The sequence below is a fragment of the Thamnophis sirtalis genome, unplaced genomic scaffold (genome assembly GCF_051295495.1).
Source record: "Thamnophis sirtalis isolate CommonGarterSnake01/CBP01778 unplaced genomic scaffold, rThaSir2_p1.2 scaffold_7, whole genome shotgun sequence".
Classification (NCBI taxonomy): Eukaryota; Metazoa; Chordata; class Lepidosauria; order Squamata; family Natricidae; genus Thamnophis; species Thamnophis sirtalis.
In genome coordinates, this window is record NW_028261387.1 from 43363637 (window position 1) to 43507815 (window position 144179).

The 144179-nt window shown below is 40.4% G+C and overlaps 5 protein-coding genes across 5 annotated transcripts; 3 read left to right on the top strand and 2 right to left on the bottom strand.

Annotated features, from left to right (window-relative positions):
* The first annotated feature begins 14071 nt into the window (after nucleotides 1–14071).
* Nucleotides 14072–15613, top strand: KCNA10 (potassium voltage-gated channel subfamily A member 10). The gene has a single exon (XM_014056726.2). It carries the CDS (start codon nucleotides 14072–14074, stop codon nucleotides 15611–15613), a length of 1542 nt encoding a protein of 513 aa, XP_013912201.2.
* Nucleotides 15614–23869: 8256 nt separating this feature from the next.
* Nucleotides 23870–49436, top strand: LOC106541327 (adhesion G protein-coupled receptor E3). The gene is made up of 18 exons (XM_087720766.1): nucleotides 23870–23903; nucleotides 24872–24907; nucleotides 28166–28258; nucleotides 28873–28956; nucleotides 29246–29377; nucleotides 30602–30678; nucleotides 31626–31718; nucleotides 35840–36011; nucleotides 41779–41901; nucleotides 42606–42802; nucleotides 43246–43404; nucleotides 43794–43988; nucleotides 45078–45313; nucleotides 45486–45546; nucleotides 46369–46460; nucleotides 46619–46787; nucleotides 47927–48025; nucleotides 49367–49436. The coding sequence occupies exons 1-18, from the start codon at nucleotides 23870–23872 to the stop codon at nucleotides 49427–49429; spliced, it is 2115 nt and encodes a 704-aa protein (XP_087576892.1). The 3' UTR covers nucleotides 49430–49436.
* An 11783-nt stretch (nucleotides 49437–61219) lies between these two features.
* LOC106542674 (adhesion G protein-coupled receptor E3-like) lies at nucleotides 61220–88180 on the top strand. The gene is made up of 15 exons (XM_087720767.1): nucleotides 61220–61226; nucleotides 63292–63339; nucleotides 66080–66156; nucleotides 68144–68233; nucleotides 69333–69510; nucleotides 77760–77876; nucleotides 78324–78520; nucleotides 79711–79869; nucleotides 80631–80825; nucleotides 81173–81408; nucleotides 81571–81631; nucleotides 82255–82346; nucleotides 84689–84857; nucleotides 86415–86513; nucleotides 88050–88180. Exons 1-15 carry the CDS (start codon nucleotides 61220–61222, stop codon nucleotides 88110–88112), a joined length of 1788 nt encoding a protein of 595 aa, XP_087576893.1. The 3' UTR covers nucleotides 88113–88180.
* Nucleotides 88181–93335: 5155 nt separating this feature from the next.
* On the bottom strand, nucleotides 93336–108530 carry LOC106542676 (embryonic pepsinogen). The gene is made up of 9 exons (XM_014058474.2): nucleotides 108421–108530; nucleotides 107629–107800; nucleotides 107020–107137; nucleotides 105963–106081; nucleotides 102411–102610; nucleotides 101055–101168; nucleotides 100311–100446; nucleotides 99182–99280; nucleotides 93336–93687 (listed from the first exon to the last, which is right to left on the bottom strand). Exons 1-9 carry the CDS (start codon nucleotides 108474–108476, stop codon nucleotides 93550–93552), a joined length of 1152 nt encoding a protein of 383 aa, XP_013913949.1. The 5' UTR covers nucleotides 108477–108530; the 3' UTR covers nucleotides 93336–93549.
* Nucleotides 108531–116562: 8032 nt separating this feature from the next.
* PROK1 (prokineticin 1) lies at nucleotides 116563–136742 on the bottom strand. Its single transcript, XM_087720804.1, has 3 exons — nucleotides 136580–136742; nucleotides 120289–120414; nucleotides 116563–118516 (listed from the first exon to the last, which is right to left on the bottom strand). Exons 1-3 carry the CDS (start codon nucleotides 136649–136651, stop codon nucleotides 118397–118399), a joined length of 318 nt encoding a protein of 105 aa, XP_087576930.1. The 5' UTR covers nucleotides 136652–136742; the 3' UTR covers nucleotides 116563–118396.
* Nucleotides 136743–144179: the final 7437 nt, after the last annotated feature.

The window sequence follows — 144179 nt, forward strand, 5'->3', positions numbered from 1 at the left end:
ATCGTTTTGAAGCAACAATGTCATCTGAACCAAATAGATGGAATAAGAAATCCTTCAATCCGATAGAAATGCAAGGCCTTCTTGCATTTAAAGGTTGAAGAAATGCTGAAAGTTGAAGGCCAAGGAAGAAAGGCAAGGCAAGGCTGAACTCTGCAAGGTGCATCTCAATGGCTGTTCTCTGCCAGGAATATATAAAGTAAAGTACATGCAAAACAAGATACCACTTTCCAAGCGCTCAAATGATTCTACAAAATCAGCACCAGCTTCTGGACTGCTAACATTTTCTTGGGAATGGAGGCTTTGCTTACCTGACTGTATCAGCTCTGAAAAGCTACTTTGCTTCCTCCACGAGAGAGAAGGTATAACGTAACAATTCGACTTTGGAAACACAACATTAATTATGTTTATATTGAGAAGAATCTAAATATCACTTCCTAGAAAGGAAGTGGTGAACTGAAGATGGATCCACTTGATCACAGTGGAATGAAGAGACAAAGACGAGCTCCTTGTAATTCAACTCTAGATAGGGTGTAGATCTGAAATCACCCACAACTATTCTATGCAGTTGCTCCTTGCAAGGAGACTGCAAGACAGCCATCTCTGTCAGGTTTAAATTCTTGGAAGACAAAGCAATAGTTATCTTGTTCAACCTAGGGTTTGCACTTTTAAGGACATCAGGTTCCTGTGCTTCCTTTTATAATCACTTTCAGAAATTGCTTGTTAACTCCGTTTCAGCTATTAGGAACCTGTCAGCCCTCCCAGGTTAATCAAACAGGAAACAAAATTAGATGAGCTGATTCTACTTTATTGTAAGTCTACATTAACAGAATATTGCAAATCTGAAAGTAAAAATCTTTTCCTGCCACCTTTATCTGCCTGATCAATTAAGGCGGGTCCTTCCTAAATGTCTTCCTCTGACCATTAAGCCACTGAGGGTTCCTCTTTCTTTTGTCTGATCATTTCCTAGGCAGTATCTCTTCTCTTTATTCCTGAAGGTAATTTCTACTTACTATTAGAGAACATTGTGGATCAACATATTTTATAGTACTAGGTGAGTTTCCTTCAACCCTTAGCAAAAGAACTTTAAAATACAAGTAACAAATAGCAAAAGAGTGACTGAAACTTTGGTTTTAAAAAGTTGCAAATAGACTTAAGGATCCAGATAAATTTGAAACAAGATTTTGGAATTAATTATACAATTCTTTTCCATAAAAAAACCACTTTCGTTTTGATTTTTTTTAAAATGATAGGCCTGGACTTTGCAAATTGGACACTAGAGGGAATTAGAAGGAACTAGAGTTAAAGAACACTTACATTTGACTTACTAATACAGAATGGAGCAAAATATTTTAACATTGGACCAATTGAAGGATATTTTTTGAACAATGTACCCAGGAGTGAATTTTAACAGGAGTGTCTGCCTCTATAAGCAGATTGTGTTCAAAACATGTTTTGGAAGAGGAACAAGATTTTCCAGATAAAACAGACTGATCTGAAAGTGGATTTAAAAATGACAAGCTGCAAGGATAATATAAAAAAGATGCTGCACCTGACATACAGAAGAGACAGACTGATGTTTTAATTGAAAGGGATATACAAATAACAAATCACAAAAGTGACATGGATAACGTTCATATATTGGATTCACAAAAGAGGCTTTTTAAAGCTTGAAGAATTTTGTGATACAGTACAAAGAAAAATGAAAAGAAAGGGCATTCAGGACATTATTTGAAGGAAATACAGAGCAGGGTTATTAAAAGTAAAAAATGGGACTATAAATTTGGTTTATTTGAATATAAAGTTGACTTCTCCCCCCACTTCTCCCCTTCCTTTGTTTAGACTTTTGCTCTGGCATTTCCCGGCAAAAAGATTAATGGTAGGAAATTACAACAAATATATAAGTATGTCTGCTTTGGTTGGACAATTAGCAGAGATGGGAAAATTGAGAAATTTTAAATTATGAAAATTCTGTAAAAGGTAGTGGGGGAATTACATCGAAATGATATTTGAATATGACAGGCAAAAAATAAAGATGAATGCTGTATGAATAAATTGCTTAAAATGTGCGGTAAAACAAGAAGAGGTAAGAATGAGTATTTGGTGAAATTTGCAAAAGAGGAAACCCCTCTCTTTGATTCCCCCCCCATTGTTGGAGACTTGGCAGTGTTGTCTTTAGTGAATTTTTAAAAAGCTGAGGAACACTTGTGTGGCCATCTCAAGGAAGTCAACTTCCAGGTCTTCGGAAAGCTGCTGTATTAAAGTACTACTGTTGGCAAGTAGCCACTCTGTTTCAGCTGTCCAGTTTCACATGATTAGCTAGGGCACAATCTGTTTCCTGTTACCTGGATGGTTTTCTCTTTCTCCATAATTTAATTATATGTGTCTACATTACAATCTGTTTTCCCCTGCTCATTTAATTTTTTAACTATAGGCCTATTTAAACTGCTTATGTTAAAATGCAATACAGGTTGTCCTCAACAGTTCATTTAGTGGCCGTTAAAAATTACAACATTGAAAAAAATGACATGAACATTTTCACACTTACGATCTTTGCAGCATCTCCATGGTCACGTGATCAAAATTCAGCTGCTTGGCAACTAACTCATGTTTATGATGGTTGCAGTGTCCTGAGATCATGTAATGACTCTTTGCAGCCTTCTGACAAGCAAAGTCAACGAGAAAGCCAGATTCACTTAACAACCATGTTACTAATTTAACAATTGCAGTGTTTCACTTAACAGCTATGACAAGAAAGGTCGCAAAATGTGGCAAAACTCACCTAACAACTGTCTCGCTTAGAAATGGAAATGTTGGGCTCATAAATCAAGGACTACCCATATATATTCACATTAAGACCCAGTTCTTACAAAGTGCATCCATTTATAGCATCTGCTGTTTCATTAGCCTACAGTAAACAAAGCAGAACCTTCCCCATAAATCTCTTAAAAAACTTCTCCATGGACTTCTCAAAACGGACACTGGGGAAATATGTAAAACTGCTGGTTTTGCCCTGGTTTACATTCCAGGCAGAGATTGGATTGGATTTATTACATTTATATGCCACCCTTTTCCCCGAAGGGGACTCAGGGCGGCTCACAATTCAGTCAGGGAAGGGGGTACAGACAGGGGGATAAAAAGACAAACAACAATACAAAATTTAAAAACACACAACAACCATACCATTCGAGAAGGGGGGCAAAAGCTCTTTAGCCCCAGGCCTATCGGAACAGCCAGGTTTTAAGGGCTTTGCAGAAGGCCTGGAAGGTGGTGAGGGTTCGAATCTCCACGGGGAGCTCGTTCCAGAGGGTCGGAGCAGCCACAGAGAAGGCTCTCCTCCGGGTAGTCGCCAGTCGGCATTGGCCGGCGGATGGAATTCGGAGGAGGCCTAATCTGTGGGATCTGATCGGTCTATTGGAGGTAATTGGCAGCAGGCGGTCTCTCAAGTACCCAGGTCCAATACCATGAAGGGCTTTATAAGTGACGACTAGCGCCTTGAAACGTATCCGAAGACCAATAGGCAGCCAGTGCAGCTCGCGGAGGTTAGGTGTTACGTGGGTGAACCGAGGTGCACCCACGATTGCTCGCGCGGCTGCATTCTGGACAAGCTGAAGTCTCTGAATGCTCTGCAAGGGCTGCCCCATGTAGAGCACGTTACAGTAGTCCAGTCTAGAGGTCACAAGGGCACGAGTGACTGTTGTGAGGGCCTCCCGGTTCAGGTAGGGACGCAACTGGTGCACCAGGCGAACCTGGGCAAATGCCCCCCTGGTCACAGCCGACAAGTGGTGTTTGAGAGTCAGCTGTGGGTCCAGGAGGACTCCCAAATTGCGAACCCTGTCTGAGGGGCGTACTGTTTGACCCCCCAGCCTGAGAGATGGAAAACTTGGCCAATTAGTAGGAGGGAAACACACCAGCCACTCGGTCTTATCCGGATTGAGTACAAGCTTGTTAACCCCCATCCAGGCCCTAACAGCCTCGAGGCACTGGTACATCACGTCAACCGCTTCACTGAGTTGGCACGGGGTGGACAGATACAACTGTGTATCGTCCGCATACTGGTGGTATTTTATCCCGTGCCGTCTAATGATCTCACCCCAAAGGCAAGGAATCCACCCCTGGTTGCTTAAATTTAAAAAAAAACATGATTGTGTGTGTGTGGAGAATGAAGAATGTTGGTTGCTGAGCCCAGCCTGGGTCTTGAATTTAGATAATTGAAATGTCTCCCAAAATAAAGGATAGTTTCTGTGTTAAAGCATTGGCTACAGATCCCAATTTTTCAACATTAACCATGACACATTCTTCTCTATTTCTGCCCTGGTATATCCTTCTCTATATTTAATTATATTTGCCTGAGTTACAATCTGCTCATTTAATTTAAATATTATTATGGACATATATTTATGGCTCAGATTGATCTTCCCATATGTTTCTTCATCGTGTCAGATTATTTTTAAGTTGTGAGACACATAAATAGGATGTAGGAGGAGGGACAGACAGCAGCCTCAGAGAAGCAACAAATACGAAATAGTGAAATATTTAAAAAATGCCCTGATTTGATTTGTCTGCTGGCTGGTTTTGCACCAAGTGAGGGGATGGCAGAAGCAGAAAGCAAAAGAGGGTTTATTTATCAGGAATGCCACTCCTGGAAATCTAAACATTGTTTAGTTGGAAGTCATAACAGTATTAATGAATGCAAAACAGTAGCTAATCTTGTGCTGGAGTTTTTTCATGCCAAGGCATCTATTGGTGGGTAGTGCCTTAAATCAGTAGTGACAAAACAGCCAAAGTTATGTTTGAGATATCCAGTATATTGCTTGGGCTTTCAGGTTTCTCTACCTAAATCCAATAAGGCTAAAAATCTTCCCGTTTGTTTTCTTTTCTGAAAGAAGAAAGAGGAAAATGATCTGGATGTCCCTTTATGTCATCTCTTCTTCAGTATTTCAAGCCTCCTTTAGATACAACGTTAAGGAGCAAGGTATACTGTAAATTGTCTTGTTTACTACAGGGAACTAAGGCAAACTTCTTCATAAAGGAATAAGCGTTCCCTCAATATCACTGTTTTTTCCTTCTGCATTTCCTTTCTCTCATTTTTCCTCCCTTACTCCTTAAGAAAACTTTCCACATGGGACTAAGGAAGAAAAATTCTGCCCCAGTTGTAAGATCATGAGTTGGCTAACTAAAATTGTATATCCCTGCCCCACTGCCAATCCCTAGTAATGAGACTAGTGAACCTGTTGTTCTTTAATTATCTACGGCAGGTAGCAAAAGAATTACCAGATTCCCTTGGCACTATTTCCATTCCACCGAGCATCACCTGCCAGGAAGAAAACAACTACTAATTGCTCTAACTAATTTGAGGTGAAGCCAGGTTGGGTAAATTTAGCTGAACACTTTCGCTGCTTGTCAGGTTGTATGATTAACAGGTCATAGACATGAAGGAGCTTTGCAAGGTGAAATGGGAGGAAAATATTTCAGTTCTGTCTTCCAATCTTGAACAGTTAGCCCTTGACTCACAACCACAACTGAGCCTGAAATTTTTGTTGCTAAGTGAGAAATTTGTTAAGTGAGTTTTGCGCCATTTTATGACTTTTCTTGCACATTTGTTAAATAGAAAAGAACAGAAGAGAATAGAAAAGAATAACAGAGTTGGAAGGGACCTTAGAGGTCTTCTAGTCCAACCCACTGTCAGACAGGAAACCCTATTCCTTTTCAGACAAATGGCTATCTAACATCTTCTTAAAAACTTCCAATGTTGGAGCATCCACAACTTCTGGAGGCAAGTTGTTCCACTGATTAATTGTTCTAACTGTCAGAATATTTCTCCTTAGTTCTAGGTTGCTTCTCTCCTTGATTAATTTCCATCCATTGCTTCTTGTCCTGCCCTCAGGTGCTTTGGAGAATAGCTTGACTCCCTCTTCTTTGTAGTGAATCATTGAAAGTGAATCACGGCAGTCATTAAATTTGTAACACGATTATTAAGTGAATCTGGATTCCCCATTGACTCTGCTTGTCAGAAAGTCACAAAAAATGATCACATGACCCAGCACACTGCAACGGTCATAAATATGAATCGGTTGTCAACCATCCAAATGTAAATCACATGACCCGTGGGGATGATGCAATGGCCATAAGTTTGAAAAATAGTCATAAGTCACTTTTTTCAGTGCCTTTATAACTTAGAAAGGACATTGAACAAACTATTTGTATTTGTATTTCCCTTTATTTGTATGCCACCCTTTTCCCTGGGGGGACTCAGGGCGGCTCACAGTTCAAAAGGGGGGGGGAGACAAACAATATTCCAACATGGAGACAATACAACATATTAAAAAAGAGAGCACAACAGTCACACAATTCGGGTGGGGTTAGAATCTTAACCCCAGGCCAGCCGGGACAGCCAGATCTTTAAAGCGGCGCGGAAGGACTGGAGGGTGGTGAGGGTCCGAATCTCCATGGGGAGTTCGTTCCAGAGGGTCGGAGCAGCCACCGAGAAGACTCTCCTCCGGGTAGTTGCCAGTCTGCACTGGCTGGAAGATGGAATTCGGAGGAGGCCTAATCGATGCGATCGTATCGGTCTAATGGAGGTAATTGGCAGTAGGCGGTCTCTCAAGTACCCAGGCCCACTACCATGAAGGGCTTTGTAGGTGATAAGTAGCACCTTGAAGCGCACCCGGAGATCGACAGGCAGCCAGTGCAGCTCGCGGAGGATAGGTGTTATGTGGGTGAAGCGAGGTGCACCCACAATCGCTCGCGCGGCCGCATTCTGACTAGCTGAAGTCGCCGAATGCTCTTCAAGGGCAGCCCCATGTAGAGCAACTATTGTAAGTTGGGGACTACCTGTATCTATTAGCCATTACTGAGTATAGGGGTAGTATTCTTCTGGGGGAAAAAACACTAACCTTGGGTTCAAAAGAAGCTGGAGTCCCTCAAGTATGAACCAAAAGGGTGAGATGAAGAGGTAGAGGGCTGTGGGGTTTAAGTCTTTGAGAAGTGTAACACCCAGAAATAGCCAAGAGAAATAGTCATAGGGAGCAAACATGCTGCAGCTGGCTTTGGCATCATGCGCCACTTGGCCTAGACATAGTAACAGTAATAGCTATGGTACTTCATATTGTCAAAACCACAATGCAAAACAGCATTGTACCACCCCCGGGCTCTTCCGCCCCAAAACAAGGATATGAGTAATCATGGTGACCTGTTGTAGCCCGGCAGGAGCTGCCGCCAGACTCCGACAGTGAGGGGTCTTATGAGTTGGCCTTGGAGGAGGTGGAGGACCCTGGACAGGGTGCTGTGGCCCGGCAGGAGCTGTTAGAGCTGCCGCCAGAATCCGACAGTATGGGGGCTGGTGGGTCGGCCTTGGAGGAGGTGGAGGACCCTGAACGGGGTATCAACGCCACACAGGGCGGGAAGAGACGTGGTGGCCACCGGGTGAAGGGGGAGCATTGGATCAAGGGGAATTTTCTGAAAGTATTTGGGAGTTATATCAGGAGGCAAACAGGCTGAGGGCTACTCAGCATAAGGAACAAAGGAGAAAACACAGGAGATGATTGCGAGCCTATCATACGGACAACCCATCCCGACCACATCTGGACCGTCAGATCCGGGGGAAGGGCCCTGCGGTGAGGGATACTGTTGTAACTCGGCAGAAATCTCCTGTGAGTTGTTTTGGGATGCACGCAGGAAAAGGGCTGACCGACTCACAGGAGAGGATAATGAGCAGCTGTTGCTCATTAGGGTCTCCTCCTGCGGATAAAAATGACTGATGGTGCCACACCCTGGTTGCAGAGGTCAATGTTCCATTCTGTTCCATTCCTGTTCTAGTCAAGTTCTCTGTTTGTTTGCAACCATCAAGAAAAAGCACTTGGATAAGTGATTTGATTTATATAATCCTGTTTTGCTGTAGTTTACTTTTGCCAGAGCATTTATCTGTGTTTATTTTGGACTCGCAGCCAGCAAGAGCCAGGACTGATAAAAACATTCCTTTGCAAGCTTTGCTTGGCTGTCGTTTCTGAACGGGCAAGGTGGGGGTCAGAACAGTGACCCACATGAGGAGTTGCAGAAACTGAATGAGCAGGTGGTTTGGCCTAGAAACATGGTTCAGTTAAGCTGGGGTTTATGTGCATGTCTCAGATTTTATAAAAATTACAAAAACGGTTAAAGAATAAAATAAAAATGAAATCATTTGTCAGTGGAAGCACCAGAAAACCTATAATGCACCCCAATATGCCTACCATAGCTGATAGAACTCAGCCCTCTTTCCTTGTTTCAATCTATCTTCTGTGTCCCACAGGATTACCACTTTTTCAAAAGACCACTAAACCTTTATTTTGAAAAGAAGTCAGACACACTCTCAAAATAGGGGAACTTTGAATTTATGAGGTGTGTCTATAATGAAGCACATCAAAAAGTGCCCAGGCAGGCAGCAGGCAATGTATTCTGCAAGAAGCCAGATGCCTGATTTCTCTAGCACCCCTAGACAAAATGACCCTAGCAGGGTCCAGTTTGGAAGGTCCTGCCCACAGAAGCCTATAGTGACCAAAGAAGCTGGGCAGATCTCTGACACGGCCTGCGCCATCAACCAAATTGTGGGTGAAACGTACCAGATTGTATCCCTGGTGAAAATTGTGTCAGGGAGAAGACAGAAAACACCTTTTTAAACACGGAGGAGACCAAAGCACCATCATAGGGATATGGTGGAAAAGAGAGCCTATCAGGACGCAGTGGGGAGAAGCCGAGCGAGCAAGAGACCAAACTTCAGTGGCATTTTTCCTGTTCCTCTTCTACCAAGGCAGGGTGAAGAGGAATGCTCTTTTCCTTATTTTATGTACTACTAAACCTACTACTTTTAGCTGGTGGAGAAGGTAAGGTGGGTTCAGAAGAATACTGTAACCAACTGCTGAACCTTTCAGAATTTTAGAAGTTTCTTAATGCCCACTTTTTCATGAGGGATAGAAAAATACAATCATCATTACATTTTGATTGTCACAGAAATTAAATATATTTTGAATAATAGAAGCTTTCAATAAAATAAAAGTAAAGAAATCCATTTTAAATGAGTTGGGTCTAGACTAGGTTTCAAGTGTAGGTAAATTAATCCAATGTCTTGTACTGCAAGGTACAATTATTTTCATATCAACTCCTCCTTGTTTCCTAATAATTGTCTCTATGATAGCTATGTGCTATCAACAGGTTGGTGGAACTCCATATTAAGGTGCTTATAAGTAACGTAGTATGTATTCCACAATACTTATTTGCTTATAATTCTAAATATGTGTGTTGTGGTTAAGGCATCAGGCTGAAAACTGGGAGATGATGAGTTCTAGTCCCATGCTACGCACAAGAACAGCAGAGTGACCTTGAGCCAGTCACTCTCTTTCAGTCTTAGGTGAAGGCAGGGGAAAACTATTTCTGAAAAATCTTGTCAAGAAAACTACAAGAATTATATACACATATAACCACATGCCCTATCAATTTCTAAGGGTTCCTATTTGTCAATAATTCTGAGTAGCTTACAAAGAATCAAAAATAGTTGATAACAATACAATACCAGTAGCAACAACAGAGGAGGGACATGGTGGCTCAGTGGCTAAAATGCTGAGCTTGTCAATCAGAAAGGTGGTTCAGTGGTTCAAAACTGCAGAACCATGTAATGGAGTGAACTCCTGTTACTTGTCCCAGCTTCTGCCAATGTAGCAGTTTGAAAGCATGTGAAAATGCAAGTAGAAAAATAGGAACCTCCTTTGGTGGGAAGGTAACAGCATTCCGTGCACTTTCGGTGTTTAGTCATGCTGGCCACATAACCACAGAGACGTCTTTGGACAGCACTGGCTTTTTGGCTTTGAAACGGAAATGAACACTGCCCCCTAGAGTTTGGGAATGACTAGCACATATGTGCAAGGGGAACCTTTACCTTTAGCAACAACAGAAAAGACTGTTCTGGGTGGATGGAGACAGACTTAATTTCATCAAAAATAGTAAGTTCACTGTCATAGAGTGTATAGCAGTGCCTGTAGGAACTGCCAGGGCTTTAAGGCTCTCTTAAAGGTCAGCAGGGGTGGGGAGTGTTGTTTCAAAGGATAGGTGTGGTGCAGTGGGGGGATTCAAATAATTTAACAATCGGTTCTCTGCTCTAATGAACGGCTGGGTGGGCGTGGCTCAGTGGTCATGTGACTGGGTCGGCGTGGCCAACTCAACATCATTCACATCAATGGGCGCTTCGCCTTAGCAGTTACAATGTAATAAGGGTTAACGGGTGAGGCAGTTTCTGTAAGGAGGGCAATAAAGATTAGGCTAGAAACAACACCAGAATGTTTCCTTCCTGCCTTCCTTACAGGAATTAGCCTGGTAAAGTGGAAATAAACAAAAGGAGATTTTTTCCAACAGCCGGTTCTCCGAACTGCTTAAAAAGGTTAACAACCGGTTCTTGTGACTAGGTGCGAACTGGCTGAATCCCACCACTGATGTGGTATAGCCTTGCTTTGTTACTTTAGGATATTCTGCTCCAAATAGAATCTGCCAGACTAATCTTACTGCGTTCTTTGACAAAGTGACAAAACTAGTGGACCAGAGGAATGCCATCGATATAGTTTACTTGGACTTCAGTAAGGCATTTGATAAGGTAGACCTTAACCTACTACTAGATAAAGTAGAAGAACATGGGTTGGACAGCATCACCACTAGATGGATTTGTAACTGGCTGACCAACCGCACTCAACGTGTAGTCCTCAATGGAATTGCATCTACATGGAGGGAGTACCCCAAGGCTCTGTTTTAGGCCCAGTAAGATTTTTTTTTAAAAAGATTTTATTAACATTTGTAGGCCGCCCTTTTCCCTGAGGGGACTCAGGGCGGCTCACATAAAATCAGGGGGGGGGGGGGAATACAACAATGACATAGACACATATAATAAAAGTAATAAGCAACATACATTCATCATTCGGGAGGGGCAACTATCCTTGTCCCCAGGCCTGACGGGCTAGCCAGTTCTTCAAGGCTGTGCGGAAGGCCTGGACGGTGGTGAGGGTACGAATCTCCACAGGGAGTTCGTTCCAAAGGGTCGGGGCTACTACTGAGAAGGCCCTCCTCCTTGTAGTTGCCAGCCGGCATTGGCTGGCCGATGGAATACGGAGGAGGCCCAATCGGTGAGATCTAATTGGTCGCAGGGAGGTAATTGGCAGTAGGCGGTCTCTCAAGTATCCGGATCCACTACCATGCAGGGCTTTATGGGTGACTAATAGCACCTTGAAGCGCATCCAGAGATCGACAGGTAGCCAGCGCAGCTCGCGGAGGATAGGTGTTATGTGGGTGAACCGAGGTGCACCCACAATCGCTCGCGCGGCCGCATTCTGTACTAGCTGAAGTCGCCGGATGCTCTTCAAGGGCAGCCCCATGTAGAGCACATTGCAGTATTCCAGCCTAGAGGTACTCTTCAACATCTTTATCAATGATTTGGATGAGGGAATAAATGGGGAACTCATCAAATTTGCAGATGACACTAAGCTGGCAGGAATAGCCAACACTCCAGAAGATAGGCCTAAGATACAGAAGGATCTTGACAAACTTGAACATTGGGCACTATCTAATAAAATGAAATTCAATGGTGAAAAGAATAAGATTCTACATTTAGGCAAGAAAAACGAAATGCACAGGTACAGTATAGGTGGTACCTTCTTCAATAGTAGTAACTGTGAGAGGGATCTTGGAGTCCTAGTGGACAACCATTTAAATATGAGTAAGCAGTGTACAGCAGCTGCCAAAAAAGCCAACACAGTTCTAGGCTACATAAACAGGGGGATAGAATCAAGATCACATGAAGTGTTAATACCACTTTATAATGCCTTGGTAAGGCCACACTTGGAATACTGCATTCAGTTTTGGTCGCCACAATGTAGAAAAGAGGTGGAGACTCTAGAAAGAGTGTAAAGAAGAGCAACAAAGATGATTAGGGGACTGGAGACTAAAACATATGAAGAACGGTTGCAGGAACTGGGTATGTCTAGTTTAATAGAAAGAAGGACTAGAGGAGACATGATAGCAGTGTTCCAATATCTCAGGGGTTGCCACAAATAAGAGGGAGTCAAACTATTCTCCAAGGCACCTGAGGGTAGAACAAGAAGCAATGGCTGGAAACTAATCAAGGAGAGAAGCAACTTAGAACTGAGGAGAAATTTCCTGACCGTTAGAACAATTAATCACTGGAACAACTTGCCTCCAGAAGCTGTGAATGCCCCAACACGGGAAGTCTTTAAGAAGATGTTGGATAGCCATTTGTCTGGAACGGTATAGGGTTTCCTGCCTAGGCAGGGGGTTGGACTAGAAGACCTCCAAGGTCCCTTCCAACTCTGCTATTGTATTTGTATTTGAATCTGTCCATCTATTTTGTGCATTGCTTTACTCTTTAAGGCTTTCAGGGGAGGGGAATCTGGAAGTGAATCTTTTGGTTGCCTTTCAGTGTGAAGACAGTGATCCTTTTTGGTTAATGTTTTTTGAAATAGCTTTTAGAGCCCACCGTGCTACTTGAGTGTGGGAAAACATCTCAGATAAGCTGTTTTTAAGGAAATTGGTAGAATCCTACTTATGACTGGTTTCATTCATGTGTTTTATGAATTATAAGGCTCTTTAAATCTTTGGATGAAGTGTTAATCAAATAGTTAAAGGAACAAGACATAACACATTACACAGAGGGAATATGTATTATTTAATATCATTAGCTGAAGAACAAGCATATTTTCCTTTGTAATCACAGCACAACTACACGTGTAATGTGGAGGAGGACATACATTAATGCAAGGAAAATGCTGTGATTCTAAACGGCCCAATAAATTGGAACTGTTATTGTGTTAAAAGTAGTGCCAAAATACTCACTAGGAAGTTTTGCCTTATGTTCAGCACAGAATCACAGTTCCCATCAGCCCCTTCCGCTGTAGTGAGATGTTATAGAAAGGGTAGCCCAAAACATTTTCGGAAAACAGCAAACACCCAAATTTTCTATAGCATGAAAATAGTTACAAAATAGTCCTGATAAAGGTGGATTTTCAAAATCAGAGCTTAAAATGCTTATATGAACTTCAGAATTTCTACACAACTCAACATTTGAAGAAATAAATGAAAATTCTTATGTAGAGTAATCCTTCCAGTTTCTAAAATCTGATATTGTTCTTTATTCCAGCACTAAATAGATTTCTTGTGATTCTTTCACAAATGTATTTAATTTAATACTGCAAAGTTTCCATAACTGAGAAGCTTGTTAAATACTGGTATCACTGAATTATCAAACCTATTATTTTACTGTCTACCCTGTGAGTGTTACCTGGAAATTGTCTATGTTAAGAATGCAATGTGTATTAATGCTAAGAACCAATTCATAGTTTGTAACATCTGCAAACTGAAACATTTTTTTGACCTGTAGTAACCAAAGCATAACCTCCACAGACCCACTTCTCAGAACTGATTCTGTGGAAATATGGACTTCTGCTTGTGGTCAAGATAAGTATTTCCCATAAACAAGCAATCCATTCCCCCTTACTTAAAAATGAAAAAAAGATGCATGCATATGCAAATGTCTGAACTATAAACTGGTAATGGAGGGTAAACATCTATTGCTTATCCCAGGCTATCCCTTGATATCCTATGAATTTAAATAGTAAAAAATACCTGCCATGACAGAATTTAGAATACAAAATAAAAAGCCCCTTATTTCAGTAATCTCACTTTGAATTTTCCATTTGAAACAAGTGTCTACAGTTCTCATGGACCAGTAAAGTTATTACAGTTCATGGTTTTATGGTATCCATCCAAGGACTGTCTTTGTAAAACTTTATAACCTTGGGTATTGTAAATTATGCTGGAAAAACTATACCTATAACAAAATGTGGATTCCAAATATCTACTAGAATCCTCCTTTAGAAAAATTAACCCAGATTTATTTCATTCTTTGCAAGCAAAGCACCCATACATACATACAGACAGACACACATAAACCCTTTTTCCCTCTCCATTTGCAGATAGCGTGGGAAAGACACAGCCTACAGGTATCTAACCTGGGGATTTAGGCTGCTCACCTGCTTGCTCCTATGTGATGGATGTGTCCACGTGGAAAGAAATGGAGGTGGCACTGGTTAATTTTGACAACACTGATGAAATAATGGAAGAGCCTTGTTTTTCAAGTGACCTCAATGCTGCTGAGCAATTGCACAAAGGGCGTTCCAGCTGTGCCAGCCTTCTGTCTAACTGGAGAATACTCATCAACAATGAGAACACCAACAATGAGACAATATTCTCCAAATTGTCTGCTGAGTTCTGTGACCACTTGGGGGCTGAGAACGGGGGCATGGATGAGGGTGATCAGAGGGTAATAATCAACATTGCTGGGCTGAAATTTGAGACGCAGCTCAAGACACTTCATCAGTTTCCAGATACCCTACTTGGAGATCCTGAGAAAAGAATACATTACTTTGATTCCATGAGAAATGAGTACTTCTTTGACAGGAATAGGCCCAGTTTTGATGGAATACTGTATTACTATCAGTCTGGAGGTAAAATTCGGAGACCAGCTAATGTTCCTATAGATATCTTTGCTGATGAGATCACTTTCTATGAACTTGGTGACGAAGCGATGGATCAGTTCAGAGAAGATGAAGGCTACATTAAGGATCCTATCACCCTTTTGCCATCCAATGACTTTCATAGACAGTTCTGGTTGCTCTTTGAGTATCCTGAAAGCTCAAGTGCAGCCAGGGGTGTGGCTTTGGTCTCAGTTTTGGTCATTGTTATTTCTATTATTATTTTCTGTGTAGAGACTTTACCTGAATTCAGAGATGAGAAGGAGCTAAAGTACGAAAGTAATAATGTAACCAACGCTGTTATGGCATCTAATACTTTCACAGATCCTTTCTTCATAATAGAGACCGCTTGCATCATTTGGTTCTCTTTTGAACTAGTGGTCAGATTCATTGTTTGCCCCAGCAAAACCGAGTTCTTCAAAAATATTATGAATATCATTGATATTGTATCCATCATTCCATATTTCGTGACCCTTACTACCGAGCTGATTCAACATAGTGAGCTGAATGGCCAGCAGAATATGTCTTTGGCCATCCTCAGGATTATCCGCCTGGTCAGGGTATTCCGCATCTTCAAGCTTTCTCGGCACTCCAAGGGGCTACAAATCTTAGGACAGACTCTCAAGGCCAGCATGAGGGAACTTGGCTTGCTCGTCTTCTTTCTCTTCATAGGAGTCATCTTGTTTTCTAGTGCCATCTACTTTGCAGAGGTGGATGAACCACAGTCACATTTCTCCAGCATACCTGATGGCTTCTGGTGGGCTGTGGTCACCATGACGACTGTTGGCTATGGAGACATGTGCCCTACCACCCCGGGGGGAAAGATAGTGGGGACTCTGTGTGCTATAGCAGGGGTGCTCACCATTGCACTGCCTGTGCCAGTCATTGTGTCCAATTTTAATTATTTCTACCACAGGGAGACAGAAAACGAAGAAAGACAAGTCTTGCCTAGAGAGATAGAAAAAATACTAACTAGGGCAGTCACAGGGAATGGGAGTATAGATTCCTTGAATATCACAGATGAAAACTTTTCTCAAGAAAAGAAAAAAATGTATTGAACGCTCACACCTTGACAGAATTAAGGGACATTGCCTACCAATGCAGACTGACTGCTATATCATGCCCACACTGTGTAACTCTTCTCCCCTCTCTTTAAATAACATAATTTTGGTTTTCAAGATGTTTATTTTTACTTTCTGATATCTTGTGACATTCTTAAATAAATAGGTTTCCTTTTCTGTCACCTAACATTCTGATTCATTTTCGTAATCTATCACTCTGGTTTCTTCCTTGTTTGCTTGGATATCAGTGGCTTCCTAATATAAGAATCTGTGAATTGTGTATCATTTCTTTTCAAAAACAGGCTACCTTGTAATGCTGCCTGATTCTCACACATTCTTTTAATAACTGCCAGTCCAGATGGAGCAGATGGAAAGGTCTGGAAGAATTACAACAGTGCCAAAGTTGAATTAATAGAGGCAATGACTGACATAGCACCTTGACTGGCTGACTGACACAGCATTTTCAATGAACTGTTTCCTGTTGTTTCTTCTTAGTCTTTCAGTGCTACTGATCCAGGGGTGGGTTCCTGCCATTCTAACCTCTTCTATAGAAGAGGTTCCACAAATCTACAGTGCCGTTTAGAACCAGTTCCAGCTCCCACCCCCCGCCCGTCTACACATCATCAAGATGAAGAGCGAGAGGAGGAATTCTGGGAGTTGAAGTCCACAAGTCTTAAAGCTGTCAAGTTTGAACACCCCTGGGGTTTTTTTCTAAAGGATTAGGGGTGCAAGGGTCTTGTAACTTGACAGTTTTAAGACTTGTGTGCTTCAAATGCCAGAGTTTCTGAGCCAACATTTTGGTTGCTAAGCAAGAGTTTCACCACATTTTACAGGTTGGCCACGTCCACCCAGTCACATGACTGCCAAGCCACTCCCACAAAGCAGGCCACACCTACAGAAGAGGTTCTAAAAAAAATTGAAACCCACCACTGTACTGATCCCATACTTGCATATCCCTGGTGTTTGGGAAGAACTCAATATGTGGATAAAAATGCTAAATCCAGATTAAATATCTGGCAGAACAAAATATAAGCATAATAATTAATGAAATAATTGAGATCATATGTAGGACATAGTGTATTCTTAAGTGTTCTCACTGAAATAATTGAAACTGGTTAATTATCATCTTAATGATTTCGATGAGCCTTTTCAAAGAATTAATCCAACCTTATATATAATGCTTGATAATGCAAATAAAATTGGGGTGGGTTTTGATCACATTGGTCACTATCTGACTTTTTTTATATCCTGCCTGTTGGAAAGATAGACGAAAGGTAGAGGAAAGATGCAGAAATTTAGCCTACAGCCCACCACACTCATTCATGTATGCTTTTCTCAGTCCTTCCATAATCTCTACTCCTGTCCTTGTTTCTGCTCAATTATTTGAGTCATCTGGTCATTTCTTCTCAGGTTACAGTTTTATACATTTTTATCTATGGGGTTAATTGAGTAGACATGTATACAGTCATGCTGAGTCAATTATAGACCTCTTCTTTCCTGCAGTATACATACCAGCTGTTTTACATGTCATTTCACATTTTCCTTTCCTCTTTGGAGGAAATACATGTAAGTTCCATAAATGTGAAGTCTTCGAACAGTTAAAAGCATTGAACATTTGCATGCGGCCAAACAAAATTAATATTAACAAAAATTAAAAAGTTGTTTCAATCATGCACATTTATCATTGAAATGGAGAACCACATTTGTCATTTCTTGACAGCGAGAGTCATGTTCATTTAAGTCAGATGAAGACATTGTAGAATTGGCATGGAAGTAAGCTTCTGTGATAGTCAGAAGTAAAATAAATTCAAAAGAGGCTGCAAGAAAAGTCTCTGCAGCCACACTTTTTAAAATTCATTTAGTCCCTCTTTTATTGTGCCATCATGATTTATTTGACTTCAGTGAATACTTATTGTGCTTTAATGCTATCTTTTCTTACATGTAACCAATTCTTCAAAGTTCTGATTCTTCCCAGCCCACAGAGAACTGGGAAGATGGTAAGATAGAGAGCTATATGCACACCACTCCAAGTGCTTTTATAAATCACACACTGTCTCCTCCTGTAGCTGCAAACATAAATAAATTTGGTAATTATGGTGGCTGCAGTTGATCAGAAGTTGATTGGGTGCCAGACCGTTAATGATAGATTTTTCAAATGATCATTACATGCCCAGTAGCCATCTAAGCGGTTGTTAGGAGATTAATTAAGATGGAAGGAACAAAATTAATATATTTCTCTTTAAAGGAATATTTCTAATCCAGATGTACACTGGACAATAGCAAAAATCTGAAACAAATACCATGGGTATAAAACTGTCTCATAGGAAAGACTGCACTGGAATTTGTGGTTTGCTTCTGTGGTGTCTTCTTTCACTTCTAATTATAATTACAAAAACCTCTCCTTTTCGTATCATCTCATTTTTATTTCAATCTTCTGGGAATCTTTCCCATACAAGATGGTAGAACCCTCAGAAGACAACAGATGTGTATTTAGAATTTAGATTTAAATGATTAGCAGCCTGGCATTATTCACACACACACATACACACACACACATATTATAGGTAGGTAGATACAGATATATTTTTCTTAAGAGCTATTTAATTCAACTCTAAATTACAAAAATATACAACTGACTTTAAAAACAATAACAATAAAATAAATGCCTTGTTGGATGTCAAGTATATACTGAAAGCAAATACACAAAGGTCAGCCTAACACCAAAAATTCAATGAATATTTTTAAAAGAAGGGAATGGCAAACATAGTGTCCACCTTACTACTGCATTATGTTTGAGTTTTACTGATTGTAGAATTGTAGAAGTAGAGAAAGCCTAATCAAATTCAATGAACAGCTGTTGAAAAAAAATACTTAGGATAGTGATATCCACACTTCAACTTTGTTATACTGATCCAGAGAAACATCTTATCTATAGAAACTTCCTCTTAAAAGGTCAATAGAAATATTTGTTATCCAGATAAATCTACGTACGCATCTGCCACAGGCTGCTTCCTTTACCCAAACACATCATAAATAAATCTGCAAGGCAGATATATCTGGAAATGATGGTGACACATAGCCATCTGTTCTTCTGATTTTTCTGGGATTTTTAAATCACATGTATCCATTGCCTATCAATACAGAAGAACAGAAGACTAAACCATTGCAAACCTGACCTCTAAATTACAAAGATGCAAAACTTGAGTTTTTCCAAACGTAATACCATAATTGAAATATAACTAAGGACTCGCTTTGGACAAGCACCATGAACAAATAAAGCATGCTGACTTTCACATACAGAGTAGCTTCAAGAGGTTATTTAGTACTTGTCCTCTTGCATCAAGAGGACAAGTATTAAATAACCTCTTTAAGCACAGAAATAAGAGTAGGAGAGGCAAATAATCAATCCCACCTCCCCACCCCCACCCTGACACACACACAATAAAGAGAGATAGACTTAAATTGAGGTCTCACATAATCTTTCAGCTCTGGGCTTGTTGACATGATTTCCAGACCACAGTAGTGATGGTGGCTGCAGCCTTAGTCTACACTCTAGAGGAAAGTTTTGAAAATCAAATCAGAGGAATCAACGCTCATGTGGATCAAACTATTGACCCTTATCCACCCAGTCGCTATTTTTGTAATTTCTCCTTCAGGCAAGGAAAAATGTGAGCGTTCCATGTCAAGGTCTCAAGATATGTGTCAGAAATATGTTGATTTCTTGGACTACATACAGGCTAACTTCAGTCGGAACTGGAAGTTTCCATGGAGAAAATAAAACAGTACAACCAGGTATGGATTATTGACAGGATACTGACTGTTGCCCATGTTTCATTTTTTTTATTTTGTTTTCAGACCATTTAGAGAAGATCTTGTAAATTGATGCTGTTTAAACCAGATGTCTCTAACCGTGGCAACTTTAAGACTTGTGGACTTCAACTCCCAGCTTTGTTGGGCTGAGGAATTCTGGGAGCTGAAGTCCACAAGTCTTAAAGTTGCCATGGTTGGAGACCCCTGGTTTAAATCTTAAAACCAGATGAAGGAAATGCTCCCAATGCCGGCATAAAATTAGGCCTCCGTTGCCTTTTATTGTCAACACATTTAACCAGTGCAAATCTCAAATTCATCCATTTTAAGTCATTCTTGGGCAGGGAAGAGTGAGATTTAGCATAAATTCAGCCCATTTATTCCAAGCAGCTAAATCCCAAATAGCTTGGTTAAGTTATTATTATATTTTTGCCATCAAATCAGTCTCGGCTTCACACAGTTTTCCTGGCAGTATTTTTGGATGTGATTTTTTTTTATTCTGCCTTTTTTCATATAAAATTCAATGCTGTGAATGAACCAATGCTCTTTCCTCCTATTTCCCCACAATAACCCTGTGAGGTAAATTGGGCTAAGAGCGTGTGACTGATCCAAAGTCTCCAGTTTTCATGCGTAAGATACCACTAGAGGTCATAACCTCCTGGTTTCTGGGTCAACACCTTAACGACAACATCAAGCTGGCTTCTTACCATTGCCTTCCTCCTAGTGCCAAGAGAGACTGTCCTAAAATCAGCCATCTGGCTTCCATGCTAAAGGCAGGATTAAAACCACAGTCTCCTTCTTTTTAATACAGCAAATTTAACTATTGCTCCAACTGTTACAACCTTACATGGAATAGCAATATGTAGCAGATTCATGTGTTTACTCCCACACTAGGTTCGCATGTTGTGCAAAACTATAATATAGGTTTTATTTTTAATATTTGGAAAATCATATTGTCTGAATGCAACCATGTGGTTAGTAAACTATGATTTATGATTAGCATATAATATGAATTAAACCAATTGTGCTTTCTCCAGAAAGGTATAGTATGGCTTAATGCAGTGTGAAAACCCAATTTATATAGATTCAGTAAAGTAAAAGAATTAAGAGTTTTGCCAAAGGCCTGTAAGTAGCTATTAATTTTTTAGTTTTCTAGTCTCATAAAATGTTAGAATCAGGTGATCCATTTAACAAGTCAGTTTCTTAATATGGTGCTGAGAAAATGAGAAGTATGCTGTTTATATGTTATATAAATGGCTATGGTATGCCCATGATAATGCTTAATTCCTATATTAATTGACAATCTGTTCATTCATTTATTCATTCATTCATTTAATGAATTTATAGGCCGCCTATAAATGTTGAAGCCTTTGGGAAAGTTTCTCATTTGTAAGACTCTTGGTGTATAAATGGGATGCAGTGGCTCAGTGGCTAAGATGCTGAGCTTGTCGATCCGAAGGTTGGCATTTCAAATCCTTAGTACCGCATAATGGAGTGAGCTCCCATTACTTGTCCCAGCTTCTGCCAACATAGCAGTTCAAAAGCATGTAAAAATGCAAGTACAAAAATAGGGACCACCTTTGGTAGGAAGGTAACAATGTTCCATGTGCCTTCAGCATTCAGTCATGCTGGCCACATGATCACAGACGTCTTCAAACAGTGCTGGCTCTTCAGCTTTGAAACAGAGATGAGCACCATCTCCTAGAGTCAGGAACAACTAGCACATATGTGCGAAGGGAACCTTTACCTTTACCAGTGTATAAATCAGCTATGAGATCCTTTTTTTCTAATCCCAACTATTTTTCCAATTGAATACATCTTCAGATATGGTCTTTGACCACTAGAGGCCAATGTAATGTTAATAACTACTGTATTATTTATTGATGGAAAATTAAACACTTTTAGGTAATCTTACTGGTCTATTACTGTAATTATAACCAAATTTTCCAGATTTCTTCAGGGAACATTATTATGTCACTTAGACAGCTCTTCAATTTGTTTCAGGCTTATCTCACCAAATCATTGGCTGTTTTACAATGAAAGAAACAGCCATTCAACTGTTTATATTGCCCTTAGACAGTTCTACAGCATAAAGAGAGTATGCTGTAAAACTGAGTAGAGTAGTAGTTGAAACTCTTTTGCTCAGGTAACTGAGAAAATGGTAAAATGATATCCCTATGGGTTTTTTTAAAAGCATTTGGAAAAACAAGTTAGCATAGGACAACATGGTGGCCCAGAGGTTAGAATGCAGCATTTCAGGCTAATTCTGTAACTGCCAGCAGTTCAGTCCTCACTGACTCAAGATTGAACTCAGCCTTCTATCCTTCTGAGGTCATTAAAATGACCTTATTGTTGGGGCAATATGCTGACTCTGTAAACTGTTTAGAGAGGGCTTTAAAGCACCATGAAGCAGTATATAAGTTTAAGTGCTATTGCTATTGCTATTAATAGCAACTATTAATCTAGGCTTTATTTGACAACTTTCTGTATTATTGCAAAAAGAATAAAAACCAAAGATTATTTATATTTTAATTTGAAAGGTGATGGTTATTCTTGTGTACATTTGTGTTTAATGTATATAAGCCAAGAAATATGCCTAAACAATAAGGGGTAATTTGGACAGACCTATTAATGTCTTATAAACTGTACTCTTGGGAATCTTTTTCCCTCTTGCTTACAAGATTCCCTTAGTAGCAATTATGCTCTATTGATTTTTCAGTACAATTATATTTCTGCATAGCTGTATATATAACTGTAGCTATTGAACTATGCAGGTAGTCCTCAACTTACAGCAGTTCTTTTAGTGACCGTTCAAAGGTACAATGGCACTTTAAGAGAGAACTTAAGATCATCTTCCACACTTACGACTGTTGCAGCATCCCCATCAGAGGTGGTATTCATCAGGTTCTGACTAGTTCTGGAGAACCAGTAGCGGAAATTTTAAGTAGTTTGGAGAACTGGCAAATACCACCTCTGGCTGGCCCCACCACCATCTATTCTCTGCCTCCCGACTCCCAACTCCCAGCTGATCGGGAATGAATGGGTATTTTGCAGTAACCTTCTGCTGGAGTGGGGAGGGAATGGAGATTTTACAGTATCCTTCCCCTGCCATGCCCACCAAGCTATGCCCACCAAGCCATGCCATGCCACGCCCACAAAGCCCCGCCCCACAGAACTGGTAGTAAAAAAAAAATGAATCCCACCACTGATCCCCATGTTCACATGATCAAAATTCAGATGCTTGGCAACAAACTCGTATTTATAATTGGTTGCAATGTATCAGGGCCATGTAATCAACCTCTTGGACCTCACAAGCAAAGTCAATGGAGAAACCAAATTGACTTAACAATCATGTTACTAACTGAACATATGCAGTGTTTCACAAAACAACTGTGGCAGAAAAGGTTATAAAATGAGGCAAAACTTACTAAACAGATGTCTCACTTAACAACAATAATGTTGGGCTTGGTTATGGTTGTAAATTGAGGACTACCTGTATTCTGCACATATTCTTGTTAATTATTTCTACAGAGGTTCTTGGGGAGTTGTATTTTTTTAAATCTACTCTGAAAATGATTTCATAGAAAACTCTATGGGATGAGTAACCCATATTTACAAAAATGAAAAATGCTGGATGCTTATCTTGGAAGCTGTATTAAACAGTTGAGAAACCTGATAAATTCTTACTTTCTCAAAAGTAGAATTTATTTTAAAGATTGATGTTATACTGAAGCCAGAACTTTTCATTTTAGGACAGGTGGATAAACAGAAAAGGGTCACAGAAGATTATTTTAATGTATGACTGCTGGAGAGAGATTACATATCCACAAAGATGGAAAGACTCCCACCATGGGGGAATGGTTGGTGAACTTGCTGAGATGACCAAAGTGACTTCTTTGATTAATAAAAGGTTATTACTGATGTTCATAAATGACTGGAAGCTGCTTATGGGTTGTTTTTTCGGTATGAAAAAGGAAATGATTTTGAGACTTATGTGTTTGATGATTAGAATAATAGGCTATAGAAATAATGGAATTAAAACATAATCTTAGAGGGGATTGAAAAGAAGTGTATGTATAACTGCTGAGAAGAAAGCAGGAAGCCATTTCTTTATTTTTTATCTTTTTTTCTTCTTTTTGGTAATATATTCTGTTGGGAAAGACATTAGGAACATACTGGGGCATTTTCTCTTTTTAAAAAAAAATCTTTGAGTGACTCTCATACAGAGCAGGCACAATTCTGGATTTAGTTAATTTGCAATGTCTGTGGATAACACATTATGTTGAATAAGAAAGCTACTTCCTTTGGTGAATGGTACTCCTCCTCCTTTTATTTTAGGAAGTGTACATTACCAAAATATTGTGTTCCTTGTACTTTGTAGTTCCTTTATGCTTTAATTCTGGGTGATTCGCATGAAGCAAGCCATTTGTTCACTCATTCAAGCGGATGATGATGAGCATTTTCAGTTTTCTTATTCTTGGTGAGTAGGCAATTCCCTGGTTAACAAACCCAAGGACAGTGAGAAACAATAGCTTGGGTGGTAGAAGAGATATTTCACAGGTAGAAAATCCCATCTGCTATCTAGTTAAAAGGCACAAATAGCAGAATGATTTTCTGCCTCAGATCTTTGAAAATTGCTACCAAAGTAGATAAGATGCTTTTAGAAAGGCAAAGCATTTGAGTTAATAGACCATGATTATAAGGCGTCTGCTGGCAGTGTTAAATGACTCCTAGGAAATCTATTCTCTTGAAGAACATAGAAGGAAGGATAAAAAGGAAAATGTGTAGGGAGACAGAAGCGAGAAGTCAATTATCTTTAAAGTTCTCAAGAATGCTATGACTAAGTAAAATTGTAATAATTTATTTGATTGATCACATTCCATGGGTAAAATATGATAGTCCAGCTTTATACTTGAGAATCAGATGCAGAATAATGGGTGGCTCAATTATTTTTGTATTATAATTGTATGCAAGTTTACAATAACGGCTGTCCTGATGTGAATTGATTCTAAACTCTTCAATGAAAGGTCAGGCTCTGTCAACATTCAATTTTGGATTGAGATTATCAGATGCAGCCAATAGGTGCATTCAGGTCTCAGCAATTAATGTGTTTTAGAAGTATTTTGCAAATTTACTATGTATATGAAAAAATCAGTATATTTTATTACAGTGCTGATATGATTTGGGGTATAGAGTCTTTTCATTCTGACATAATAATCTACTCCATAAATCATTTTTCTTAAGATTACAACAATCCTATTTCTAGTCCAAATATGGTAGTAGGTATTTCTCTATTGTAACAAGGACAGTTAATGTTTTAATTAAGTCATGGAAAAATTGAATTTCAAATCAAAAGCCATCTGGCATAAATACAAAAAAGCTAGCGAGCCTGACTTGTATTTTGAAGACATTTAATATACTATAAATTTAATATTTCATTTCTTCTAGGTATTGGGTTTTCAATAGTCTGTGCACATGAAAAAGGTAGAATTTACATTATTTTCTGGGAAATAGAATAAAGGGGTGCTATTAAATACTGACTGAGCTATGTTGTGAAGGTCAGATCATCTGTGTCTTTTTTGTAATGAACTTCAGTTTCCATTATGGTATTAACTTATAAGATTTACTTTAAAAACCTTTGTCAACATTGAACAAACATAAGGTGACCAGACGTCCCGCTTTCAGCGTGACAGGCACGCTTTTGTACAATTTGTCCCATGCCCCGCCCAGTTTTCAAAAAGTCCCGCTCCCCAGCCCATCAGCTGTCGCTCGCTCCCCTGCCCATCCACACGCTTTCAGTGGGGTGCATGTGGGGAGGAATCTCTCCTGTCCTCCCAGCTCCCTTTCGCCTGCAGCAGAGATCGGGCGGGCCAGAGGAAGCACTTTAATCAGTGGGATGCGTGCAGGGAGGAGAGGAGATATTCGTCCCTGCACGCAGCCCACTAATTAAAATACTTGCTTTCGCTCGCCCGAGCTCTGATGCCGGCAAAAGAAAAGTCCTTTCCGCCTGAATCCCACCCGAGCTCTGATGCGGACATCAGTGGGGTACGTGCAGGGAGGAGAAGAGAGATTCCTTCCAGCACGCACCCCACTGATTAAAGCACTTTCAGTGGGATGCGTGCAGGGAGGAATCTCTCCTGTCCTCCCAGCTCCCTTTCGCCCGCAGCAGAGATCGGGCGGGCCAGAGGAAGCACTTTAATCAGTGGGATGCGTGCAGGGAGGAGAGGTGATATTTGTCCCTGCACACAGCCCACTGATTAAAATACTTGCTGTCGCTCGCCCGAGCTCTGATGCCGGTGAAAGAAAAGTCCTTTCCGCCTGAATCCTGCCCGAGCTCTGATGCAGGCATCAGTGAGGTGCATGCAGGGAGGAGAGGAGAGATTCCTTTCTTCACAAGCCCCTCCCCCTCTTCTTTAGAAGAGCCGGAAGCATTAGGGGAGGGGGCTTTGCACATCCCCCTTCCCCCGAAGCCCCGCGCCTGCTTACAGCAGCCCCAGATCGCTAGTGGCATCAGACTCTAGTTCCCATCCCAGCCCTCTGCACAGGGTGACGCTTGCAAAGGAGAGATGCGAGAGGCGCTGGGATTGGTTAGAATTGGATGAAGCTTGGCTTTGGAAAGGTTGGGGGGGCAAGCGAAAGTGAAAGCCCCATAGAGTGACGCTACCAAGAAGAGTTTTGCAGTGTTCCACGGCCCTCCCCCCTCGGGAAAGGAGGGTTGGGATCACAGGCACCTGACTCTATTCGCTTTGGGTGTGCGTCATAATGTTGTAAGCCACCGGGCGTTACCTCTGTGTGAGGTGGGCTGCCCTATGCATTTGTGTGTGTGTGGGGGAGAGAGAGAGAGTGAAAAAGAGAGGGAGAAATAATTATATTAGTTAGATAGATCAGTGTTTCTCCACCTTGGAGACTTGAAAGTGTATGGACTTCAACTCCCAGAATCCTGGGAGTTGAAGTCCACATACTTTCAAGTCTTCAAGGTGGAAAACACTGAGATAGATGATAATGAGATGAGGGAGGGAGAGGGAGAGAGGGAGAGAGGGAGAGAGGGAGAGGGATACCATAACTAGATAGACAGATAGGCAGGCAGATAGATGGATGGATAGAGAGAAAGAGAGAGAGATAGGTAGGCAGGCAGATAGACGGACGGAGAGAGAGAGAGAGGGAGAGAGAGGGGGGGGAGAGGGATGCCATAACTAGATAGACAGATAGGCAGGCAGATAGACAGACAGAAAGAGAGAGAGAGAGACAGAGAGATACCATAACTAGATAGACAGATAGGCAGGCAGATAGACAGACAGACGGATGGATGGATAGAGAGAGAGTGGATATGTATAATTAAGGTGACCAGACGTCCCTAGCGAGGCCGCAGGCTGGCACTAACCGCCGCGGCCTAGCTTCCTCCCCCCCCCCGTCAATGGTGTCCCTCTTTACCAATCTGAAAATCTGGTCACCTTAAACAAACATTAACTAACATCATTGTTTAACCCATCCCCATTTGCTGCAGTACTTAAAAGCGAAGATGTTGGGGAAGGGGGAAGAGACAGAGGGGCTCCTAGAAGAGTGTGTGCATGTGCACAGACTGTGGGTTTTAAAAAACGTCTGAGTGAATCCAGGAAGAGGGAAGAGGCAGAGGGGCTGGAAGATACTATAGGAACACATACTTCCAGCCCCTCTGCCTCTTCTCTCTTCCTGGGTTCACTCAGACTTTTTATAACTCACAGCCTATGCACACACACTCTCTTCCACTCTTTTAAAAATGTCTGAGTGAATCCAGGAAGAGGCAGAGGGGCTGGAAGTGTGTGTGTGCACAGGCTGTGAGTTTTAAAAATGTCTGAGTGAATCCAGGAAGAGGGAAGAGGCAGAGGGGCTGGGAGTGTGTGTGTAAGGTGGTCAGTAATATTGAAGAGTTTCAGTTTCAGTTTCAGTTTCACTTTATTTGTATGCCACCCTTTTCCCTGGGGGGACTCAGGGCAGCTCACAGTTCAAAAGGGGGGAAGGGCAAACAATTTACAACATGAAGACACTACATCATTTAAGAACACAACAGTCATACAATTCGAGTGGGGTTAGAATCTTTAACCCCAGGCCAGCCGGGACAGCCAGATTTTAAGGGCGGCGCGGAAGGTCTGGAGGGTGGTGAGGATCCGGGGGAGTTCGTTCCAGAGGGTCGGAGCAGCCACCGAGAAGGCTCTCCTCCGGGTAGTTGCCAGTCTGCACTGGCTGGCTGATGGAATTCGGAGGAGGCCTAATCTATGCGATCTTATCGGTCTAGTGGAGGTAAGGACAGCCATATTTCCTCTGTAAATAGTTGTTTTATTGTTTTGTGTACTTATTTTATTCTTATTTAAGTAGTAAGTGCACAAAATAATAAATTTCCTTTTTTACATCTTCTTTTTGTAGGTCATTCTTTGGGGCAAAGAATTCATTGACTTGGCCACTCCAACCCAGTCACATGACTGCCAAGCTATTCCCACTCAGTCACATGACCACCAAGCCACTCCCAGGCCACACCTAGAGAATAGATTCTAAAAAAATTTGAAACCCACCATTGATCTGCTTCCTTTGCTTACATATCACTGGCACAGATGTTCTAACCAAACAATGCAAAATGAGATAACCTGTGGTGTCATCATGATGCAATCTTCATCTCTTTGTACCTGAGGCAAATAATGTAAGGGACAAAGCTGGCATTATGATATTGCAATACAGATTTTGTCACTTTCCTCTTTTCTTGCCTTGCAGACCCTTTGAAGAGAATGCTTTTGGTACCACTTGATTTTGATGATGTTAAAGATAATTCAGTAAAGTTCAGCTACAAACAATTCTATGAGCCAGGTCTCTCCACATGTTCCAGTCTTGCACTATTTCTTTGAGTTGTTCTATGCTCTGTCGGGTATCAACTTTGATAGTGTCCAGTTATTATATTCTATTTATTTATTTACTTTATTTATTTAATTTGTCACACATGTACAAAATAACAGGTATAAGTACAAACATGAGCATGAACAAGGAATGAGTACAAGTAAATGGGGACAGTGGGAAAGGGACAGTAAGCACGATGGTGTGCTTATGCACGCCCCCTCTTAGGAATGGGGTGAGGTCCACAGTAGACAATTTAAGGTTGAAACTGTGGGACTTAAAGGATGTAACAATGGAGTCAGGTAGAGAATTCCAGGTGTTTACCACTCTGTTGCCGAAGTTGTATTTTCTGCAATCGAGTTTGAAGCGGCTTACCTTGAGTTTGTAGCTATTGTTTGCCCGTGTATTATTGAAATTGAAGCTGGAGAAGTCATTGACAGGTAGGACAATGTAGCAGACAATTTTGTGTACTACATTTAGGTCAGACCATAGGCGGCGTAGTTCTAGGTTCTCCAAGCCCAAAATTTCAAGCCTGGTGGCGTAAGGTATTCTTATTCATTTTGTCACTTTCCTCTTTTCTTGCCTTGCAGACACTTTCAATGAGGTGACTTTGAAACCACCTAATGATGATGATCATTCAAGAGATTTCAGCGATGAAGAATTCGATGAGCCAGGTCTCTCCACATCTTCCAGTCTTACACTATTTCTTTGAATTTTTCTATGCTCTGCCGGGTATCAACTTTGATAGTGTTCAGCCATTATATTCTTTGTACCACAGCTGTACAGCAGATAAATGATAAATACTGCATATAATATAATATTTTTTCCTCTTTGTATTTATATATTTCTAAAATACTTGGGGCAGGGGAAGGTTAATGCTGAATGGTTCTGATGTAAAGTGGGAAGGGAACAATAATGTTTGATTTGAGTTTTTTCATCAAAAAATCCTGTTAATTTTTTCAGAATTTATGTATTCAACCATCCCAAGTGAAAGTTGTTGCTGTTGTAGCAGCTATGATGAAGAATACAGTGGTACTTATGCTTCTTTTACTCCTTCACCTGATTCTCCCATATCAAATGTCACTATTAATGAGAGTAAGTATTATTATTCCCCATCTCATTTCAACTGCATATTCTGGAGATTAATTGAATTCAAAGAAAAGAACAGTGATTTTCAGCCATCTCCTATGTCTTGATCAATGACAAGTTTCACTTTCAGTTTCAGTTTATTAAACTTGTATGCTGCCCTATTCCCAGAGGGACTCAGGGCGGCTAACAAACCAAATACAAAGAAAACAAAACAAGACAAAAAAACAAAATACAGAAAATGGATTTAAAAACTCTCAACAGCCACACAATTCGAGTGGGGTTGGGAACTCATCAGCCCCAGGCCTGCCGGAACAGCCAGGTCTTAACGGCTTTGCGAAAAGGGTGGTGAGGGTCTGAATCTCCATGGGGAGATCGTTCCAGAGGGCCGGAGCAGCCACAGAGAAGGCCCTCCTCCAGGTGGTCGACAGTTGACATTGGCTAGCAGATGGAATCCGGAGGAGGCCTAATCTGTGGGATCTAATTGGTCGTATGGAGGTAATTGGCAGGAGGCGGTCTCTCAAGTACCCAGGTTCGATACCATGTAGGGCTTTAAAAGTAACAACAATATTCCATTATGGGTTGTTCCGCATTATGGATTTCTTGCAATGGCTAACTAGATGCCTCTGATAGTGCTTGATAAACCTCTCTTGTGAACTCTGTGGTGTCACTGTCTACTACTACGCACAAGTTAACTATGTCCACATGAGTATCTCAACAACTACAAAATGACGGTTCTTTCCTGAACCCTGAACTACATTCCACTTTAAAACAGTAATAAAACAGCTTTGATGAAGTCAGATGTACAGGTTAACAATGATGAACTGAATTCTGAAATGAAATCCATGTTTTCATGGATAACATTTTAATGGCCAGGAGCCCCATTAAATATGGGGATGGGGTGCAATTTGCAATATGTTGTGCATTGGTGACAAGTTTCGAAGCTGACTCATTCACATTGACAAATGCTTTTCTTTTTCGTATGTTTGCTGTGAAAATTAAAAAAAGATTAATTGAGCAGAACCTATTTTAGGGCTTGCAACACAAAATGCCAAGGCTTAATACATTGCTCTGAGAAATAATGAACCCCAAACTCAACGTCTTTGAATCTTGAGTCAATATTATTCAACCCAATATGTTTACCTGTATAGCATTATCTGCCATGAAAATATTTTATACTTTTTAAGTAAACAATTTTTCATTGTATTTAAATTTTTCTATTTCCTTTCATAGAAATTCCCCTTTACGACGAACAAGATTCAGGGAGGAAAAATGTCAATTTAAAAATGTGCGAAAAAGAATGGAAACAAGTAAGGAAACCAATATGAGTTAATTTTGTGATTGAGAATTATAGTAATGGGAATACAGGGTGAATGACTGAAAGTAGCTGAAGTATTGCATTATATTGTGTTTTATTTGCTCTTTGTTATTAATTTGTTAATTGCTATGATTTGGAATCTTGAAAACATCTAGAGAGAATACTTTTTTTATGAAGGAAGAAATGAAACGGATTTTTTAAATTTAAGGGCAATTATTAAATTTTGTGATATAAAGACTTATTAATTTTCTTAACTCTTCCAGAAGAGGCTAAAGGCTAAAACTTGGAGACTTCATGTCTCCCTCTCCGTTTCCCTCTCTCTCTCTCTATCCCTCCCCCTCCCCCTCCTCCTCCCTCTCCCTCCTATATCAATCATCTATCATCTATCTATCTTGATCTAAGTTAGGTACTGCCCATCTCACTATCAGAATGATTCTAAATAAAATTTATATGCTGTAAAAAGTTTCTGGAATTTGCTGGAAATTTATTTTAAAAAGCAGGTGAAAGTACTTTGTTAACTGAATTATGAAAACAATAGAAACTGAAATTTAGGAGGGAAAAAAAGAGCTAAATGATTAGCGGAGTTTTCATTTTATGGGCTAAATGTTTGCTAAAAAGGCCAAAGCCCCTGAGTAAGCATACTTATTTATGAATTCTAATTGTGTCTGACAAGTGAATCCAGTTAGATATTTTCTTCACCACTATTTTCAGCTTTGCAAGGACTGGATAAAAGGTGGAGATAATAGCACCGATCTCTCTGAATTCATTCTAGGAATGGCTCAAGAATGCGCATTCATTAGTATATAAGTCTCCGTATGGTTATGATGTCTCTCCAGACCATGTTTCCAATTTATGGCAAGTGGGGGGGGGGAGATAGCTTCTTTGTCCACTTGCCAGCTGAGTTTTGAGAAGAGCATATAATCCTTTTTTTTCTTTTAGAAAAACAATGCATATTACTCTGAGATGGAACCTACCTTCAAACTCTTGATATCCCTCTGTGCAAATGACACACATTCTGAAATCTCCTTGAAAGTAAGATTTATTACAAACTGAATAGTTCATAGTTGAGAACAATTTCTTTTTCCCAAGAAGCAAGTGGGTGGGCGACAAATTGGGCATTCAAATAAGCTTTTCAAATGATGTTTCAGAATAATTTGTAGCAATGTTCCAATATCTTAAAACCATTATAAACATAAGAGAAGGAAAGGGAAATGAGTCTATTTTTCTATATGTGGAGGAAATTAAATAGCAATATTATTTAATCTTGGTATAATAAAATAAAGTTTAATGCAGTTTTATAACTAGAATTGTATAATTAATAATCCAACATCGGTGACTACATTTCCATTAGGGAATCATGTTAGTCTTTGCATCAACACCCCTTATGTCAACTTTCATATAAAGAGATGATGTGTAGTATAAGGTTTTGTAATAATTTCTGATAAAATTCTTTTTTTTAAAGTTTTTATTGTTTTTATTAAAGAAAAACACACAAAAAATCATCTTTCATTGCATCTTGTAGAAAGTGTATCCATTGTTTATAGGTACATTTCGTGCGTTTCTTTCACAATCATTACGTATATTTCATTCAGTTTGAGTTGTACATTTTAGAATTTATATATTTTACTATCACTATACCACAATTTTCATTTAATTAGGGTTTTAAGGACACAACTACCTACTGGCATTTTTTTTTCCAGTCTCAATGAATCTGCCATAACTTTACATCTTTATAACATATTCTAAAAGAAAGTCGGCTAATAGGATATCTAACATTCCCTCTCCCTTTCCACCCCGCAACTCACAGATTAATGCTTCTGTCCATTTTACTTTTACTAGTACAACACACCTGTTTGTATCATTAAATATTATCCATTAACATTTTTTGTTATTATTGTAATTAGCTAAAAATTATTTACTATTTTTCTCACCTCTCCTCTCCACAGGCGCAAAAGAGATTTACCTTTATAACCATCTCTAAACAGAAATTTCTTAATAAGTGTTAACAAAATAACCATTTAAAATCTAAGACAATCTAAAAGATGTTGACATTTCTAGTTAAAAATCACCCAAAGTATGCATTAACATTTCCTTCTTGTTATTATAGTTAAAAGAAGAAGAAAAAACCCAATTGTTTGCTATTTATATCACGTCTCCTCTCTTCTGATCCAAATTATTTATACCTTCATAACAAGATCTAAACAAAAATTTATAAGGTTTATAAGTCTTTTCACCAGATCTCAATTTACAATTTGTGGCCTGGTTATTTATCATAATTAAAGTTATCATTTCATTATTAATATCATAGTAAATTATATGTTAACGAATAAACATTCAATGATGATCTAAAACAGTCTACAAAATACTAAAATCCCTATTTATTAATCATCAAAAGTTAGCTAATTTTTATCATCGACTAGCATTATCAAGCAGTGTCTTTCCAGTAGCAAAATGGTCCTTTCTCTCTCGCCAGCTGTTGTGTGAATTCTCTTTTTAGCACCTTTTCAGAGTTTAGAACTTCTCTCTGCACTTTGTAGCTTGCGAGATCTCTCATGTAGTTTCATTGCCCTTGAGTTGTTATGACGTAAGCTTAATCTTGGTTATCAAACTTATTTCTGGATGGATTTGTCTTCTTAATTCCATACTTTTCACTCTCTTTTTTTCTCCTGCATCTTGGAGTTTGGGAATTGTCAAAGTCACTTTTCCAGCTTCCCTTCTTTTCACTTTCACTCACATTTACTCCATTAATGGGTTCATCTAACGTCTTGTCTTTGTTTTCTGTATTTTCATTCTCTTCTTTAATCTCTGGGGCTCCAACCCCCTCCTCTTTTACTGTGGTACCCCATAGCCTGTCCCATTTCTTGTCAAATCTCTCAAATCCTTCTGAAATATTTTGGAGTCCAGCCAGAATGTTTTGGATTATTAAATTTTCGTCATCTGAATATTGATCCATTTTTCAAAATGTAAAGGAATCTGCCACTCTAGCATCTCAATTTTTTTTTGAAGGATATATCTATATTTATTTTAAATCTTAAGCACAAGTTCTTTTGTGGTTTTCAAAGTAGAAAGGTTCTTGTCTCTTTCTTTCCTTTTCCTTCTCTTGCCAAAATATTTTCTAAGAACACCTGCAAAACACTGTTCATGCCCTGGAGTCTTTATCAGTTTTTATAAACAAGTTCCAAACCCTTCCATTGCAAAGTCAGTGAAGTCAAGTAGAAAAGAACAAAGAATACATTGTTTCAAAAAAAGGAAAAAACTTCAGGCTCAGGCTTCCAAATGGCAGATTCAATTATTTTTTATGCTTTTTCCTTAAGTATCTTTAGTATGATTTTATAACAAATAGAAGGAGAAATTTGTTAAAGTAAAAAAAAAATTAGTTTAAGCCAATAGAAAATTTTAAGGTAGTAGAAAAAAATAGAGGAAAAAAGATCAGTCTATACACTTCAAGCGGAGAAACAGGAAATGTTGCAATCACTTCAATCCACAAAACATCATTACAAGCAAGAGCAGAAAACTTTCTAAGGCAGTCCAATAAGGATTAAATTTGCTGCTTTATTCTTACTTAGAGGACTAATTATTTATTTTTTTAAAAAAACTTTCTTAGGGCAATCTTCTGAAAGTAAAAAAAACCCTCACCAGATGTAACGCTTTCACTTCTTCTTTTCCTTCGGGAGCCGTCTCCGACGATGTCAGCCTGGGGGCTGCCTGTTTGCCACCGGTTGGAAGCGCTACCCTTGGGTCGATCAGGGACTTTGTGATGTCCCTGCAACCAGCAAAGTTTTGTTTTCCCAGTCACTGTCTCTTCGGGAAGGTTAGGTCCTGCTGGACCATCCAAGGACAAAAGTGTCATTGGCAGACTCGGACTGTTGAGTCCGCATGATGTACTGTCAGGATGTTTGCTCCTCCTCTCTCCTGATATCCTCTCTTAATAACTTCATTAGTCCTAAATATATCTCAGAGCTATTTTTTGTTTATAATTAACAAAAATTAAATTAAAAGAAATTAAAATTATATTTAATTTAAAAATATAATTAAAAGAAATACTAGAACAAATAAAATTCATAAAGTTGATTGTCTACAATAAGAAATCCACAACAACAAAAAGCTGAAAAGCATTGAGAAGAGATTGAGTCAATGATCCAGTATGTGATGAAAATTAAAAAACATAGGGAAAGAGAATGAAATAGTTTTTTTAAAAAAAAAACTGTGACAATTGAGATCTTTTTTCCATTTTTAAAAAAAATAACAGGTGTACTAAACATAAACATAGGCTCAGCTCCAAGATTTGTTTCAGGGGTGAAATCTGGCAGATTCTGACAAGTTCTGGAGAACCGGTAGTGGAAATTTTAAGTAGTTCAGAGAACCGGTAGCGGAAATGTTGAGTAATTCAGAGAACCGGCAAATACCACCTCTGGCTGGCTCCAGGAGTGGGGAGGGAATGGAGATTTTGCAGTATCCTTCTCCTGCCACACCCACCAAGCCATGCCCACAGAACCAGTAATAAAAAAATTGAATTTCACCACAGGTTTGTTTCCATTTTTATTTCGGGAATGAGAGATAATGGCTACAGTCATTCAAACCATCTTCTGGTTATGAATAGTGTATGAACCAATGAAGTGTTTTCTGCATTATTCTCAGAAGAGAATTAATAAAAATGTTTGGGTAAAACTTTTAAAGCTCTGAATGACTATCGGACCAGATTATTTGTGGATAATTACCTCCCCATTATATCTGCCCCATTCATTGGATTTGACATTTAACATTTCCTTAAATGTTGCTAACTTACAAGAACTAGGAAGTGTGTCTTTCCTGTGACAGTCTCTGCCCTATGGAACATGCTTCTTCCTTACGTCTGACCAGACCCCACAGTTGCAACTTTCCAAAAAATATTTAAGACCAGGCTCTCCACATATGTTGGTATAGGATGAGATTGGCATGACAAGAGTATGTTGTGGATTGCATTGAAATATTTACCTGTGGCATCAGATCTAATGTTTGTGTTGTGTTGTAGATACATATTATTTTATTTGAGAATTGTGAGACACTCACAATTTAGTTCAAGATTGGCAGTTCTATAACTGTTTTAAATAAAATAGATAAATAAGTATGATTTGAATGGTGTAGAGATCTATTTGCTTTTTGTAATCCCGCAGGGTTTGATGAATTCGTTTGAAAACATTTCTGACAGCCGTTCCCTCTGGGATATTGAAAGAAATAAACAAATTGTAACAACTTTGTCCTTGTTAATGGAAGGAATAAGCTCAGTTGCCCTATCAATAACTTTTTCAAAAGGACAATCACAGACCGTGGATCAAAACTCCGTGGGTAAGAACCCCACTACTTGGATAATAGTACAGTTTGAAGAAAAAGAAAGGACTCTATTTTTACTGTATGTTTTATAAGTGATTTTTTTTCCTGAGTCTCCTTTTATTCACCAGCTGTTAGCATATCTATTGTGCTTTATATAAGCAAGCTATACCATATTTTTTGGAGTATAAGATGCACCAAGATTTTGAAGAGGCAAATTAAAAAAAAAGGTTTTGCACTCTGCAGACCTCCCAAAAATGGCACATTTTTCACGAAAACTGGCCTGTTTTTTTTTAAAAAAACAACAACAACAACATAAATAGCCTTTAGGAGGTTTGTAGAGTGCTCCAGGGGGCTGGGGAGGCAAAATTTCCCAGCCCTCCCTCCAAGAAGCATTCTGAAAGTCTTATAAAGGCTATGCACGGCCATTTTGATGAAGGGGACAGGGTTTCAGGAGGCAAAAAATGCTGTATTCAGTGTATAAGATGCACCCAGATTTTCAGCTTCTTTTTTGAGGGAAAAAGGTGTGTCTTATGCTCTGAAAAATACAGTAATTCTGACTTCATTAGTCTGGATATTAGTAATCAGAGCTATTTTCAATTTATTCATTTCATTTATTAAATTTGCATCCCATTTTCTATGAACTATTAAAGGTTTTTACTGATGAAAGATATGTTAGAAAACATAAAATAGTTAATAAGAATAAAATAATAACAAAAAAGGAGGTGGAGTTGCATTATATCAGGGGTGTCAAACTTGATTTCATTGAGGGCTGCATCAGGGTTGTATTTGACCTCCGGAGGGTGGGGGGGCATGGCCAGCTCTACGCCTCTCCTGTTGGGGACGCCTGTGGTGGCCTGAGCACTCTGTCAGTGAAAATGGGCTCCTGCGCTCCATTTTCGGCTGCAATGGCCTCCTACAACCTTCACCTGTGGCCCTCCCAAGCTCCATTTCTGCTGGCAGAGGCACCACAGGCCAATCCTTTGCTATTTCCAGGCCAGACCAGTGGGCCATATCTAAGCACCTTGTAGGCCACATCCAGCCTCGGGCCTTGAGTTTGACACCCCTGCACTATATTATGACATGTAGTTCTTATTTGTTATTAACGCCTGGTTAAAAAAATGACCCACATTCGTTAGATCTGTGAGCTATTAAAACCCAATTTTTATGCTCACAATTCAAAAGACAAGTCTGGTTCGCAATTCAAAAGTTTTTATTGCAAAGAAATTGAAAAAGCAGACTCTTCCCAATGGCTTGGGTACAAGGAGCTCAAGGACAGACTTCAAGTAATACAATTTATACCATTCTAATCATTACGCGTGATGCCTAAGAAGAAGCCCTCCCCATTTCCAAAATCATTCTTTGAGATTAATTCGTATTTCAAGAGAACAGCATGACTTTTCCTGCAGACCCCTTTATCTTATCTGTGCCACTTTGTTATTTCATTCTATGCGGCCAGATGTTATCATCTCACCAATTTGTGTCCTTGTCTGTATTTAAATAGTAAAGGAATTTTAGTAAGGTGACCAGAGGTCCCGCTTTTGGCGGGACAGTCACTATTTTCTACAATTGTCCCGCGTCCTGCGTCGTTATCAAAAAGTCCTGATTTTTCATTTTTAATTTTGGCACCTTCTCGCTCGCTTGCTCGATCTCCCATTTTTGCCATGTTGCAGCTCGCTCACTCCCTCCCCTGCCCATCCTCACTAAGTTTAAACCAGCCCAGCTTGCCGCTCACTGATTGGCTGGAGTCCAGCCAATCAGTGAGCTGGCTGGGGGCGGAAAAGTTTAAGCTTCGCGCTGCTTGGCTCGAGTCTCCATTTCGCCTTCGCCTTCTTGCTGCTTCAGGTAAGCAACTCCGGCGGCGAGACTTGAGAGGCTTTGGGTGGGTGACGGCGCCTTCCCTTGCGAAGGCCTTCCCTAGCGAGGCCACGGGCTGGCAGTAGCCGCCACGGCCTAGCTGTCATAAGGGTTAGGTTCTGCGCATGTGCAAGTCTGCAAATGGTCATCAGCTTTCTTGCTCCGGCTAGGTAGGCTGACAAAATGCTAAATAACACTGTCGTTTTAGCTGCGAGTCTATATGGGAAGGGGTGCCAATGGTACCGCATGACCCAGGGGACCTGAGCAGGCAACCAGCTAGGGGGTCATTGTTCTCAGCCGGCTCGCAGCCCGCACGGTTGCTTCGGCAGTTTCTTTTGCCTGGCGGCGAAGATGGCGCCGCTACACTGATGGTGCCGCTCCCGGCAGTCTTTAACAACGCCGTTCTTCAGGTTTGTTTTCTGGACTCGGAAGAGCCTTGGACTACACTCAGGAGAGCCTTGGACTACATTAGGATTAGATTAGACACCATCATGCTAGAAGGGAGATGGCTGGTCTGGATGGCGCTGAACGAGATCAGGCGGCTGGCTTGTTGCCGCCGCCATGGCCCTACCAAGCCCCCCCTCATTGCCCCGTTAGCTTGTGGCGGTCCTGGCAGCTTCTGTCCTTGTTTCTGCAACCAGGAGGCGCCCTCGAAGTTACACCAGTCTATCATCATCTTTAGAGAGTGGGATGGTCGACTTGCTGCGGCACTGGACGGAAGTGGACAGCTGACTTTGTTGGTCAACTTTTGGGCGCCCCCCTCCCCGTCCCATTCGATTGGGGCTTCTCTGTGGCATGGCCTCTCCTTCGCTTTTTTTTTCCGCTTGCGGGGCCTCCTCTCCTTACCATCTTTACCATCTGGCTCTCTTTGTTTACGGACATTGGACTTTTGGACTTCCAGACTTACAACCTCGCTTCTTTGTTACGACTACTGCTGCCCACTACTGCCTCAGGGACACCACCTCAGCCACCCAGACTTTTGCCCCCCTTTCCACGCTGTTTTGGGAAGACGAATTACTCCCTCTATATCACCATCGATCTGCCATTGACTCGAACTTCATATTTCCACCTTCCACCTAGTGAGACCGTGGGTTGGCAGTAGGTGCCGTGGCCTGGCTTTCGCCTTCCCCAGTGAGGCCGCGGGCTGGCAGTAGCCGCCATGGCCTAGCTGTCACAAGGGAAGACCTTCCCTTGCGAAGGCCTTCCCTAGCGAGGCCGCGGGCTGGCAGTAGCTGCCGCGGCCTAGCTTTCACCTTCCCTACTGAGGCCGCGAGCTGGCAGTAGCCACCGCGGCCTAGCTGTCACAAGGGAAGACCTTGTTTTTATGTAAGCTGCCCAGAGTCCTTCGGGATTGGGCGGCATACAAATTTATTAAATCTTAAATCTTTCCTTGCGAAGGACTTCCCTAGCGAGGCCGGGGGCTGGCAGTAGCCGCCGCGGCCTAGCTTTCGCCTTCCCTAGTGAGGCCGCGGGCCGGCAGTAGCTGCCGTGGCCTAGCTTTTGCCTTCCCTAGCGAGGCCACAGGCTGGCAGTAGCCGCCAGGGCCTAACTTTCACATTCCCTAGTGAGGCCACAGGCTGGCAGTAGCCACCACGGCCTAGCTTTCACAAGGGAAGGCCTTCCCTAGTGAGGCTGCGGGCTGGCAGTAGCCGCCGGGGCCTAGCTTTTGCATTCCCTAGCAAGGCCACGGGCTGGCAGTAGCCGCCGCAGCCTAGCTTTCCCCCCGCCCCCTCTCCACACCTGCTTAGTGACCCTAGCCTTGTTGTCCCTCCACAGTCCAGTTCAGTCTCTTACCTGTTCTTGCTGCCTCTCTGCCTGCCTGCTCCCTGTTGCTTCCATCCATCACTGCAAGGATCCATCGCATTGGAGTTCTGCTGATTCTGCCTGCCTGCTGGTAAGTGAGCCAGGTTTTTTTCTTTTATTTTTTTAATGTATTTTAAAATAATATTTTATTTATTGTGCATAGGATTTTTTAAGATAGTTTTATTCTGTGAGGATTCTTTTTTTAAATTGTCTTAGACTATTTAAAAAAAGATTCTATCCAAAATAAATTGAAATAAACCATTTTTAAAAATCCTATCCACAATACTTTGAAATGTATTGTGCATAGAATTTTTAAAAATAGTTTTACTTCAATTTATTCTGTGTGGAATAGTTTGAAATGTTTTACTTCAATTTATTATGTGTGGATTCTTTTTTTAAATTGTCTTAGACTATTAGATTTTGTTTCTTTGAACAGCAAAACGTCTGAAATAATTTTCAGTTCCATTATTAATATTTTGGAACAAAACAATTTAAAACATAAAATAATTGTATATTGTGGAGACAACACAAATGCAAATTTTGGAGGAAAAATGAGAAGAGGTATAAATAATATTTTTTATAAATTAAACAAAAACCTTAATCAAAACATTATTGGTGTTGGTTGTGCAGCACACATAATACATAACACCATTCAAATAGCTGCTGACTTGTTGCCTGTAGATATGGAAAATATTATTGTTAAAATATATTCTTATTTCTATATATACATTGTGTGCGTTGAAATGCTTAAAGAATTTTGTGAAAATGTGGAAGTCAAATATCACGAAATACTTGAATACAGTAAAACGCGCTGGTTAGCTCTTTTGCCAGCTGTCGAAAGAATTTTGAAAATATACGATCCTTTGAAATCCTACTTTCTATCACAGGATAAATGTCCTAGAATTTTAGAAGAGTTTTTTGAAAAAGAATCTTCAAAAATTTGGCTAGAGTTTGTACACAATCAAGCAGCTCTTTTTCAAAATACTATAAAACTTACTGAAGGTGACAAAATTTCGGTAATCAAAGTAGCAAATGAAATTAATAATTTAAAATTTCAGTATCAACAGCGCTTAGAAAATATTTTTATTCTGTTAACTATCCGTAATAGTATAAACCAGCTAGAAGAACAATGTGCAATAAATCATGCAGATATCATGAATCACATTAAAAAGTTCTATAGTAGCTGCATAGATTATTTAGAAGAGTGAATGGTACATTACAATGATATTGAACATTTTCATTGGGTTGCATTAAAACAAGAACTTAATTGGAATGATGTGCAAAAATCATTTGATCATATTACTCAAAATTTCCCAAATAGTAATATTTCTGAAAATGATCTTTTTGATGAGGTGTCATTATTAAAAAATATATATTGATAAGGAAAAGGTTAAATCTTGAGCATCAGCAAAAATCACAATAGAGAACAAATGGTTAGAATAATTTCATCATTTTGAAACAAACCATGTTCCATACAATAATGCACTAAAAATTGTGGAATACGTGCTGTTCTTACCAGGAACTAATGCTGCGACTGAACATGTTTTTTTCTACAGTAAATAAAATGTGGACATCAGAAAAATCAGAATTAAGTGTTGAGACTTTGAAAGCCATTTTATGTGTGAAATATAATTTAACAAATTCTTGCGAAAAATTTCATGACCTTTTAAACAACGACAGCAATCTACTAAAAAAAATTTCACTCAACTGAGAAATATGCCAAAGAATAAAATAATACTGTACATATTTTTTGTAAATATATTTAATAAATATAAATGTAAATAAATGTATTATATTTGTAAATTGTAGTTATGTTGAAATAAAAAAATATTACAATACTATTTTTGCTTTGTATGAAAATTTTTGTTGCTCCGTATAAAATGTTTAATCAAGCCCCACCCCACCCCCGGTCAAAAGGTGTCTCTCTTTACCAATCTGAAAATCTGGTCACCTTAAATTTTAGCAAGTCATCCTGTATTGACTTTACTGCTTTGTGCTTAATTTACAAGAAAAACAGCGCCAAGAATCTTACACCTTTGTGTTACATTTTACACTTTATATGAAAGAGTAACTTATTATTTATTTATTTCCTTCAGATCCATTTAGCATTTCTTTGTCATTCCAGGGATCCAAACAGCTCTCATCACTCCAAAATCCTTAGAAAACAATGAAACACTGAGGTTAAAAGCTAAAGGAGATCAAATGGCCATCCACCCAAGAGCAGTGGCAGCAACTGCCACGATCACAGGTATTGCTCTTGGTTTTTCTACAGAGTAGAATCAGAACTGCTTTTACAATCTGCTTTCTTGTTCCCTCTGTGTGAGCTGCACCTCAGGATATTTGAACCTGCAGAAAGTTTCATCACTCTGGTTTGGATTAGGGAAGCTTCAATTCAAAATCTGTAAAATGCTAAATTGGGAAAAGTGGACTTAAGGACAAGAAAGTATTTGGTAGCACCTATTTTGTCAGGAAGTAAATATATGGGGACGCAGTGGCTCAGTAGCTAAGACACAGAGCTTGTTGATTGGAAAGGTCAGAAGTTTGGTGGTTTGAATCCCTAGTGCCATGTAACAGAGTGAGCTCCCATTACTTGTCCCAGCTTCTGCCAACCTAGCAGTTCAAAAGCATGTAAAAATGCAAGTACAAAAATAGGGACCATCTTGGTAGGAAGGTAACAGCATTCCGTGCACCTTCGGCATTTAGTCATGCCAGCCACATGACCACGGAGACATCTTCGGACAATGCTGGCTCTTCGGCTTTGAAACTGAAATGAGCACTGCCCCCTAGAGTCAGGAACAACTAGCACATATTTGTGAGGGGAACTTTTACCTTTACTTAAATATATGGTTCTACATTGATCCTTTCATTATCAAGATTTTGCCAGGTTCGAGAAAATACATACTCTTTATGTGATGTTATCTTGCTCTCTGATCTTCCTCCTGCCACTTGCAGATCCAATTGCTGTGGCTTTTATATCATATGTTGGGCTGAAATCACTCCTAGAAGAGACTTTAGTGCAGAATGGAACATTCCTGGGCAATGAAACATTGACAGGTTTCAATATGAACTCTAGACTAGTGAGCGTTTTCACCAGCAACCACACAACAGATATTTCTACTCCCGTCAATCTCACCTTTCAGCATCTCAGGGTATGTAAATGAAGAGGAAACCAATCCTCTTTTTCTATCCATCTTATGAATATAAATTAAGAAAAAAAATCAGAATATTGAGGAAAATGTAAAGTTGAATAATTGCTTTCAGTAGACCTTATTGTCATTCAAGACAAATCTGATAGCACCTTTTATTTTTTTAAAAACCATAAATCTGTGGACTGCCGCTCATTAAAACATATGTCTTTTAATAATATTTGTTATTGGAAATAGTGCTACCAAAATCTTTTTGATTTATTGCCACCATAGATTAACATGTCACTACAGTATCTGCTCACCAAAACGTCTATGATGTATACATTGTTCTTTTAGCTCGTCTTACGCTTGATTCCTTATTAATATTCAATAACTCTGAAGTAGAGTGTAAAGTAAATATGTAGATTTTCTTCCTACCTCCCGTCAGTGTTACTTTCCTCTTGCAGAATAGAGTTGCTCAGGAAAAGGTTCTCTGTGTCCAATGGATTTCTGGTGCCTTGTCCAGTCATGGTTGCCAACAGATCTTTTCTAACATCACCCATACAGAATGTAGCTGTCAATATCTGTCCAGTTTTGCTGTACTGATGGCCACAGGTCACAAACAAGTACGTAATTTCTGAAAACATCTAAGAACTGGATCTTGATAAACAACATGTTTTTTGTTACTTATTCAAATATCTCTTGTGTCCTGCCCTTGTCAAGGAAGATAATTTTTATCATTGAAGTTGGGATAGAATAGAATTTTTCTACTCAACTGAAAATTTTTCCATAATTATTAATAGCCACTCCTCTTATATACAGTACAGAAACTAAGAAATGCTTGTAATCCTCAAGATTTAAAGATCCTGATGCTTCATTTCCAATCATACAACAAAAGCAGTCGGGTATTAAAACAGCTTTTATATGTAAGCCAGATCTATGGTCTAGACAAAATGTAAAGATAACTTTCTTATCAAAAGGTGGCTCATCTAATGTTGAGAACTTCTCTTTCCAGGGAGATCTGATCCTCACTATTATTAGCTACCTTGGGTTGTCCATCTCAGTCATCTGTCTCTTCCTGTGTATTGTCACATTCCTCTTCTGCCGCGCCAGCCACAACAGCAGCACCTTCATCCACCTACAACTGAGCTTCTGCCTGTTTTTTGCAGACCTCCTCTTCCTAACTGGAATAGATAAAACAGGCAACAAGGTATTTCAGAAGAATATGTGACTGTTGTGGCACACCAGTAGAGCTGACAGCAGATTTGGACAGTAAGGAGGCTGGGAAGGAACATGGGCCAGTCCTGGAGTCTGGGGAAGGCTCTGATGAGGGTTCTGGGTCGGAGGCAGAGAGGAGGCCAGAGCCGTATGCCAGTTATAAGCTGACTTCAGAGTCAGACAAACAGCTGGAGCCTGTTCCCAGTGTGTGCATGGGCAGAGTTGCCAGAAAAGGGAACAGCTAACGAACAGGGGTTGGCTTGGGAGTAAGGCCACAAGTGGACGATGAATGGCCCCTCCCAGAGGAAATAAAAAAGGAGCAAAAGGAGAGTGGAATTTGCAGGAGACAATTTGCAGGAGCCGAGGTGGCACAGTGGGTAGAGTGCAGTACTGCAGGCCACTTCAGCTGACTGCAGTTCAACGGTTCAAATCTCACCGGTTCAGGGTTGACTCAGCCTTCCATATTTCCGAGGTGGGTAAGATGAGGACCCAGATTGTGGGGGCGATATGCTGACTCTGTAAACCGCTTAGAGAGGGCTGAAAGCCCTATGAAGCGGTATATAAGTCTAAATGCTATTGCTATTGCTAATTTGTTTACTTAATTGGTTTGTGACTCTGCAAGACTGCTTGTCAAGTTTTGCAGATATCGGCCAGCCAGTTCTCCAAACCAGATAAGGTCTGTGACTGTAAATTCTCCCTTGAAACACTTCGCTGGATGTGAATGAGCAGAATTCACAGTATATTAATAAAAGGGTTTTTTGTCGGGACAAGTACTTCCTACTCAGTTCAAATTAGTCTTCTTTTTTCTTTAGATCAAGTGATTTGAATCAGTTTTCTTTGAAAGCTCAATTCTTTTAACCTTTTTTGTATTAGTTTTATAATATTTCCATATATGAAATGGAAAAAAAAGTTACTTTGCACATATTTTTTCTTGTAGCTCTATTGCTGGAAAGATGAGGGTCAGAGAGATATGATTTGTTCCATTCCTCTGATTTTTGTTGCCCTTTCTTGATTTTCTTTCAAAATCAACAATTGAGGAATCAGATGCTGATAAAGAAATAACATTTTATTTTTGATTCAGATCCTGTGTTCGGTCATAGCTGGAATGCTGAAGTATCTTTTTTTGGCCTGTTTTGTCTGGATGTTCTTGGAAGCTGTCAATCTCTACCTCATTGCCAGAAACTTGAAAGTGGCCAATTACAGTGGGGCCAGCAAATATATGAAGATATCCATGTACCTCATTGGTTATGGGTTCCCTGTCCTGATTGTAGCTATTTCTGCAGCCATTAAACCTGGAGCCTTTGGGACTCTGTATAGGTAAGTCTTAGCATATGGTTAAAAGCTGCTTCCCTAAGCCAGGTGCCACCAAGATATAAACTACATGAAAGCCATTGCTAGTATAAAACTCAGGGAATCCAACTCTGTATGGTACATTGAAGTGTTTGCATATCTGCCCAAATTTCTCCTGATGATATTTCTCTTTCTTTAGCTGCTGGCTTGATCCAGATTTTATCTGGAGCTTTATGGGACCTGTCTGTGTAATAATTGTGGTGAGTAAACATCGCCTCTCTCTTTTTAATAGCAGAGAAATGAAAGATTCTTACACAACATTTCTTCTAACATGACTAGGAAGAAAAACAAAAGCTTGATATCAATGCAACTAAATCAGATACGCCATCCTTCTTTGATTTTTCAGTCTTTATAAGAGGATGTACCCTGTTTCCCTAAAAATAAAACCTCCCCGGATAATAAGTCCCATTGGGCTTTTGAGCACATGCACTAAAATAAGCCTTCTCCCCAAAATAAGCCCTCTCTGAAAATATTGCAACACAGTAGCAGCCATGGGGTGATGATGCTCACCACCTCCTACACCTCAAAAATAATAAGACCTCCCCGAAAATAAGGCCAAATGCTTATTTCGGAGGTCAGAAGAAAATATGACCCTGTCTTGTTTTGGGGGAACCATGGTATCTTTCATGAGTAATGTGGTAAAAGACTTTGCTTGGAAACCACATTTAAAATAATGTAGGAAAATCTGTTACATAAAGGGAATTCTTGAATTTCAATAATTTGCTAATGGCTGGAATTTTATATTGTAGGAATAACTTTTTTGGGAGGGGAGGAAAGAAAGGATGAACTGGGGAAAAACATTTGGAATCAAGAAAACGTTTGTTTCTTTTTCTCATCTGGAATTAAAATAGAAGTGAACATCTACTTACTTAAAACAATCAATTAGCAAAGTATATGAACACAAACTAACTTTAGTTTTCTTTCCTTCAGCTCATCTAGTCTTAGGGCATGATCTATTTCTTCTTGTTGTTGTTGTTATCATATTTATCTCAGAAGATTTATTCTTCTCCCCCCCCCCAAAGGTCAACCTAGTGTTTTTCTGTCTTATTCTGAGGACTTTGCATGAAAAACTGGCCTCTCTCAATTCAGAGATATCTTCAGTCAGAAATACCAGGTAATTTATCAATCATAAAGTATGAAAATAGTAGTTCAGTATGATCCTGGCAATTTGGCCAAAAACTTTTTCAAAATTCTTTTTCATAATATTTTAGACTACATAATGTTTGTCACAATGTAGGACTGTTAATGGTTAATCTTTTGCTATTGTTGTAGATCACTGATGTTTAAGGCCATAGCCCATGTGTTCATCCTGGGTGTGACTTGGTGTTTTGGCTTCTTTCAATATGGTCCTTTGGAAGATGTTATGGCATACATGTTCACCATCTTCAACAGTGCACAGGGAATCTTCATCTTCCTGGTGCACTGCTTACTCAACCAAAAGGTGATGTATAGAAAAACAGAGGTCTACTCTTTGAACAAACAGCACAATTTCAAAAGTTAGATTACAACAGAAAATCTTATGGTCCATGCCCCAAAAGTGCTTTTTCAAGAGGCAACTGGACTTTCTGGGTTTTCTTTGAAGATGTTTTGTTTCTCATCCAAGAAGCTTCTTCAACTCTGACTTGATGGTGGAGAATGGAAGGATTTCATTGGAATGGATTCCCCACCATCCAGTCACTGCTGAAGAAGCTTCTTGGATGAGAAGCAAAACATCATCAAAGAAAAACCAGAAAGTTCAGTTGCCTCTTGAAAAAGCACCTTTGGGACAACCATGACTAGGATGACTGAGAATCTCCATAGATGTTCTTATGGTCCAGGTTTTCAAGACTAGCTTCAGGATTTTGTGAGATCCTAGTATAAAACTACCAGTTTCTCTTTCATTGAAGAAAAAAAGTGTGTGGGTGGGTGTATGTAATGGTTAGGAGGTGAATGTCATCTCCTTATGACCATTTTAAAGGATGGTTTGAAGTTGCAACAGTGTAGGAAAAAGTGGGTTATGAACTAACCTGAATTATACTTGTTGCATCATCCCTGCAGACACATGGTTGCAATTTGGGCACTTGGTAATTAGCTCATATTTTCAATCCTTGCAACATCGCAGAGATGTAATTGTGATTTGCCAATCTTCTCAGCCAGCTTCCCACATGCAAAGTCAATTGGGGAAGCCAGATTTGCTTAACGACCATGCTAATTTGCTTAACAACTTTGTGATTGCTTAACAACCACGATAAAAATGATTATAAAATTGGGTTCAGTCATGAAATGTTTTGCATAATTGCCACATGCTTAATGACTCAAATTCAGGTCCCAATTATGGTTGTAAATTGAGGATTACCTTAGTAAAGATTGGGCCAAAATAGATTGAATAGGAGAAAGATCAATTTAAAGAAAAGACAATGAAGAAAGGAAATCTGATAATTATTAATGTAGTTATTGAAATATTCAGTAATAAATAAGAACACATTTTTTAAAAAATTGTTAGATGTTAACCCACTTTTCATTCTTACAAACAATTCCCAAAGTAGGGGCAATTGCATTGAAGATTCTTCTTCTGAGTGACTTTGTATTTTGGACCTTCAGGTGAGAGAAGCTTACTGGCATTGGATTTATTGCAAGAAAGACATCAGACCTCCTGTTTCTGAGATAACTATGACCTCTGTTCCCATCAGCAACCCTTTGGTAAGATAGATGTGAGACCGATAGATTTAATCAAACTTACAGTGGTAGGGGTAACTAGCCTTGGTACCTATTACAGGCAGTATATGTCCAGGACATCAGTAGAGTCATTTTTCTAACCCATTTAATACTTACAATGCAAACACCATCTTTCACAAAGAGCAGGCAGTGGAAGAAAGCTGGATTATCTTGAATTGACTACATGAATTCCTGAAATACCAGTTCTAGGTCTTCTTTTCTTCTTTTGGTGCTATGCCAGAGAAATTCGAAAATACAGGCACTTCATTATTATTTAGAAGCCACAATTTGTACTGGCAATTCGGTTGTCAGTACAAAGTTGTGGTTGTCAGTTGCAGTTTCCCTTAGTGATGTAATTACTAAGGGAAACTGCAACTGTGTTTACAACCTTATTTCAGCTTTTCCTTGCTTTACAGACATGCAAAGGTTATAAATGTAAGGATTTGTTGCAAAGTTACTTTTTCATCACCATCGTAACTGCAAACTACAGCAAACTTTTTGTTGTTAGTTGCGAAGTCGTGTCCGACCTATCATGACCCCCATGGATAACTTTCCTTCAGGTCTTTCTGTCCTCTACTATGTCCCAGAGTCCATTTAAGCTCACGCCTACTGCTTTGGTGACTTCATCCAGCCACCTCATTCTCTGTCGTCCCCTTCTTCTTTTGCCCTCAATCTTTCCCAGCATTAGGCTCTTCTCCAGTGAGTCCTTCCTTCTCATTAGGTGGCCAAAGTATTTGAGTTTCATCTTCAGGATCTGGCCTTCTAAAAAGCAGTCTGTGTTGAACTCCTTTAGGATTGATCGGTTTGATCGCCTTGCAATTCAAGGGACTCACAGGAGTCTTCTCTAGCACATAGTTCAAAGGCCTCAATTCTTTGGTGCTCAGCCTTCTTTATGGTCCAACTTTCTCTGCCATACATTGCAACTGGGAAAACCATAGCCTTTCTGGCTTTAATTCAAATATTTTAGAGTTGACATTTTATGGAAAATTATGTAGGGGATGCATTCATTTATTTGTAGATTCTACAAAATCCTAATTTTTAACTGAACTTTAACTGAAATTGAACTTTTTCTGCCTACGCACAAAAATTATTTAATTTCACTTAAAAGCAAAAAGCATCTAAGCAAGTTGTTAAAAATTGGAGATTGTTGCTAGATTATGATAAAAATATGATACTGTGTAAAGATAGCATTTGTGTTTTCTTTAGTTCAGCTTGCTCAGTAAACAAAGATTTTAGCCCAGTCTTCATTTACTATTGTATATTGTTTTCACTTTTTGCTCATTCTAAACCAAACTTTAAGAGGGTATTCTCCTCCCCACCCTCCAGGTAAAAGAACCATGTATTAATGAAGTCCATAACAAGAAGATTGAATGGCAAGAACAATCATAGCACACTGTCTCTCCTTTGGACTCTTTGTTCAGTTTGAATGAAATTGAAGAAAATTAGGATATATTCAGTCATTTGTAATTCTTTTTCCTTGCTGCACTTTGGAGTCACATTGTCTCCAAATTATAGTGGAGAACATTCACCACCACCACCCCAAACCCATTCCTTGTTTTAACTCACTTAACCAGAAATATGATGGTTAAAGAAAATATAGAGGGGGTAGCTATTGTTGTTAACTAAATTGAAAACACAGAGCCTTGAATAACTCTATAATGCAGGATTAATTATCTCTTTTTCATATATTGTGCATATGTTATCAGTATTTTTTCTAATGGATTGCCTTCTTATGCATTAATATCTTTGTAGATAAAGTATTGGATAAAATGTTTTTATTTCTGAGGTAGATATACTGTAAATAATGTTCTGCAAATTATTTGAAGAGGCAGTTTCACTTGTGACAACACTGTAAACCAAGCGTCATTCTTTGAACCATCAAATTAACTACTGTATATCTTTCTCAAGATATGGCTCTTTCCTGTGTAATTGGAATGCATAAAACACTGTTCTGCCATGATTTTGCTAGTTTTTAAGGAACAATATATTGCTAAGACATTGAAGTTAAGTGATTTATACTTCACGTAGGTAAACTTTATTGTTTTGCTTTATAATAAGAACAATATATTAAGTAGTTAAATGTATAATTTCACTGGCTGACATTTAATATATTTATTATTTACTTACTTATGTACTTCCCTTTCAGGGCTTTTATAAATGTACAATTATATACTTTACATTTGTGTGTTTGCTTTGTAAATTCCCAGTGGTTAATTTAAGAAAATATCTTGAAGTTTATGGTCCAAAACTCATCAACACGATAATGCATCATGCACATGAATATTGGTATTTTCAATATCAGTCATATTTAAATCACTGAGTATTTTTGGTTACCTTTATTAGCTGCAGCTATTATTCCATTTTAATGTCAAGTCATTTTGTAGAACTGCCTCAAATTATAATGCCAGCTGTAGGATAAATAGAATGATCATGAAGCCCAAAATAATTTGGACTAATTGATTGATTGATTCTAATATAAACTCTAGTTGGCTGCTAATTATCCGGGAAACCAGATTTGAAGTTCTAGTTTGATATACCATACAATTTTGGGGAGGACAACATAGAAGTCTGGAGAGGCAGAGTGAGACTTTGACAGACAGCGGAATCTAATTTGGGTCTGGGGAGACCTTGGGAGAGCTGGTGGAGGCTGTTCATGGTTAGGAGTAGGGGCGGGATTCAGCTGGTTCAGACCAGTTCAGGCAAACTGGTAGCTTTGACGATCAGCTGGGAGCAAACTGGTTTGCTCCAATGATCAGATGGGCCTGCCCACCTGCCCCCGTGCTTTGCTTACCTATATCCTCTCAGCTGATTCACACGGCAGAGCAGATAGCTGCACCTTTGTGTTACTCCCCAGGAGGTAAGTTTTGTAAAACCTGTGAACGTGCGCGGAGCAAAACACGTGGTCACCAAACCGGTTTTTCAACTGGCAGGATCCCACCACTGGATAGGAGAAAAAGTTGCAAGAGTAACTAACCAAAACAATTTGTACCCTTCCCTGCTGGCCTTCCCATTGACTTTGCTTGTGGGAAACAGGCAAGGAAGGTCACAAATGGTGATCAAAGGCTACAGCTCATTACCAATCGCAATAAGATCACTCTAAAGCAAGCATCGAACATACAGTATAAACACATTACAATAAAACCAGGAGAACATACTTCAAGGATAGCTTTACAAGATTACATTGTTGACATTTTCCTTATTAAGTTTGCCTTAGTTATATGGGGCTGGATCTCTGCTGGCTCAAGTTGATTTCATTCTGCCTTTGTTAAACCAAGTAGTTTTTCTTTCTTTCTGATAAGGCTTTGTTCTGGAAAGGCAATAATTTCCTTAGATTTATTGGAACTGTATAGATGGAGAAACTGGACCTGATCTCTGTCATGTCCACAAGGACAGAGGGAGATATCCCATAAATAAATCATCTTTTTTCCCCCAACCCATAACACCATAAAGAGTTAAATACTAAAAAGCCAGTTATGGGGCTGCAGAAGTATTTCCACTTTGGGAACCATTGTCCCATAAACCCAAACCAAGAAATATGCCTAAACAATGTTGGGCAACATGTCTTTAATAAGGAAACTGAACTCTAAACAAACTTTTTTAAAACTGCAAATTTCTATTTTTGGATTATTCAGTACTTTTCTATTTCTTGAATATACATATTGATGATGGATACAATTACTACAGAGAGTTTGTTCTTTGCAATTGGTGTACATTCTGGCTAAAATATATTCTGCTGCTGGATTCCCTAAGAGCATCCAATCACTATCATCACCCCCACGTTGAAAATGCCTTTAGAGAAAGGATGACTGTAATACCTTTGAGAGCCAGTTCATTGTAGTAGTTAAGCATCTGGCTAGATTGTGAATTCTAGCCCCTCATTGGATACAAAGCCATTTGGGAAACTTTGATCCAGTCACTTTCTCTCAGCCTTAGGAAGGAGGCACATTGCCAAGCAAAATGTAGGAATCTGTCCAACCAATCTCTGAGAATTTGAATGAAAGGGGAGGGGGGAATTAGGATAATAAGACAGTGCTGGTTACTTCAGTTATCCAGTAGCCGGTATCTTATAGCAATAGCAATAGCAGTTAGACTTATATACCGCTTCATAGGGCTTTCAGCCCTCTCTAAGCGGTTTACAGAGTCAGCATATTGCCCCCAACAACAATTTGGGTCCTCATTTTACCCACCTCAGAAGGATGGAAGGCTGAGTCAACCCTGAGCCGGTGAGATTTGAACAGCCGAACTGCAGAACTGCAGTCAGCTGAAATAGCCTGCAGTGCTGCATTTAACCACTGTGCCACCTCGGCTCTTACCATTTGGGATAAATTCTTAACTATTCTTAAGGCAATTCATATTTACAAAGGTTTGACACTGCATGAATGCCACATGAAGAAAATTATCTTCTACAGTAGAATATTAGAAAATATTCAAAAAGAATCTCCTGGTCTCAGTCGTTTACTGATTGTGAATATTTGCTTTATATTCAACAAGATCATTTAAAGAGTTCTCTTTTTCAACATAGTTTTATAGATGGTCCATCAAAATCCAGCTTCTTTATAATGCAGTGACACCTATAAACAAGCATTGATCTCACTTCTGAAGGTCTTCCTAAGGAATAAGAAAGCCATATCACCTTTGTTCTAAAATAGGAACAACTTCTGAGAATCTCTAACAGTGATTGAAAATAGTTGTACAATTTTTTCAGGACTTCTATATGCACTTGTTAAAAATATACTGTATGATGTTTTAACCATTAAAACTTTATGATCATACTTACCCCCCTCCAATGTACACATACATACATACACACATGCATACTGAAAAATTACTGCTTATCTGCCTTCACATACAGTACATATAGCAATATCACTTAGACTTATATACCATTTCACAGTACTTTACAGGATTATCTGAGCAGTTTACCAATGTCAACATATTGCACCTCACAATCTGGGTCCTCATGTTACCGACCTCCAAAGAATAGAAGGCTGAGTCAACCTTGTGCTTGATAAGATTCGAACTCCTGGCGGTGAGCAGTGAGTTAGCCTACAATACAGCTAGTCCTCAACTTATGACCACAATTGAGCCCAAATTTTATGTTGCTAAATGAGAGATTTGTTAAGTAAGATTTTCCCCATTTTACATTTTTTCTTGCCACATTTCTTAAATGAATCACTGCAGTTTTTAAATTAGTAACCAGGTTGTTAAATGAATCTGATTTCTCCATTGACTTTGCTTGTCAGAAGGTCGCAAAAGATGTTCACATGACCCCAGGACACTGCAACCATCATAAGTGTGAGTCAGTTGTCAAGCATCTGAAAGTAAATCACATGTCCATGCTGCAATGGTCATAAGCGTGAAAAATGGACATAAGTTACTTTTTTCAGTGCAGTTGTAACTTTGAATAGTCACTAAGTGAACTGTTATAAGTTGAGAACTGCCTGTATTGCATTCTAACCACTGCTCTACCACTATTCTCAACTATTTCACTGGAAAGATTCTGTTTACTGAAAGAGTCACTGTAGCAAATAGCAAACTATGCTGATAAAAAAAAATAATAATTTGGGAATCTCCGCATTTACTGTCTGTCACTTGGTTTTAAGTTCCAATCAAGACATCACTGGAGGATATTAAACACTTTTGATCATCTGCACTATTGTCTGTATACTGACAATAAACCCTCTTACACTATGATACCAACCACGAGGCACTAGCATCAATTTCACAAAAAGAAAACAAGTAGAAAATATGAGGAACCAAATGCGGTTGTATAATGTTTCAACTGGAGCCTATTTCCGTTGGTCACGGTTTAGTAAGATTTTTTTTTTCAACAAAATGTTGAAAAATAGAAAGAGAGCTTTATTGTGAAGCATGTCTTTGTCTTAAATAGGCAATGTAGCTGTGAATAAGAAAATAAAAGCCCTTTCCTTAACAAGTGTTCAAATTTTGATTATTCAGAAAGGCTCTTTCATCAATTATTTGAAATAAAAAAGTACCCTCATTATCTTTAGTCACTCTTAGGCTTTCCTCAAAATTCTTTTGCTAATAAAGAACTAGCCAAATCTCAGACTGTCCAGCATCTTTGTTATAAGCAACAGCTGTAGTTCCCGTGTAGTTCCGAATTCTGACAACTCCCTCCTCCTCCTCCTACTCATTTTCAGTGTGTCCAATAATTTATTTATTTATTTATTTATTATTTGTCAAGCATGTATAAGATAACAGTTATAAGTATAAACATGATTATGAATACAGGAAATGGATAAAAATAAGTGGCGACAGTAGGACAGGGATGTTAGGGCACTTTGGTGCGCTTCTGCATGCCCTTTACAGACCTCTTTGGAATGGGGTGAGGTTGACAGTAGACAATCTAAGGTTAAAGTTATGGTGGTTTGAGGAAGAAATCACATAGTCAAGTAATGCATTCTAGGCATTGACCATTCCGTTGCTGAAGTCCTATTTTCTGAAATCAACTTTGGAGCAGTTTACTTTGAGTTTGAATCAATTGTGTGCTTGTGTGTTGTTGTGGCTGAAGCTGAAGTAGTCATTGACAAGTAGGACATTGTAGCAGATAATTTTATGTACTACACTTAGGTCAGACCGAAGGCGGTGTAGTTCTAAGTTTTCTAAGCCCCAAATTTCAAGCCTGGTGGCATAAGGTGTTCTGTTGCGAGCAGAGGAGTGGAGGACTCTTCTTGTAAAATATCTCTGGACTCGCTCAATTGTATTAATGTCCAATATGCAGTGTGGGTTCCAGACAGAAAAGCTGTATTCGAAAATTGGTCTAGTAAATGTTTTGTATGCTCTGGTTAGCAATACAATATTACCGTATTTTTCAGACTATAAGACACACCTGTATATAAAACGCACCAAGATTTTGAAGAGGCAAATTTTAAAAAAAGTTTTTGCACGTGGCTGAGCTGAAGGCTGCCGCAATAAATTGCGAGTTTGCTGACCTCGAGGACGCCCTCTTGGAGCAGTTCATTTATGGACTGCTCGACATTAACCTACATCACCACATATTGTTCCGCGCTGAATTTTCTATGGAAATCATGGTGGATGAAGCCCACGCATATGAAATGGCCAGGCAGTCCACCCCTGACGTCCGGCGATTCCCTCCTTCTGCATTCCCTGCCTTGCCTCACTCCGCTGTACATTGCCAGATGATGGTCGACACCCCTACGCTGCTGCTGGTTCATCCGTTGACCACCTCCGGTCTCTGCCCGGTCAGGATGGCGGTGTGTGCCTCGGCTGTGGCAGCCACCATTCCAGGGCCTCCTGCCTCTTCAGAACCGCCCTTTGCCACAAATGCGGTAGGAAGGGCCACATCGCAGCCGTCTGCTGCTCTGCTCTGGGGGAAGCTCGCAGCCCAAGGCCTCCACCGTATGCTTCTTCTGCCCCATCTGCAGCCTTCTGCCATCCACCTCTGGGGCCTCCTGCCACCCGCCTGGGGTGCTATGCTGTCTCTGATCCCGAGGCCCCTCTGCCCGACTGGCTGCCCGACTCTGCTCCCTCCTCTTTCGGCAGCCAGGGTAAGATACACCTCCACGTCTTACTCGCCGGCCGCCCCTGCCAGATGAAACTGTACAGAGGCTCGGCCTGCATGATAATGTCCTGGGACACTCTGCATGCATCGATCCCGCATCTTACGCTGAGTCAGCTTTCCCCTTCAAACTGCCTCCTGAGGGACTACCAGGCCAACCCTATCCCCATCCTGGGTTGCAGGAATTTCCTGTCCAGTATGGGAGGTTTAAGGATTCCTTGCCTCTTGTTGTAGTCCGAAGCCCCCTGGCTTCCCTCCTGGGGCTAGATTGGTTCAGGGCTTTTGGTCTTAGCATTGCCGACATTAATTCTCTCCGCCTCGCCTCTTCCCTAGATTCCCTCCTGTCAGAGTTCGATGACATCTTCTCTGATGCCCTGGGTTGCTACAAAGGCAACCCCATCTCCCTTAATCTGGATCCTATGGTGGCGCCCATCCGCCTCAAGGCGCAATAGGTTCCTTTTGCCCTGCGGGCTCGTGTGGACGCGGAGATCGATAAACTGATCTCCCAGGGCATATTGGAACCCGTTGATCATGCCCCATGGGAGACCCCCATAGTGTTGCCTTTGAAGTCTGACGGATCCCTGAGGATCTGCGCAGACTATAAAGCAACCTTCAACAAGGCTCTGCAGGCGCATCCCTATGCCGTTCCAGTCGTGCAGCACGTGCTGCACTTCTTGGGCCAGGGCAAGATTTTCACAAAATTGGACCTGGCCCAAACGTACCAACAGTTGCCCGTCGACGAGGCCTCCGCCACAGCTCAAACTGTTGTGACCCACCATGTGGCTTTCAAATGCCGCCGCTTGCAATTCGGGGTCAGCGTAGCTCCCGGCATATTTCAGGGGCTCATGGAGCAGGTGCTCCATGGCATCCCAGGTGTCATGCCATATTTTGACGATGTCCTGATTGCTGCCCCGGACCAATCAGGACTCGTCAAGACCCTTAGGGCAGTGCTCTCTCGTTTCCGAGATGCCGGCTTGCATTTGAAACGCTCAAAGTGCCAGCTGGGCATTACATTGTTGAGTTCCTGGGGTTTCTCATGGATTCCAGAGGAATCCACCCACCCCTTCCAAAATTGAGGCCATTACCTCCGCCCCCATTCCCTCCTCCAAGGCGGAGCCTCAGGCAATCCTGGGGCTCCTCAATTTCTATGCTTCATTCATCCCCCATAAGGCGTCCATTGCAGAGCCTCTCCACTGCCTCCTCAATGCCTCCGCCCCTTGGGTTTGGACAGACCGCAAGGTCCATGCGCTCGCGGCTGTCAAATCCTTTTAACTTCTGCCCCCGAGTTCGTCTTATATGACGAGTACCTCCCGCTCATCCTTGCTTGTGATGCCTCCCCCTTTGGTGTCGGGGCCATCCTGAGCCATGCCTACCCCGATGGCTCTGAAGCTCCGATCGCCTTTTACTCCCGCACATTGTTCAAAGCTGAGCGCAATTACAGCCAGTTGGACAAGGATGCCCTTGCAGCCGTTGCAGGGGTAAAACACTTTCACCCCTACCTGTACGGTCACAAGTTCACCCTTCAAACTGACCACAAGCCCCTCTTGGGCATCCTTTCTGGCGACTGGCCCACCTCCTCTTATTCTCTCTCCCCGCATGGGTCGCTGGTCCGAGTTCCTCTGTTTCTACTTCTACTCCCTCCTCTACCACAAGCACATGGGCCACGCTGACGCCCTTAGCCGCTGTCCGTTGCCCCTCCCTGTCTCTGACCCAGCACCCACGCTCTCAGTTGCTGCCTTGACAGATGACCTCACGTGTCCCCTCTCGGCTTCGGACATCTCCCGGGCTTCCCGGTCTGACCTGGATGCAGTTCGCCGGGGCTGGACAGTGGAGACTCACTTGGCTGAGTTCCTCCCATTTTTTTGCCGCCGGGATGAACTGTCAATCCTTCAGGACTGTTTGCTCTGGGGTTCCAGGGTCATAGTTCCTGCTGTCCTCCACCAGCAAGTCTTCCGCCGCCTCCATGAGGGCCACCCGGGCATAGTGCGAATGAAGGCTCTCGGTCGCAGCTATGTCTGGTGGCCCTCCATGGACACCGACATCGCTGCCTGGGCCTCCCTGCCAGGCTGTCCACCCTGCTCTGCCCTCCGCCCCTACCCGTCTCTGGGAGACCCCCACCTCTTTGTGGAGTCGCCTCCACCTCGATTTCTTTGGCCCCCTTGACGGCTGTACTTTCCTCCTCGTGGTGGACACCTTGTCCAAATGGGTGGACATTTTCCCCATGACATCCACCACGTCCAGCGCCACCCTCCAAATTCTTGATTCCCTTTTTACAACCCACGGCATCCCTGAGGTCATCGTCTCTGATAATGGCCCTCAATTTTCCTCTGCTCCCTTTCTCTCCTACCTGGCTTCCCTGGGCATCCAAGCGAAGGACACTTACCTTCAAACATTCCCGCTGGTCCAGGGGCCAGGCCTTCCAGTCTGGTGCATCACAGCTGCAGACCTCCTCCTCCAGCGCCGACGGCCACTCCCATTCCTCGGCACGTGCGCAGAAGACCAACCTATTTAAAGGACTACACATGCGCTGTCTGGGGGGAAGTGGTGTTGAGTCCTGCTGACACAGCCGGCAGGTGTGGCCAGAGCCTCAGGCTCCTGATTGGCTCTGGTGCACCAGCTGGCCGGCGGGAGAAATACTGGCCGCCGATTGGCTACCCACCTGACAGCTGTCAAATATAAATAGCTGTCAGGCAGGCTCCTTCTTGTTTGTGTTCTGAGCTGTTGTTGCCTGTTCTTCGTTAATAAAGCTGACTTATTTTACCTCAGAGCCTCGTCTTTAAAAGGCATGAATAACCTTTAGGAGACTTGTAGAGTATTCCTGAGGGATGGTGGCAAAAGTGAGCAAAAATGACCCATTTTTCACAAAAATGAGCCCATATTTTGTCAAAAAAAAGGGCATGCATAGCCTTTATAGAGTGCTCCTGGGGGCTCGGGGGGGGGGCAAAATTGAGCAAACCCCCCATGTTTATTTGTTTGTCTGTATGTCAAACTGATTGGGACATGGTGGCTCAGTCGCTAAGATGCTGAGCTTATCGATCAGAAAGGTCAGCAGTTTAGTGGTTCGAATCCATAGTGCCATATAACAGAGTGAGCTCCCGTTACTTTGTCCAGCTTCTGATTGATAGATGGATGAAAAATAAATGGATAGATGATAGATGATAGAGAGATGATAGATGAAGGGATAGATGATAGACAGACAGACAGACAGACAGACTTTTGAAATATAGCTACTCATAGTAGATCCTGGCAGTAGAGTCTATAAATGGAGGGGGGTGGTGTATCCATCTTACTTCAGTATATTCCCTCTTAGAGCAGAGTCCATGTGTTACTAATCTATCTGGTCAATCTGATGAGGCAGGAAGGAGTCTTTTTGCAACTGACCAAGCTGGGGGTATTTTGATAATTGGGACAAGGCTTCCCTATTGCTATTGCTACCCTCTTTGTACCTATTGACATGATGGCTACATTCCCCTCCCCCTCCTCAAAAAAAGCAGACAACTGTAATACCTGAGGGAAACTTTGTTTTTGTCAGCTTCCCTTTTTTTACTAACTGGCAATTCTGAAGAATAAATACATGTAAGAAAACCACTGCACTGAAAAGAATTATTATGTGTGTCAGTGTTTCTCTATATTAGCAACTCTAAGATATTTAAACTTCAAATCTCAGAAATCTCCAGCCAGCAAGTCTGCATATACCGTAATGATAAAAATAACTCATAGGTTTAAGACCAGAAGTCAGTAACATTTTTGGTGATGTTTAATATTTCTCTGCCACTCCTCTTTCCTTGTAGGAAATACGTATTAATGTGGTGGCTTATTCATAGCACTTTTTAGTTCCTTTATGCTTTACCACTTAAGAGAGAGATAGAGAGAGGTTAAATTTAGTCATTAATTCACTCACTCACACAAGAAGGCAATGAGGAATTTTCTCACTTACATCATTCTAGGTGAGTAGACAATTTCTGGTTCAATGAAATCAGATAATAGCTCATTGGTACAGCAGATATATTTCAGGTGGAAAGTCCCATATAATGGGAAAGATTTCTACTGAGACAAGAGATACCAGTTGAGTGGCATTGTTGCTTTAGGGCACCTCAGCCTTAAAGCAATTGGTGAGAATGGAAGAGTGGACATTTGGCTCTCTAGTGCTAAGGCTAAACTGTCCATGTCTCATCCCTACCAGACATCTCTGAGTACAGTATATTACAATAAAGTATTTCTAATTGTGTTGTATCGTGTCCTGCAAGCCAAAATGGTCATTATCAGAAACTTTAGACCAGGATTTAGTAAATCTCCTCCTAAAAGAAATTCTAGGGTCATAGAAGACCTGGGAGCTTCCTTCAATAAGTACAATGAACTCAGAATTTTTAGGAAAAATTTTTTGGGGGGGAAGTGTGGAAAGTGGGAATTGAAGGTGGGGGAGGGGTTAAACTAGGGCAATTGATTCGAAACAGTTTGATTTCAGCAATTTCCAACTAATCCCTAAAATTGTATTCATAACTGTTAAAAATATTTAAGAAGAATCAATATTGATATAATATTGACAGTTTTGCAATCTTAATTCTTCCATTCTATCACACTGCTATTTTCATTCATGGAAGTAGAAGGAGGAGAAGCAAAGCCTGGAGGGGTGGAGTAAAGAGAGGAATCAGCCTGGAATAATTACATTGCTACAAGTAGTCTAAGTTCAACCCCTCTTAATTTCCATTAACTCTTACCTTCAATATCAACAGAGTAGAGGTGGGTTCCTACCGGTTCGCACCAGTTCAGTGGAAGCAGTAGTGGAAATGGCAACTCGGTCTCTGAACCGGTAGGCACGGCATGCCTGCCATGATCTTGAACCGGTTCCCCGGTCGCCGTGAAATTTTTTTGGGACCTTTTAAAATGTTCTGTGTATACACAGACCTATTTATAAGCAAAATTGCTTACGCACCGAACCAGCAGTAATGCCGGCAGAAACCCATCCCTGGAACAGATATTTTGAACTCTATATAGACTTCCTGCTACAGGAGCCTCTCACTGTTTTTCTTGTAATTTTGGTCATCATGGCTCCTCTTTTGTGCATAGCATACCACCTTCTGATCTCAGCAAATGCCATGTTAAGAGCACTTTGCAAGATCTCTAGAAATTCATATGAATTTTCATCTATTATTTGAAATTTTTCATGCATTTCAGCATGACTTTTAATATAGCGCTCATATGCAATCAGAATGTTCTTATTTTGACACAATAAATAATTTTAACAATGTTACAATCCTTTTTCCAGCGGTAAGTTTTTACATAGTGTAATGATGCAATGACGCTAACAATTTTAAATGAATCATGATACAAGGGGAATTACAAATCCAAGATCATGCCAAAGCAACTGAAGTTCCATAGGTGAAAGTTATTTCAGTTAAAAAGGAAAGAGGACTATCTTTCATTTTAAAGACAAAGATACTATACTTATATATTATAATTGCATTTTATTTATTCTAGGTCTTGGATTGGCAATTGTTTGTGCAGATACAATAGGTAAAACTTACTTACCTTCACAGGAATAATATAAGCAAGTGATCCTAAACATTGATTGTGCTTGTTGTTCAAATGTCAACTAATAGATATATTTTCTTTGTAATGAACTGCAGTTTCCATGTACAATGGAAGGTATAGATGTGCAAAACATGTGGCACAAAAAAAAGTCAGGAGGGGAAAATGGACAATTTAGGGGAAGTGAATGTGGATTTGTACAGTAACAAATCCCTTTTGCATAGTAATACCATATGGGTACATCTTGAGACTTATCTCCAATTCGTATAACCAAATATAGTCATACACCTTCTGAAATAAAAACATTTTAAAATGTAGATACTAGTAGTAAATGCTGTTTTTCCTTTGAAGAAAAATGGGTGCAATTTATATATTGGTTTATCTTTTTCCACTATGTCCAGTTTTGCACCAAAACTGTCATGTATCATGCATGCTTATGTTTATTTCAGGATGGAATTCTTATTGACGGATTATTACTTTTCCTGCTAAAATGAATTTATAGCAGATATAAAAAGTTGAATTCTGTGTAGGGGAACACTATCCAAACTGTGGAATCTATTGCTATTTATCCCCCTCCTACTCCTCAACAAAACAGGCAACTGTGAGAAAAAGTTCCTTCTTGCTAACTTCCATTTCTTTAATATAAAACGCATGCTTAAAAATAAACAACTGCACTGAAAAAAATCACAAAAATATTATTACATGTCTGATTGTGTCTAGCCACATTTTATGGGAAGAGATCTGTTAGCAAGATTAACAAAATGAAATCTGAGAGGTTTTAGGTTTGTAACACTCTTTATCAGATTGAGAAATAAAATAATGCAAACTTATTAGGCTTCTAATGCAGAAATTAGGTGGAGAACATTTTCAGAACATCTGTGTAGCTAGTCCTCGACTTATGACCACAACTGAGTCCAAATTTTTTCCCTAAATGAGACATTTGTTAAGTGAGTTTTGCCCCATTTTACAACCTTTCTTGCCAGAGTTGTTAAGTGAATCACTGCAGTTCATAATTTAGTAGCCTGACAAACTTCCTATTCCTTTCTGGTTTTCCTTTCCTTTATTCTTTCTGCTAAATATTCCGTAATGCCCATGTAACAAGCAGTTATCTAAGGTTGGTTATATCCTTACATCAATAAAGAAACTCTGGCAGTCTTGCTCAGCTAGATTTGTTTTAAGATTGAAAGTAATTGCTTTCTTTGGTAGGAACATCTGATGAATCAAGATGGAACAAAATTTGGTGTCAGTTGTTATCATTGTTTGGTAAGTTTTAAACTGTGTCTGCGCCTTTAACACATGTAATCCCCAAATGCATAAAAGTCAGAGGTGGTATTCAGCAGGTTCTGACCAGTTCTGGAGAACTGGTAACTGAAATTTTGAGTAGTTCAGAGAACTGGTAAATACCACCTCTGACTGGCTCCGCCTGCATCTATTCTCTACCTCCCGTTTCTCTGATCAGGAGGAAATGGAGATTTTACAGTATCCTTCCCCTGCCATGCCCACCAAGCCACGCCCACCAAGCCACACCCACAGAACCGGTAGTAAAAATGTTTGATAAAAGTGAAGTGAAATATAATTTCATTAAATGGTTGGTGCTTCTTGTGTAGACTACTTCAAAAAGTTGAGCCGTACTAAGCACAGGTATGGCCTTTTGATGTTTTACCCTTCTGTGGACCCTCATAGTTCGTATCTGACTCAACTGCTTCTTACAATTAATGTCACCCTCGAATGCTTGCTGATAAATTGGTTTAGGGCAGGGATGTCCAAACTTGGGAACTTTAAGACTTGTGGACTTCAACTCTCAGAATTCCCCAGCCAGGCTCTATTGATGGAAGTTATGCACTTCCTTTGCTCCATATTACTGGCTGTTTCTTAATAAAAATTGGCATGTTTTAAGGCAGAATCAAACCATGGTAAAATGCAGAGAATTTAAGTTTGTTATATTCCTAGCATGTTACTCCTGCCTTTTTTATAATGAGATGCATTAGGTGCTACTATCATATAATAAATCAAGACCATATTTTAGTGCAAAAAATCTACACTTGCCAGTCCTCTATATCTTCCTAAAATCTTCAGTTAGTTTATGCTAAATAATGTGATTAAAGGAAGGAATACACAATACTGTGTCTAATTTTGCTTAAAATGAATATGGTCACTGAGAATGTCCTTCTTATTTTTCCAGGTAACAATTGCAATGTTAAACGTTGGCCAGGATCAAATATCCCTGAGAGTAAGTGTATTCATTCATTGACTCTTTTCAATTGCATCTTCTTGAGCTTAACTGAATGGAACTAATAGAATTATAATTTTCAGCCACTACAAATGTCTTGATAAACGAAATCAATTATCAATTATGAGAGATGTTGAGCAGTTTAAAATAGTTATAAACGAATAAAGGTCTATATGACATAATATGGGTTTGAGAGCAAAGATTTGCAAGGCCTTCACTGTCAGCATTCTTTTTAAAAGATAAAAAGTTAAAACTTCTTGCAATTATTAACATTTAATATCAGGCAATGGACTTACATTTCACCTTGAGTTTTGCATGGAAAGTACATTCTCTCTAGCACAGAAGTAAATAAATAAATAAAAGGGGATTGGCTTTTTGGCTTTTGCACATAATATTTCGCTTACAAATTAATACAAAGAGTATAGAAATGAATTATGCCAAGCCCCATTTTGTCCAGTCAATCAGATGCCTCTGTAGTTTTCACAATCAGAAGATGAAATTCACATTCAATATGCAGCCTATCTTGTGGAAATTTAAGTGACTACCTCTCAAAACCATCCAAGTTACTGAGTACGATGAGATTTTGTGGTCGTTATGCACTGTAAAAAGAAATGGAGAAACTCTCCTTCCAATTAATGTCACCGAATGACTTCAAGAACTTTTATATACTATCCATTTCCAAATTAGGCAAAGTGCCTCACAAAAGCTACATATAAGCTTAATAAGATGGCAGCAAGAAGCGCCTAACAATCTTTCTCTCAAAAAACAAACATGCCAGTTCACATAAATGATCAGCAAAACAGTCTGGTCTTAATCAATTTATGAAAACTAAGGGACTTCTATAACTTAGCAGAAAAGTTATTTCACAGCATAAACAAACAAACACACAAACAAAAGGAGTAGGGAACCTTTAAAATTATCTCCTGCTTCAGGCAGACGGTATCTTCAAAGGAGACACAGTTCTGTAGCTTTCTGGAAGGCAAACAATGTAGAATTTTAAAGATGATAACCAACATTTTGAATTGGACCCATAATCAAATCATATCCAATGCCGCAAAGGTGTCCTACAAAGATGTAGGACAGATGAAAATTCTACTTCAAGCAAGCAGATGGGATGATGTCTACCTGTCAATGACTACTTCAGCTTCAACCACAACAATACACGAGCACACAATAGATACAAATTTAAGGTACACCACTCCAAACTCGATTGCAGAAAATACAACTTCAGCAACAGAGTGGTCAATGCCTGGAAAGGACTACCTGTGGTTACATCCCCAAACCCCAATAACTTTAACCTTAGACTGTCTACTGTTGACCTCGCCCCATTCCTAAGAGGTCTGTAAGGGGCATGCATAAGCCCACTGATGTGCCTATCCTACTGTCCCCCATTATTTGTATCCATTTCCTGTGTTCATAATCATGTTTATACTTATATCTGTTATCTTATACATGCTTGACAAAATAAATAAATTAATTAATTAATAAATATATATAGATAGATAGATAAATAAATAAATAAAATGATGCACTTCATGTCATTTCAAAGGCAAATTCATGGTGTGGTGGCAGTTTGAGAGCTGACAAGGGCATGAGTCACTGAACTCAGAGCATCCCTATCTAAGTAGGTGTGCAACTGATACATCAGTCAGAGCAGGGACGTGCAGTCAGGGGAGGCAGGGGAGGCAGGGCCTCACCAGTGTCATGATGAAAAGAAAAGAAAAATTAAAAGGAAAAAGGCTAAGGTAGTTGCTGCCAGAGTCATAGTGGATGACTCTGCTTAGCACTAACTGCAGGGGGAGGTGAGAGAACTACGTGCCTCCTTTGCATAGGGAATTTTTCGCCTTTTAACCCTTGCTCAGAGTTAAGCAAAGGTTAAAAGGTGAAAAATTCCTTATGCAATGGAGGCACGTGGTTCTCTCGCCTCCTGCTCTGGCAGCAGCAACTCTTGCCTAAGTTGCCTTTTTCGTTTTACATTTTCATCATGGCGGACAAGAGAAGAGTTGAAATCCTCTGACACAGCTAGAAATAGGTATGTGGGTCCAAGGGAGGGGGCAGGGGGGGAGGAATTCAAAAGTATTTGTAAGTAATTGTAATTTGTTTTATTATAAGTAATGTGTGTGTGTGTGTGTGTGTGTGTGTGTGTGTGTGTGTTTTACCCGCCTCTCATGGCCTGTGGGCTGGCACCTTTTTATTTTTTATTTTTTAAAGCCATGCCGCTGCACCTTGCCATAGAGCGAAATATGTCCTGCTTTATGGCCGGGAGGTGTGTTGGCACCCTGGGCCCAGGGTGGCGGCATGTACTTTAAAGTGCTGGTGGGCTGTATGGTCGGGCCAGGGGCGGCAGCATGCACTTTAAAGTGCCGCATGCTGGGCTGGGCGAGTCCTGGAAGATGGGCGGGAGATGGCGCAGGCGTCCAGAGCCCCTTCTTTCACCGTCCCTGAGGAGCCACTGCCCCTGCCTCACTCCTCCTCGTCTTCATAGCACGTCACTGAGTCAGAGATAGGCAAAGTCCCGGCCACAGCTTTTCTTTGCCGTTTCAGAAGGAAGGGTAGGTCCAAGGAATTCCTAAAATTGCACAGATGCTGCTGCTTACAGAGGAGGCAACTCCATCAAAGCTTAAAACTGGGACCAGAATGTTTCCCCCCTGAGCATGAGAGATGTCACCCATCAAAGTATTTTAACTTTTTTAAGTGGACAGTGCACTTTGGACTTACAGTTTTGTATTTTCCTTTACAGAAAATCCCATTAACTCTCAAACAGAAAAAGTGCGAAACAATTTCATTTCAAATAAGTGTTCAAATGAACCAAAAAAAGTAAGTATAATACATTATATGTTAAATTTGTATCATTTTAAAAAAATCAACCTGTTTATACTACCAATGCTCCACAATTATGTACTTGGAGTAGTTGAAACATTTGCATGTGGCGTTTGTGGCAATTCACAATCAATTGTGAACCTCCTTGAGCTCATATTATCAGCTGGTGAGATGGGGAGGAGAGTCAATTTATTGCTGGAAGAGAAATTGGGATATGTGAATGATGGTAAAGCTGAGTTGTTCTTTTTTCTTGCTGTAGCTCTGCAATGGTTTGGGGATACCAGCAATGGAATTGCTGGTCTTATATTCTTGTTATAAAGTCTTGTCTGATCCTACCTCCTAAATCCTTCCCCCCCCTCCCATTTTGATGCTGACTCTATCATTGCCCACAAGGCCATCCTGCTTAGTTGTCTAGCTATGCTCTATTCCCACTTATTTATGTCCAGAGAAATCAAAGAATGAGTACCCTTTAGCAGAGGGGTGTCAAATTTGATTTCATTAAGGGCCACATTAGGGTTGACCTCTGGGGAACAGGGTGGGTGTGGACAGGGTGGCCGTGGCCAGGATGGGCATGACCAGTTCAACATCAATTGTGTCGGGGCGCCTGTGGTGGTCTGAGCACTCTGCCAGTGAAAAGGGGCTCCCGAGCTCCATTTTCAGCTGCAACATCTTTCTGTAACCATCTATCAGTGAAAATGGAGCTCAGGAGGGCTGCTCGTGGCCCTCCTGAGCTCCATTTTTGATGGCAGAGGCCCCGCAGGCCAGATCTAAGCACCCTGTGGGCTGGATGTGGCCCTGGGCATTGAGTTTGACACCTCTGCTTTAGAATATAAGTTTCCTCCAATACTCCTTCTCATATGTTGCTTTGAAGCCTCTTGTTATGGCCCGCCAGGGCCTGTGGAGCTGGCAGCAGATTTGGACAGTAAGGAGTTTGGGGAGGAACATGGATCAGTCCTGGAGTCAGGGGAAGGCTCTGATGAGGGCTCTGTGTTGGAGGCTGAGCGGGAGCCAGAGCCGTATGCCAGTTATCAGCTGCTTCAGAGTCAGACATCAATGAGGCAGACGAACAGCTGGAGCCTGTTCCCAGTGTGCGCATGCACAGAGTTGCCAGATGAAGGGAACAGGTAAAGAACAGGGGTTCACTTGGGAGTAAGGCCACAGGTGGAAAATGAATGGCTCCTCCTAGAGGAAATAAAAGAGGAGAGAAAGGGGAGAGCAGTTTGCAGGAGACAATTAGTTCGCTTAATTGGTTCATGAGTCTCCGAGATTCCTTGCCAAGTTTTGCAAATATTGGCCAGGTGGCTCTCCAAGCCAGATAAGGTCTGTGACTGTAAATCCTCCCTTGAAAGACTTGGATGTGAATGAGCAGGATTCACAGTAAACTAATAAAAGGGATTTTTGTAGGGACAAGGAGTTTGCTTCATGCTCTTGGGAAGCCTAGGTCAGAATACCTCTGCAGATCACAGTGGCCAATTATGGATAAGCTTATCCATTTTTTTTTAAAAAAGTCAAATTTTGTTGGTTAATTAATTTAAACAGAAACTCAGTTTTTTTTCCAAAAATAATCATTTTAAAGCAGAGTTTAAGACAGGCATTGAAAACACTACCACTAATTTCTATAATTTCTATTTGATCTCTGACTGCTGAGAAAAGCCTTCCAAAGAAATGTATGGTAGTCTCCAGCCCCACTGAAGGTTTGCTAGTCCCTAAAATATGTGTTCAGAACATTGTTTCTGAAGTGGGGGGGGGGAGCCCTGGATCAGTAGTCTGGCATCTGTGGTACAGATGGCTTCTACAGGTTTCCAATTCTGTCCTAACCAGGAGTCTCCAACCTTGGCAATGTAACTAGTTTTTGGACTTCAACTCCCAGAATGGAGTCGTAAAGTTGCCAAGGTTAGAGACCCCAGCCGAAATAACTATGTAGAGATTCTTTCTTAGCTTGCCAACCCTGAGAACACATGCTTCCTTTCTCCTTTTCTTTTAGGAAAATAATTTATACTGCTCAGTGATAGGTTCTGCCTTGAAATTCTGGAAACTTCATGCTAGTGACGGGCATACGGAAACCACCCTGAAAGTAAGATTTATTGACAACTGCAGAGACAACATTTGACCACAGTTTCTCTTTACTGAGGAGCAAGACTGCATAGTTTCCTATTATGTACATAGATGATGAGTGGATAGAGGAAATCTGGGTCATTCTAGGAATTAAATCAGTTTTTCGAATGAAGATTCAAATTCATTTAATACCTGTGTTTCAATATGGGATTGGCATAGGAAAGGGACTTTTGCAATGTTTAGTGGAAATGAGATTGGAAAACTAAAATCTGGAAAATAAGGTAGAAGTAAATAAATTGGTTTCATACTTCATAAGATTTTGTTTGACATTTTAATTTTGTAAATACATTTTATTTAATTTTGGTATGCAAAATCAAGTTTTAAATATACTTTTCGTAATTAAAATGAACAAATAATCAAGACTCCAACATCCATGATCGTATGGATTCCAGTGGGGAACCATCTTAGTATTTTGATCCCAAACAAGAGACTTCATCTCTTGTATAGTAGCATAAACCTTTTTGAGTCATGAGAAATGAATCCATTTCTGATGAAGTGGATAATTAATATGTAAATATTAAGTTGCCACAAAACCTACTGTAGTTAGGGTTAAGGTTAATTTTAGGGGTTAATTAATAAGAAATGGGATGCAGTGCCTCAGTGGCTAAGACGCTAAGCTTGTTGATCAGAAAGGTTGGCAGTTCAGCAGTTCAAATCCCTAACGCCATGTAACGGAATGAGCTCCCATTACTTGTCCCAGCTTCTGCCAACCTAGCAGTTCGCAAGCATGTAAAAATGCAAGCAGAAGAATAGGAACCACCTTGGTGGGAAGGGAGCAGTGTTCCGTGCACCCTCGGCATTTAGTCATGCTGGCCACATGACCACAGATATGTCTTTGGACAGCGCTGGCTCTTTGACTTTGAAACAGAGATGAGCACCACCACCTAGAATCTGGAGCAACTAGCACATATGCGCAAAGGGAACCTTTACCTAACAGTTAAGATTCAAGTTGAAGTATATTGAATGTCTTCTGCAATATCCTGACAAGAACATTCTTAATGAAATGCTTAAGAAAAGCTAAATGGGATTTGAAAAGTTTGCTTCTTGTAATGCTGCAGGGCTCGGTCACTTCCTTTGAAAATCTTTTTGATAATCGCTCTCACTGGGATAGTAACACAAAGAAGGATTTTGTCACAATGTTGCCCATGATTATGGAGGATATAAGCTTAGGTGCACTATTCACAGCTCTTGCAAATCCAGGAAACATCTCTCAAACAGTGGTTCGAAACTTCACAGGTAAGGAAAAAGAAAGGTGAATTTTGTCTTTGAAGAAAAAAAAGGCTTTTTGCTTGTATGTTGCACAAGTCAAATTCCCTGTACTGAGTCTTCTTTCATTCATCAACTACAGGTGCATATGGCAACTCACAATTTTGACTTCTTTAATGAAAGCAGCCTGTATATGAGAGTTCTGGCATGTTTTCAATGTATTTATTTCATTTATTATTTAAATTTGATTCCTACTTTTGCATTAAACATTCCAATAAGCTGTCAATTAATGACAATTAATCAAATTATGACAATTAATCAGTTTATGACAATTAATCAGATCATTCATAAAAAACAAAAACTGCGGCGTTGTCGCCACACTGGTGGGCTGCTCATGTGTCCTTGCCTAATCAAAAGGAAAACACCAGACGAAATTCCTTGGGATGAGCAAAAGCCTCGAATGATCATCGAAGGGCTTTTTTATTAGAAAAAGTTAGTTACAGCGTCATCAAAAAGGAGCGTATCAAAAGGCATATATAATCACACATGGTACAAGTAAACTAATGAAAAGTTCACAGCATTCTACAAATAAACCAATAGAAAATCACATCATGGGAAAGGGTGGGCAAAGGGGGAACAGAAGATTAGCAATAGTTAGGCTTATATACCGCTTCATAGGGCTTTCAGCCCTCTCTAAGCGGTTTACAGAGTCAGCATATTGCCCCCAACAACAATCTGGGTCCTCATTTTACCCACCTCGGAAGGATGGAAGGCTGAGTCAACCTTGACTTACAAGCTGCATGGCATTGGGAAGGGGAGGGAGGGAATAGAAAGTTATAGCACAGCATAGGGGGGAGAAAGGGCATGTGTGGGAGTAGCTGGCTCACATAGTTCTTGTTACATGAGGCTGCATAGTGAGTTATGACCGTTAGGCCAGAAAGATGTTTCTGGTGCGATGTTTTTGCATCCCTGTGTATGTGTGTTTCAGACAGCAGAAACTGCCCTGCACGCAAACACCCAGAATGAATTCCAACATCTCCTATATTTTTGTTTTAAAAGGCAGCGTCTCCCTCTTCGTCGCTGGGCATGCGGAAGGGATCTTTCCCCATGAAAGGGGTTGACTGTTCATGTAACTCCATGTGGTTGACAATGTGAATTTTCTTCTGTGGAGCCAAGCTAGAGAGTACATTCTTACACATAGTTAATAAAGAGGGTACACATTGAATACAGCAGCACAACAGTATCAGCAAAGCAACAAGGGTTATAATGGTCTTGACAGTATTTCCCAACCAGCTAAAATTAGGTAGCCAAGAGGTCAGCCAATCCCACAAGGAGTCCGAGGCCTTATATGTTTCTCTATTTGAACAATATCATGTAATTTTTCCACACTGGTTTCAATTTCTCCGGACTGGTTCAAATAATGACAACAGGTAGCATTCAACCAAACACATAGGCCTCCTTCCTTGCTTAACAAGTAATCCAGAGCTAATCTATGTTGAGTTAAAATTCCAGCTAAAGAGTCAACTTCGGCCTGCAGGACTTGTAGCCCAAATATTGTGGTGTTAGCCACTGTTTCCTCTAAGGTGCGTGCTTGCGCGGCCGCGCACATGGCAAGAAAACACCGCGCAGGACTTTTCAACTCCCGCGCAGTGATTTCTACTGCCACAGGCTGCGGAAGCTGGGGAGGAGGTGCTTTGCAGGCGCTGGATTTGCTGCCCGGCGCTGCGGCTTTGAGAGACAGAGAGACAGAGATAGGGGAGAGGGAAAGAAGAATGCAGCCCCTCCTCACCTCCCTCCGTCCTCCGCCGTGGATTTTTTGCGATGACCTAGAGATCAAGTTCCTACGGGGGATCAGGAGAAGAGTTGTATCCCCCCAGGGGTTTTAATGAGGGAGGCATGGTGGTGGGGGGTGGGAGGATGTTGATTCTCTAACTGTACTTTCGCTTTATCTCCTTCTGTCTCCTCTTTACATCCATCTGTTTAAATCTCCTTCAATATTGGGGGGGAGGGGTGGCATTGAAAGTATTGCCGTTTCAATGGCACTTTGTGGCAAGGACCCGCGTTAGTTGCGCTCTTTCCTGGCCTCTGTGTGCAAAGAGGCCAGCCTCAAAACGACTCCTCTCCTTGACTTCCAGTTTGACGGTAGGGCCATTTTTCACACGAGATGCGCTCTGCTGTGATCCATTCCCCAAAAGAAAGCTTCTTCTTCTCTGCGCAATTATCTGCGCATCCAAGAAGGAGCAGTTAAAGAAAACGGGGAAGAGGAAAGACAAATTAAAAGAAGGAAAGATGGGAAGAGAGCAAAGATGGGGTCTCCCCCCCCCCCGTCCGTGCACCGCTGTCTAGCAATGCAAAGAGAGAAGGCAAAAGGTCCACAATCCACTTCGCCTCTACTTGGACTGAAGTTAGGAGGCTGACTCGTACAACCAGCGGTGACCATTATTTGGAATAACAATCGCAGCCGTGCGACCGAGATTCGCTCTTGCAGAATCTTTTTTTTTTAAACCAAATTATTAAAAAAAGGCTTTGGAACATTCTTATTCCTAAAGCCAAAAACTAAGGATGAGGCTTGCTAGAGAACCGAGTGGAGGTGATGTGCGAGGGGAGGCGAGGTGCTGTAGTGGGGGGAGATGTTGCTGAAATAATTCAATCTATCAGGAAATCGGAGCTGAGGGGGGGGCGGTCAGGGGAAAGTCTTTGCCGGCCCGACGCCAGCCATAGCTCTGAATTTGCTTTCCTTTCTACTGAAGCAACCTCCGGCGTTTCGCAAGGCAACCAACAAAAAGCCACTTTCCCGGAGAGGGGGGGAGGGGCTTTTGGAAGAGGGAAGTGGCTGCCCTTCACCACTTGCCGCTTTCGGAGTCATTTTGAGGCTGGCCTCTTTGCATACAGGAGCCAGGGAAGAGCGCAACTAACGCGTGTCTTTGCCACAAAGTGTGGTTGAAACGGGAATACTTTCTATGCCACCCCACCCACCCCCAATACTGAAGGCGATTTAAACAGATTGGTGTAAAGAGGAGACACTCTTGGGTTTTTGTTTTTCAAATATTTTTTAATCATGCAGGGGTGGGTGGGTTACCGTACGCCACTCCCCATCTCTCAGGAGGAAACAAAATTCCACCACAGCTACGTTCAAGCTTTCGAGTTCTTCAGAATTCTTCGTCAAGGAAAGAAGATACTAAAAAAAGTGAGTGGTTGTATATTCATGTATGTCATTTTGACTGGCTCAGATAAAAACACTGGCCCATAACAACCTTTGGATTTGGTCTACTCCCATAGCTATTGCTTTATCTGTTTAAAGGCCATCACCACTGCTTTGAAGAGTGCATTAAAAAAATCACGGTCTCCCCGTTCTTTCACCTTTATTCTCTCCTTCATACTCCTCGGTGGAACATCTGTGAAAAAAATTCAGGTGCTCAGGCACGAAAATGTGCCACTCAAACATACTTGTAATAGAGTTGTATTGTATATAGTATATACAATACATATATATACTCTATAGTATATAGAGTATACTCTATACTTTTCCGCTCACACTGAAAAAAAATTAGAGGGAACATTGGTGTTAGCTAGAGTTTCCATTTGAGCAGATAAAATACGCAATTGTTTAACGTTCCATGCAACACCCAAGAGTGGTAGGGTGGAGGGTGCTCTGCCCTGTTCTCCAGGTCAGAGACAGAGACAGCCTCAAGCTGTGGTTCCTGCTGGTTGGTCATGGTCGGACGGCTTCTGTGTTGGTTGCGTAGGTGGTTTGGGCAAATATGGTCTTACGTGCCGTCCTGGGATCCAAAGAACCTTGTCTTTCAGTTGGATTGCAGCGTAGCCCCTTCCCCAGGTAATCAGGTCAGCAGGTCCTCGCCACGTCAGGTCAGGCAAGCAGCAATAGTAGACAGGTGGTCGAAGAGTGTCAGCAGAAGGTGGAGCTGCGAAATGACGAGTTGCTGCTGAGGAAGGCGGCTGACCGGTGAGATTTAAAAAGTTTAATGTATAGAGACAAAGATTAAGAATGTTTTGCAAAGCTGGGAGGCTAGGGGGCGCTTTCCCCTGTTTTTCAATGTAGCAATCAAGGGCATGCTTATGAGTCTGATTAGCGCGCTCAACCATTGCCTGTCCTTGGCTGTTATATGGAATGCCGAATTTGTGCACAATGTCCCATTGGTTACAAAAAGCAGCAAAGGCTGCACTGATGTAAGCGGGCCCATTGTCTGTTTTTATCTCTTTTGGGTGTCCCAGCGATGCGAAGGTTCGAATGCAGTGGTTAATAACATGTTTTGTGGCTTCCCCCCTTTGTGGGGTAGCAAACAAGAAGCCAGAGAATTTATCTATGATTATATGTAGATACTTCCAAGGAGCAAAGGATGAATATTGAGTCACATCCATTTGCCAAATTTGGCAACATTCTGTCCCTCTGGGATTAACTCCCATAGGGAGGGAATGTGCTTGCTGAAGGCAATTGGGGCATTGTTGAATGATTGCTGATGCCTCCACCGACGTAAGGCAAAATTGTTTTATGAGCGCTTTTTTGTTCTGATGAAAGTAAGAATGGCTTTCCCATGGAGTGGGAGGTGTCAAGGTTAAAAGAAAAAAAGAGTTGCCAGCAGCCGCCGCTGCGTCAGCCACATCGTTGCCTTCCTGGAGAGGCCCAGGGAAGGGCTGATGGCTTCGAAAGTGGGAAACATGGAAAAAATGGGTGCGGGCAGAAATTAACTTTTGCAAAGATAAAAAAAGAGCGAGAGTAATTGTGGTTCCAATGAGGGAGAAAGATAGGCCTCATAGATTGATTTCACAATCTGAGTTACATAGAGGCTATCCAAAATCAAGTTAAAGGGTTTATTTGGAAAAGTAGGAAAAGCCAAAATAGAGGCAGCAAGCTCCGCACGCTGAGCGGAAGTCTGCGGGGGGTAATTTTTGTACACCACCGACCATTCTCCTGCCAGGCACAAGCACCATAGGTTTTGCTTCCGTCAGCAAAAATCATGGCCTGAGGAAGTGGGAGAGGGGAATATGGAGTGTGCCATTGCAGGGGAACAGTTTTCAAAAGAGCCAATCTAGGTTCGGGAGGTGCATGGCAAGAAATCTCACCTGGCCAGTCAGCAAGTGCGAATTGAAGGTTTTCCGAGTCAGCAAATAAAGTCTCCCAAGTTGATAAAGAACAAGGGACAAAAATCGTGGAAGGTTCAATTCCGGCCAGCAACTTTGTTCTGACATGGGCTTTTGTAATTAGAGCTGCAAAAAGTGCAGGTTTCTGAGAAATAGTGGACTTTGGGGTGTGAGACAAGTGTACCCATTCAATAATTAATAATTTTGAAGTTTTTTGCACCACGGCTCCTGTTGGGAGCCCAAGAGTGTTTCATATAATGAAAGCTAAGTTATCCTGAAGACGATCCACCCAAATTTGAGCAAGGGCCTCATTTACCTCTTTTAAAACTTGCTGATGTGTTTCATCTAATTTAATAACATCTGCAGGGTTTTTGCCCATTGTTAATGCAGAAAACAATGGAGCCAATTGAGGGGTTGTGAGCCCATATATGGGCGTGCCCAGTTAATGGAGCCCAAATATTGCTGTAACTGTACTAATGTGGGAGTGTGTGGCAAGTCCAATTTTGGCATTGCAGGTGCAGCATGAGAAGCCAAAAGCTTGTGACCCAGGTACAAAAAAGGTTGTGCTGTTTGAACCTTTTCTGGAGCTATGTGTAGGCCATTTTTATGGAGAAGGTTAGTCAGAAAAGGTAATGTTGCCAAAACTGTACCTGGGGGCCCACATGCCGCTACTAAGATATCATCCATATAGTGGTAAATTAAAAAGTGAGGGTGTGCCGTCCGATACGGCTGCAAAGTTTTATCTACAAAATATTGACACATGGTGGGGCTGTTGAGCATTCCCTGAGGCAGGACTGTCCATTGAAAGCGAGAAGCAGGTTTGGAATTGTTAAATTCTGGAACAGTAAAAGCAAACAGTTTGCGATCATTTTCATGGAGTGGTATAGAAAAAAGGCATCTTTTAAATAATGATCATGAGATCGCATTCTTGGGGGATCAAATTTGGATTGGGGAGGCCACACTGCAGCGCTCCCATGGGCTGGAGAATTTTATTAACAGCCCGCAAATCATGCAAAAAACGCCATTTACCAGATTTCTTTTTTATAACAAACACAGGGGTACTGTAAGGGCTGTGGGATATCTCTCTCCTCTTCCTCTCTTCTCTCTCTGTCTCTCTCATCCCCTTTCTCTTTGTCTCTGTTCACTTTCTCTTTCCCTCTTTTCCATTCTTCTGTCACTGTTTCCTTCTCCCTTCTCTCTTCTCTTTGTCTCTTTCTGTCTCTTTTTCTTTCTTCCTCTCTCCCACTCTTTTATCACTTTCTCTTTACTCTCTACTGCCCAACCTGTCCCCATACTTATCTTCGATTAATCATGTTTGCAATAATTTACCTACTTTCCTAGTTTCCTTACTGGAGCCCTCGCTCCCTCAAACACACACACACACACACACACACACACACACACACGCATGCACAAAACCATTTTTCTCCATTCCAATTCAGATCCTATGAATCAATTCCTCTGTGAAACATCTGTGAAAAAGATTCAGGTGCTCAGGCATGAAAATGTCATCAAAGCAAAGAAAAGAAATCAGAAGAGTCAGTAAGAAAGGGAGTAGCAAGAACTCCTTGATACATGAAATCACGATGAGGAAAGACCAAGAGAGGCATCGTAGGGGGTAATGGAATAGAGGTAGCCGGAATCACTGGAAGAAAATAGGAAGAGCCAGGCAGATTCACTTGCCAAGAGATTGAAATAAGAAGGAAGATAAGAAGCAGCCTTTTGTGTGGGGCTGGCTGAATGTCCCAGGATTAGTCTCCCGACTGTGAGTCAGGTTGGAAAGCAGGCAGAAGCGTCCTCTAAGGGATGGAATGCTGAGGAGCTTCAGGGGCTGTGGGTGACAGAGGCATGCATACAAGGGAGGAGGAAGCCTTGGATTCAGAATGTGAATTTAGTGAAGAGGTTTCCAAATATGGCGGGGGGGTGTCTGGTCCCCCCATCATGGCTTTTTCATAAACTTTTAAACATTCCATGACGATCCACCAAGTGGAAAGTATTTTCGGTGGTGCCCTTAGGGGGTGGTGGAAATACTTCCCTATTTTTACCCAAATGGTTGTTTGAATTGAGCCCTTCTCAGGATATGTGGGGCAATTTTGATAAATGTACCTGAGAAGGTTAGTAAGATCTTTTTTCGAAGGGATGGGGAGAAAGTTCCCATGTTTTTTAAGATTAATATTGAGGATTTGGCCAATTCTCTAAGTTCATGGAGGTGCGCAACCTGAGGCTTAGAGAATTCTGCCCCCATAACTCACGATTCTGGGAGAATGCTCCATCTGCTACAGCCGATCCTGGTATGCAAGGGGCGTTCCTTCGCCGGTAAGCAATGGGGGTGCCAAATGAGACGTATGAGGCGACGTGCTTGACCAGCAAGATCACGTCGGGGTCACCAGTTGCGGCGTTGTCGCCACACTGGTGGGCTGCTCATGTGTCCTTGCCTAATCAAAAAGAAAACACCAGACGAAATTCCTTGGGATGAGCAAAAGCCTCAAATGATCATCGAAGGACTCTTTTATTAGAAAAAGTTAGTTACAGCGTCATCAAAAAGGAGCGTATCAAAAGGCATATATAATCACACATGGTACAAGTAAACTAATGAAAAGTTCACAGCATTCTACAAATAAACCAATAGAAAATCACATCATGGGTGGGCAAAGGGGGAACAGAAGATTACAAGCCGCATGGCATTGGGAGGGGGAGGGAGGGAATAGAAAGTTATAGCACAGCATAGGGGGGAGAAAGGGCATGTGTGGGAGTAGCTGGCTCACATAGTTCTTGTTACATGAGGCTGCATAGTGAGTTATGACCATTAGGCCAGAAAGATGTTTCTGGTGCGATGTTTTTGCATCCCTGTGTATGTGTGTTTCAGACAGCAGAAACTGCCCTGCACGCAAACACCCAGAATGAATTCCAACAAAAAACAAAATGATTTATTAATATCACAAGTAGTAATAAGACCAGCACCATTGTAATCAGTTAATAGCTTTTATCATGAATGAACCATCAACTAGTAAAGCCCTAACTCAAAGCACCTGCATCTACTCAAAGTGAGCGCTATTATTAGGAATTTTGTTTCATTCTATTATGACATGTGGTTCTTATTTGACATCAGCTTCTGGTTAAAAAAATATGACTAACGTTCATTAGATCTAGTCAGGAACTCAGTATTTCTCTCTTTTCAGTGATCCAAACAAATCTTATCAGTCCAGAATTCTCTGAAAAGAATGAAAGGCTCACATTAAACGCTCAAGGAGATCAAATAGCCATCCACTCAAGAGAAGCAACTGCTATGACCACAGGTATTGTTCATGACTAGTATGGTTTTTCTACAAAATAGATCCAAAATTACTTTTACTAGCTATTTTATTGCTTCCTCCATGTCAGCTGCAACCCTAGAATATTTGAGCATTTTATCACTGGTTTGGATTAGGGAAGTTGCAATCCAACACATCTGTAAAATACTACATTGGGAAAAGTGAAAGGGAATAGATTGGAAACTGGAAGCCGTGTAGGATTTCCTGCCTAAGCTGGGGGTTGAACTAGAAGACCTCCAAGGTTCCCTCCAATTCCTCTAAAGAGGAATACTGTTATTCTAGACAGTAGTTGGTAGTACCTATTTTGCCAAGAAGTAAATATATGGATCTACACTGATCCTTTTGTTATCAACATTTTCCCAAGTTAGAGGAAATTATGTATATTTTATTTGGTTTTATGTTTCTCCCTGCTATTCGTTCTGTCTCTTGCAGATACCATTGCTGTGGCTTTTATATCATATGGTGGGCTAAAAACACTTTTACAAGATACTTTACTTCAGAATAGAACATTCCTGGGCAATGAAATTCTGACAGATGTTCATATGAATTCTAGGCTGGTAAGCGTTTCTGCCAGAAGCAAGAAACAGAATATTTCTACCCCAGTCAATCTCACCTTTCAGCATCTCAAGGTATATAAATGAAGTTACCTCAGAAATCAAGCCATTTTTTCTATCCGTCTTATGAATATATATTAAGAAAGAAAGCAGAATATCAAGAAAAATATAAATCTGGATAAATGTTCTATACAATACAATAATACAATACAATAGCAGAGTTGGAATGGACCTTGGGGGTCTTCTAGTCCAACCCCCTGCCTACACAGTAAACCCTATACCATTTCAGACAAATGGCTATCCAACATCTTCTTAAAGACTTCAAGTGTTGGGGCATTCACAACTTCTGGAGGCAAGCTATTCCACTGATTAATTGTTCTAACTGTCAGGAAATTTCTCCTCAGTTCTATGTTGTTTCTATCCTTGATTAGTTTCCACCCATTGCTTCTTGTTCTACCCTCGGGTACCTTGGAGAATAGTTTGACTCCCTCTTCTTTGTGGCAATCCTTGAGATATTGGAACACTGCTATCATGTCTCCTCTAGTCCTTTTTATTAAACTAGACATACCCAGTTTCTGCAACCGTTCTTCATATGTTTTAGTCTCCAGTCCCCTAATCATCTTTGTTGCTAGGTCAGGGGTTGTCAAACTCAAGGCCCGAGGGCCGGATCCGGCGCACAGGGTGCTTAGATCTGGCTTGCAGGGCTGCCCTGGAAACTGTGAAGAACTACCTATGTTGCTTCTGCCGGTAAAAACAGGCTCCTGAGCTTCATTTTTGACTGGCATGGCCTCCTGTAATCCTCTGCCAGTGAAAATGGAGCTTGGGAGGGCCTTGTGCTTGGGAGCCTGCTTTTGCAGGCAGAGCACTCAGGACACCACAGGCGCCCTCGACAATGATGTCGAGCAGGCCACGCCCACCCTGGCCACACCCACCCTGGCCCACCTAGGTCAAACACAACCCTGATGTGGCCCTCAGTGAAATTGAGTTTGACACCCCTGTTCTAGGTAGACCTTATTGTCATTCAAGCTTTATAAATCATAAGGTTTATAGCACCTTTTCATAATAATAACATTTACAAAACTTATGCATTTAATAGTATTTGTGTCTCCTGGTCTTTACGTTCTATGATGTTTATATTGTTTCTTTTGCTTGTCTTACAGTTGTTTCCTGTTAATGTTTAATAACTCTGTAACTGTGCGGTAGGAGATAAAGTAAATATGTAGATTTTCTCCCTACCTCCCATCAATATTTCTTCCCTCTTGCAGAGTAAAGTTCCCCAGGAAAAGGCTCTCTGTGTCCAATGGATTTCTGGTGCCTTGTCAAAGCATGGTTGCCAACAGATCTTTTCTAACATCACCCATACAGAATGCAGCTGTCAATATCTGTCCAGTTTTGCTGTACTGATGGCCACAACTCATAAACACGTATGTTACTTCTGAAAACATCTCAGAATTATACTGTGATAAACAATAGGGTTTTTTTCTTACTTGCTATATCTACTGTTGTGTCCTGCTGTTGTCTAGAAGATAATAATTTTCATTATCGAAGCAGCATTTGCCTATTTGACATGCTGCAGAATTTTCCATAATTATTTGTGGTCCCTTCCTTTCATATGTAGAAAAGTAAACTAAGAAATGCTTGTGTTCCTTAAGATTTTAAACATTCTGATGCTTTATTTCCAATCACAATACAACAAAAAACAGTCAGGTAATAGAATAGCTTTGTATGTGAGATCTATGGTCTAGATCAAGGGTGTCAAACTCAAAACCCAGGGGCCAGATCCAGCCCGTCAGGGTACTTAGATCTGGCCAGTGGGAAACAACAAAGGACCGGCCCAGGGTTTCTCTGCCAGGACCAGCCCACAGTTTCTCTGCCAGCAAAAATGAAGCACGGGAGGGCCGTACACAGCTCTCCCAAACTCCGTTTCCACTGCAGAGGGTTGCAGGAGGCCATTACAGCCAAAAATGGAGCCTGGGAGCCCATTTTCTCTGGCAGAGTGCTTGGGCCACCACAGGTGTCCTCGACACGAGTGATAGTGAACGCCCACCCTGGCCATGGCCACTCCAGCTGCGCAAGGGGTCAATGAAATTGAGTTTGACACCGTGGTCTAGATGAAGTGTAAACATATCTTCCTTATCAAAAGGCGGCTCATATGATTTTGAGAACAATTGTCTTCTGTTTACAGGGAGATCTGATCCTCACTATTATTAGCTACCTTGGGTTGTCCATCTCAGTCATCTGTCTCTTCCTGTGTATTGTCACATTCCTCTTCTGCCGCGCCAGCCACAACAGCAGCACCTTCATCCATCTACAACTGAGCTTCTGCCTGTTTTTTGCAGACCTCCTCTTCCTAACTGGAATAGATAAAACAGGCAACAAGGTATTTCAGAAGAATATGTGATGGTCTGCTCAGAAGTGAAGAGCGAACCCCATCTGAGGTTCTACTTAAGAAATCTTCATTTTTCTATAGATTGACTGAATGGAGTCAGTTTGTTTGCAAACCTACTTTTAAAGCCTTTTTTTGTTAGCTTTATGATGGTGATAAATCTCAAATGAAAGAGTTACTTTGCACAAATTTTTCCTGTAGCGCTGCTGGTGAAAGCATGAATGTCAGATATGATTTGTTCCATTCCTCTGCTTTTTGTAGCCTATTCTTGATTTTCTTTCAAAACCAGCAATTCATGAATCAGATGCTGATAAAGGAATAACGTTCTATTTTTGATTCAGATCCTGTGTTCGGTCATAGCTGGAATGCTGAAGTATCTTTATTTGGCCTGTTTTGTCTGGATGTTCTTGGAAGCTATCAATCTCTACTTCATCGTCAGAAACTTGAAAGTGGCCAATTACAGTGGGGCCAGCAAGTATATGAAGATATGCATGTACCTCATTGGTTATGGGTCCCCTGTCCTGATTGTAGCTATTTCTGCAGCCATTAAACCTGGAGCCTTTGGGACTCTGTATCAGTAAGTATGGTTAAAAGCTGCTTCCCTAAGCCAGGTGCCACCAAGATATAAACTACATGAAAACAATTGCTAGTATAACTCAGGGAATCCAACTCTGTACAGTACATTGAAGTGTTTGCATATCTGTCTAAATTTCTCCTGATGATATTTCTCTTTCTTTAGCTGCTGGCTTGATCCAGATTTTATCTGGAGCTTTATGGGACCTGTCTGTGTAATAATTGGGGTGAGCAAATATTGTCTTTTATTCTTTATAATTGAGAAATAAAAGAATTTTATAACTTTTTTCCTGAAATGAGAAAGAAGAGAAAAAGATCTTGATCTCATGTAGCTAAAATGGATACATCAGCCTTGGTTGGTCTTTCTATATTTACAATGTGTTGGGAAATGTTCATACATTTTTGAAAATGCAGGAAAAATAAGTTATTTCTGCTACACAAGGGAAATTAATTAATTCTAATATTTTGCAGAGAGCTGCAATTTTATATTAAGGGATAAGGTTTTAGGGAGAGAATTAAAAGATGAATTTGAGAGTGAAAAGATAACCCATTTTGTGCTGATTTGCAGAAATTTCCATCATCTATAATTAAAATAGAGGTAGATGGCCACTCACTCACGCAAGTGGGTCAGCATGCAAGTGCGTCTCACCCACCACCTATGTGGCCTGGTTATAACTGGACCACAGCCTGGTTCTAAATGTGCCACAGCCCGGTTGAGGGTTGAGGACCCCTGATCTAAAACCAACAATTGTTCTCTCTTCTTCATCTTATTTAGTCTTAGAACATTATCTATCTGCTGTTGTTATCATTACTTTATTTCTTTCTGAATATTTTTTTTATCCTCCCAAAGGTCAACTTGGTGTTTTTCTGTCTTATTCTGAAGAATCTACATACAAAAGTGGCATCTCTCAATTCAGAGATATCTTCAGTCAAAAATACCAAGTAAGATCTATCACAAAGCATGAAGTGTGGAGTACAGTTCAGTGTGATCCACGCAAAGAAAATAATAATAATGTTTCAAAATTCTTTTTCACAAATTGTGAGGTAGAAAACTTGCACAGTATAAGAAGGACATTCGGGAGCAAATGTAGAAAATCATGTAGTGGAGAATGGTGCTGAGGTCTTTGTATGCATGAGGTGGGCAAAATTTGGCAGAGGGATGAATTGTTTAGAAACTATCAGTAGCAAAAGGGTCCTTTTCATTATGGAGATTAGCATCTTTTGCCCCATTGAGTTAAAAATTGTAGCATCTAAGTTGTTCCTCCATTTTGCAGAAATATCTTATATGGATGCATGCTGGCTGGGCATCTGTAGAAGACAATGACATACTGAAGCATAGGTGCAATATGAAGTAGGATGTCTCAATATTCATTGATTTTGTCACCAAAATACATTATATTGCCAAAAGTATTCACTCACCCATCTAAATAATCAGAATCAGGTGTTCCAATCGCTTCCATGGCCACAGGTGTATAAAATCAAGTACCTAGGCATGCAGACTGTTTTTACAAACATTTGTGAAAGAATGGGTCGCTCTCAGGAGTTCAGTGAATTCCAGCGTGGAACTGTGATAGGATGCCACCTGTGCAACAAATCCAGTCGTGAAATTTCCTCGCTCCTAAATATTCCACAGTCAACTATCAGCTGTATTATAAGAATATGGAATGACAGCAACTCAGCCATGAAGTGGTAGGCCACATAAACTCGTCCAACATCAGTGCGTGACCTCACAAATGCGCTTCTGGAAGAATGGTCAGAAATTCCCATAAACACACTCCTAAACCTTGTGGACAGCCTTCCCAGAAGAGTTGAAGCTGTTATAGCTGCAAAGGGTGGACCGACGCCATATTGAACCCTATGGATTAGGAATGGGATGTCACTTACAGTAAGTTCATATGCGAGTAAAGGCAGGTGAATGAATACTTTTGGCAATATAGTGTATCAAACCAGTGACCTTATTTTTGGAAATTAGCAGTAGATCAGGGATGTGCAGTCACTAGAGGCAGGCGTGGCCTCACAATCATGAGGAAAAGGAAAGAATTTAAAAGAATTTTAAAAAAATAATTAAAGCCAAGGTAGTTGCTACCAGATTCTAAGTCACAGTGACTTGGAACAGTGCTTAGTGTTAACTGTAGGAGGAGGCCAGAGAACTAGGGGCCTCTTTTGCATAAGGAATTTTTCACCTTTTAAGAATTAACCAAGGGTTAAAAAGCGAAGAATTCCTTATGAGGCACGTTTTCTCTCGCTTCCTGTAGAGGGCATTTTTAGAGGCTTTTTGGAGTTCTCTGGGAGCAACTAGCTCAGTCTTACTCAGAGCTCTGGCCTTTCATGAGGGCAGAGTTGAAATTCTCTCTGAAACAGCTGGAAAAGGTGCGTGTGTGAGGAGGGAGGAGGCATTCAAAAAGTTTGATTGCATGCAGAACCCACATTGCCTTTTCAAACACATACACACAGACACAGCTTGATAAAAGTATATAAGCCCAGCTTCACTGAAAAGGCAACGTGATTCACCTGCAATCAAAGGCTTCGATCGGAAGGCAGCAGAGGAAGCGGGGGTATGGCTGAGGAGCTGCTTTCAAGCCTTTGGAAAATATATCCAATCCAACTTCTGTGTTTGTGTTTGTTTGAGAATGAGTGAGTGAGAGAGGGATCCAAGTTCTCTGTGTGCGTGTGTCTGTTTGAGAGAGGGGGGAGGGAGGGAGAGAGGGAGAAAGGAGGGGGAGGGAGAAGAAAAAGAATGGGAAAACTTATTTTGCAAGGGGGAAAAATGCTGTTGCTTTAAATTGGAACTGAGTGTGCCTGGCTGTGGAATTCTGGGAGTTGAAGTCCACAAGTCTAAAAAGCTGCCTCACCAGTCATAAAACTCACCGCACGTCACTGCAATAGATGTAAGGAAAACTTTAAATGATTGATAATGGCCTACTGTACTAGTTTCCCTTTCTTCCTCTTCTTCTTCGACTAGGGCCACAATCAACTTTAGCCACTTTTCATTGCTCCACATATTTCATTTATATCCTCTCCTGTGAAATGAAAGTTCTGGTTTCATTCTATCACAGTCAATTGAGGGAGAGAAGATTAGCTCAGATCAGGGCTGGGCAACTATGGCAACTTTATGACATGTGGACTTCCACTCCCAGAACTGAGTGATGCTGGCTCAGGAATTCTGGGAGTTGAAGTCCATAGGTAATAAAGCTGCCATAGTTGCCCAGCCCTGCTTTAGATTGATTCAGATGCTCTCTTTTCAGCAGTGTCATTTCTCTGTTGATTTCTTACCTTTGTTGTAGGTCACTGATATTTAAGGCTATAGGCCTTGTGTTCATCCTGGGTGTGTCCTGGTGTTTTGGCCTCTTTCAACATGGCCCTGTGGAAAACATTATGGCATATTTGTTCACCATCACCAACAGTGTGCAAGGAATCTTCATATTCCTGGTGTACTGCTTACTCAACAAAAAGGTGTTGTATAGTGGTGTTTTTAAACCTTTTCCCTCCCTGTGGTACCCTATCTAAGTCGCATTATTGATGAAAAAGATTGCCACTTTCCCAGTTTTTATATATCTCAGCCTCCTGTTATGTGTTCTTCACTTTTGTGCACCTTGAAATATCCATATGGCCCCTGGCTGAGAATTACTGATGTAGAAAACAAGAGAGGGTTGCCCAGGAATGTAAGTTACGACACACATAACCTAATATTGCAAATTTTCCAGACTGGGTTCAGGATTTTGTGAGCTCCTGGTACAAGATTAGTCAGAGCCATCTCCCACTCCCAGTTTCTGGTCCATGCTTGAGATAAAGAATGTGGTAGTAACAAATGTTACTTCAAATTCATTTTGCAAATGAATTGAACTGCCCTTGGCATAAATCCTTCCCATTGTAGTCAGCAGCAACACCACTGACTGGTATGGAGTGGCATATTTGCTTCCCTTGTGGAACTAAAAGCCATATTTGTAATGCCTATAGGGAAATGTGTTCATTTTTCACTGAACATTTCTGAAATATTACAAAGAGGTGGGGTGTTGTTGGTTTTTGGGATGCTGTTTGGTAAATATAAAGGGACTCCAAGAATATGTTTGTAGGCTGCAGATTTTGGTCTTGTACCTGAATCAGAGGTGGGTTCCTACCAGTTCAGACCAGTTAAACTGAACCGGTAGCAGTTTGGTGGCCTGGGTTGCTGGAACCAGCAGTGACCCATGCCTGCCATGCCCCCGAAACCGGTTCTTCTACGGGGCCACAATCTTGATTTTCGGTTCACTTTTTGTGCGCACTGAACCGGCAGTAATGCTGGGAGCACCCACCCCTGATCTGAATTAATCTATATCTCGTGGGTAATTATCCATCCTTTTAGCTAGTCTTTTCAGAAAGCACAGGTATTATTTAGTCTCTCTGTGAAGTTTAGTAGAGATTATAGACAGATCAGTAACGGAGTTTACTAAATGGCTGTCCAAAATATGTATATTTCCTTTATTTTGGTATCTTGTTAGCCCATCATTATACAACCAGACATTTCTGGAGGTTTTGGAAATGGCAAACTTTTCTTTTTAACTTTTCTTTTTAACTTTCCTTTAGAGAATATGCGCAGACTAGGGAAATAGAAGAGGAAATGCTTCTCAGCAGACTCTTTGCAATGGGGACACTGTGAATTAATTACTTTGATTACATATACACAAACAAATCCACAGCCCAAATTGTAGCTGATTTTATTTCTTTGTTTTGAATTATTTCACATACAGATAGTTCTTATTTAGTGACCGCCTCCTTTAGCAACTTTTTTTTTTTACAACAGTGATGAAAAGGTAACTTGTGACCAATTCTATCATTTACAACTTCTGCAGACCTGTAAAGTAAAGGAAAGTGGAAGTAGGGTCTTGAGCACAGCACAATTTCACTTAGCAACTACTTCACTTTAAGGCCAAGTTGTCAGTCCTGATTACAGTTGCTAAATGAGGACTTCCCGCTTTCATAGAAGACTAGTAAGATGCTTCCTCCTACTGACTTTGAATTTTGGACTTTCAGGTGAGAGAAGCATACTGGCATTGGATCTGTTGCATCAGAGAGCGTCCACCTGAGGCTTCTGAGATCATAGTGACCTCTTTCCCCATCAGCAATCCTTCAGTAAGCATGATCAAAACTTTTGATTGCAATTCTATGGCATGGGTAAACTATTTCTACAGCACAATATTGGAAGGATAGATACATAGTATAGCCATGATGGCAAACCTATGGCATGCATGCTGGACGTGGTAAGCAGAGCCATCTCTCTCGGCATGCCAGTTATTCCCATTGCTCTTCTGGGTTCCAGCCAGCTGGTCTTCACGTGCCCAGGAGCACATGTGCACCCTGGAAAGCTGAGCCAGCTGGTCTTCGCACATGCATGCACGCCAGAAACTGGAAACGTAGCTTTCAGATAACTGCTATCCTGTTTCTGGTGCTCCCGCATGTGCACATCGGGGAGCTACTTTCCTGGGTTTGGGAGCTCCGCCCTGTGTACACGTGCTCCTGTTTTGGCACTCAGGGCTGAAAAGGTAACTTTGAGCAGTCACTAAATGAACTGTTGTAAATCGAACACTACCTGTAGTTGGTTTAGTTTGGTGTTGCTGAGAATTAGTTTCTCCATTATTTTCACTAAAAGGCTTAGAAAATGCACAAAGGGTTTGAATTGGATCATCATCTGTCTAAAAAAAGAAAAACCTCTCGAAGTTATTTGTGTTTTGTTGAAATGGTGTAGAGGTCTAATATTTCATGGAGGGTTCCGAGGCTGATCATTTATATGTTTGAAGATAAAAAGCCTAAGTCTATGATGGCGAACCTATGGCATGGGTGCCAGAGGTGGCATGCAAAACCCTCTCTGTGGGCATGAATGCTGTTGCCAGCTGTCCTTCTGGTTTCCAGCTAGCTGGTCTTCGTGGGTTCCTGAGTGCTAGAAAATGGCCCGAAAAACAGCCAAAAATCCAGGCTGTTTTGGGGCTGTTTTTCAAGCAGGTTTTTGGGCCATTTTTCCACACCTGCCAGCTGGTCTTCATAGGCACTGGAGCTCCAGAAAACAGCCTTAAAAAGGGCCCAAAAGCTGGCTGTTTTGGGGTAATTTTCAGGCCATTTTTCAGACCCTGTTCAGGCCATTTTTGGACCAGAAAACGGCCTGAAAATGGCGCAAACAATGGCAAAAAACCCAGAAATACGCGTCCTGGCCAGCTGGTCTTTGAATTTTCAGCGCGCCGGCACGTGCAAATGCACATGCATGCACGCATGTTCCAGTTTGGGCACTCAGTGCTGAAAAGGTTTGCCATCACTAGCCTAAGTGATTCTACACTTTTTTGAAATGATCAGTAGATCTTACTGGAAATATTAAAAGCATCTGATCAATGGTTAAGAATGGAGAGGTTGCTGGGAAATATGTATGTGAAAACCAGCAAAGCTCCCCTACCTAGAGTTGGTTTCCCATCTCTTGCATCTAAGGCTATGTGGCTCAGGCTATCACAATAAGCCATAGTTTATTTGTTTGGACAATTATTATTCAGAGATAAGGTTGCATTTTGTCTACTTTCGTTTGTTGCATAAGCTTAAGCTGAGCCTTGGTTTACTATGTTGTGTTGTTTTCATATTTAGTTCATGACCTAATAAAAGCTGGTTCTTGGTGTGTTTTTTTTCCAGACAAATGTACCAAGTGCTACTGCAGTAGTTGACCAGAAAGTAGAATGGGGGAACCCAACATAGCTCATTGTCTCTCTTTTGGACTCTTCTTTTCAGTGTGAACAAAACTGAAGTAAAATTGAATATACTAAGCCCTTTGTTTTCTTGTTGGCTCTCAGCCCTTTACTGCAACTTGAAATCCAGACCCATGCTGGAAACATAACTTTTTGATCATTCCCTATTTTCATTGCCATTGTCTGTCTGTTTTTACTATAGTATATAATGTATATAGTATATGCTGTATATAGTATATATAGGACAGTATTCTGCTCTTTCATATTCAAGTATTTCAATTTTGCAAAGGACATATTTAAAATGTTTTATACAACCCTAATACAGCACATTTCCAGCCTTTTTCTGTACATTGCTCTTTTAGGGAATGTCATGTTTACTAAGGCTGAACATGGGTTGAAGGAATACAAAGGATGTGCCAACATAACAGTATCTTGACAGCAACATTCCTCTTCATAGTGACAGTGTACTTTTAAACTAATCAATAGATTCATTTTTTTGTGCTGCCAAAAAAAAGGATTTATTGTAGTCCTAAATTCTTATCTGTGGCAACATAAACACATTGAAAACTACAGACATATTTGCTTAGAGAAGGAAAACACAACTGAAATAGTCCAGAAAATCAAAAATGTCAGTTTGGAAATGATCCAAGAATGGTCAGTTTTCAGACCAAAATTCTGCTAGGTTATCCAAGAAAGTCAAAGCACCATACAGTTAGGCTAGAAGGAGTTTGGATATATCTGAGGATGGGCATGAGTAATGTTGATTGCCACAAAGAGCCAGTCAAGCCACAGTTTCCTTTATATTACTAGCCATATTTCTACAAGATGAACCAATTAATATGGCTAGTGAGATATACTTCTTACTTTCAAGTGGATGGCTCAAGTTCCTTTGCTCTTCTCTTGTCAACTTGTGGTGTCTTCCTGGGTTTGGGACTTACCTAGCTCAACTTCTGTATCAACTGACTCAGCCTGCACTGACTGACCATGTACCTCCTCTCTTCAGCCAATCCCTGTGGTTGAGGCTGAGACTCAGATTGGTCAAGCTCTTCTACTTCTGAACCCAAAAATTCAGGCTAATCCTTAACACACACTGAGTAAAGATTAGATGATTCTACAACCATACTGGTACAAAAATAGTACAATTAATTAGCAAGAAACAACTTGATTCTTCCAATCCTATCAATCCAGATGGAGTTGAATATTTAGGGATAGTTTATAAAAGGTTGGTGTTAATTTTAAACTGCAGTCAAGATCTTTTTCTATATAATTAAAAATGGAACTTGTGTCATAGCAACAACTTTCATTATCATTGGATGTAGGAATAAATTATTCTTAAAATGTTTTAAGCAATTCTCATACCCCCCAAACCCTAAATTTGCATTTTTCTTGGAACAGCCATAATGCATTGTAAACCTACACTGAGTTTGGAATCAACTACTGTTCTAAGATCTTATATTGTATTTTGAGCACTCTAATACATCTAATAAATACAAAGAAATAAGACAGATCATTTTATTATCATTTTATCTGGTTCAACATTAATTGTTGATCCAAATCTAGTTAAATATTTCTCCAGGTGCTGAAGGCAGCTTCTCTGAGGATCTCTTTATTATTTTATTCCAAAACAATAATGCTGTGAGATAAAATTGTCTTGAGAAAAAGTCAGCTATTGAGTTTCATTGCTGAAAATATTATTTGGCTGGATCTGGATGGATCTCCCTGCTTCTAGGTCCGATACCTTAAGCCAGTGGTCCCCAACCCCCGGTCCGTGGACTGGTGCCGGGCCGTGGAGTACCTGGCACCGGGCCGCGCAGCGGCCGGGGGCCATGATCGCTGCAGCGGCTGGGGGACATGATCGCTGCAGCGGCCGGGGGACATGATCGCTGCAGCGCAAAGGCTCCTGGGCTGTGCGCAAAAGCTCCTGGGCCGTGCGCAAAGGCTCCAGGGAAGAGAGCCCCGCGCAGGTACGCACGTGTGGCCCAAAGAACAACGCCCTCCTACCCCTGCGCGCGCTCAGTGGGCCACAGTAAAATTATCAAAGGCTGACTGGTCCGCGGCGATAAAAAGGTTGGGGACCACTGCCTTAAGCAATGCATTATATTGGCCAATTCTTCAAATACTCTGGGAGCATGTTCTGAGATTTAAACTCACCATTTTAATCTTTTTCAAAATGGTTCTTGACTTATTTCCATGGTTCTGTTTTTTTAAGAGAGTGTGTGTGTTTTTTATGGTTATCTGTTCATTGATCCATTTAAAATACTTCATTAAAATAAAATGTTTTAAATGCATTAATTAGTTGAACTTAGTTAATAATTTTACTAGCTGATGTTTTCTTTCTTTATTGTTGACTTTATTCCCCCCTTGTTTTTGTAGAAAAATAAAGAAATATAAAATAAAGTATACTTTACATGAAATATACCCACAACCTCATACTTTGATGGTTCTTGAGTTTGAGTTTCCTGTCTATGTTTTTCAAAAATATAACAGCTGGTGATGTTTGGATTTGGATTTGGATTTTACATTATTTGTATGCCGCCCTTTTCCCTGAGGGGACTCAGGGCGGCTCACAATTCAGGGGGAGGGAAGGACAAAACAAGTTACATACATGAAGACAATACATCGTTAAAAAGCGCAACAGTCATACTATTCGGGTGGGGTTGAAGTCTTTAGCCCCAGGCCTGTCAGGACAGCCAGGTTTTAAGGGCTACGCGGAAGGTCTGGAGGGTGGTGAGGGTACAAATCTCCATGGGGAGTTCGTTCCAGAGGGTCGGAGCAGCCACCGAGAAGGCTCTCCTCCAGGTAGTTGCCAGTTGACATTGACCGGCTGATGGAATTCGGAGGAGGCCTAATCTATGGGATCTTATTGGCCTAGTGGAGGTAATTGGCAGTAGGCAGTCTCTCAAGATGTTGCTAAACCTGGGGCTGTAGCTCTGGGTCTATTTTTTCCTGAGCTCTAAATTTTCACTGATGTCCATAAGTGTCCTCCCACCAATTAATTTCTATGCAGATTGAGTTCATGAGAGTTGAAGATGAAGAAAGAACTTTCTCCTTTCACTTGGTGCAATCTCTTCTGTGACTATCATTATCTATTCTCCTTGATCAGAAGTCAGACATTCCTGCAACAAATGTCAAAAGATGACCCCACTAATCCCCCCCCAAAAAAATCAGAGCTAAACCAATTCCCCAGCTTTTGGCAACTTAAGCTATATGAGAAACAGCCTCCATCAGTAGCATTAATTGACAGCCTTAATTTTTTCTGAACTTTAAAAAAAACCTGAAACCATCTCTATAGGATGTAAGATTGCCTGTATAAATGCTTTTTTGGTGGTCTACCACTTCTTTCACATGAGCTAAGTTTATTTGGTTCAAAGAGATTTGGGCAGGAAATGAATTGGCTTTGTCTTCAATCAAATGCAATTTTTCAAGGGATTTGTAGTCATGCCCTGCTTTTTAAGGTATGAAGATACCCCACTTATTATTTGTCAAGGACATTCCTGACACTGGAGTGTTCATCTTGTTATTAGCCTGACAATGAAGCCAGCTAAGATGGGTTTTAACACAAAAAACGTGTTTTCAATCTTCTGTGGATTTTTCATAAGTCTTTCTGCATGGAGAAGAAAAAAAACCAGAGGTCTGATAAGATCTACTTAAAACTTTGCACTCAATTACCATTTTTGTTGTGGCTGTCAGAGAGATGGATACCTTATCTTTTTAGTGTTATTTTTTTAAAGTTCTCTCCATGAGACTAACTAGATGCCAATTGTTTTTTCAACTTCTTGCTCTGGGTTAAAGGGCTGCAATGTAGGATGGCGAACATCCCAGATCACCCAAAACATTATTTTCATTGGGGAAAAAAAGATTTCCCAAAGAGCTCCCTTAGCAAAGCCAACGCCAGCTGGAGCAGTATTTTAACACAATATTCAATGTCAGTGTCAGGCTGCCCCCTCTTAATATCCAAATAAAAATAATCCTTGACTCCATTTGTTGAGAAAGCTATAGTTTTATTAAAGATCAAGTGGATTGCAGTAATGCATAGCCAGAACTGAGATTTGTGCACCAAAATCCCAAACCGTTCCCCTGCCTTGATTGGTTTTCATTCCCCACCCCAATTAAAGAATCCAGTTAAAATCTTGCAAGCTGTTTTCCTAAAGGTCAGTTCAGGTGTGCTCTGGTATGCCTCCTCTTCCTCCCTCTACCTGGGTGACCTTGAAGCAGTTTCTCAAGAAGGCATGTTTCAGTTTCCCAAGTATTCTCCCCTCAACCACTACCCCTTCCATAGGTGGATTGCTGCCAGACTATAGATTGAAGACCAGCAGGTGCTGCTATGCTGAAGAAATAATTGGGCAAGCAGCAGTGAAGATAGACAATGGGACTGCTGAGGCAGGCAGTTTAACATGAAAAGGAAGACAAGAAGAAACAGTGAAGGCTTACAGGCAGCTTACCCTGTGCTTTCCAATACAGCCGTTTGAAAAACACAGGCTATTTTGTCATATCAGCCTTCAAATCATTCAGCAAATGGAGGGGCAACTATTCTCCTGACAAACAAACACAATAAATCAACGCTGACTGTGAACTACCCCAACCAAACCAGTTCCAGATAATCTCCTAGCTGAATGCAAAGAAAAGTCAGATCATCTTTGAAGTTCCCCAACCCTGGTTAGTCATGCTTTCTGGAAAGTGATTAGTAATTCATTTTTCCACACATAAATAACCCCAATGAAACATCAGAGATTTTGCTGATTGTTACCCTGAATCTACCATAAGTTACAATGTGGGTCAGTTGCAGCATTCATTGGATTCCTAAAGTGCTCTAAAGCACTGAGACCAGTGCTTTTTAGAACAACATAGTACTTTCTTCTCTACTTAAGGCACATTTCTCTAGATGTGAGGAAGAACCACAAATATGCATTTATAAATATAAATAAGCATATGCACAGATCCTATTTCCTGATTTATGCCTTGAGATCCTGAATCCTATATTTTTTTAAATATATGGCAATGCCACACATGGAACTTGGTAAAGAAATGTTTTATGTCAAAGACCAGTCTCTTCTATCTAACAAGGAACACAATCCTTTCAAAGGGTCAGTTGGCAGGTAGTTATGACCGATATAAAAGTATAATCTCTACCTGGAGACTGTTTTCTGTCAGTCTAGGAATCTAATTAATATATTTTATCACAGCTCATGCAGGATGACTTGAATATGTGCAAAGAACACACTTTGGAACAAGATATTATTTATGTATTTATTTTTTTCATGCAGTGGTAATCAGAAACACCTGAATAGTGCTTTCATTTGTGAAATATCTTGTAATAGATCAGTTATTGTTTTTAAAAGTATAGGACTAGTGTTAATACGATACGTTGCTGAGAAATTAAAATACAGCTGGATGTGTTGATTAAACAGATACAGTATTCACTGTTGTAAAAAGCAGACTTTTTTTTCTTAGATTGCCTTTGCCATCCCAACTTGATTGTTGCCTCTGTCAAAAATGGTGTAGTATTCTCTTATGAACACATCTCCTAGAATCCAGCTTTCCTGACCAATTGCTTGCAAACCAGTGGAGCAATAGCCTGGCACAATCTAGAGGGAAGGAAGAAAACAGCAACAACAAAAATTAAAAAAACAACAGCCATATGACTGAATCTGTGCAGGCATTATTCAATGAATTAATTTTAGTCAAATTGTACCAGGAAACCTACAAACACAAAAAGATACGCAAGTGAAATTATATAATGGTAAATATAAACTAAATTAAATAAAGGCTGGTGTATTGTCTACAGAGAGATTGTTAGTTAAGATGATATCCAAAGGAATAAACATCCCATTGTTCAAGTAGGAAAGCTCTTTAAAAGCTCTATGGAGATTCCAGATTTACAAAATTCTTTGTGTGCTGCTTCATTACGAAAAGAATTGAACTGTAATATTACCCTATCTTTGAACTGTGCCAGCGGATATACAGGGTAGTGTTGAAACTTTTTCTGCTAGTTCAGGGGAAAAAAAAACCAGTGAATTTATGTGGACATTGTTATAGTGTTGTTTTGTATTGCTGTACTTTTAATCCAGGAAGACATTAATAACATAGAAGTTATTTGTGTTATTGAGAGTTATTCATATTAAGAGTATAAATTTTCAGGAGATAACACTGTTGAGAGTCCAATTAAAAACTTTACAGACTCATCTGAACAAATGGATATGCCCAAGCATATTGTACTTTTTGGCTTGATTCTTTGTGGCTTAGTTAGGATGTTGTGCAAAACTGCTTATCCCATTTGTTTATAGTTTAAATATTATGTGAATTCAAACATTGACTAATTCACCAAGCACATATATGAAAACTATAAGGAGATTCAGGCTAGGAAGTGGACTGTGGTTTCCACATATCCATCGACTTCTGAAGTAATATAATGAAGGAGATTCCTTAGCAGCCTATTTTTTCACAGAGTGATTGACTTGGTTCTGTGTTATCATTTTGGTGTACTAATTGCATAAAAAGTACTCACTGATCAGTATCCTCCAGGCATATATAATATAGGCAGAGTTACTCAGATGTTTTGGGACAATACCTAGAATTCCCAGACAGCACAGCTAAAATTAGGGCCCATGCTATTCTAGAATTGTTGGAATTATAATTTGACATATTTGAAGAGTTGAACTGGATAAGATAGTATATTTTCAGCAGGCACCAATATTTGGTAAGTCTAGTGCAGAGATGCCAGGAAATGTATGAGATGACCAGGCTGAACCTGAGGAGGGGTCAATCATGTCATAAGTCATGAGTTCCTGCAAGCCCAGAAGAGATCTAAGCACAGCCCACCTTGAATGCCTCTTAATTTCTGGTCATCTTCCTTGACCATTACTAACTCAGATTTTGTAGACAGCTTAAGCTTGCAATAAATCTTTATACTCAGATTTATTTGAACTACTTGAATCTCCTGATTTCCCTGGCACTTGACAGGTATGCTAGGAAGGATCTCACAAGCACATCAAATTTGGGGCTTTGTTTTACTGCTATGCTTATGCTTTTCATTTAATTGTGGGAACATAACTAGTTGGACATAGCGGTATCTGAAATAACAGAGTAATAAAACTTGCCAGACTAAGCTTTACATGTATTTCCACATAAAATAGATCCTATTCTATCTAGAGATTAATACTGCTCAGCCATGGCAACTGGAAGATATATGACGAGCAGACTTTTTTCCTCATTGCCATTGCAAAAACACATACTGTGGTCTTAAAAAGAAAGGGCAGAAAGAGATTTTGCAATTTTCTATGCAAAGAGGAACAGAGGGGAAAACAGCATTATTTTCTTCCACATTTTGCTTTCCTGAAACAGCTGAACAAACACTTGCAACACCAGATCTCATACTGCAACTTTTGGATCAAAAATTTTTTATGGTGATAAACATATAACCTGTAGGACAAAATTACTAAAATTCAAAAACCTTATTCAAGAATCAAATCTATGTATGACCAAGGGATTGAGATAACAAGTGGTCATATGTGCAGATGCAATCTAGATATGAGAAGGATGTTAAAATGTATGGTTTATATAGAGAATTAACAGAATTAGATCAGATATTAACAGAGACAAATTAAAAATTAATAAAGTAAACATATAGCTACTTGTTAAGTATCAAGATGGAAGATGAGCAAGTAAAAGAGATAAATGATAGTATGGGCTAAAAACTTTGGCTATCCGATTGAGTTTGATAAATGGCAGAAACTATGGGATAGAAACTATAAACTAACAATGTCTACTGCATACAAAGAAAATCTTTATAAAATGTTTTATAGTTGGATTTTCCACCCTCAAGGTTGGCAAAGATGTTTAAGAATAAATCTGTTAAATGTTGGCAATACCAACAGACACCTGGTTCATACTATCATACTAGGTGGACATGCCAAAAAGCAAAAAATTGGACAAAAATACATAAATGGCTGTAAAAAATGATAAAACAGCATATTAATTTGAAACCAGAGACATTTTTGTTGGGCATTTTACCGGACAAATATAATAAAGGGATTTTACATGTACTGATTGCAGCTAGAATAGTATTTGCAAAAGAATGGAAAAGTGAAGAGATCCCAACAGATGAAAAGGTGATTAAAAAATAGTAGAATGTGGAAGGAGGAGCCATGTCGCAACGATACATTGTTTGGATTCGGCTGTCCGAATCCATCAATGACACTTTTGCCCCTGGACAGTCTGGTAGGACCTAAACCGTACCGAAGAGACGGTGACTGGGAAGATAAGACCTTGCTGGTCGCAGGGATATCGCAAAGTCCCTGATCGACCCAAGGGGAGAGCTTCCAACCGGTGGCAAACAGCTACCCCACCCCCAGCTGACATAGTTGGAGACCACTCCATGGAAGAGAGAATGAAACGAAAGTGTTTCTACTGGTGAGGTTTCTTTTCTTTTCTTTTAGATTGCCCTAAGGAACTCTTTTCTTAAGCTTAATTAGTCCATTAAGCAAGAACAAAGCGGCATACTTAATCCCCACTGGACTTAGAAAGTTTTTTCTCTCTTGCTTGTAATCTTTTGTTGATTGAGTGATTGTAATGCTCCTGTTTTTTCCGCCTGAAGTGAAGGAATCTCTTTTTTCCTTATTTTCCTTTACCACTTTAATTTTTTTGGCTTAAATTAAAACTCTTTTTACTTCAATAAATTTCTTCTTCTACTTGTTGCAATATTATATTGGAGATACCTAAGGGAAGAGGTTTTAAAAAGGATTGAATCTGCCACTTGAAAGGCCAAATCTGAAGCTTTTTATTGCTGCTGTAACAACTGTTTTCTTTGTTCACTCTTATTTGACTATACTGACTGTAACTGCGCAACAAAAGGACTTGGAATGTCTCTTTAAAACCTGATAAAGACCCAAGGTTACAAATAGTGGTGTATGGAACATGCTTTGACAAGAATTGGAAAAGGAAAGAACCCTCTTTCTTTGAAAACCATAAAAGAACATTCGTCTAAAATAAAAATAGATATATTCTTCAAAATCTGTGTGAGGCTAGGGTGGCAGATTGTACCTAAACCCTCTTCTTCTTGCTCTTTCCCTATATTATTCCTTATTCTAAAAAATGGAGCAATACTCAGATGAAGAAAACTTTTTAATCCAAAACATTTTGGCTGGGCTTCAAAACATCTCAGAAGGATTTGAGAGATTCCACAAGAAATGGGACAGGCTATGGGATATCACAGAGAAAGATGATGGGGTTATAGCCCCAGAAATTAAGGAAGTGAATGGAAATACAGAAAACGAAGATAAGAACTTAGATGAACTTATAAATGGAGTAAACCTGAGTGAAAGTGGAAAGAAGAGAAGCTGGAAAAGTGACTTTGATAATTTGGTGTTCCACCCCAATTTCAAGATGTGGGAGAAAAAAAAAGAGCGAAAAAGATGGAGGTAATAAGACAAATCTATTCAGAAACAAAACTGACAACTAAAGTTAAGCTTACATTAATAACAACTCAAGGGCAACAAAACTACATGAGAGATCATTTAAGCTTCAATGTGTGGAGAGAAGTTTTAAACTCTGGAAAGGTTTTGGACATAAAATTGGCACAACAACTGGCGAGAGATGAAAGGCTATTTTGTTACTGGAAAGATACTGGTTAATAATCCCAATTGATGGAAAAAGCTAGTTAATATTTGACTGATTATTAAGTAGATATGATAATATCTTTTAGAATGTTTTAAATTACCACTGAATGTTTATCCATTAACATAAATTTACTATGATACTAATAGAGAAATAATAACCCTAGTTAGGATAAAAAACCAGACCATAGAAATACTAACCTACATTCTGGGTGATTGTCAAGTAGAAATGTTAATATTTCTTAGATTGTCTTAGATGGCTAATGTTTTCTTTTTCTTAGCCCGTAATTAACTAATGTGGGATTGAGGGAAAAGTCCTATAAATCTTGTTAATAAATCATTGTTTAAAGACGGTTATAAAGTCATAATATTGTGTGGGCCTGGAGAGGAGAGGTGAGATAATTAGTAAATAACTTTTAGTTAACTACAATAATAACAATGAAATGTTAATGGACAATATTTAATGATACATACAGGTGTGTTGGGGGGGGGATGCTCAGATATCCTACTTAACCGAATTAATTTTAGAATATGTCATAAAGGTGTAATGATATTGGAGATATATTGAAATTGCAAATGAATGCCAGTAGATGGTTGTGTCTTCTAATATAAATGATTTTAGATAAAAACATGTTTAAACAATGGTAACCAAATGAGAATTAAGGTACAGGGATAGTAAAATGTATAACTTTTTTTCTTGATTTAAAATGTGCAACATGATTTAAATGAAGTATATGTAAGGACTTTGGAAGAAACGCACGGAATATATTTGTAACCAATCGATATGCTTTCAACAAGATGTAACGAAAGATGATTTTTTTCCTTTCAGTTTAATTAAAACAATAAAAAAAATTCTCAAAAAAAAGTAGAATGTGCAGAAATGGATAGGCTAACGTTATAATCAAGGAAAAGAAAGAAACTGAATATTTTTTGACTTGGAACTTATTTTATCAATGGTTAGCTGACAAAAACAGGAGCTAGAAGCAGGGAAATATATGGAAAGATGAGTGATATAAAGAAGGTATGTTAAATTGGTTAAACAAATATTATTATTATTGTTGTTATTATTATTAATGCTATTATAACTGATACTAATGCAATGAATACTGTTGTAAACATTTTGACTATTATTTCTTAAAATGGTTTGTACCCACACAATAACTGTTCATTGAAATTGGATTTTTTGTATGTTATAAAATAAAATAAACACTTATTATAAAATAATCAAATCTATATTAATGTAACAGTATCTGAGTGTAGGTATGGTTGCCCTTCCAAAGGGCACCTTTACCCTGGAATTTGAGATGTACTTCAAAAGAGCATCTCCAGACCCAAACTGTATTACTAAGAATATTTCTTACAAAAGATTGCCTCCATCTTTCCATTTTCATCCCTTGCCTTGCACTTCTAATCTGCATAGAAATAGTAGTAACCAAGCACTGAGTATAAATCCAAATCTATTACTTACCGGTGCAGTATAAGCTGCTGGTGGCAATGGATGGTGGATTCCATTGATTACAAAAACAATATCAGGCAGGTTGGAGAGATTACTGCAGTTGATTACAGGCTACACAAAACAAGGAAGAATGTTCTTGAATTATTCTGATCACAACAGATAGTATTTTTTTAAATCACAAAATGTAACATTTTTGTTCCACACATGAAATTTCAAGAAAGTAAAATTGCTGTCTTACATAATAAACTATTATGTTTCTAAGTGTTATGTCCCAAAGGTGCTTTTTCAAAAAGCAACTGGACTTTTTTGATTTTCCTTGAAGACATTTCGCTTCTTATCCAACAAGCTTCTTTAGTTCAGAACTTTAAAAGCTTCTTGGATGAGAAATTGAACATTTTCACGGGGGGAGAGGGGAGGGAAAGTCCCATTATCTTTTGAAAAAACACCTTTGGGATAATCATAACCTGGATGACTGAGAATTTCTATAAACCAGAGGTGGGTTCCTACTGATTTGGACCTGTTCAGCCAAACTGGTAGTAACTTGGCAGCCTGGGTCGCTGGAACCAGCAGTGACCCAGGCCTGCCGTGCCCCTGAACTGGTCACCTCCGGCAGTGCTATTTTGTTTTTCGGTTCTGCACATGCAAAGTTTTTGCGCACACCAAACCGGCAGTAAATGCTAGCAGCAACCCACCCCTGCCATAAACATTAAGTGTTATGCTTGAGGTGAACGCCACCTTGCAAGTCAAGATAGTTTCAGTTACTCTGAGTACATGATAAATACAGGAAGTGTGTTTTAATCAGTCCCTGGGGAGATTTAATATTCTTTGCTATTTCACTTTTTTAGAGTCATAACTCATGATCATCTCATAACCTTTATGAGTGAAACACAACTTTACCTTAACAGAACTATCAAATTTACAGTTGAATTTTAATGAAATATGCAGGGAGAAATCTGCTGAAGTGGAAATCAATCAAACTGAACAGTAATACGTCATATATCTACCAATCTATGTATTTCCATACATAATCCCTCACAGCCTGTTATTGTATGGGCATCAGTGTGATAAGGATGAGTAGAAGAATCTTTCAAATGTAATGAATGACAAATACAATGGCAGAGAATAAGGGGTTTAATCTTACCTGCTGTGGATTAACTCCAATGGCTTTTAGGATGCTAGATATGCCGGATGGTGGACCAGCCAGGAGGGAGGTACCTGTATCAACAATTGCTTGACAGCCACCATTGCAGGCAACCTCCTTACCATTCACTAAAACACTAAGAAACAGAAATCGTGTGATGGTGATACTAGAAATAAAAAAGGCTACCACTTATTAAAATATAATCAATGTGTCCCTTAAGAAGTTATTGTAAGGATGACTAAGGATGTGTTTCAAACAGATATCCTGGTTTACCCTTGACTAATTATATAGTTCTATACTATATAATTAGTCAAGATTAAACCAGGATATGTGTTTGAAACTGCAGAAAGCAATTATAATAAATGTAGCTGGGAACTCTTTAGAGCAGGAACCTTTGCTCTTCCAGTATGTAACATGCCATGTTAATCAACATTTTCTTTCCAGAATTTTCTTTCTTTCCAGAGCTTGACTTGACTTCTTTTCTTTTCAATTCTTATCCCTTCAGGTTATGAATTTTAAAGGATTTCATAAAACTTTCCAATGTAATGTCCAATAATAGTAAAGAACTCATATGATAGATAGATATATAGATAGATAGATTTATTAATTATTTTATTTAATTTATTTTTATTAATAAGATTTATAGGCTGCCCAATCCTGAGGGACTCCGGGATAGATGATATAAGATATAAGATAGAGATAGAGATAATATAAATAATAATACTTACAGCGAAACCTGCTTACCTGTCCATTGAAATCTGCCAGTATGTTTGTGAAGTCACAGGGATCCAGTTAATAGAACCAGTATAATAAGAATGATCTATTCCACCAAAAGTGATCATGCTCCCAGTTGCTTCTCTGAAACATGAATATGAAGTTGTCAAGCCATTTGATGCACATTAAGTTTTCAACCAAAAAACCTGTTACAAAGTGACAGAAGGTATTCATACCATGGTTACAAAGAATATTAAATAATAGCTGCTATTCTTCCATGTCCCATAATTTTCTTTTTAAAAAATCCTTATCCTCATATGCAACAAAAGAAAACAAAAGGAGCTGCTTTCACTTTCCCACTCCACCCACTTTTCTTTATTTTGTGCATATTTGTCCAGTAACATTGGGGGGGGGGGGAATTGTGAGTGGCTGAACTGCAAAGCCACCAAGCAAGGAACCAGGTAGAAGTGCTCAAGTCCAGGACCACGGTAGAAGATCTCCCCAGTAATGAAATAGTCTGTTCCTAAGCTCTATGGAGTTCCAGCTTTTCAAAGAATTGCAAAAGAAAATGTCAACTTCAACACAACCGTAGCTGGCCCATTGGCTCAGCTCTCTACTACTGCTAACATAATGGAATCTGAGAGATCCCATGCTACTTTAAACCTAATGCAGAATCATTAAGAGAACTTGCTACAAGAAGTCACAAAGGTGCTTTTTCAAAAGTTAATTGGATTTTTTTGTTTTTTTCCTTGAAAAAGTTTCACTTCTCATTTAAAAAGCTTCTGAGCTGAAGAAACCTTTTGGATGAAAAGCAATAGCATAGCACTTAGGCTTATATACCGCTTCACAGTGCTTTGTGAAGCGGTATATAAGGTCTCTAAGTTTACAGAGTCAGCATATTGCCCCCAATAAACTGAGTCCTCATTTTACTGACCTTGGAAGGATGGAAGACTGTCAATCTTGAGCCGGTCAGAATCAAACTGCTGAACTGCTGGCAATCGGCAGTTTGCAGAATTAGCCTGCAATACTGCATTCTAATCACTACACTCCAGGGGTCTAGGAATCAAAGCATTTTCAAGGGAAAAAAACAAGAAAATCCAGTTGCCTTTTGGAAAAGCACCTTTGGGACAATCATGTCCAGGATAATAGAGAATCTCCATAAACATTTTGCTGTGAGAAGGTTGGCCTTTACACAAATGCAAGCTCAGTAGAACAACAGTTGTCTTATTCTTTGCTGTTTAATTGTTTTAGAGTTATATATACTTGAAGAGTATAACCCAACTCTGTGTTATCCGGGTGACATGATTGGACTGCCAAAGAAATCTATTCCATGATGCATTTTCCTTCCACCACTAACAACAACTGGTAGATCAAAATATTATTTACTTGCTGAGATAAACAGAAAACAGGTCTTGTTGCACTAAACCTTCTTTCATCAAATTATCAAAGACAGGAGTTGCTTGATCAACTGAAATCGTGGGGTAGGCCAAGCCCAGGATGCCATCAAACTTTGCGTAGGTGAAAACGTTTCCTGGCTCTACAGTGCTCAAACCAAAAGGTTGGTTGGTATCAATGAAACTGGACATCTAGAAGAGAAACAAAGTATTGCTTTATCCATTAACCTGGTGAACCCTCAAGGAAACGTTTAATACTATGAGCGATGGCCACCCTCATAAGCCTACGCTCATATTTTTCAGAACACAATTAAATTAATTAATATCATGGCTTCAAGACAATAACTGACTCAACCAGGGCCTTTTACTAATTAATTAAAATTACTCAGGAGGCTGAGTCTGCCCCAAACCAATAACAATTCTATTTTGTTTTGCTCTCAGGGTCCAAGACAAATGTGTAGCTGCTGGCATCATGCACACAACTTAGTGTGAGCTGCTCTCTGTATGTCATTTCCATCATTCCCCCCCCCCGAAATGAATATAAGGTTTGACCTTGTTACTGAGATGTTGATGGGATGAGTGGGTATCAATAAGGTCAAGTCAGTGCCCACAACCATGAATTTTTAAACATCACCCCATCCCCTTAAACAGGGCAGGAGCTTCTATGGTTGTGGCTGTCGTCTGAATATTTTTTTAATAACTATTCACAACAACTTGCCTTGCTATCTCTAATATGTTCAGGTCAGAGGTGATATTCAGCCGGTTCTCTCGAGTCCAGTCCGGGTGAACTGGTAGTGGTGGCTATGGTAGACTCCGTCCCCCCGCCTTGATGTAATGTGTGACCTTCTGTGCATGAGCGGAAGGCAGTGCACATGTGCAGAAGGTGGCACGTGCACGCTCACATTTGCGACCTGGTAGAGAAACTAAGTGGATCCCACCGCTGGTTCAGGTACCATAGTCTAACATGGGAGATTGAATTCTAAACCCATACAGACTCTAGATAGAATACAACTTTAAAAGATAATTAAAAAGAGAACCAAAAAAGAAGCATAAACTATGCACATCTAGAGCAAACAATCCCTTGGACAAATGTAATCCTATAGGATTAAGTATCCACCCAATCACAAGACCAGAGGACAGTCAGGATTTCAGAGATTTCTTGAACATCATCAAGGTGAGAGTCATATAAATCTCTGCCAAAATGCTAGAAAAGATGCCTTTCATAGACACCACCAGATATCCACCACCAGATGATCCTGTTTCAAGAACTCATTTCTATTTTTTTTCAAGGATTCCAACAATATTCGCTTTAAAAATATATATGGAAAACGTTTTCCTTAATATCCCAACCTACATACACATAAAATATAACATAACAAACTGTTACCAGCCTTTAAATGCCCACAGTGAGGATCAAAGCATCTGTTCAGAGGTTTTTCCACAGCTTTCTTTATACACCCAAGATTCTATTTAATCAAGAATGAATTTTCTCAAACTGCAATCCATAGAGAGCAGAGAGAAAGAGAGAGAGCGCAGAAAAAGTCTATGCATAAAGTGAGTGGAGTAACTGGAGAGAAAAGTTAGAGAAGTTCTTGGTAAATTGAGAAAGAAGAAAGAAAGATCCAACAGTAGCTTTCTTGGAAGAAGGGAAGTGAAAGGATGAGAATTCTACCCAAATCCAAGTCAGGGAGAATGGAATTGTCAGTCACTGGTAAAGCCCTTGGTCTTTGTAGAAGACCTACTGTTTCCCCAGTGGAGAAACAATAGATCTTCAGCTGAGCAGATCCAGGAGAATGTCAAGCACTGCTGAACATAAAAGTAAAGGTTCCCCTTGCACATATGTGCTAGTTGTTCCTGACTCTAGGGGGCAGTTCTCAACTCCGTTTCAAAGCCAAAGAGCCAGCGCTGTCTGAAGATGTCTCCATGGTCATGTGGCCGGCATGACTGAATGCGAAAGGCACACCAAACGCTGTTATCTTCCCATCAAAGGTGGTTCCTATTTTTCCGTGGCATGACAAAACCGTGGTGGTCAAAATAGCGTGATTAAACCATGTCGCTAAAGCCATGACGTCATCACCGTGCGTCATCACTGTGCGTCATCACCGCCGCGACAACAGCGCGGCGACAAAAGGGCGCTTTAAAGCCGATTTAAATTAAGGTAAGTGCTTCGTTCTTTGCCTCTGTACCTCCCACCAAGACCCCCGCCAGGGCGGCCGGGCTGACAGCACGGGGCAAAGCGGGCTGCCCAGCAGCAGCAGCCCGCGGGAAGGGTCCACCTCAGCCGCGGGGAGCAGCAGGAAGCCTGCAGGGGGCCCGAGCAGGGCCGGCAGCAGCAGGCGGGGCGCGTGCTCCGCCGACGCCGCCTGCCCTGCCTCTTCCTCTGGGGAGGCGCTGGCGGCGGTGGAGGATGCGGCAGCGGTGGCAGCTGAGGCTCTCCTGGGGCCGGCAAAGCGGGCTTGCCCGGCGGCGGCAGCTGCCCGTCCAAGGAGATGTTGTTGAGGAAGAAGAGGGCGGCCTGCCTCTGCCGCGCGTCGCCGCCCCACTTGCGAGCCCCTAGGTTTAGGGTTAGGTTTAGGGTTAGGTTTAGGGTTAGGTTTAGGGTTAGATTTAGGGTTAGGTTTAGGGTTAGGTTTAGGGTTAGGTTTAGGGTTAGGTTTAGGGTGCTTCGGTAGGAGCGGATTTGCCCTCCGCACTTATGTCGGTGCGGTAGGGTCATGTTTTTCTTAGCGCTTCAGACGGCGCGGATTTGCCTCTGCACTTATGTCAGCGCGGATAAGGGTTTCACGGTTTTGTGGTGGAACCCTATTTTTCTACTTGCATTTTTACATGCTTTCAAACTGCTAGGTTGGCAGAAGCTGGGACAAGTCACTCCATTACGCGGCACGAGGGATTCGAACCACCGAACTGCCGACTTTTCTGATTGACAAGCTCAGCGCCTTAGCCACTGAGGCACCACAAAATTTCCACAGGAAATTTCCAACCCATTCTTTTCTTTTCTCTCTCTTTCTTTTGTCAAGCCCAGAAATGGGAGAGGAAATAGGGTGAAAGGAGAAGGAAAACAAAACAACCTAGGGTCACCCTATAGGGGAGATGCGTGGCATAGAAATTTAATAAATAAATTAAATAAATAAATCAGCTAACAGAAGAGCTGGAAATAAACATATTCTCTGTGAGGGAGATTTAGGAAGAAAACTGAAAACCAGGACTGAGTTGTAAATGCTTGTTGTTAAACAAGTGAATAGTAAAAAGGCATAAAAACTTCCATTGATTTTCTGCATTATTTTCTGCATTATAGTATAATCTTTATTGTCATTGTACTTAAATACAACGAAATTGGTTATGACCCTTATTACCATTTCAAAAAGAACCTTCTCATACTGTTTATACTACTGTATTAGAACCCCAGGAGAAAGGGAAGAGAATTGGGAATATCTTGTTTTAACTCGCAAAAATTGCTATAAACCACAACATTGTTGGAAATAGACTTTACTGACCATTTACTATTTGCTCATCTTTTAGGTACTTATAGAATGCATGGTTTTACCTTCACTGTGTCATATCCTAACACGCCAAACATGTTTCCTGTGCCATACCAAATGGCCATAGACTGTTTTGTGCTCTTGAAAGTAGAAGAAAGACTTGGGTTAAATCGATGATGATTTTCTAAATGTAAAAAAATAAAAAACACCAGTCATTAATTAATATTAAAACAGCTTTTAATCAATGGTGCGCATCAAGCTCAGTACAAGTGCTTTCCTTTTATTAGTTTATTAAAAAAGAAAAGTCATATAGATTATTAATAAAACTAGTGGAAAGAATTATTATTTGAGGAGTATCACTTAATATAAAAAGAATATTATTTCTGGAAAATACGATCTGTTACTGTTTGCTTCAGTCTTCAAAGAAGGAAATTGTTTTTAACACGACCATTTTGAAATCTTTTGCTGAAAATTACCCTTTATTTTTACAAACTAAAATTTATCTGTGTAGTCATATAAATGTCTTCCCAAAATCAAATCCCATAATATTCAGTGGAACATACTCCTTAGAACAGGGGTGTCAAACTGAAGACCTGAGGGGTGGATCCGGCTAGTGATATTCTTAGATCTGGCCCATGGGGCCACCCTGGAAACAGCAAAGGACAGGGGTGCAGTGCTTCTGACAGCAAAAACGGGCTCGTGAGCTCCGTTTTCGGTTGCCACAGCCTCCTGCAACCCTCTGCCAGTGAAAACGGAGCTCGGGAGGGCCATATGTGTTGCTGAAGTTTGCAGGAGGCCATGACAACTAAAAATGGCCCTGAGGAGACATTTTTGCTTGCAGAGCACCCAAGCCACCACAAGCGATCCTGACAGGAGTATTGTTGAACTGACCACGCCTCCCCTGACCTTGCCCCCCCCCAAGGTCAAACACAACCCTGAGGCGGCCCTCAATGAAATCAAGTTTGACACACCTGAAGTAGAACAATGGCTTTGGACAATTTTTTTTCATCTTGCAGGATTTTCTAACTCTTTTATAGATATCCCTTCTATCCAGTAAATATAATACAATTTAGTACATTTTATGAATCCATTTGATCAAGTCTGATGAAGACAGTTACTTACTACACGCTGCACTCTTGCAGGAAACAGATGGTACCCAGAGATTTGATGATCCAGTGTCAAACAGAACAATGAATTCCTGTGGTGGTGTTCCAATGTAGATTGTTCCATAATATTGGGCCTGTTAATTTGTAAATAATAAATATATGTTGGAAGACCTAAGTACAGTAGATCATTTTACAATCTTTTAATATTGAGGCATGAAATAAATACCATAAACCTAAGTGTTACAAAATAAAGCAAGAGAAAAAGTATCTGTAGAAGGGAATAATATAACAAGGTAGAAATTACACAAATAGAACCAAATGAATTAACAGATTATATAATTATGTAGCTAAAGTGCCATCATTTTAACTACATAAATAAGAGTAATCGTGCTACCATTATTTAACTTGCGCTTTGACATCTATATTGGTAAAATAATTTACATTTGTTCAAATATCAGTTATCACAGGAAATTAATAACGTGTATTTAGGAAACGGTTTTTCCATATTAAAACATACTACCTGGACACATGCTCCGAGCTAGAGAGCATCAAGGACTCTACAGTTCAACCATGAGTTACATACATTCTCTCCTATTGGCAAATCAAAAGAAAACCAGCAACTTACATCTAAGTAGTTCAAGAGTGGTTCATCAGCCAGCTGACCAGAATTGAAAACAACTGGAGAACGTTTGGTGTACTTAGTACTAATGTCATAATGATGTTCTTGTAGAAGACTTCCCAGCAAATGTTTCTGCCTAAGAGTATCTCTAAGTTTCTCTCCTTTCCAGATGGGAACCCTAGCATACAAGAACAAAATGAATAGATGCTATGTTGTCATTCTTCTCCTATACATGTGTCCCTTTTAATGAAAAAAAAAACACGTTATACTGTTTCATATTGTCATCCACCATATATCTAAATTAAGTTTTAAAAAATGTATGGATTTCAATCAAATATCATGGGCTTTCAGCTTGACTCCTTCAGCAGCCAAAATATTAATACAGCCCTCACTCATGAACATAATAAACCATACATCCAAAATTGTTGCACAACTGTAAGAAATGATACGACTGCCTAAAGAAAATGCTACAAGTTGATTTATTCCACCTTTAAACTTTAAAAGCATTAGTTGAAATTTTTATAAAGTTTCTAGATATTTAATATCTGATTTAGGTAATATTTAAGATTACTCTTACATATTAGTAAAACCAAGAGAGTACAATAATGCCTTTAATATAGGCTCATTCTGCTTTCTCTTTGCATTGTATTGTTTTAAAATAACAATTTCATTTTAAATCTGAATATACCATCCATAGTTTATCTCCCCTGTATTGCCAGAATAGAAAGTTCACAAATAAATCAAGTAAATAAACAAACAATTGCAGCTGAAAATATTGGCAATAAAATTAGGACTGACCTAACAAGACATTCAGAAAAAGCCACAAAAGCTAAGAGAATTGCTAGGCACTTCATGCTGCTCCTTCCACCAAATATCTCCAGTTGTGCTGGTACCTGCTCTACAGCTTGTTGCTATTTTATACTGGAGTAGTACTCACCTTCATCTGAATAACAGGTTATCATAATTCAACAAAGAAACTCTAATCTCTGGTAACCAATTCACTTTGCTCTCTGTAAATATATGGAAATCTTATCAGGATCTCTCCAATATGTATCATTTGCTATAGTGACTACATTACCAATCATTTTGTTTCAGAGTAGATCGTGACCTGATTATATGTATAGGACTAAGCCGCTGCAGGCTTATCACAATATACCAAACTATTCATTTCAAATAACATTACTGGAATCCTCAACAAATTGGAGATGCTATACTGGTAGAGATGTTTAGGATTGGGGTACCATTCTGTGTAAGGAATGTGGTGGCTCAGTGGCTAAGACACTGAGCTTGTTGATGGAAAAGTTGGCAGTTCGGCAGTTTGAATCCCTAGTGTTGCAAAATGGAGTAAGCACCCATTACTTGTCCCAGCTTCTCCCAACCTAGCACTTCGAAAGCATGTAAAATATGCAAGTAGAAAAAATAGGAACCACCTTTGGTGGAAAGGTAACATTGCTCTGTGCGCCTTTGGCGTTTAGTCATGCCGGCCACATGACCATGGAGAAGTCTTCGGACAGTGCTGGCTCTTCAGCTTTGAAACGGAGATGAACACTACCTCCTAGATTCGGGAATGAGTAGCACATGGTATGTGCGAAGAAAACTTTACCTTTACTTTACCAATCTGTGTCCTAGATGCTATATCCTTGCCACCATCTTTTTGGAATCATTTTTGTTGTCTTTATTGCAACATTACTTTCCTTGACTAAACACATAAAACCATATTAAAACCATATTTAGATATAAATAATAAATCTTCAGTGTTACAAAGGTTCTGAATAAAACCCAGTGTGGTACCCAAAAGCAGAAAATAACAATTGGACTCATTTTGTAATCTGATGAATTGGAATTTGATTTGTTGCTGCCAGACATGAAGAAGAAAATCTGGTCTGACTATTATAGCCAGGGCAGAAAAGATTGAAAATGACACAAGTACAAGAAATTCAGAAATAATGGAAATGATGTGTGATGGACTGGATTCTCTTGGCAAGATGGCTGCTGTGTTTTCAGAAAGACCTTTGAACAATGGATGCTGCAGAAATATTTACATCAGAGACTGCAGTAATAGTCCTTGCAAATGAGATGCAATTGCTGAGAAGATCCTTAGTTAATGACATTATTAGTAAAAGTCATCTCAGGAATGGTTTTGTTGTTGAGCGTCAAACGAGGATATTTGATCCTGGATGGATTAGAGATAACAATTTGTGATTTGTGATGGATAAAAAACCATTGTAGACTTTCTATGACTTAATTACAATAATAGATTATTGCAGAGAGCTCTGAAGTTTAACTTCCTTGTTGATTAACCTGTTAACTATTTTTATACGTTAATATAAAATAGGTGTAACAGGTGAATTGATTACTAATAGATGTAAATCTTAAGACCTCTTTGCAAGGGGAGAAAGTTATCTTGCTGTAACATATTTGTTAGTGCTCAACAAGGGGGGGGATAATATGAATGCCTGTTTTTTGTCTTTTAATTCACATTTTAAAAAAGTTTTCTTCTAGCTTTGTCTTACTTTTACACTTTTTTCTCTTTTTTTCTTTGGAGTTTGTATTTTAATTTTCTGCATAAAAAAATTTAAAATTAGAAAAGGAACATTAATCCAAAGATTGTAAGCACCAACCCAAAATGTTCTGTTGTTCTCACTCTTGAATTGTCAAATATATCATGAAGGATTTGTGCACAGTGAGATAACAAGTCATTGTGAACATAAATTTATAAAGAGTAGAATTTATAAAGATATATTCATAATTTGTAGATGACATAAAAAGCATGTCTAACACATATATTCTCTCCAATAGATTATAGGAAATATTTATACTGACAGAATTTTGGGCATTAATTGATTTACTATGTAATCTCCAATAGGAATTTACTATTATGTAGATGCAGACTTACTCTGCTTAGAGCAGATATATTGAAATTAACAGAGTTTACATTAAATGAATTTACATACATTTCAATTGATCTTGTGGGATTGGATTTCATTCTATTGCTATGTTATTGTTTACACACACACAAAACCTTATATAAGCAGCCCAATCTTAAGTAAATTTGCTCAATATAGCTCTTGCTCACTTTAACTGGGTTGAACTCTGTTCACTGGGCATTGCAGTCTTATTATTTTCATAAATGGCAAAGGCTATGAAGAAAGTAAATGTATCAGGGAGGGATGAGGGCGAATGGAAATTCCACATGACCTTGTGTATTTTTCCAGTTCCTATACTTCCAAGGCAAATGTTCCACTTTTATCTGAAGTCCTTGGCACATATCTTTTGAGCATAACCACTTAGGAAAGTTGAGATTATATTAAGATATCGATATTTAGTACTAATTAAATATATTTCACATTAATATTAGTTCAATGTTAGGACATACCAGAACCTCTTAACAGGCCCTGCTAGCAGTGTTACCATGTTGCTGATATACTTCTGAATCAGGCATGAAATCCTGTTACCTTTGCTACTGGTTCATAACCAGGAGCGCATGTGCACGCTCACTTCACTTGCCCGCAGTGCTTCCGCACATGCGCAAACCATCTGTAATGATATCTGGACAGGTGGGTAGAGACTCCTGCTGCCACCACTACAGCTTCAGCCAAACTGGGGCGAACCGGCAGAATACCATCTATATATATGTACTATAAAAAGCTTTATCATGACATCCTTTTCTTTTTGTATCAGTAACAATTAAAATTAGAGTAATTGAATCTTCAGATTTGATGCTAGTTTCTCTCAAATAGTTTCTTAATGTTTTTGATTCTTGAAAACCACACATGAACTATATTGCTGTTATATTGCACTATATTGCACTAATATAATTGTGGTTAGGTTTGATTGTTACAATATTTTTCCTTAGTCCAAGATTCAAAGAATTGATGTATCCATGATGTGATGTATCTGTATTTCCCTGCTTCTTGTTTCTCAACTAAAATAGTCAAACATTTTTTTCAACAATATATTTTTGGACCAATTCAACAAACTTCAGGATGAAGTTTCTGGTTACCAAAAAGGGGGGGGGTGCTGTTTTCTCTGTATCCTTTACTGATAAATATTTTTATATATTATCTAGTTATAACCAATAAAACAAACCTAAGATTATTAATTTACTATTTCAAGTTAAACATAATGTCAAACAAGGGGGCCAGATTAACTTATTTTGGGGCAGGGGAACGGAATTCAAAAATTGCATCCAACAATAGCCTCCTATAGCATCTTCACTGATGACTTTGTACTTTTTTTTCTTTTTGGAGTTTTTGAAATCTGGTTATGTATGGAAAAAATGCAAGAAGTCAGAACATGTCCACAATGATCTCTAAGCTCTCTACTGTATAAAATATATCAGAAGAGTGTTGCATGCATTTTGGGGAGGCTTGTTGGAATATATATTTGAAGAGAAATGTTCCCACCAAAATATCTGTGTTTGTGAGAAATGTTGTAAATTAGACTTTTGTTAGTCTGTCCATACTTTTTCAGACAAGGGATGCCATTGTTACATTGCAGTAGTTAGACAAAGTGGTAAAGTGAGAAGAACTAACAATTTTTTTAAAGAAAGGACAATATCGTGTATGGTGTATCTTGGCTGGAGGTGGGAAGGAGGCACCATTTCAAAAATATCTTGATGAATCTTTGTGGCCTGGCCTGGCTGTTTTTCTGCTGGTGTGAGACAGTTTTTGGAGTGGAAAATGGGCTCCAGTTGAGAAAAGGACACCAACATCAGCACGAGGCCTGGTGAGCTGACCTGGCTGCTGGCTAGGGCTGGTGTGGGAAGATTTTAGACAGCAGTCCATTTGTGCAGCCAAGTATATTGGTATTGGGGACTAACAGCCCTGGGTAGAAACCCATCTTCTCAGTTGCTGTGGGGCATGCTGCCTTCTAAGAAAAAAATGGAGAAAGAGAGAGGGAGAGGGAGGAAGGCGTGAGAAAAAGGAAAGGAGAGAAAACATAGCAGGAATGAAAAGAAAAACCGGAGAAGAAGCTGGAGGGAAAGGCTGAAGAAAACTTGGAGGCTGAAATGAAGCATGTAGGGCAGTGATGGTGAAACTTTTCAGCACGTTTCGCATGGAAACATTGGGGCTGTGCTCCAGAAAGTTGAACTTCCGATTTCTAGCATACCTGCATGCCTGAAAATCAGCTGGCCGGCACACAAGTGCGGGTTGGTTTTCGGAACTCCTGTGTGCACAAAGGGATTGCGCTCTGTAAAAGCCAAACTTCTGGATTCTGGCGCACATGAGCACCCAACAACCAGCTGCCCATCACACATGCGCACACCAGTTTTTGGCACTGCCGCATGCACAGATAGCTGTCAGTTCCCATTCAGGGAAGAACAGTTCAGGGAAGAACAGTTGCTTTCGTGAAAGAAAGCAAGAAACGATCAGAAGTAGGACTTCCACCCAAGAAGAACCCTGATTGGAAACAGGAACCTAGCTGTCTGCAGGTGGCGACTTCACCCAAGACCCAGGAGAGGACAGTGGGAAATGACTCTTGTTAGAGAAGCCCTGGTCTATGAGGAAGGACTGGGCAGAAGACTCTGAGAAAGGTTCTTCCCCAAGGCAGAAATGGAAAGTGTTTCGACTGAACTGAAAATAGTCATGACATACTGAACACTTTTTGGTAATCCAGTTTGTTTCTCTCCTTTCACACGGTCTCTTGCCTGGCCCAGTAAAGGACAAAGCTGGAGAGAAAAGGGGAGGAAGCAGGAGAGATAGAGGACAGTAATTGCTGAGATGGAGACCTGGGAGGAAACCTGACATCAGGATTGTCTTTTAAAGATCTGGTGTAAATAACTAAATGTAGCAAAAAGTTTTTCAAAAAGTTTTTCCAGTTGCAATATATGGCTGTGAAAGTTGGACCATAAGAAAGGCTGAGTGCCAAAGAATTGAGGCCTTTGAACTATGATACTGAAGAAGACTCCTGTGTGTCCTTTGGACTGCAAGGCGGTCAAATCGGTCAGTCCTAGAGGAGATCAACCCTGACTGCTCTTTAGAAGGCCAGATCCTGAAGATGAAACTCAAATACTTTGGCCACCTAATGAGAAGGAGGGACTCACTGGAGAAGAGCCTAGTGCTGGGAAAGATTGAGGGCAAATGAAGAAGGGGACGACAGAGAATGAGGTGGCTGGATGGAGTCACTGAAGCAGTAGGCGTGAGCTTAAATGGACTCCAGAGAATGGTAGAGGACAGGAAGGCCTGGAGAAATGTTGTCCATGGGATTGTGATGGGTCAGACACTACCTCACAACTAATAACAAAAAGCTTTCACTGTAGTGTGCTTTTTATGTCACTTGCCACCTTTGTTAAGCAATACATCTCCAATTCAAAAGCAAACCCTGTGACAATCTTATATTTGAATACCTTTGGCTTTGTCCTAGAAAAACTTGGCAATCATTTTAAAATTCCACCAAAAACTATGTGACTTGTACATAGCTTGTCATGCCAGAAAAGGTCATTTGTATTTGATATTGATACATTTAAATGAGTCAAATCATATTTTTGTTCATGTTATCATCCTGACTAAAGAACGAATTACACAAAGGAAACAAGATTTCTTCTGCGTTGTAGGTCACCCTTCCTTCCAATGACTTTGGGAGAATGTTGTCCAATCATCTCAAATCCAGAGCAGTTTTGCTTGGAAAATATTATTTTGCAAGGTCAAGACACATGAGATTGCAAATACTTACAGTTCCTTTTGCATTTGAAGATTGCAAAATTATGTGATGTTTTAGCCATCATAGGTTGTAGTACTTTCCTTCAAAAGACAAATTTCTAGTCTTTCTAGTGTTGCTCTTAGTATGACCATAAGAACTTCTAAAGGAGAGTTGCTGGGCCAGGCCGAAGATCCATGTAGTCCAGTATTCTGTGTCTTGTGGTAACCCATCCAACACATTTAGAAAGCTCACAGATACAGATTTCTGCTCTTATTCCCTATCAGCTGGAGAAGACATTCTGTGACTCATCTGTGATTCATGTGTAGTACATAAGCCATTAAAACCAAAGGTTTTTGCGGTAGGCAGGATGCATAAATAAATAAATTTTGTAACAACTATGAATCTACCCTGTTCTCTTTTTAAATGTTCTGGTGGCCATCACCACCCATCTGATGACAATGAACTCTAAATGTATTCATGGGTCCAAAAAGGGAACATTTGGACTAAAGTACATCTTTTCCTTATTTGAACCAATTTATAATAATGTTGCTAAGCTAATAAAAAAATGTAGGAAGGTTTTAAAAAACTGCTCAGATCCCATAATAAAAATACACCAATATTACCTTGAACTAATACCCAGATTCTACAATTTTAATTCAATCAGTATGAAACCAGTTTGAGGCAAAATTTGGAAAGCAAGGAAGAATTTTCACGTTTTAACATTTAAAGAATTGGCCCATATATGTGTCAGTTTGTGTGCGACCAAATGTTTTTAAGTTGAGAATAGTTTGGGAAGGAGCAGCACATCTCATGGTGTTGGGGTCCCAATATGATGGTGTCCATCAGATTGTTTGCTCTTTTCTCCTCCTCCCCCCCTCCCACTGGTCTTTTTGCCTTCTTTCTGTTAATTTTTCAGTCTTCACTGCACACAGACACTCTCATTTTTAACTAATATATTGGAGGATAAAGCCTAAATTACCACCAGCAGCAAAAAGAGTTTATGTGGAGAAAAGAAGTAAGAAGATGCACCAATGGGTAAATGTGGGGAGGGCGAAGAGCAGAGGTGGTATTCAGCCAGTTCTGACAGGTTCTGGAGAACTGATAACAAAACTTTTGAGTAGTTCAGAGAACCGGTAAATATACTGGCCCCAGCTTGCTGCCTCCCTGCCTCCCAGCTGATCTTCTTTTGCTTCCGTGAACAGGAGAACGGAGCTAGAAAGCAGGTTAGTGGGATGGGGAGGGAATTGGGATTTTGCAGTAACCTCCCCCCTGGAGTGGGGAGGGAATGGGGATTTTGGGATATCCTTCCCCTTGCCCACAAAGCCTTGGCACGCCCATAAAGCCACGTACATAGAACCAGTAGTAAAGAAAAATTGAATCCCACCACTGCGGGAGAGGGATTGTCATGCATCTGGTATCCTGCATGGGGTCTCTTTATAATTTTGTCCTCAGCTCTAGGTCTCAATATTTACTGCAGTGTTTTTCAAGCTTTTTTGTGCAAAGGCACACTTTTTTCATGAAAAAAATCATGAGGCACACCACCATTAGAAAATGTTAAAAAAAATTAACTCTGTGCCTATATTGACTATATATAAAGTAATTTTCCCATGGCACACCTTACACTATGTCACGGCACACTAGTGTGCCGCGGCACAGTGGTTGAAAAACACTGATTTACTGTATATATTTCCAAAGGCAGAAATTGGGAATATGGGCTGACTGAAAGAAAGAGATGGAGAAAAAAAAAACCATCTTCTGAAACAGGTATTTGTCTTTTGTGTTTTGGGGGGTGGGACAGAATGATGGCATCACATTATTTTGCATTTTGAATTTCAGGCCACGCATTCACCTTATAATCTGCTTGCTCATGTCTCCATATTACCAGCTAGCTTTTTGCAGAATAATATTTTATGCTTAGCCAAGGCTGCTGCCATGGCAGTCTATTAAATTCCAAATATAGCCAGATATAAAAAGGGGCAAACATTCATGCCATGAGAATCTCTGAGCCTCTGAGAGCTTCCTATTCGTTCCTCAATCTCACTTTGAAGTTGGCCCATGTGCTTCAGTTCAAACCCATCTGTTGGCCTTACAGTGCTGAGCCCAACAGCAAAAATCACTTCCTTACCTTGAGCTGCAGGGAGACAAATTGAGGCAGGAATGGGGAAATTGATAAATAAAAACAAAATGGTTGGAATAAGGTGTCATCAAAATTAATTGAATAGAAATAAAAAATAGAAACTTCACAGAGAAAGTGTTACCGAGTCAGAAATAAATAATTTCTGCTGCCAAACATTTGCTGATATTTTGGAATTGGAAGTCCAGAACTACTTTCAAATTGATGCAAGGTTTTGTGTGTTTGTGTGTGTGGAAAGTATCATTTTCTAAATGTGGTTTAAAAGTATGCATTTTCTTTATGTGGCCAAAGTATTCTAACAGTAATTACATGACAGAGATCCAGTACTTATATAATTTATATACACTACGGGTAATATACTTCATTTTACAATATAACACACATAACAATAATGAAAGTGTCTGCATGTTACAAGGGGGAAAATAATCTTATCAAGCATGGTACATGTCCAGGTCCTGTAATTATTGGCTTCTATCCGCAATCATGGATGAGAGTTCTTATGAGGTGAATATTTTATAGTTGAATACTTAACCCAATTTAAGCAGAAATACAAACTTTCAAACCATGTCAGAAGAATTTTTGTTCCTGTTTTCAGAAAAAAAATTTGCAAGATTAATATTGATCATGTGTCTTTTGTGGCAAATCTGGCTTCCTTCTTTCTTTCCATTATTAAATACTTTCTATCCATCCTATTGAGCGGATCTCAGAGAAAAATGTGATCCATAAAACAACCCAACACCACTCCCCTACCCTCTAAAATAACAATTATGAACATTTTATTTCACACAAGCATACCATGTGTGGATGAAAGGTTTCAGGCAGTGGTTTGTTTGATTAAAGCATACTGGCTGGGAAACTGTGAGAGTTGGTCCATGCATGTTAAAATACTGAAGTTGAGATACACTTATTGACCAGATTGACTATGCTGTAAACTAATGACCACTAAAGAATTAAAATGCTTGTCAAGGTTCAGGAAAGTACTGGAATCCCACATCAGGAGGGTTCAGATCCAAAATTCTTCATTTGTTTGTCCAAGGAGCACCACTCTGGTTTCTTCCCTTGCTTATAACAACCATTCTGGTTAATTATAGCTGGTCAAAGTAGGAATTGTATAAAAACTTTACTCACACTCAAGAGGGAGTGGGAAATCAATCTGATCAAGACCACATTAAGGAAAACGTCTATATGTTTTTCTTTCTCAATACCCATGGCAATGGGGGGGGGGGGGGGGAAGGGAGTTCAGTAGGGAAATGGAAGAGAAAAAGTATTCCTTCCCTTATACTACCAATTTGATTGCTCTCCTTTCCTGAAACCTTCTGTGGCAATTTAACTTTTTAATCAAACTGCAGGAAATTGATGATGCTATGTTTTGTCTGCTTTCATCTGGGACTTCTTAACTTTTCACAAGGTCACCACATTATGAGAGCTAAGCATTTTTTCACTTCTGTCTGGAAACACATAGTTTCATAGGGAATCTGCCTCTAATTGTACTAGTAAGGGTCAGAACTACATGAAAAAAGTTAGCAAACCATTTGAAGCTGGCAAACTTTCCTCGATGCAGTGGAAAAGTATACCATCTTTCCATGAGTGACTTTGCACATTGAGATTTAAACTGTGAGTAGAAAAAATGAGGAGGACACAAATATTTATTATCTATCTATGTCTATTTGTCTGTCTAGCTAGCTAACTAGTTATCTAAGCTACATCTATCATTTTTCCATATTAACTACCTAGTTTTAAAAAGGATATTCTGGGATAAATAAAGATGTTTCCAGAATTACAAAAATATACCCAGCTCACATTAGTCATTCTGCAAGTTTACATTTTTAATCCCAGTTCTGAAATCTCTTCATTTGTTTTACAGGAACAATATCTGCACATCAGAGGTTACTAATTACTGACAGCCCATTTAAGTCATTTGTATAAACTGACAATTATCTTCAATACATTTTAACATGCTGTGGATTTAAAGGTATGAAGGTCACAAAGCACTTTTCATTAAAAATCTATGTTCTTGAAGTCTATTGAGCATCGGTATCGACCATCAGTGAATTTAGAACATATGAGATTTGGCAAACAAGGACAGGTGTGATGTTGCCGTTTTCCGAAGAAAGGGACCTTTTAAAGAAAATAGAAAATAGAAATAATGTTAATAATAAACTTTGCAATCAATTAAGGTAAGCAACTAAATGCACAAAGAAGCTGTAAAACACTTTATCCTTAATAAAAGCAAAATGAAAGAAAAAAACTTGGATTTATATGGCCTAATCTATCTAAACCAAGGGTGTCAAACACAAGGCCCAGGGCCAAATACAGGGTGTTTAGATCTGGCCCATGGGGCTGCTCTGGAAACAGTGAAGGACCAGCCTGCAGTGCTTCTACCAGAGAAAATGGAGCTTGGAAGGGCCACATACAGCCTTCCAAACCCCGTTTTTGCTGGCAGAGGGTTGCAGGAGGCCATCACAGCTGAAAATGGAGCTTGGGAGCCTGTTTTCGCTGGCAGACTGCTCAGGCCACCACATGCACCACCAACACCAGTGATGTCAAGCTGGCCATGTCCACCCTGGCCATGCACCCCCATCCCACCAAGGTCAAAAACAACCCTAATGCAGCCCTCAATGAAATCAAGTTTGACACCCCTGATCTAAATCCACCTTTTTTCAAACGCAACAACAACTTTTAGATGGAATTCTGGGAATGGTGGCTGGAAGCATTCTGGGAGTTGAGGGATAAAGTTGTCAAGTTTCAAAAACCCTGACTTAACCTCTGCAATGTAATTTGGAATGGACCCAGGATCTTCAGCTTTCCAGAAATTTCTGAGATAAAGAGGAACAAAGTCTTATACAACATTGGGGAAATGTTTCACTTCTCCCTTGGAGATTTAAGAATGTGTGAAATTATATCATGAGAGAGAAGTAAAAGGCCACACTTTTTCATACAAAGCTAATGCTATGTTGATACCTGCTGTCTTTAAAAAAAAAACTTATTTCCTTGAAAATTGAATTGTTATGTGAAGCAACTTAACTTCAGTTAAGAAATCAGAGGTTTTACCTCCCTCACAATTTAGTTGATAATTATGCAGCAGCTAATGTTACTGTTGCTTTGTTTCTATAATTCAACTCAACAAAATCAAACAGTGTTCAGGCTGTAGAAAATGGAATACTCAACTAGTACACAAATGCACCCTGCAGATGCAAACTGAAATGTAAACATGTTAATAAACAAGTGATAAATAATGTGAAGCCTGTAGAAAATATCACTTGTTCCAGCAGTTGATACACACAAACACACACACACAGACACACAAATGTTTTCGTAGATTTTCACGGGTACAGGTATGCAGGTCTTGGTGGGAGTATATAGAGTGGTGGGGGGGTGGACTCCACACACCCCACCAAGGTTTGTAGAGGGATGGCAACTCCGATCACGCTTTAAGCCCAAAACACCCACCTGAAGATGGCGAGTGAGACCTCGCCGAAACGTTGCCAAGACAATCTCAATCTTACACGGGAAAAGACCAGAATACAACAAGACCAACATATATATATATATGTTGGAGTTGTGTGGAGTTGTATTTGTATAAATAACAAAGGCAACAGTAAAAATATTGGGTTTCTGTCTGGATGATCTCTTGTGATGAGCCGATGGACAGAGAATGGAAGCAGTGGACTTCCTCCCATATTTGGGCATACCAGGGGTTGTAACTGTGTGTGTGTGTGTGTGTGTGTGTGTGTGTGTGTGTGTGTGTGTGTGTACACACACACATACTGTACATACATACATAAATACATACATACATATATACACACAGACAAATCAATACAAAGATATATGTTGACATGAATGATTAGTACTTCATGTCGTGAGGTAGCTGAGCCACTTACAAATACCTTATGACTAATAGGGTGGCATTCATCTCCCTCACGCCCCAATGGAGTGCACATACGAAGCCCACGGAGCCACAAGCTGATGGCACAGCATGTTCCACTTCCACACTGCACATCTCTTTCACAGGCCTGCAAACAAACAAAATTAACAGAAATGCTAGTTTGATGAGGAAACTGTATTTTCCATTATAGTTTTATTGCAGATGTAAAGATCTGCAAGAGTTTTTGAGAAGCAGTCTTCTAATAAAGAACATGTTACAAATAATTAGAAACATCAAGACCTGGGAAAATGTCACTGGTAGGTCTCAACATTTATTATAACTGAATAACAGGTTTTATATCTGATGTTAAATGTACATTTTGTCAAGAGAGCTAACCAAATAGGAGACTAAATGTAACATAAACATTAGAGTAATTTTCACATGATCACACTGTAATCTCTGCTGAGTGGCACATGCTAAGAATTATACAATAACTCTTTTTTTTAAGTAATCTTTATTAGTTATACATTTTTTTAAGAGTAAAACATACAAATGCAAATACAATTTTAAATTTTAAACATACAACCCCCCCTCCCCCCGCGGTGACAGTCATTCACAGCCCAACTTTTTTTTTCCTTCCTCATTGTTAGGTCTCTAAGCCACATCTTCTCATTACAAAATTCAGGGATCTATTACAATACCCATGTTCACTTTTAGTTCCCATTGTTAACAACTGCTATTTAACTTTCCCCGTTTTAAGTCCCTGCTGTTCTCCTTGTCGCCCACATATACCATAGGTTCCAGCTAAGATAATGTTCCGTTTCTCCTTTGTCCCTCAGCCAACCCGTCATTCTGTCCATTTCTGCACATTCATAGATATTTTTAATTATAGCATCTTCCAACTGTATGGTAGTGGATTTCCAAAATTGTGCATAAGTTATTCTTGCGGCCACAATTATATGTAGGCTCAAATGCCATATTGAATTGCTCATGTTTTCTGGTTTAATGCTTAGTAGAAGGTTCTCGGGTTTCCATTCCATGCTTGCCCCGGTAACCTCTTTTAGCCATTTTTGAATCCTTCTCCAGTATTTCGTGGCCTCAGTACAGAACCACCAAATATGGTAGAATGTGCCATCCTTTCTTCCACATTTCCAACACAGTGGAGATAACCCAGGAAACATTTTGGCTAACCTCGTTGGGGGGAAGTGCCACCTATAAACCATCTTGTATATGTTTTCTTTGAATGCTGTAGATATTGTAAGTTTAATGGTCTTACTCCATAGATCCCACCATTTGCCCATTTCAATCTCATAGCCAAAGTTTCTCTCCCATGCTATTAGAAGGCTTTTGTCCACCTCTTCATTGGCATCTTGGCAAGTCAAAAATTGATAAATCTTCGATAACATTTTCTTGTCTCCGCCAAACAAAATCTTATCTAGCCCCTGAGGGTTTGGGTAGATCCCAAACCGTACCTTATCGCTTTTAAACCTGTTTCTAACCTGTAAATATTCCCACCATTCCAGATTCCTGCCGTGCTGCTCTAATTCCATCTTTGTTTTCATGTTGCCATCTTCTGTCATAATGTCTTTATATGTTATGTTTCTTGTCCAATTAAATACACTGGGATGCGTTAAGGCCTCTAACGGTGCCAACCAGCACGGAACCCTAAGATAGTATTTTTTCCTCATCTTTTTCCAGACCCCCATCAAAATCTTCCGAATATAATGTCCCATGAAGTACCTATGGGGGGTGTCTCTTTCTTGCCAGAGGGAGGCATGCCATCCCTGGGGGAGGTCATGTCCCTCTATAGCCAATAGGCGCCTTCTACTCAACATCACCCAATCCTTCACCCATGTCATAATTGCTGCATTATAATATGCTTCCCAGTTGGGTACTCCGATGCCTCCCAGTTCTTTACGTTTTTGCAACATTTGGGCTTTAATTCATGCTTTCTTGCCTTGCCATATAAATCGAGCCACTATTGTCTCCAAAGATTTTTAAAAAAAATTGTCTAATTTAGTTGGTGCCATTTGAAACAGAAACAAACATTTCAGTAATACATATGTCTTAACTGTCGCAATCCTGCCCATCAAAGACAGTTGTTTACCACTCCAATTAGTCATATCCTTATACAATAACTCTTACCTGCAATTGTTTATTCAAGTTTGGGAACTGATTTAATGATCATGCGAGTACAGAAAACACAAGCTTTTTCAAGGGATTTACTTTAAGCTAGATCTGCTGTATCTCGATTGTAAAAATGCCAGTGACCACTTGATGGCAGCAAAACGTTGGAGCTTTCGAAGAGATTAAGAAGAGGTGGCAAGAATACAAAGAAGAACTATATAAGAAAGAACTTAATGTCCCTGATAACCATGATGGAGTGATCGTTGACCCTGAGCCAGACATCCTGGAGTGTGAAGCCAAGTGGGCCTTAGGAAGTATTGCCAACAACAAAGCTAGTGGAGGTGACATTATTCCAGCTGTCCTATTTAAAATCCTAAAAGATTGTAGGAAGTTATCCCCCAGCCCTCTCCCAGAAAAATGAAATAGCCTAGGAAATATTGAAAAGGCAGAATATTTCTCTGGCTGCGAAACGAAAGAAACATGTTTTAAAAGACAGAATAGCTGCCTGTACCTTCCTGCCCATCCCCACTTTGTCAATAGGCCCTTAAGAAGGCCAAGCTAGTTCCTTTACATAATAAAGACTTCTCCACTTCAGCTACATGGGGGTGGGATTAAAAGCATGATAATATTGGCCCTTTACTCAACTGACCACATGGCATCTGAGAACTCGACCAAACCTGGATTCAAAATGCACCCTAGAGAGTTGCCCCAGCATGGCCCTATGGGAGTCTGACAGCCAATCAGAATACATTTCTTACATAGGAACAGGAAACAGAGAGGTGGGACTGAACAGGTTATAAAAAGCCTAGCAAGCCCTTCCCTCAGCCCTTCTCTTCTTCTTCACCAACATTGAAGCATGTGATCACCTTTTCTGTTCAGGGCTCAAGCCATGTGGCCCTGTCCACCAATAAACCATCTTTCCAAGCAGCCTCCATGTCTCCAGTGTCTTTTTCTACACTTGGAGCTGAACCCAGAAGGACATTTCTTTCATCAAAATGATGCTGTTAAAATACTGTTAGTTGCATGCCAGCACATTTTTAAAAATCAACAGCAGCCACAGGTCTTTTTATGTTCAAATCCCAAAGAAGGGCAATACCGAAGAATGTTCACACTGCACTCATTTCACACCCTAGGAAGGTTATGATCAAAATCCCACAAGCTAAGCTTCAGCAGCATGTGAATTGAGAACTACCAAAAAGACAAATTGTGTTTCAAAGAGGCAGAGGAACTAGAGATCAAATTAGCAATATTCTCTGGATTATGGGGAAAAAACAAGGGAATTCCGGAAAACCATCTATTTCTGGCACATTCTTAAAGAGATGGGAATACTAGACCATCTTATCCATCCCATGAGAAACCTGTATTTAGTTCAAGAAGTACAGTTAAAACCGGACATGGGATAACTCATTGGTTCAAAATAGGGAAAGGAGTATGACAAGGCTGTATATTGTCACCCTGCTTATTTAATTTATATGCAGAGTAGATTATGCAAAATGATGGTCTGGATGAATCACAAGCCAGAATTAAGTTTGCTGGAAGAAATATCAAAAGCGTCACTTATGCAGACGGTACCACTCTCAGGGCAGAAAGTGAAGAGGAACTAAAGAATCTCTTGATAAGAGTAAAAGAGGAAAGTGTAAAGGTTGGCTTGAAACGCAACATTAAAAGATCATGGCATCCAGTCCCATCACTTCCTGGCAAATAGAAGGAGAAGAAATGGAATCAGTGACATATTTTATTTTATTGGGCTCTAAGATCACTACAGACAGTGAGTGCAGCCATGAAATTAAAAGACTCTTGCTTCTTAGGAGGAAAGCTATGGCAAACCTAGACAGCATATTAAAAAGCAGAGACATCATCTTGTTGAGAATGTTCCATACAGTCAAAGCTATGTCTATGGGGATTCTCAGTCATGGTTGTCCCAAAGGTGCTTTTTCAAGAGATATTTGAACTTTTTGATTTCTTCTTTGAAGATATTTCACTTCTTATCAGTTGAAGAAGCTTCCTGGATGAGAAGCGAAATGTCTTTGGGGAAAAAAAACAACAGAAAGTCCAGTGGCCTCTTGAAAAAGCACCTTTGGGACAGTCAAAGCTATGGTTTTCCCAGCACAGGTAGACCTTGACTTACAACAATTCATTTAGTGACTGTTCGAAGTTACAACAGCACTGAAAAAGTGACTTGTGACTGTTTTTCACACTTATAACTATTGCAGCATCCCCCATGGTCATATGATCCAAATTTGGATGCTTGGCAACTGATTCCTATTTATTATGGTTGCACTGTCCCAGGGTCATGTGATAACCTTTTGTAACCTTCTAATAAGCAAAGTCAGTAGGAAAGTCAGAATCATTTAATAACTTTGTTACTAACTTAACAACTGTAGTGATTCACTTAACAACTGTGGCAAGAAAGGTCATAAAATGGAGCAAAACTTGTTTAACAAACATCTCATTTAGCAAAAGAAATTTTGGGCTTTTTATGTTTGTAAGTCAAGAACTACCTGTAGTAATCCATGCATAACCCATAAGGAAGGCTGAAGAGTTGATGCTTTTGAATTGTTGGTACTGGAGAAGACTTTTTAAAGACCCTTAGACTGCAAGGAAATCAAATGAGTCAACCCTAAAGGAAATCAACCTTGATTGTTCTTTGCAAGGACAGATACTGAAGCTGAAGCTCAAATACTTTGGCCACCTAATGAGAAGAGAGGACTCATTGAAAAATAACGTGAGTTTGGGAAAGATTGAAGGCAAAAAGAGAAGGGGACGGCAAAGGATGTGTGACCAACATAATGAATGAATGAATAAATGTGGGCAAACTCCAGGAGACAGGGGAGGACAGGGGAGGCTGGTTTGCCGTGGACAATGGGATCATGAAAAGTTAGACAACTGACCAACATATGTATTTTCTATACTGGCTCAGGAATTCTGAGAGTTGAAGTCCACAGGTCTTAGTTGCCCACTCCTGTTATACAGTATCTTTTGCCGGCATCTAATTTAATTCTCATATGGAATTAAATTGCTTAAATAATACAGTAAAGCAGTCTTTTTATTTCTGTTAATTGCACAATTGCAATGGTCAATACAATTTAAATCAGTAACTGGAAGCTAAACTTACAGAATTATGTTAAATGGATACTCAAGAACTTCCCTATTGGTTTCATTATGGTAGCCCCAGAACAGTGATTCTATTTTAAGGAAAGAAAAGAAGAAAATGTCAATTTCAGAAGGGGATGCAAAGACATCCATGCATAACAAATATCTAGGAAATCAAAGGAAAGTCATGACGACTAGTGAGGAAGGGACAATCCCTAAAAAGAAAAAAGCATGCAATAGTAGATCAGTCCACACAGAATTGTCAATGAGGTTTGCTTTTCCTACATGGGTGAGAAGGGAAGAAAGAGGAGAACAAGAAATCAGATTTTCCAATAGTCAATAGTCCAGAGTGAGCATCAGCCCAAACCTATTGTCAATCCACTATAAATTTGCTTAAGAAAAATTGGGTATATTTTAGGAGAGAAGTAATTTTGATTGCAATATGGAATTGCCCTTAGAACAAGCAAAGAACTATGTGCTATTCTAAATTGCCATTCCATAGAAGTATCAAAAGGGCTGTACTGATATTCAAATCAGGAGTGGGTTCTGTTCAGCTTTGCTGCCGGTTCGCTCATGCGCATGCGCAGTTCAATTAAAATTGTTCTGCGCATGTGCAGAACTAAAAAACAAGATTGCAGCAGAGGTCAACCAAGTTTGGGGGCATGGCAGACCTGGGTTGTTGCTGGTTCTGCCGACCAGGCCGCCATACCGCTACCAGTTTGGCCGAACCGGTAGGAACCCACCTCTGATCCAAATCTACAAAAATGTCTAGTTAAGGAAAGCTTCTTTAGTTTTGTAAATTTTGTGATAAGCAAAACCTGTCTTCACCATACAGGCTGTTAGGAGCTTGTTAGACATTAAATCATGCAGGTACTATGAAGATACACATAGAATTAAATCCATGTTAATTTTATTTAATTCATTAAGCCTATGTCAGTTGTAGAGCCCTTGCCAGAACATGGATGTTGGACTGCTAATAGAGGGTCTGTGCCAATTGGCCTCAGGCAAGGTTTTTGAGTAGCTTCCCTGCAACCACTGTCATATAAATTAGTCTAGCATTTGTTTGCCATTAGAGTCCTGTTCGACCAGCGAGGTTGCTCCTCTATGAAGCACGTTAATCAAAAAGCAGATGTGTATAGCAGGCAGGGCTTCCTTTAGAAGAAGAAAGAGATGTCAGGCAAATAAAACATGACTGCTTATAACTAATCTCATCATTTATTACAAGGGGGAGTAAAATTGCAGGCATCACAACAAAATGAAATGACATTTATATGGCATCCTTTTTGAAATATGGGGATGCATTAACAGTGCATCTCAAAAGAACAATAAATATACTGATTTTCAGAGGAAGAAATAATAAGCATGAAAATTATTCCACTTCTTGCATTCTCCCTTGTCTAAGAAACTTTGTAATTTGCAGTGGGCATCTAACTCTGATTATGCCACAATTCTGTTGGTAAGAAATAAATCATAGTTTTGCTTTCCAGAAAAGAATGAGGCAATCTGTAATACACTTATTCAGCAGGAATAATATTCTATTAAACCAATTCCAAATATTTGCAATGGCTTTAATAAAGAAATTGTTATTTCCATTGTGACTTAACTTCTAAACATTTAACAGTAGAGTTAATTTTCCAATTTAAATAAAACAGTCAGAAAACCAAGACTCATATTATCTTGCAATGAGAATATTGGTGAAGGAGAAAGAACATTTCACTAGAAGATACTGTTATTTGCCCCAATTATTTGCCTGAATTCCTCAACAGTCTTGGATGGATAGATGTTTACCCTGGGGAAATAACTGAGTCCAGCCAATAAGCCAGAAAAAGACTCAAAAAGATCTTCCAGTGCCACATAGAACAGCCTTCTCCAAACTGGAATATTCCAGAATGCTGAGAGGTGGCAATTACCAAATTACCAGCCATAATTTTGGCTGACAATTTGCCAGTCACAGGAACAAGTCAGCACCTTCATTTTTAGTTGTAATCTGACTAAAATCACTTAGGTGAGGTTCAATGTGGAAATTTGATAGATATATAAAAATATGTAAAGTTTTATAGCACACTGAACTATACAGGAGAGTTGTACACAAAACTCAAATAGAAGATCATATCTTGTCAAATAAGGCTTATGGAGATTATAGTTTTAGATCAGAACTTTCTAAGCTGTACTACTTGTAAAATAAATGTGATGAATTGAGTATATTAAAAAGTGAAGTAAAACAGGTATTCCTCGACTTACGACCATAATTGAACCCAAAATTTACCATATTTTTCAGAGTATAAGACTCATCTTTTCCCTCCCTAAAAGAACGTGGAAATGTTGGTGCATCTTATAAACGGAATACAGCCATTTTTGGCCTCCCGAAGCCCCGCCCCTGCATCCTAGTGTTGTGAAAAATGGGTGAAAAACAGACTGTTTTTCACCAAAACTGGGGTGTTTTCACCTTCTCCCACCCCCCTGGAAGTACTCTGCAGGCTTCAGCAGGGCTAGGGGAAAGGGAAAATGCCCCCGTTTTGGTGAAAAAGGGGGGCGTTTTTGCCTTAGCCCAGCCCTGCTGAATCCTGCAGAGTGTTCCTGGGGGCCGGGGAGGACAAAAACTTTTTTTTTATTACTTACCTCTTTGAAATCTTTGTGTGTCTTATACACCGGTGTGTCTTATAATCCAAAAAATATGGTATGTTGCTAAGGAAGATAGTTGTTAAATGAGTTTTTCCCCATTTTATGATCTTTCTTGCCACAGTTGTTAAGTGAATCACTTCAGTTGTTAATTAGTCACATGGTGGTTAAGTGAATTTGGCTTCCCCATTGACTTTAGTTTTCAGAAGGTTACAAAAGGTGATCACATGACCCTGGGACACTGCAACCGTCATAAATATGAGTCGTTTGCCAAGCCTCTGAATTTTGAGCACGTCATCACGGAGATTTAATGGTCATAAATGTGAAAAACAGCCATAAGTAACTTTTTTAGTTTCTTTGTAACTTTGTAACTTTAAATGAACTGTTGTAAGTCAAGGACTACTGTATAACAGGTGATAAAATCAGAATTGTTTACTTATAAACTTGTATGGCTACCCATCTTAAAATTAGAACTCGAGGTGGCTCACAACCATAATATAGGAACAATATTATACAAAAAGTAAAAAAAGCAGAAGTCAATAGCAACAGAAGCAACAAGAAAACCTGGCACCAAAACCAATCTCTCTTGATGGCAACCTGCAACAAGCTCTTCCAACTCCAACTTCACCTTAAGCCGATGCTTGGGGGTAGAAGCCAGTTCTTTACAGCTTTCTGAAAGGTGAAAAGTGTAGGGGCCTATAGGATTTCAGGGGGAGGGGTCTTTCACAAGGAAGGGACTGCCACAGAAAAAGTACTCCAAACCCCCTATGCTTTTGTTTGATTTCCCTGAGAGTGTAGAAGCAATTTGGGGAAGAAGATAAACATTTGGATTGGTTGACTAATAGGAATGCAATTCCGTTGGAGGAGATATTTTGAGCAATGCCTGGCCCCCAGCTCTATCCTGTTTACAGAAGGAAACCGAGCTGCCTGACTCCTCTACAGAATATAGATTATCCCATCCTTCCTGCTGGTAATCATTCAAAGACCAGTGAAGAACAGGGTAGACATTTATTTTTCTGGCTAATAGCTAAAACAGAAAGGTAATGGGAATTTGAGACTGAGAATGAATCAAGCTGGCTCCAAATCCTGACAAACAAAATAACTTTTGGGGATGCATTAAGCAGCATGGGATCTATTAATTTCTTGCATTGGGGAACAGGCAGGTACAATAAGAAGCAACCACTGTGATCCAGAGAGACCAGAGAGACGATAGAAAGTCTATTATCGATCTTCTCTGTCCTTGTAGTGTGAAAGTTCTTTGAGACTAGTAATATAAATCTATCAGCATTAACTAAATGACAGCCTTCATCTTTTCCTTGCTGTGTTGCTGTCTCCAAGTGCATATACAGATAGTTCTCAACTTACAGCCATTCATTTAGTGACTGTTCAACAGCACTGAAAAACATAACTCATGACTGGTTTTTCACTCTTACGACCGTTACAGCATCTCCATGATCACATGATCAAAATCTGGGTCCTAAGCACCTGGCACTTATATGACTGTTGCATTGTCCCATGGTCATGTGATCACCATTTGTAAGCTTCCCGGCCGGCTGGCTTCCGACAAGCAAAGTTAATGAAAGAAGCCAGATTCTCTTAACGAACATAGATTCACTTAACAATTGCAGTGATTTGCTTAACAAGCGTGGAGGCGCAACTTACATAACAACTGCCTTGCTTAGAAATGGGTTCAATTGTGATTGAAAATCAAGGACTATCAGTGACTGTGTCTCACATTCCCCATTTTATTTCCATGGTTTGAAACAAAGAGAAAGTTATCTTACTCCACCAACAGAGCTACAATCCATGCTAAAGGAGCCCAACAGCTCATCCTTGGCAAAATAGTCTTTTGCTGGAGAAAAAGAATGTCCCCCACCCTTTGCTATTAAGTACAGCTAATTTTCTCTAGCAACTTCAGTCAATCTTCCTTATAGAAGAACGTTGGTGGTACAGTGGTTAGAATGCAGTCTTGTAGGCTGACTCACTGCTCACTCCAGGAATTCAATTCTAACCGGCTCAAGATTGACTCAGCCTTCCATCTTTCTGAGATTGATAAAATGAGGACCCAGATTGTTGGGGGCAATATGGTGACTCTGTAAACCACTTAGAGAGGGCTGTAAAAGTACTACGAAGCAGTACATGTCTATGTGCTATTGCTATATTTCAAATATACCATTATTGCAACATGAAGCTATAGCTGTAGGTCCGAAACTCAGGACTCTGAAAAAATGGTGATGCCCAATGGCTTACATCTTACAGTCTTGACTTGCTACTTCCTTACCATGAAAATTGTTTATGGTTAATCGAAAGGGAGCAAGCTCACATATATGTCTCCTATAGCCCAGGAGTTACCTTTGATATAGAAAACAGGTTTAAGATAAAATCTTCATAAGCTGGGTGCTATCTCCATGTTAACATTTGTTCTTTTTTATTAAACTTTAACCTCTGCTTCTCAGGAATATAGAATAGAATAACAGAGTTGGAATGGATCTTGGAGGTCTTCAAGTCCAACCCCCTGCTTAGGCAGGAAACCCTATACCATTTCAGACAAATGGTTGTCCAATCTCTTCTTAAAAACTTCCAGTATTGGAGCATTTACAACTTCTGGAGGCAAGTTGTTCCACTGGTTAATGGAATTTTTTCCTTATTCTAATTTCTTTCTCTCCTCGATTAGTTTCCATCCATTTCTTCTTGTCCTGCCCTCAGGTGCTTTGGAGAATAACTTGACTCGCTATTCTTTGTGGCAGCCCCTGAGATATCGGAACACTGCTATCATGTTTCCCCCAATCCTTCTTTTCATTAAACTAAACATACCCAGTTCCTGAGACTGTTTTTTATATGTTTTAGCCTCCAGTCCTCTAATCATCTTTGTTGTTCTTATCTGCACTCTTTCTAGAGTCTCCACATCTTTTTTACATCGTGGCGACCAAAATTGATTTTTACTGATATTTAAATATATTTAAATCTTTAGATGGAGAAAATAATTGTTATAAATGTCAAAAGATATACACAGAATATTAATAATAATTATGAGAATGTATATTTGTGAATGTACGTATGAAGAATAAAAAATAAAAAACCTTTTTCAGAAAAACAAAACAAAACTGGATGCAGTATTCCAAGTGTGATTTTACCAATGACTTATAAAGTGGTATTAACACTTCATATAATCTTGATTCTATTCCTTTGTTAATGCAGCCTTGAACTATGTTGGCTTTTTTGGCAGCTACAGCAATATCTGAAAGCCTCCTAATTCAATTCCTGGTCTTCTGATACAGAGTGTGATAGCTATTGAATTGGTTCTTCTTGACGCCTATGAAAGTGAAGCCTGTGTTTAAGCCTATGGTTGTGTGTAGGAGAGAGTGTATATGAGCAAAAGGTTTGACGAAATGCCATAAATTCTTTCCTAACCATTTTTACTATAATTCTATTTTTTTCTGTTCATTCTGATGGTTGTAGCGGCAAAGTGAGCTGCTCTTTTAAAAATATCTACTGCCACTGTCATCTAAAATATTATCTGAATCACTTATATGCCACAGCTGTGACAATCTAAATAGATAAATGTCAGGACAAATACGTAATAATGCAATTTCCTGCATCTGTTAAAATTCAAATAGCTTAAATTAAGTAAAGATGAGGAAATAAATATCAGTTTTAGTCAAAGAAACATTACACAAACACAAATCAAATTCTGTCAGGCTATGAATTGTCATGCTGAGGTCATCAGAACTATTTAAGGAATGGGAAGTAACTCATCAAGAATATGAGCAATTATTACAATACTTTTGAGAGAATCGACTCTTTATTTGACTTGATTGTAATTCAGATCCCTTTAGGTGCACTGAGAGGATTGTTCAGACAGTTTTGTTTGGTTTTTATTTTTATTTTTCCATTTCGATTTCCTCTGAATTCAACTTCTATTTGAAATCTGAATGAAATATCTGCATAGTAAATTAGAAACAACTTTTAAATGCAGATAACAGAAGAATAGGCTAATTTTAAACAATTTCAACCCATGAGGTATTGCCATGAAATACAGGTAGTCCTTAAGTTATGACCACAATTGAGCCCAAAATTTATGTTGCTCAGTGAAACATTTGTTAAGTGAGTTCTGCCCCATTTTACAACTTTTCTTGCCACTGTTGTTAAGTGAACCTCTGCATTTGTTAAGTTAGCAACATGGTTGTTGTTAAGTGAATCTGGATTCCCCATTGACATTGCTCTTCAGAAGGTCGCAAAAGGGGATCCCATAACCCCATGATACCACAACTGTCATAAATATGAACTAGCTGCCAAGCATCCAAAATTTGATCACGTGACCATGGGGAGGGTGCAACGGTCATAAGTGTGAAAATGGTCATACGTCACTTTTTTAGTGCCGTTGTAACTTTGAACAGTCACTAAATGAACTGTTGTAAGCTAAGGACTACCTGTAGGGTTTTTTTTGTTTGTTTTGTTCTGTTTTGTTTCATTTTCAACCTACTGTATATCTCTCATATATAGAATTCAATGATAGGAAGAAGGCAGTGCTAGGAACAATGAAGGCATTGTGCAGAATCCTCAAATTTCCTGGCCTCTGGTCAAGGATCTGAGATTGAGGAAGACATATGACATGTAGGAGTGAGAATGGTTTTTCTTTATAAACTGTATATCAGGGGTCTCCAAACCTGGCCATTTTAACACTTGTGGAGCTCTGCTGGCTGAGGAATTCTGGGAGTTGAAGTCCACAAGTCTTAAAGTGGCCAAGTTTGGAGACTCCTGCTGTATATGATTATTTCCAAAGTAACAGACAAATAGAACTGGGCGATACGCATACAACTGAGAAAAAATTGAGTGGGTTAACATAAAGTGTTCCCAACGTAGTCCTATTCAATAGATCCAATCAGTTGCTTATTTGAGAAGTATCTTTAATTATGAAATTAAAGGCAGGATTCTTTAATAAAGTTATCAGTAATATTGAAAGGAATTAATAGGAAAACAAATTGCAATCATAAACACATTTTCAGGGTGGTTTCCCCAATTAGTGTTCTCCAGATGTGTCCAAACCTTAATTTCCAGAACCACTAATCTGAATGCTACGATTGTATGAAGGCATTGTGTTAGTGGCAGGGGAGATGTTAAAGAAGTAAAAATGATGACCCATCATCCCCTGAAGATGCTGTAAACCCAATAAATTTGGTGGTCTTTGGACTTTAGTAGGTTTTACTAGGGGAAATCTGATGATACCCTAGTACATCTCTACCCGTAGTGAATTACCGTAAGTGATGCAATGAGCATTTTGTCTTGTTGCCTGGAGCCTGTTAGGATTTGGATGAAAAACAACAGGCTTCATTAAACCCTGACAAGACCAAATATATTTCGTTTTGGGAGCCCACTGCTTAGAGGAATGTATAATGTTTGGTGCTGGCACTGCCCTAGACAGACCCAACATCAATTTGGGGTCTTTCTTGAGGAGTGGGTGGCAGTGTTGCTAGAAGACTGTTTCCATAGTTCCTGGATCAGCAGGTCCTGATAACAGTCACTGATGTCCTACTCACCTTTAGATTGGACTACTGCAATGTGCTCTACATGGAGTTGCCCTTGAAGAGCATCGGGAAGCTTCAGCTGGTACAGAATGCAGCAGCAGGGACAATTATGTACACTCCTAAGTCAATGCATATTAGACTTCTGCTTCTTGAGCTACATTGGTTGCCAGCCTGCTTCTACGTCCAATTCAAGGTGCTATTTTTATAGCTCCTTATGACTTCATGGCTTTCCCCACTTATATCAGCCTGCCAGTGGTAAAATTCACTTTTTTTTACTACTGGTTCTGTGGGCATGATTTGGTGGGCACGGCAGGGGAAGGATACTGCAAAATCCCCATTCCCTCCCCTCTCTGGGGCCAGCCGGAGGTGGTATTTGCCGGTTCTCCAAACTACTCAAAATTTCCACTACCGGTTCTCCAGAACCTGCTGAATTTCACCCCTGAGCCTTCCCCCATTAGATCTTGCAGAGAAGGCATTTATATTTGGTGGGTCCCAGGAGATGTGCCTTCTCTGCTGTGGATGAAATATTCTTTCCTGCAAAATTAGATTGGCCTGATCCCTTTTGATGTTTCATAAATCCCTTAAGACCTGGTTGTGTGATCAAACCAAGGCTCCAATAGAACTGAACACCTATCTAGATGGGTCCATTGTAGAAGGGGCTATTTTTTATTTCCTTCAACTATGAGATTTCCATTGTTTGAGTATATTTATTATTATGGTTCTTTAAATATATTTTTCTTGATTTTTATCTATTGTTATGCACTACCCAGAGTTGCCATGATTGAGATGGGTAGCTATATAAATTTGACAAATAAATAAATTGCAACTAAATAGAATGTGTTTATTTTTGTTACAATAGTAGGATTTTTATATGATGGAGGAGAACTATTAATTTTTTCTTCCTCTTTAAATGTTTGTATCTGTATAAAAGAAGAATCCCATCTAGTTCTTTTTTAAGTTAAATAAAATACAGCACATTTTCTGTGTACAGGTAGTCCTTGACTTACTACCACAATTGAGTCCAAAATTTCTGTGGCTAAGTGAGACAATTGTTAAGTGACTTTTTCCCCATGTTACAATCTTTCTTGTCACACTTGTTAAGTGAATCACTGCAGCTGTTAAATTAGTAACACAGTTATTTCAGACAATCTGGCTTCCACACTGACTTTGCTTGTGGGAAGGTTGTAAAAGGTGATCACATGATCCTGGGTCTCTGCAACCGTCATAAATATGAGTCAGTTGCCAAGCATCCAAATTTTAATCAAGTGACCATGGGGATGCTGCAACTGTTGTATGTGTAAAAATGGTCATTAGTCACATTTTTCAGTAATTGAATTGTTGTAAATGGAGGACTACCTGTATTACCATTTTTAGTGTAAAACTGAAACTTCCATCATTTATAATAATTGGTTGGAAGAGGGATATTCAAACCATACAAACAATCGAATACCAAAGGGATGTGGGTCTGTCTGTCTGTGTGTGTCCACCTGTGTGTGTGTGTGTCCAGTTTGTGTGTGTGTATCCATGTGTGTTTAACCTTCAATTTCCAATAGTGAGGTGTGAGTTCCTATCCCACATGATATGTATGTGGATCTAAATCACATTCAATATTTCTGACCAAGCCATTGTAACTCCCTCTACAAGAAATGGGGAAAACTGTAATGCTCATCAATGTATATTGGATCTAATGTTCCAAATTAGCTCCAAATTAGCATAAGGTTACAAAATGCTCTTATCCATATTGGAAAGAAGTCTCAATGAAGTTGACTGACAATGGGTGCTGTCCTTCAACAGAATCTGCAACCTGTCATCCAAGAAAGTCGATCTACTCTGTTTCATGACTGGACCAGGGATTGATTTTTCTTAATTTTTGCCCATCTCCATGTATCAAACAGGAATTTTTTTTTTGAACAAGTGTCTTTAACAAGTAAATACTTCCAGGAGAATGAATGAGACTCAATGAGAGATTTCAATTTACCTTATGCAGATAATACTATACAACTGATATCTGTGAATAATAGTCACTCAAGCAATCTTTTACTTGAAAATAGGATGATCTAGAATTTTAGGAATTGTCTGAAGCTTTTATCATTAGAAAATCTACAAAAATGTTTTTCTCTTTTTTTTTTCAAATTATAGAGCCAGTTGCTAAAATCTTTAAAAAGTTCCCTTGTCAAGTGCTGATCAATATATTAATGTGAGGCTAAACATGGTAATATTTAAAATATAATATTTGTACCAATTTGGAGCTTGTGATTAGATTTGTGTAAGCTATTTTCAGATGGGGATAATAAACATATTTCTGTAGTTTAGGATTGTATATAGCTAATATTGAAAATATGTTGTTTTGAAAAACATATAAAAACCATTAAAGAAATTCAAACTTGTCTTATAATGAACATTAAGAATATAACTGTATATCTTAGATCATCAATATTCACTAAACTAACCTTTAAACATGCAATTTTTAAACTTTTAAGTCTTTACATAAACATTCAGTTCAATTCTATGCATCTTTTCTTAGGAATAAGTCCCATTTTTAGGTTGGTGTGTATACTATATTACCATTTCAGACTCTATTTCAAGCCTATAAATATTTTTAAAGCCTTTAAAATCAGTGAAATTGTTTTTCCTCCCTTCACCCTTCCAGGACTTGTGAAAATGCAATAGTTATAATTAATTAATAATCAGTGACCCTTATTTTTATTTTATTATGTTATGATTTGCATATTTTCAATGGTGACTTAAAATTCAGTGTTAAAGTGTAAGCCTGTATTAGCCATCCCATTTAAGTCAAGAATATTAGAAAACATTCTGTCTCACATTGCCAAAATTCACACTCCATCTTCATAGCAAGCAGACCCTAAATTTACAGGCTGTGTGGTCACACAACTTCTTCAACAATTACAATAGTACATAAGCAAAAATGAAAAGAGAGAGAGAACTTACCCCAGTGATCACTGCACATTTGTACAAGGTTAGTAAAAGAAAGAAGCATAAGATTTGCATACATATTTTCATGGTGCTTGAGTGGGGGGAAAAGCTTATTTTCCTTCTTCTTACACTCTCTTACATGTCACACAGCCTCTCAACAAGGTTGCAAGTTTGTCTCTTCCTTCCTGCCTGCCTGTCTCTGTGAGAACTGATCACATCCTCCTATCTTGGTTCTCTATTTAACATCTTCTCAGCCCCTTTCAATTTGTTTGCTGATGTGATAGTACGATGATCCAAGAACACAAAGATGAGATGTGAGCCTATAACACTGTTATAACACTACAATCATCGTCAGTCTTGTCAAAGACTTCAATTCAGGCAGGCACAATTATTGGAGTTTCATTTTTAATTTACAACTGAGATGCTTACAAATCATCTCTGACTTGGAGTCATTTAAAAAAAAATCAGATTTGATAATGAATAATTGTTGAGGTAAGTATGGGATGAGTTGGATATTTTTTTTAAAATATTTAATAAAAAATCTGATTCTCTTCCCATCCTACACTGATCAGATTTCTCTTACAGACTGATAGTAGATGAAGTAGCATAAGGAGTGAGTTTCACTATCACATTTAAGAGGGGCAAATCATAAATCTGGCATTGACTCAGGCACTTCATTCTAACTCAGGCATTGTTGTATTTTATTTTTATATCTAGTGGTGGACAGTGCAGAATTCGAAAAGCACATTCTGGGGTGATAAAATTACAGCCCAATGCTCTTGAAGGCTGGGTAAGATGAGTCTTTTTAGTTGGACTGATATTACCTCTTCTGGCATTATTTAATGATCAAAGAATAAAAAGCTGTAGGCAAAAGAAGAAATGATCAGAGTATGGGCAGCCACTTTACCCATTTAAAATAAAAGCTAAAGCAGATATTGCCTTTGCATTTAAAGTGCACTTTAAAAATGCAATAGTTGCTCCTTGTGGCAGGGGCTGATAATTAACAGGACTGCAGCTGTTTGGCTGCAGGAATATCTCCCTCCCTCTGATGCTGGTATCTACATTGAAGTAATGTGCAACGTGGCACTACTTCCTGTTGCATTATCAGCTTCGTTCTCCCTTTCAGAGGAGGAAAGTTTAGGTTTAGGTTTAGGTTTATTGGATTTATATGCCGCCCTTCTCCCAAGGACTCAGGGCGGCGTACAACATAAAAGAAAACATATATTACAAAAATTAAAAGGGACATTAAATAAAGTATCCAAAAAAAACCCAATTGATATTTACAATAGCAGTAGACTTATATACCGCTTCATAGGCCTTTCAGGCCTCTCTAAGCGGTTTACAGAGAGTCAGCATATTGCCCCCAACAATCTGGGTCCTCATTTTACCCACCTCGGAAGGATGGAAGGCTGAGTCAACCCTGAGCCGGTGAGATTTGAACCGCTGACCTGCTGATCTAGCAGTAGCCTGCAGTGCTGCTTTTAACCACTGCGCCACCTTGGCTCATAATAAAAAATAAAAAATTAAATTAAAATTAACAACCAAATTAATACTATATTTTATTCTATTCAGGCCAGGCCGGCTTGTTGGAAAAGCCAACTTTTTAGGGCGTGTCGGAAGGACCGGTGGTGATAAAGAAAAGTGATAAAGTGATAAAGAAGTCAATCTGTCCCTATCTGCAACCACTCCAGAAGTTATCAACTTTTCTCCCTATTCTCAATGAATTCCATTTGCATTTTTCAACATGCACTTTACCTTCAAAACTATTCAATTGCTCTGGAGATGAGGGGCAATAATATCCTTGGACAGCATGTGATTTCAAAGCCTGAGCTGCTGTGATTGTCACCTTGAAGGAAAGTGCCTTTTTCCTGGGTCTTGATCTCGTGAAGATTAATCAAGCATTGTGGGAAGATGCGTACCATCCAACACTGGACAGCCTTAAGTAGAAACCAAACTGTACTCATTAGCATTAGCATTTAGACTTATATACCGCTTCACAGGGCTTTACACCCTCTCTAAGTGGCTTACAGAGTCATCCTATGGCCCCCAACAATCTGGGTCCTCATTTTACTCAATCTGCCAGATTTTTCTCAATCTGCCAAACTACTGCAGCTGGTGATCAACAGAAGTAGCCTGCAGTACGTCTAGCCACTGCACCAAGAACATTCCCAATGTACATTGAAGGGGGGCAGGTAGGCAAAAGAACACCTTCTTTTCACAGCAAACATGGGACAAAAGCAGGTGTTCCTTCTGTTATTATTCAACTGCCTGCCAGAGGAGGTTCATTTCAGGCAAGAAGCCTGAGATATTCTTTTGGGATCAGAGAGCGCACTTATGCCATGCGCAGTTTGTACAGGAGCATCCAAAATTCATTTAACTGTGCAAAGAAATGTTTCCTTTCAGCGTTATAAATCATTTGCAAGTAACCACCTATCTGTTTCAGTGAGGCTATACAATAAATAAATAATCAAGAATTAGAATTGGATACTAGGTCCATTCTATTTATTTTCTTAGCATTTGCCTTACCAGGATGTTTTTATTCTTGATGGATGGCAGACTTGCTTATTCCAAGCAGCAAAATCTTTAAAGCTGATCCTGGATTTGTAGATATTGAAATTGCTGTTTGATTACTATTCTCCCCAGATCTACCTTAGCACCTTCACTGCACAGCAATTCTATTACTTTTAAATTAGCCTTCCCCTCACCCAAGGGGCTGTCCACACTGTCAGGGTGCCTTAGGACTTTGAGAATCCTAATCCCAAGAAATGTAGAGGGCACCAGATTAGAAAAGAGTGTTCCAAGTTGACATGAAACGGAGGCTTCTGCAAAGCACAGTCTGTAACATTCTAAAGACTAGAATAGAATAGCGTTGTGTAGAGTAGAGTAGAATAGAGTAGAGCAGAAAGAATAGAATAGAATAGAATACTTTGTCACTTTAAATGTACAATAATCAGTATTAATTAAAATGAAATTTTGCTGCATTCAACTCTCAAAAGATAACCATTATGCATATACCTATTTTTGTATCTTGGAGCGAAGGGAAGGACGCGACAAGAGTTAAGAGGAAAGTGACTTTATTCAGCTCATAGTAAACTGCGATTCAACGTGGCGTGTTTCGCGCCCTACATTTATACCCCCGGGTTTGAACGAGGAGCCAATGGGGCGTCGAGTAGCTCGGCCAATCAGGGCGAGGATTGAACCGGCTCCGCCCGGGAACCAATCAGGAAGGAGTCCTTTGTTCGCGCGCTAGTTTTCCCGCGCTAGTATTCAACACCCCTCCCCCCCCAGTCAAAGAGTTCTTTTGGGAAGGGCAAACATAGTCTTGTAGGTAGGCGGGGCGGTGGCGTTCTCGCCCTGACCTTCGTGGCTCCCCGGCGGTCGTTGACGGGGGGGGAACCGCTGGCGGAGGCGTGTCCGTGGTAGGGCGGTGAACCTGTGGTTCGGGCCCGCGGGAGAGAGCTGGCCCCGGGTCCCCTGTCCCATGTTCAACTGTCTGGGGTGGCGTTTCCGTGGCAACCGGAGTGTCCGGTTGCGGTCCCGTGCAGTCTGGTTGGGGTGTAGGTTCAGAGTCTCGATAAGGGCTTCGAGGAAAAGAGTAGCCGGTTGAGGCGTGCCTGTCCGGAAAGTTCGCATCGGCTTGCCTCTCGTTCCCCGGGTGGAGACGGTCCGATGGGGAAAAGATCAACGATGTTGGCTCCTGGTGTGAGCGGGTGTGCGCAGGGCTCGGGCCGTCTGTTTCCGCGGGAAGGCGACGCCTTAATTGGTCCACGTGGCGCCTCCATTGTGCTCCGTCGGCCAGGCCGACCCTGAAGGAACAGGGGCCGGTCAGAGCTGTGATGGTTGCGGGAACCCACCGTGGATCCCCGGAAAAGGAGCGGGCCCATACCGGATCCCCTAACTTAAACGCGTGGGAAGGGAGGGCCCCCAGGTTGCTCGGCAGATCCCCTGCGTAGAGTGGATGGAGCCTGTCTAGGGAGGTTCGCAATCTCCTACCCATCAAGAGCTCTGCGGGACTTTTATTTGTCGTTGGGCAGGGTATGGAGTGCTGGCTCAAGAGGTAAGCCGCCACTCTTTCTTGCCAGTCGCCCTGGCCCATGCGGCCCAAGGCTTCTTTCGCTGAGCGAACTGCGCGCTCCGCCCGGCCATTGCTAGCTGGGTGATAGGGGGCTGTGGCCGCGTGTCTGATTCCTTGCTCAGCCAGGAATTCTTGGAACGTGGTGGAGGTAAACTGGGGCCCATTATCGGAAACTATCACATCCGGTAACCCATGGGTAGCGAACATCTTACGGAGGGCCCTCACTGTACTCTCCGCTGTGGTGGAGGTCATGATCACCAGCTCCACCCACTTAGAGTAAGCATCTACCACTATCATAAAGTTTCGGCCGTGGAAGGGACCGGCGAAATCAATATGTAAACGGGACCATGGGCCTCTAGGGATTTCCCACTCGCGAGGGGCGGCTGTGGGGGGATTCGGCCTGGAATTTTGGCATATTCTACATCGGCCTACATAATCTGCGATTTCGGAATCTAACAAGGGCCACCACACATAGCTACGGGCTAACGCTTTCATTCGTGCTATGCCTGGGTGGTTTTTATGGAGTGCAGGCAGGATTCGTGCCCGCAGGGCTGTGGGGATCACTACCCTATCCCCCCAGACAAGACACCCCCCATGAAGGGCGAGTTCGGCTTGTCGCATTTTGAATGGACGGAATTCTTCCGCTACCTTTTCCGTGGGCCACCCCCTCAAAACCCATGAAGCAACCTGAGATAGGACGGGGTCGGCCTTTGTGCCGGCTGCGACGTCCACGGCCGAGACAGGGAGGTCGGATTCGGCGATGGACAGAACAGAGAGCGCGGGCACGTGGGCTGTGTCCGTCTCTGGCAGAGGGCAACGGCTTAGAGCGTCTGCGTGCCCTAGCTGTTTGCCCGGACGGTATAACAGCGTATACGAATACGCTGTTAGAAACTCCGTCCATCTAGTCATGCGGGGGGACAAAATGGGGGGAGTTGGCTTGTCGCCCGCCAGTAGCCCCAAGAGGGGCTTGTGATCCGTGACCAGGGTGAAATTCCTACCGTAGAGGTAGTCATGGAACCGCTTAATGCCGGAGACTGCAGCCAGGGCCTCTTTATCGATTTGGCTGTAGTTCCGCTCCGTGGAGGAGAGTGTCCGGGAATAGAAAGCTATGGGGGCTTCTGAGCCGTTCGGGAGGACGTGGCTCAGGACCGCCCCAACGCCATAGGGGGAGGCGTCGCAAGTCAGAATTAGAGGCATCCTATCGCTGTACTGGATTAGGACTGCCGATGAAGTTAAAATATCTTTTATAGCCGCGAACGCGTGCGCTTCACGGCTACCCCATTTCCAGGCCGCTGACCGGTCAAGTAGTCGGTGTAGCGGCTCAGCTAGTGACGCCTTGTGGGGGATAAAAGGGGCGTAGAAGTTTAGAAGCCCCAGGAACGCCTGTAATTCCGCCCTAGAGGTGGGTGCGGGTGCATTTTTGATGGCGGCAACTTTGGAAGGAGTGGGGTGGATGCCTTGGGCATCAATGAGGAACCCCAAGAACTCAACTTTGGGAACAGCAATTTCGCATTTGCTGCGCTTTAATTTCAGTCCTGCCTCCCTAAAACGTGTGAGGACCTCCCGCAGTGTTTTCAGGAGTTCCGAGTGGCTGGGGGCTGCGACCAGGACGTCGTCGAAGTAAGGAACGACGCCTGGGAGCCCATGGAGCAACCGCTCCATGAGGCTCTGGAAAATCCCAGGGGCAACCGAGACGCCGAATTGTAGGCGGCGGCAACGGAAGGCCCCACGGTGGGTGACGATGGTCTGGGCTGTAGCCGCATCGTCGTCTACGGGAAGCTGCTGGTAGGCCTGTGCCATGTCTAGCTTGGCGAAAATGCGGCCCTGTCCTAAGGAGTGGAGTAGGTGCTGCACTACGGGAACCGGATACGGGTTTGCCTGCAGGGCCAAATTGATGGTCGACTTGTAGTCGGCACATATTCTCACCGATCCGTCGGGTTTGACCGGGAGGACTATGGGGGTTTCCCAACGGGCGTGATCTACGGGCTCGAGTACCCCTTGCTCAATAAGTTTGTCCAGTTCTGCGTCTACTTTTGCTCGCAATGCGAAGGGAACCCTGCGTGCCTTTAGTCTAACGGGAGCGACCTGGGGATCAAGGCAGAGGGAAATGGGGGTGCCCTTATAACAGCCCAATCTCCCATCAAATACGTCTGAGAACTCGTCTAGGACGCTATCTACGGCGAGGGGAACTACCCTGTGTACCCCTTCTATGGTGAGGCCCAAAGCGGAGAACCATTCCAACCCCAGGAGAGCGGGCAGGTTGTTTCTAACGACTAAAACTGGGAGTTTCCCTTTAAAATTCCCGTATTCCACCCGGATGTGGTATATCCCGGCTGTGGGAATCCCATTTCCCTGGTAGTCTAGGAGGGAGACCCGGGCGGGGCGCAGCTTTCTCTGGGGAACCCCGGGGCAAAGGCGGGAGAACAAAGCCCAAGATAGGAGAGAACGGGATGAACCGGAGTCCACCTCCATTTGGCAAAGCTGACCTTCGAGCCGGACGGCGGTGCTTATTTTCCGGTGGCCGGCAGGAACGTGGGATGCCTGGTAGACCACGCAGTCAGCGCTGGGGGGCTGGTAGGTTGAGTAGCAGTCCTCGGTGCGCTTCGCGGGACGTGGTTGCTGGCGGCGTTGCGGCGCCGGGCGCTGGTTGCTGGGTTGCATGAACGACGGGGCTGGCAGGGGAGCCCGGCATACTCTGGCGAGGTGCCCTTCTCCTCGGCAGCGGCGGCAAACGGCAGAGCGGTACGGGCAGGCTGCGCGGCTGTGGCGGCCGCCACATCCGCGGCAAGGTGCGTTTGATGCTGGCTGAACGGGCGCCGGCGGTTGCTGGGGTGGCCTCTGCTTCGGCTGCATCCTCATCTGGCCAACGATTTCCTCCTCCTCCTCCTCGTCTTCGGCAGGGGAGAGGTCGTCGACGAGGTTCGTCTGGGTGGACGGCCCCGCGGCGGGTTGTGCGGGGGGGTTTAGCTGGAGGCGTTCCATGTCGGCCGTGGATTGTTCGGAGAGTTCGGCTGCTCGCGCTATCTCCACGGCTTGCATCAGGGTAATCTTGTGATTCCGGAGTAATCGGCCGCGTAAATGTGCGTCGCGGACCCCGCACACAAACTGTTCCGCAAGATTCTCCTCCAGGTCTGCGAAATCACACTGGGCGGCCACGGTGCGCAAAGCCTCCAGGAAATGGCTAATGGACTCGTTGGCCCTTTGTACTCGGCGGCGGAAAGCGAAACGGCGTGCAAACAGAGAGGGTGAGGGAGCGTAGTGGTTCCTCAGCCTGGACATCAGCTCGGCCCACCCAAGTTTGTAGGCTGGCCTCGGGGCGGCCAGGGCTCTCGCAGAGGCGAACATGGACGGCTCACAGCAGGACAGGAAGAAACTGCACTTCTCCTCGTCGGTCTGAGCCTGGTTTTTCGAGGCGATCAGGTAGCACTCGAACCGCTCCATGAACCCGTCCCATGATTCTCCGGTGGCTCCGCCGAATGGCGCGAAAGGAGGAAGCGATGACGCCATCGTGATGTGGAGCCGGAGAGAGGGAGAGAATGA

Coding starts and splice junctions, on each gene's coding strand:
- PROK1 (XM_087720804.1), bottom strand. CDS start 136,651: ATGAAAATATGTATGCAAATCTTATGCTTCTTTCTTTTACTAACCTTG. Junction 120,415..136,579: donor AATGTGCAGTGATCACTGGG/GTAAGTTCTCTC, acceptor GTTTGTTTGCAG/GCCTGTGAAAGAGATGTGCA. Junction 118,517..120,288: donor GCCACCCTATTAGTCATAAG/GTATTTGTAAGT, acceptor TTTCTTTAAAAG/GTCCCTTTCTTCGGAAAACG.
- LOC106541327 (XM_087720766.1), top strand. CDS start 23,870: ATGATGATGAGCATTTTCAGTTTTCTTATTCTTG. Junction 24,908..28,165: donor AGTCTGTGCACATGAAAAAG/GTAGAATTTACA, acceptor CTTGCCTTGCAG/ACCCTTTGAAGAGAATGCTT. Junction 41,902..42,605: donor AGCAACTGCCACGATCACAG/GTATTGCTCTTG, acceptor TGCCACTTGCAG/ATCCAATTGCTGTGGCTTTT.
- KCNA10 (XM_014056726.2), top strand. CDS start 14,072: ATGGATGTGTCCACGTGGAAAGAAATGGAGGTGGCACTGGTTAATTTT.
- LOC106542676 (XM_014058474.2), bottom strand. CDS start 108,476: ATGAAGTGCCTAGCAATTCTCTTAGCTTTTGTGGCTTTTTCTGAATGT. Junction 106,082..107,019: donor CTGCAAGAGTGCAGCGTGTA/GTAAGTAACTGT, acceptor TTTTACATTTAG/AAAATCATCATCGATTTAAC. Junction 101,169..102,410: donor TTTTCTGTTTATCTCAGCAA/GTAAATAATATT, acceptor TTCATGTTTCAG/AGAAGCAACTGGGAGCATGA.
- LOC106542674 (XM_087720767.1), top strand. Junction 79,870..80,630: donor TGGCCACAACTCATAAACAC/GTATGTTACTTC, acceptor TTCTGTTTACAG/GGAGATCTGATCCTCACTAT. Junction 86,514..88,049: donor TCCCCATCAGCAATCCTTCA/GTAAGCATGATC, acceptor TTTTTTTTCCAG/ACAAATGTACCAAGTGCTAC.